Raw genomic sequence first — 137,935 nt, 5'->3', positions numbered from 1 at the left:
GGATGAAGCAACATGAAACAAATATTAATTGCAAAGAGAGAGTAGTGGCTCTAACAACACCAAAGGGAGAAAGAATCAGTGTTGATGTAACAATGCAAGCACCACTCACAGCTAAAGTGAACCAACTGACTGATGATGTTGATCCTCAGAATTTAGTAGTGGATGAGTTTCCGGATGTCTTTCCAGACGAATTGCCAGGTATGCCACCTGACCGAGACATTGAATTTATTATTGAATTACTACCTGGTACTGCACCCATAGCTAAAAGACCATATAGGATGGGGGTTAAGGAACTAGAAGAACTTAAGAAACAAATTAAGGAATTGCAAGATAAAGGGTTCATTCGTCCTAGTTCCTCACCATGGGGTGCACCAGTTATCTTTGTTGATAAGAAGGATGGTAGTCAGAGGATGTGTGTTGATTATCGGTCACTTAATGAGGTCACTATCAAGAATAAATATCCATTGCCTAGGATTGATGACTTATTTGATCAGCTAAGAGGTGCTTGTGTGTTCTCTAAGATTGATTTGCGTTCTGGTTATCATCAATTGAAGATTCGGAATTCAGATATACCAAAGACAACTTTCACAACAAGGTATGGGTTATATGAGTATACAGTTATGTCTTTTGGTTTGACCAATGCACCAGCTTACTTTATGTACATGATGAATAAAGTATTTATGGAGTATCTGGATAAGTTTGTGGTGGTCTTTATTGATGATATTCTGGTATTCTCTAAAACCAAGGAAGAACATGCTGAACATCTGAGATTGGTCTTACAGAAACTTAGAGAACATAAGTTGTATGCTAAGCGTAGTAAGTGTGAGTTTTGGTTGGAGGAAGTTTCTTTTCTTGGTCATGTTGTCTCAAATGGTGGTATTGCAGTGGATCCTAGTAAGGTGAAAGATGTGTTGAATTGGAAACCACCTACCGATGTAAGTGAAATTCACAGTTTTCTTGGTCTAGCTGGTTACTATCGTAGATTCATTGAAGGGTTCTCAAAACTTGCAAAGCCTATGACTGCTCTATTAGAGAAGAATGCTAAGTTTGTGTGGTCTGACAAGTGTCAAGCTAGTTTTGAGGAGTTCAAGAAGAGATTGACTACTGCGCCTGTGTTGGTTTTGCCAGATCTGAGTAAGAGTTTCTCTATCTATTGTGATGCTTCCCGTCTGGGTTTGGGTTGTGTTCTTATGCAAGAAGGTAGAGTTGTTGCTTATGCATCTAGACAGTTGAGGAAACATGAACTGAATTATCCTACTCATGATTTGGAGTTAGCAGCTGTGGTTCATGCATTGAAGATTTGGAGACACTATTTGATTGGGCATAAGAGTGACATATACACTGATCATAAGAGTTTGAAGTACATCTTCACTCAGACAGATCTGAATTTGAGGCAACGAAGATGGTTGGAACTGATAAAGGATTATGACTTGGAAGTGCATTATCATCCTGGAAAGGCGAACGTCGTAGCTGATGCACTTAGCAGAAAGAAATATGCTAATGAGCTTCAGGCGACACCTGAATCTGAGGAGTTGTGTGCTGAATTTGCATATTTGAACTTGGGAATGGTAGTAAATGCTACGGAAATTGAGATCACTCCTACCCTAGAGGAAGAGATATTGAAAGGACAATTGGAAGATGAGAAACTAAAGGAGATAGCACAGAATGTGGCATCAGGCAAAGCACCAGGATTCAGAATAGATGACAATGGTGTATTGTGGTTTGGAAAAAGGATATGTGTTCCGGAAGTGAAGGCTATTCGTGATACGATTCTGAGAGAGGCTCATGAGTCAGCCTATTCCATTCACCCTGGTAGCACCAAGATGTATCTAGATCTGAGGCAGAAGTACTGGTGGTATGGTTTAAAGAGAGATGTAGCTGAGTATGTTGCTTTGTGTGATACTTGCCAGCGAGTGAAAGCTGAACATCAGAGGCCAGCAGGACTGTTGCAACCAATGAAGATTCCGGAATGGAAGTGGGAAGAAGTGGGTATGGATTTTATAGTGGGATTACCACGCACACAAAGAGGGTATGACTCAATATGGGTGATAGTGGATCGTTTAACCAAAGTTGCTCATTTCATACCGGTCAAAACTTCATATAGTGGAGACCGGCTGGCAGAGTTATACATGGAAAGAATTGTTTGTTTGCATGGAGTACCTAAGAAGATTGTGTCAGATAGGGGTACTCAATTCACATCTCACTTTTGGAAAGCAGTGCATGATTCCTTGGGAACAAAGTTGAATTTCAGTACAGCGTATCATCCACAGACAGATGGACAGACCGAGAGGATAAATCAGATATTGGAGGATATGTTGAGAGCTTGTGCCTTGCAGTATGGGACTAGTTGGGATAAGAGTTTGCCATATGCAGAATTCTCCTACAACAACAGCTATCAACAGAGTCTTAAGATGGCACCGTTCGAGGCACTGTATGGTCGTAAGTGCAGGACACCTTTGTTTTGGAATCAGACAGGAGAAACTCAGGTGTTTGGGACAGATGTGCTTAGACATGCAGAACAACAAGTGCGGACCATTCGGGATAACTTGAGAGTTGCTCAATCTCGTCAGAAAAGCTATGCAGATACGCGTAGGAGAGAGTTGGCTTTTGAAGTGGGTGATTATGTCTATCTGAAAGTGTCACCGATGCGGAGTGTGAAGAGGTTTAATATGAAGGGAAAGCTAGCTCCAAGGTATGTTGGTCCGTTTAAAGTTTTAGAAAGGCGTGGAGAAGTAGCATATCGGTTAGATTTGCCTGAAAGTTTGTCCGGTGTGCACGATGTGTTCCATGTGTCACAACTTAAGAAGTGTTTGCGTGTACCGGAGGAGCAACTACCATTGGAAGAACTCTCTGTTAAAGGTGACCTCACTTATGAAGAGTATCCGGTCAAAATATTGGAGACAGCTGAGAGAGTCACCAGAAGTCGGGTCATCAGAATGTGCAAAGTACTGTGGAATCGGCATTCGGAAGCAGAGGCAACTTGGGAAAGAGAGGATGATCTGAGGAAATCATACTCATATCTGTTCGAGTAAGCACCGTTCAATCTCGAGGACGAGATTATTTTAAGGGGGGTAGAGTTTGTAACACCCAAAACTTGATTTTGAATTAATAGGATTTAATTTGATTTAATTAAGTATTTTTTTTGTGGGTATTTAATTTAGTGAATGAATAATCTTGTTGACATAAAATTTATCATAGGTTTAGTAACCTTGACTGTGCATTCATGCTGGATCATATTTTACTTTGTGTTGATTTACCTTGGCTAAAATTTAATTACATTCAAAACTCTATTTAGAAAAGACTTTGGAAAAAAAAAAAGGAAAGAAAAAAAAAAATGCACACCACTGACCTCGGCCTGGGCCAGTGGCCGAAGCCCAGCAGCAGGCCAGGCCGCGCGCGCCCTGTCCCCTTGCGTCGGCCCAGCGAGCGGCCCAGCTTCCCTCCCCGCCCTTCTCTCTCTGCGACGCGGGACCCGCAGGTCAGGGCGCCCTTCTCCTTCCTCCAGTCGGTTCCGAACCGAACTCGCGTGGAGGTGATCCAATCCCGCGATACTCGGGATTTCCTTGCCAAATCGACTAACCAACCTCTCTATAAGGCTCCCTAGCACCGCAGCGAACCCCTTTTGCATCTAAAACGCGAAGCCGAGCCTTAGCCACCTAAAACCAAGCGGTTTCGGATCTCGTCGGGGAGGATTCCGCCGCCGCACGCAGTTGCTCTTCTCTGAGCCCTCTCCCACCGCAAGAACGCCCTAGGTGAGCTCGCGATCTCCTCCTCTACCTCCCCATGCTCTCGGCTGGATTTTTAGTGCACGGAACGACGAGTTTGGACGAGGCCGGCGAGCTTCTAAGTGGCGTCCATGGCGCCGCCGTGAAGGAGGTCGCCGGCGGCGGCCGGTTTTGGTCCCAAGTGATCGGAGCCGTTGGATCGAGAACCGGTGGCCGAGATTAGAAGATACCCCTTCGGGGGGTATTTTTGTTAAAGAGTCCCTGCTCTTTTTAAGAATAAACCCGCAGTCCAAAGCGGATTTCAGAAATACGCTTTCTGTTTTAGAAAACGGAAACCAACCAGTTTGACTCCGAAAATACGTTTTCAGTATTTACAGTTTTGCCACTGAATTTATAATGCTTATAAAATGATCATTTTAACTCCGTTTTTATCCATTCAAATTGCGTTGGGTTCGTAATTATATGCTCTACATGTTAGAAACATTAGTTTACAGTTTTGAAACTTTTTAATTTTCTGGTACTATTTAATTAATTATTTCGCTATAGGAAATCTTAGAAAATTCATATCTTCCGCGTTTTAATTCCGATTTTCGTGAACTTTACGTTTAGGTGATCGTAGCGCTGCGTAGAATATTTTGGTGAACCTTTATATTTGTTTTACCACTGTTTGGTGTACTGTTCTAATTATAGTTTGTTTGCTTCGTGTATGATTGTCTACATTGGATTGCGCGTTGTTGTTTGATGATTGGGATTAGACGGTGAGCCGTACGTTGGTGACCAAGCCCAAGCTTTTGAGGACCAGCAAGCTCAGGAGAGCTTTGAGCAAGGCAAGTATAACTTGGGATTATCCTTGTTACCTATTCACTTATAACTACACATATATATCATATGCATGCTATCACCTTGTCGACCTTAGCAAAATCATAGATGATTGTTACATGGATTCCTTGCTACCTACTTGATATGCATTTGGTGTAGATGTGCTAGTGCTTGATACAATCCATGATCTTGTAAGATGATTAATAGCTATGCAATGAACATAAAAGAATGACAAATAACGATATGAGATCTTGTCTGTAAGTGATCACCGGGACAACAGTGCAACCATGAGGGCTATAATGGCTCTGGCTTTAGCTCAGTATGAAGAACTTTTCTAGCTTGTTAGAGGTTACCCGAAAGGGCGGAGGGGCTGAACCGACACGGGTATAGTGCGAGCCCCTGTCCCTATGTGTATAGGCTGCGCGTCATTGTGCCATTCGGAAGGGGGGTATCTATATCTGCTCGCAAAGGAAACCTTGCGGCCCTAACATGTTAGACGAACTTTTGAAAGGCTTCATAGTGATCCCTGCCGACCTCCCTAGGAAGGGGGTTAAGAGATTAGCTACCTCGGGTGAAAGGGTAAATCATGACTCATGGGTAAAGATGTACAACCTCTGCAGAGTGTAAAACTGGTATACTAGCCGTGCTCACGGTTATGAGCGGCCTTGGGGGTTCTTGCTGCGACGACGATGAGCTTGTTAAGTTGTTAGGTTCATTTGATTATCGTTTATGCTATGAGATTAATTATGCTTACACTTGATCATGGGATTAATGGATTAATTATGCTACCTTGACAATTACTCATTAATTATGAACTTGCTATCCACTATTAAAAGCTAAATGCAGTCAAACCAGTGTCAGCTATTTGAACCTCATGAACCCCTGGTTATACTTGTTGAGTACGATATGTGCTCACTCTTGCAATTTCCCAACACCTCAGGATATGATAACGAAGATGACTGGAATGAAGATTATCGTTATGAGTACTAGGTTTGGAGTCAACCAGTCAACAGTGTCCCTGTGTGGAGCTTCCGTCGAGAGCGTTGCTTACTTTATGCTATCATTTTTGTATGAGACTATGTGATTTGATATATATTCCGCTATGTAATAAACACTGCAATGGTACATTTGAGATTTGTCTACTTATGTGTGTGACTATTCCTGGGGCACATATGAGTCTTTTATGCATCCTATTTTGTTCTTAAAATATGGGTGTGACATCAACTCTGACTAAAAGAACAGAATGAAGCAATAAGAGATACAAATATTATAAAATAAATTATAAAGCAAGTAAAGGCGTGGCGTTCATGCTTGTTGTGTGCCTTTTCGCCGGTGGTGCCCTGCAAATCCGATGCTCCCGACCCGGACGGACGCAAGCACGCAGAGATGAATTTCCAATTAATCTAAGCACTCCATATTCACGCATTTACAAATTGGGAATCTAGTTAATTAGTTCTCTTCCACACTAAAGAATTGATGCCCTGTTACCGACATTACAAATGCATGCTTAGCAAAGCAAAAGGAAAGCACAGTATATATATAACGGCATCATCCATCAATCGACATGATAGAGCTTTTTATTCCCTTTTTCACTCCAAAATAAAAAAAAAATCATGGCACGTATACGTCCTTGGATTGAAATAGTAATCTCAACTTTGGTGTATATAAAAGTATGTGTGGTTCTCAGCTCGTTGATTAGTAGCCAACGAGTCCTTTAAACTGAATAGCGGTATTGTATTAGTTTAGCCGAGCGTGTCAACAAGTATTCATCTAGAAAATAAAGATCCCTCAATTCCAAAGTGTAAATTTTTAATTATCAAATATAGAAAAAATTAGATGTTGATGTATTCTTTTATAATGTTGGTCAAACTTAGAAAAGATTAGTTTAGAATAAAAACAACATAATAACCTACATTTTGGAATTGAAGAGTACACTAGCTATCTTGCTATTTGCTTGCAGCCATTAAATCCCATCTCAACTGCCGAATAAAAGGTTTAATAGACGGTTCTATGCTTATTTTTTTATTTATCCTGATGATAAATTTTCATTAGTTATATTGCAAGTCCCTGCCCAAGAAAAAAGAAGCAATTTTAATGCGGATGTGGGGGCACTCGCCCCACCACCCCTCTCCTCAAGCTGAGCTTTACGACATAAATTTCTTTTACAAACATTCAAAATCGATTTTTAAAAAATGTTACTATGACCATTATTTGTAGAAATTGATCATTTCCATATTCAGTTTTGAAACCATCTCCAAAAGTTGATTTTCAGAGACAATTTTTTTTCTAAAAAAGATATACAAATTGTCTTTCACAATTTTAAAATAATAAAAACAAGGAAACACATATTTTCATGCACCCAAAAGGCTAGTGCATATAGTGTTTTAAATGACTACATCTACGGGGATTCAAACATAAAACCTCTTGCCTTGCCTACAACTTTTTCTATCACCTCACATCAACATGATGCTATCCTTTTATAATAACATGTACAATTCTTATATTGAATATTTCGGTTCTAAATAATTTTAAATGAAAAAATTTTGAACTACAAAGTTATAGAAATCATTGAGCACTACAACTTTGATACATGGTGTCTCCATCTAAGGTCATTTGAAAATTCAAAATTTGATTTTAAAAATATAAGAACTTAACATATATTTGGGCTCCTATAAACATCTCAAATGAAAAAGGTATTCAATTGAAAAACTTTATATCTCGTCAATTTATATGAATTCTATATAGATTTTATCTTCATCTAACTTTATTTGAAAAAAAAGTTGTGAATTTATTAGTTCTGCGCCTATTTTTAAAGGCAACCACTTAGACAACCACTCCTGAAATTTGATTTCTTAGACAACCCTAGACTACACCTATAACCTCATGCACCTACCTTTCCCTATCTTGTTTAGAGTCTTTGATTAATGTTCAATCAACATGTTTCATTCCTTTCTATAACGTCACTTTCTCACACCACATATTCTATTAATCTATTCGACTTATTTAATGACTAATATGTATGCACATATGCAGTGGTATATATTATAGGGATGAAGGTCGCCAAGAAGTGTGATTGCCAAGGCATGTACCAAAGCCATTGGGACATTGCCCAAGATAATCACCTCAATGTACCATGAAGCCCTTATTTGGATTTTAATCACGCTAATTTTAATAAATTTCTTAGCACCAGATTGGCTCTATCTAGGCTCATATGTTTGACTATAACCAATACATGTTTAGTTAGGAGTCTCACTTAACGTGTTTGGTACTAGGCTATTGGTAGAAGTCGAGATGTGGCTACTATAGGCCATAACCACTCATAAGCTTTAGGATACTTTACTTACGTTTGTAATGTCATTATCATTGAATGGATAAACCATGGTTTGTAATGAATAGTGACTTGAGGTTTGAGCGGGGCAGTTGGACAAGTTGGGAGTGGAATCCAAATGGTAGATCGAAAAAGATCCACAAACTCTCCTTCACTAAGCTCCCCATTGCAGTAGTCCTTCGTCCAATAGCAAGGTCGATCCCTTGATGTAAATATATTATAATCCTGTATTTTCACGACGTATGACTATGATAACAACTGATATATGATAATATGATGGCTCAATTTCTGAATTATCACATTATAATTCAAATATGTGGAAAAATCTAGATCATTTAAGTGGCACCCTTGCTTGGAAATTTTGGCGACTTCACCAAGACGGTTGATCAGTTGGATCGAGTTTGTAAAAAAAGTTGTTGATAGAGTTGTTTGCACTTGCATTTGCCTCTTCAACAATTGTACATATTGCCATTACTATATAGGTATGGTGTCGCTGTGCGTGAAGAGACGAGCTAGTCTACATCAACCATCAACTGTTGCTCAAACCTTTGTCTTTCGGACTTCTTAGGATGCATATGTATCCGCTTCAATCTATATGCATTGGAGTGGATTGAAAAAAAATTTAGTTTAATTCTACTCTAATCTATATCGACACATATAGATTGAAATATATACATGTGTATCTAAACAAAGCTAGAAGTGGAAGACGTTTTTTCGAGGAGCACGATGACTACAAGGTTTGATTCTTTTTCCTCTTCTAGCTGATGATTGACGATGAGATGGATTTGCGAAACAAATGCTGCCTTGGGCCGTGCAAATGGAAGGCGCCACTAGTGTAACAATGGGCCTAATAGTGGCCCACTTAAAAGCAAGATTAGCCCAACCCAGGACCATCCACTCCACTCCTCTCTTCTCCTCTCTCCTAGCCCTAAACGCCGCTGCCGCCGCCCTTTCTCCTTCCTGTGTATAAAGCCCCAAATCGTCTCTCTCGCCGCCTCCTCTCCGCCGCCGCCGCCGCACATCCTCGCAGCAGCCACCGCCGCCGCTGAAAATGAAGACGATCCTTGCCATGGAGACGATGGACATCCCCGAGGGGGTCACGGTCACGGTGGACGCCAAGCTAGTGACGGTGGAAGGGCCACGATGCAAGCTCACCCGCAACTTCCAGGGACGGCGGCCGCAAGCTCAAGGTCGACGCCTGGTTCGGCACCCACCGCACCATGGCCGCCATCCGCACCGCCATCTCCCATGTCCAAAACCTCATCACCACCGTCACCAAGGGGTTCCGCTACAAGATGCGATTCGTCTACGCTCACTTCCCCATCAATGCATCCATCACAAACGCCAACACCGCCATTGAGATCAGGAACTTCCTCGGGGAGAAGAAGGTACAAGGATTTGAATTTCCTTACTCTGTTAAAGCCTGTATCTTTTTTTCCTTTTCCTACGGCGTGTGCAATGAAATGTTTCCCTGTCCTTAGCAGAACCCTAAGAACCTATGTTGTCTTGAAATGTGCCTACTTTCGTTTCATTTCGTATGAATGTAGACCTCCGAATTGGGAATGGTTTAGGTTGTCAATGCTAATTATACATACTGGTACCAAATTTCATTCAGTATCTGAAGCAATGTTTAGAAGGCACTAGGCGATATCTAGGCGATGACCCACAGCCTAGAGCCTAGGCGTTTTAAGGTGTTTTTCTAGTCGTTTTATTGTTTAATTTTTAATTAATACACATACATATATTACCTTAGCTTATCTTAAATAAAAGAAGAAATGGAAGACCTGTGTGCCTAAAGTTGAAGAAAGGCTTATTAAGGGTCTGTTTGGTAGGGCTCATCACAAGGGGAGCAAGAGCTGTTTTGGAGAAGCCATAATTTGTGGCTTCGCCAAAACGGCTCTGGCTCCTCTGCTTTATATTAAAAACGGCTTCTATAGAAAAACGTTTGGCAGGGCTTCTTTGGAAGAGCCAGAGCTGGAGAGGAGAGGAGCCCTGCCAAACAGATCCTAAAATAGCCCAGCCCATCTTATCCATACTCCTCCCAGCCCCTTCCATCCTTTTCTTTAAAAAAACAAACAAAGAAAAAGGCATTCTATCCGCAAGAACCAGCTATCCTTATCCATTCGTGTCTCCTTCGAGCCGCACACACCCTCTACGCTCTGTAGCCGCAAAACGCCAACTCCGCCCTTCTCCGTTGCCGCCTGCCTCTATCCCTTCCTTCTCCAACGCAGCCAGCCTCCTCCCTTCCACCGCATGCGCCTGCGCACGCCTGCATCTGAAGCTCCTCCCCCACCGGTGACCTCCGCCAGACACTCCTCCTCCCCCATCGGCGCCGCCGAGGTGCTCCGCCCGCCTACCCCGTAGGCCAGGCGGGAACCCCTTGACTAGTGATTAGTCGCGGCTAGGCGGGGATGAGGCGTCGCCTTTCTGAACTTTGATCTGAAGGGATCACACTATTCATTCACTCGTGATGACTATGCTATCACAAATCACAACCACTGCTGCTGCTGTTCTACGTAGCTTTAATGTACTTATTTTTTCTCGAATATGCACAAGAGTGCATATCATTGTATTAGAAGAGAAGAATTTGCATCTTACAAGAGTGCCGCTCCCGGCGTTAGTATTTTGCGGTAAGTTACATCGCGAAGGAAAACAACCAGAGCTGAACGTAAAGGTCTAGGGACTATCCCTGCGCCAAAACTTTTAACCCAGGAGCTCCCGCCTGTATCCATCGATCGGCCTCATCCTTGATTAGTTGGAGCAGTTCGGCGATGGTTGCAGAAGATTGCCTGAAGCACCGAGCGTTGCGTTCTTTCCAAATTGTCCACGAGACTAGCGCGAAGAGGGAGTCCGCTCCTGGTTTGCGGATACCAGAGAACGTGGAGCGCAGTTGTCTCCACCATTTTAATGTCGTCGGCTGTGCTTGTGGTAACTGTTGCCCGAGCGAATGGAGGATGTGAAACCAAAGCTCTCTTGCCAGCGGGCATTCAGCAATGATGTGGTCAATGGATTCCTCTGCCTGATCACAAAGGTAGTAGCTGGCCTGTGCATCTAGACCATGCCTCCGTCTTCTATCTCCGGTCCAGTGTCTCCTTCTGAGAGCAAGTCATAGGAAGATTTTGATTCTCAGTGGTGCCCAAGTTTTCTACACAAGCTTGTGTCCACACATCTTGATTGAGCCAACGTGCATCATGGAGTAAGCTGATTTGGCGGTGTATCTCCCATCTTCTGTCCACCGCCAGACAAGCCGGTCTGGAGCGTCGGTGAGCTCGTAGGAGTTGAGAGTTGTCCACAGATGGAGGTATTCGATGACCTCTGTGACTGAAAGGCCGCCATTGATGCATCGAACCCAAGTTCTGTTATGCAGTCCTTCACTAACAGTTTGCCGCATTCTTACTCGCTTATGCACTCGCCCATGGATGTAGGGCGCTATGTCTTCAATACTGAGGCCGTCAATCCATCTGTCCTCCCAAAACAGTGTGCGGCGCCCGTCTCCCAGTACAGTGAAAGTGGAGGCTTTGAAGAAAGCCTGAACCTCCTTTGACTAGACCCGCCTGGGGGCGCGGTGTCCAGGGCGAGGAGGGCCTGCTCGGCCTACAGCAAGGTAGTGGCGGCATCTTGGCCGGCGCCGTTGGCTGTTGCTGCTGCAACGTGCGCGGCATGCGGGGGAGGCACGGGATTGCGGCGCGGGGTGCAGGGTCACCGGTGACGCCACACTGGGACGCGGTGGCCGAAAACGAAGAAGACTGCGTTCATGGAGGTTCTCGCCGGAAAACAAGAAATAAAGTTAGGGAAACAATGAACGAGCACGGATTCGAGAAAAGGATAGCGTGCCGGTGTAGAGGATGACGAGACGAACCTCGCAGCGGTGTCGGTTTTCGCAGGAGATGCCGGAGATGGCCGGAAACGCTCGCCGAACGTTCGCCGGAAAAGTTCGCCGGGAATGAGATCTAAAACTTCGGCGATGGATCTACGGGGCTACGAATGGCGGCTCGAGAAACCGATCGTACTTCTGGAATCAGCGCGTCGAGGGCTACGCCGGCATATATATAGGTCTAGGGTTTGGAAAAGTTTCAAAAATTATTAATTACGGGATTTTTAGAAATTTATTTTTAGTTCAAAAATAATTCCAGAAAAAGCTGAAATCATTTAAAAGCCATGAAAATATTTCCAAAATTCTAAAAATTAAAGGAAAACTTTTAGAGATATATTGAGAGTTGATCAATCCAAATAAAGTTTTTGGTGTCCATGTCCAAGCTCTGTCTTCATCCGTCTGTTGCAGCCACAGCCATCTTGTCTAGAGGGCATTCCCGGTTAGGCGTAGGTCGCTGATCCCTAGCCCACCCAAATGAGTCGGTCTGCAGCACGTTTTCCAAGCCACCATGCATCGACCTCGCACAGATTGATCAGTACCTGACCAGAAGAACTTCCGGCAAATGGAGTCGATCTCTTTGGCTACCCAGGGAGGAAGGTTCTCGGCCATCATTGCATAAATTGGTACAGATCGCAGCACTGATTTCACCCATATCAGCCTACCGCTTCTATTCATTAGCGACGCATGGCTTGACGGCAGCTTCCTTGCCACTGCTTCCACCAGTGCCTGCTGGTTGGCCTTTGGTATTGTTCTTGCGCTTATGGGCAGCCCCAAGTACCGGATTGGAAAATGTTGCTCTTGGCACCCTAGAATTGAGATGATTTGTGGCAGCGCTGCTTCTCCGCCATAGATGTTGGTTACTGAACATTTTTTGCCAGGTTGGTGCATAGTCCGGAAGATTCTCCGAAGATGCCTAGGATGTCTTTCACTGCCAGTGCTTCCTGTACTGTTGACCGGATGAACAGGATTGCATCGTCCGCGTACAAGCTGCATTAGAATTTGATTTCCTGAATCGGCATTGGCCGTAGCATTCTGTCCTGAACCGCCTTCGCTAGCAGCCGGTGTAAGATATCCATGGCAATTATGAATAGCATTGGGGAAAGAGAGTCGCCTTGACGGACTCCTCTCATGTGCCTAATTGGAGGTCCCTGGCGTCCATTGAGCATTATCCTGGAGGAAGCAGAGCTGAGTAGCGACTCAATCCAGGAGCACCACTGTGCGCTGAATCCATGTGCTCTAAGTGTTTCCAAGAGGAACGGCCAGGAAAGAGTATCGAAGGCCTTTGAGATATCTAGTTTGAGTAGTAGCATAGGAACCTGCTTCTTCCTGATAAGAGCTGCAGCCCTCTGAACATACTTGTAATAGTCATGGATTGATCGGGCCTTGATGAATGCATTCTGGTTTTTACTGATCAAGTCTGGTAGCCGCGGCGCAAGACGCAAGGACAGAACCTTTGAAATTAACTTGGCAAAGCTGTGTACCATGGTGATTGGTCTGAAGTCTCCAGGATTGGTAGCGCCCATTTTTTTGGAAGAAGAGCAATGACTGCGTTGTTCAAGAGGTTCAGGTGCCTTGAATTCCCCTGCTCGAACGCGCGAACAGCAGCCATTACCTCCAAGCGAATCACAGGCCATGTGGTCTTGTAGAACGTGCCAGTAAATCCGTCCGGCCCCGGCGCACGGTCACTCGGCAGCTCTTTGATCGCGGCACAAACCTCAACTTCGCCGATGGGAGCATCGAGTTCGGATAGGTCGATTTGGTTGACGCCGAGGCTCATGAAGTTCGGTGAGATGGTGTCTATCTGGACCGAGCCGAAGACTCCAACAAAGTGCACGTGCAGTGCCAGCTCCATGTCTGAGTGTTCTGCTATGGTGTGCCCATCGATGGTGAGCACCGGGATGAAGTTTTTCCGTTTGCGGCCTCTCGCGATCATGTGGAAATATGCTGTGTTGGCGTCTCCCTCCTTGAGCTGCCTTACTCGGGATCGTTGGCGTGCAATGGTTCGTTCCAGGGAGGCTAGGCCCAGGCACTGCATTTTTAGATGTTTCCGGAGTCCCTGTTCCATTTCACTCAGCTGCCGTCTTTCCTGTGCCACATCCAGCCGTAGGACAAGCTCTCTGGCGATGAGAAGCTGGGCTCTGACTTCGCCTATCCTGCCTGATGACTAGCTCTGCAACCTCCGCACGAGTGCTCGTAGCATGTAGTCCAGCCTTTTAAAAGGATTGTGCACGTTCAGTGGGCATTGCCAGGCCCCTGCCACAACCTCGCAGTAGTCATCGAACGATGGCCAGAATGCCTCAAAGTGAAAACGCGCCTTACACCAGCTACCCAGGTTGGTTTGGAGCAAGAGCGCAGAATGATCTGATGCCTCAGAGCCGAGACCACGCAAGTGCGCATTTGGGAACATTGTTTCCCACTCGATGGAGACAAGGACCCTGTCGAGGCGAACAAGGGTCGGGTTTTCCCTTTCGTGGCTCCATGTGAAGCGCCTCCCATGTAGGTGGAGGTCTTGCAATTCAAGTGCTGACACTGTTCGACGGAAGCGTCGTAGGTTGGCCCTGTCAATTCTGTCATTGCTCTTGTCAGATTCATTTAGAATCAAGTGAGCTCGAAGCGATCAGAGACTCCTGTCCGGGGCCATGGGCGATTGTAGCTGTAATGTACTTATTGTACATGATGATTGATAGAGCCCCTTCACACAATCCATTGTGTATTTGAATTGGTAGACCTAGTTTGCATTCTGTACATACTATGGGACCAACTCTAAAGTTAAATCTATGTTGTACTATGGCATTCTGCGATTATGCAATGTTCTACATTTCAATGTTGTTTTACCTAGTGGCTCTCCTGTATGTGGTTGAATGCTTTGATATTGATGTCAAAACAATCTGATTTCCTTTCCCTCCATAGGTCAGGAAGGTTGATATGCTTGAAGGTGTGACCATCTTGCGTTCAGAGAAGGTCAAGGATGAGCTTATTCTTGATGGCAACGATATTGAGCTTGTCTCTCGCTCTGCTGCCCTCATAAATCAGGTTAGAGTCCTTTCATCTCTATTTCTTGACTGCATTGTACATCCTATGTTTTAGCCTTTGACATGTGAATCTCATCTACTTACGCTCTACCATATTGTTAAGACTTAGTATAGTATATGTATAACGATGTGTGATGTTCCATTCCCACCAATATAGTGTCATATTGCTAACTGAACCTTAATTTTAGACCTTGTCCACAAGTGCTCTTTATCATAATTACTATTTCAATCTTGTATGTCAGCCAAGAATTCATATAATTCAATGGAATAAGTTGACCTCAATATTTTAATGGATGGCGTTTGGTCTTCCATGAGAAGAAATCTTTCTTTCTGCAATTATGGTCACTGCAAACATGCATCTTATCAGAAGTCCTGAACTATCATCCTTAATAAAATTTATCTTTTATCTTAAACAGAAATGCCATGTCAAGAAGAAGGATATCAGAAAGTTCTTGGACGGTATCTATGTGAGTGATAAGGGCCCCATCTCCGAGGAGCAGTGAGGTGCCCTTTGTTTCTAGTGCTACACCAAAAGCTGTGTTAGCGGATGTCTTTTTTGTGCTGTATTTTTGAGTCAGTTAATTACATCTTCGAAAGTTGATTGGATACTGAAATTTTATACTGTCTTAGGATGTTATTATGTAACTGGAGGTGGCATTCCTATGGTATCAACATTGTTTGTGAGCACATTTTTGTGTTCACCCAAGTACCTCCACTCATGTTCCATTCTTGGTTGGAAGATTTCAACTGCTTGTTGAAATAACAAGTGATTGCGATGTAGATGCAAACATTGTACTAGTAGTTGACATTGGCGTTCATTGTATGCAAAGGGAAAATATGTTTTGAGAGATTCCTGTAGACGATTTGTACCTTATGCCTTGTTACAGTAGAAAATGTGTCTTAATGGATGGATGTGAAGCAGTGGCGTCGTTCAAAAGACTGGATAAGATGTCCTGGAGGGGCCAAGATCTCAAACAACAGAAATATGATTCTCTTGTAGCAGTGATGAGCTATATAAATCTTGTAATGGACAGCAGGAACACGATGAGACAAAGATAATATGATCCTGAGCCTTTGATGGAATGGAATGGTCAAGAAACAAAAGGGCTAACCTCTGAATTATTTGCCCTGATGGAATGCTCCCGTGGCTGCAGGGATTTCAAGATTCTTAACCTGATGACGGTAGCATGCTTACAGCAGCCTCAACAGTCACAACATCTGATGCCCACAGTTATCTGAAATTCTGAATGCAACCAACATGGATGCACTTTGTACCATTCCTCGTCAACTGGTAGCAGATGGTGAGGCTGCTATGCTGTCTGTCTACCCTCTGCTCCACTTCCAATTGCTTGCTCTGATGACTGGAACCAGATTGTTCCACTATGCAAAAAAGAGCACATGGCACTCATATGTTGCATGCATCTTATGCCACCGTATACTGTTTCCAGTGTTCAGCTTTGAAGTCTCGTCGCTTTAGAACTATAATAAAAGTCTACATGTCTGAAAGGTCGATGGATAGCTGTGGTTATACATCGTTAGGGTTTCCAATGGCATGCAATTTTTTATATATATATAAAAGACAATTGTGTGTTGTTTTGTGATATTTTCAGTATCTCCTGAATTCAACTAAAAACCTGCTAATGACATTTGTGTACAAAGGCAAGGAAGGCAGTGCTTAATTAACATGTATTGGGCGGGTTCATCTTGACACTGTTTTCTTATTCCTTGAATATACTGAGCAGTGAGCAATCTCTCTAGCTAGGCCTCAATACAATCATCGAACCTATTATTACACCAATCTCCCTCGTTTACAGTAAGCAACTGAAGCTAATTCCAAGGAGAGAGAAATGGCAGACAAGAAACACATTCTCTTTCTGGCACTGTACCATGGTGTCCAACTCTGGAATCTTTGGTAGTGGAGCATTACAGGAACGCTTGCTCGTGCCCTGATGCATATAGAGGTAATGGCAGGTTGGCTGACAATGGTGCTGGGTGCACACATATATTCACCTCACCTACAAAGCATATATCATAGACGATAAAGACCGAGTCTGGCCAGTGCTACAGTACTAGCTTTTGATCTCCATCCAATCCAAAGAGCATAACGCGTGAATGATGGATTCAGATGACTTATTTGCAATTTTTGCTTTCTTCTTTTTTCAGGGACTGGGAGTGTCAGGGATAAGCTACATGCCCATGAGCCATACTCAGATCATCGCTGCGGTCGTCGGCCTAGGTCACTTTTCTTACTTCAGATGGCAAAGATAAATAAGTATGCATGATTAGCCAAATCAGCTTTGATATATTTGGCCCTTAGTAACACATCGTGATTTAGTCAGGGACAAAAGATTAGATACAATATCATCCATCTAATGAGGAAAGAAGCAGCACTAATTAAGTAGTAGAATATGAATGACTGCAATGTCATCAGCACTAGACTAAGAATCGGCATATATAATAGATAACTGAAAGGTGGCAAGTGTATACAACTATCCACCAAAAGACAAGTTTTATGCCAGCATATAGCACTTGAGCGGCAAAATATGGGGTCACATCAAAAGTCACTTGCATGGAGTTAACCTGCAGTGGCAGTGCGATTGACTGCCATTGGGGGCCCTCTGTCTCCTTCCCTTCTCTTGAGGAAGAGCTAGCTGTTTGAGCTTACCTACTACTGTCAGTTTTTTCTTGACAAAAATATGAGGAAAATGCAAGTCAATTCTTTTCTCGTTCGTCCTTGAAATGGAAATGTCAAGTGGATTATAGTAATACATTGCTGCAGCTATCTGCGTTCACGTTGTAGTGCCATGTTACGACAAGTTTGTTTAAATGATTCAGTGCCAAGTTGCTACATACTGCTGGTACTATACCATTAAATTTCCATTCTAATCTATCCCCCTTCCTACTAATTTCGGCTTCAAACTTCTGACAGTGTAAATCCTACTAAGCACACAATGATGTTATACAACAGATATGAATGGATTACTAGTTTTTGCCGCCCACCTCCAAAGCACTAAACCACTGACTGAGCAATCAGAGCGGACCACGTGCACACTAATAAATGTACCATCTGTGCCTCAACCTTAAAATGGTATCACTGTACCACTGCATCAGATTTTCTATGCTCTTTTTTCCTGTCGATGTCGAGCACTGGCGGTAGATAGTTCATCAGGTACAGATGCTGATCCACCTCAACTGCCTCAAGGACAATGCTTTTGTCAGTAATTCTTTAGGCCCTTCCCCCTCTCCTCTGAAACTCATGTTTACAGATTTCAGCATTAATTCTTTATAAAAATCAAAGCACTGCTTACTCAATATGGTAGTGGTACAACAGTACAGCTGCAGTAATGCAGAAAACTTGTATAATATAATATATATATATATAGGTGAAGAATGGTATAATATAGAGGACCTATGGGTGATGCAAATTAAAGAGCTATATATATCACACACAAGATGAGCACACTCCACTACCGTACCCTTTTTATATATAATATAGATAGAAGGTGAGGATAATAGTTCACATACACACCAGCTAGCTGACTGTGAGGAGCTTTTCAATTCCCTGAAATTTTGTAAGCTGAGTGCATATACAGCTTTTCTTCACTTTCTTGAAAACTTATGCAGTCAACAGTGACCATGCATAAAGCAGGAAAATATGTGCTTGGCTGAATCATGATGTTATGATTTCACTGGAGATCGAGCAACTAGGGATGCTCCTCATAGCATATACCTTTCTCCCTCAGAATGAACGAGAGCCGTCGCTTTAGTTTTCGTTCAGGGACATTGGTAAGTGGAAGGGTACATGTAGTCCCATCCATGACCGGCGGACCTGCTTTGCAATATGAACATATATAGAGAGAAGCATCGATCTCACAACACATTGACACATCTAGTCATATATACTCATATTGTTGGGGATGATGCGACACCGAGACATGGATGAGTGGAAGCCGGTTATGGCAATGCTCGTCTTCAACCTCATCTCTGCTGTGATGACAGCGCTAGCGAAGAAGGCGCTGGAGCAAGGGCTCAACGCACTGGTCCTTATCACTCTTCGCCAGTTGGTGGCCACTCTCTTCCTAGCGCCAATAGCCTACTTCAAAGAACGGTGAGTATGTACCTACATGCTGTGATATTCCCTAACTGATGCAGCTATACACACACACACACACACATATGTATTTGCTGATTATGTTCTTAGCTGTGTTGTCCTTGTTTAATTTCCTTCAGGAACACAAGGCCTAAGTTCACGCTAGAGATCTTTGTGTACCACTTCTTCAGCGCAGCGCTTGGGTAAAACTAACTAACACACATATATAGGATATCATTAGATTCTTCTTCTTAATGTGTACTACGTCGTCCATGCAGTGCTGCCCTCGCCCAGTACACTTTCTTCTACGGGCTCAAGTTCACAACTGCGACTTTCGCCATAACATTTGCCAACATGGCTCCTGTTCTCACCTTCGTCATTGCCATAGCTCTACGGTTTGTCAGTGGTCTTATTGAACTCTGTGTATTCAACAACAACGCTTGGCCAGCAGATAATTAATTACATAATATATGTATGTTTAATTTCTTCAGGGTGGAGTCGCTCAACATGAAGAGCAAAGCAGGGTGTGCCAAGATCCTCGGGACGCTCTTGTCGCTCGGAGGAGTGCTGCTGCTGAGCCTCTACAAGGGTGTGGCCGTGACACACCAGACCAGCGGCACTCCTCCTCCTGCTGCTGCCTCAGCCTCCTCCTCTCAACAAGCAGCTGCAGTACAAGTAGTAGAAGCAGCTGGCAACGACGACAAGAAGATCTGGATGCTGGGGACTGTAGCATTACTGGCAAACTGCCTCTTCTTCTCCCTCTGGTTGCTGCTGCAAAGCAGGCTGACCAAGAAATACCCGGCGCTCTACTCCAGCACCGCCTTCATGTTCTTCATCAGCACGCTGCAGGCAGGAGCGCTGACGGTGACGATACAGAGACACACATCGGTGTGGATCGTCACAAACAAGCTGGAGATCGTCACAATATTGTATTCAGTAAGATATCATCATCTGATGAGCTTAACTTACACAAACCCTTCTTGTTTATTATATTAGGCATGAATAAAGGCCAAGCAGCTATCGTCCCTAGCCAGTCACCATGATGGTTATTATATTACTTAACAAATCTAGGTCAAAGTTGCTTTTTCCTTTTGGAAAGAGTGGTAAGGGCACTCCCAGTGCTAGACTCTACCATAGAGTCCAAGATAATTAATTACATATTATTTATGATATTTTGCTGATGTGGCCGCATATTTATTAAGAAAGGTAGAAAAAATAAGACTCCAAGTCTTATTTTTTCTACCTTTTTCTTAATAAATATGCGGCTACATCAGCAAAATACTATAAATAATATGTAATTAATTATATTGGACTCTATGGTAGAGTCTTGTATTATGAGTGCCCTAATCACAATAAATTTGAGTGCCATAAAAGAAAATGGTTGTAGCACCGACGACCACAGTTTGTCCAACAAGTGGAGAAAATACTATTAAACCTAATCTTCTCCATTATTAGTATCCCTTGCACTAACGGTTAGCAGCCATGTTCCTGTTCCTGAAACAAGAACTTGGGGTATCATTTATAACGTACGTGGGAACAGAATGTGGATTATATATGGGAATGAAAACTAACCTTATTTTTAATAGAGAACTGAACACTAAAACCTGATAAGCTCAAAGATGTTAACTCCACTTGTCGTCCACATAACTTTCCATGTTATATCATAATTTTTTTGGCGACTATTTATTTATTTGTTCTGAAATAAAATGAAAAATATTTCATCATTATGCATGACTAGACTGTTAGGATCACAGGAATGTATGTAGGGAAGTGTAACTAGTAATTAAGGATTATGTAAGTTGCATTGATACATAGGAGTATGAAATAATCAAACTCAGAGAAATGGATTTTTTTTTCAAAATAAAATTTGAAACATATATATATATATATATATATATATATATATATATATATATTACACCTTAGGTGTAGAATACTATTCTACACCAAACTGTTAGACTGAGCAAAATTCAGTATCGCTCAGTATTTGTGTTTTAGTAATGTTCAGTATTTCATGGTCCTGAGTGTTGGACAAGTTGATACTGAACACTCTCCAGTACTGCTCAATATTTTTTGTACTCAGTTTTGACTTGCGGTGTAGAATATTATTCTACACCTAGGGTGTAGAATACGCTATATATATATATATATATATATATATAGAATAATATTCATATATAATATATATTGGTATTATTAGGGAATCATGGCGTCTGCAGCAGGCTTCCTGATAATGACCTGGTGCGTCCATAAGAGGGGTCCAGTTTTCACTGCAGCCTTCATCCCCGTCATCCAGATCATGGTGGCCGTCATCGATTTCTTCTTCCTCCATGAGCAACTATATCTTGGCAGGTACCTGAACATTATTCATGCATCCTATCTGTCTATTTATGTGCGAGCATGACAAAGTTTGAGCTTTTCCTTTTCAAAACAAACGAAAAATTCAAAAAAAAAAAACAGTGTTCTAGGATCCGCGCTCATGATATTTGGGCTCTACCTTCTGCTGTGGGGAAAGAAGGATGATGCCGCGGCGGCATGCTGCACAGATAGCAAACATCAAGCAGATGATGAAGAGGCCGACATCAACAATAATAAGGAGCAGCTAGTAGTGAAATCATAAGGATGATTATTATTATATACTCCCTCTGTCCCTGAAAGCTTCAATTCCTAGAATCCGTGCCAGTTAAACTTGTTTAACTTTGACCAACTTTATAGAAAAGAGTATCAATATGTATAACATAAAATGAGTATCTTATGAAAATATATTAAATAATAAATCTAATGGTATGAATTTGGTACTATAAATCTTAGCATTTTTTTCTATAAATTTGGTCAAAGTTTTAAAAGTTTGACTTAGGACAACTCTAGAAGTTGCAGCTTTCAGGGACGGAGTGAGTATACTAATACTACTGTCTGTGTCTCATATCATAATGTGTATGTATGTATCTTAATTAATTTTTTTCTTCATTTTTACTTCCGTTTCCCAGTCAGTGACTAGTAGACAGTAGTACTCCGTACTTAATACAAGTGTGCATTCTGGAGACTACAAATCAAAATTCAATGATCCATAAATACTTCAATTCGAGTTAGCACACAACATATTTCTTGATGTTTAGATATTTCAAATGCCATTAATTTTATATAATAAATATGTTATATATAGTTTCGTGCAGTAGTAAAGTTGAGCATGCAGCTTGCGGGCCAAAGGCATGGCCCAAAGCACGGTGATTTGGCTTGACCCGAGCACGGCACGACCCGGGCCGGTCCGAAGCACATAGCGGGCCGTGCTTGGGCCGACCTCTCGGCCCGCTGGGCGGCACGGCACGGCCCGCTTTTAACAGCAGGCACGGTGTTGGCCCGGTATCAGAGAATTTGTAAAACTTAAAGTATTAGTGACTTGTGAAACTTGTGACTTTTTGCAAGTGAAATATAATCTGAGAGTATATTGTGTTATGTGAATTGTGAAGTATTAATGTCTGTGACTTGAATGTAATGTATTTATGCTTTGTTAAATTAAATTTGGTGTTTTTTATATAGCGGGTCATGGGTCGGACCAAAGGACTATTGGGCCTCGTGCTTTTCGAGTCGACCTGGCCCGAAAAGCGGCCCACGTGCCGTGCCTAGGCCGTCAGGTAGACACAGTGGCCTGTGGAGACACGGCCCAGTGGCACGCAGACCATACGGGTCCATGCGTGCCTAGTACGGGTCCGTGCCGACCCGTTGCTCATCTTTATGCAATAGGTAGGAATTAATGGTTAAAATATTAAAACCGTGTTTTGTGGCTGGTGGACCATGCACGAGTCCAAATATCACCTTTTTATTAATTGCTTGCAGGGAATATATAAAATGCTTTAGTTCAGTCAGCAATCAGCAGTGTTGTTCCCATTATGCGTGCATAGTAGTCTTAGATATATGGCCCATCTACTAAAAAAGAAAAAAAAAGTATTGGCGAACATATATATGCGAACGGCTTTCTTTTCTTTTCTTTTCCCAGTAAATATATATAGTAGAATATAGTAAATTAAAGCCAATTGAGCACTAGCTTTGGCTGCTACTGCTAATTAACAGCCACTGCTCTACAGTAGACATATATATAGTGTAGTTGTAGTTGCATCAGCGGTTCTGCATATGTGCTGAGAAGAAAAGAAGAAGGATCTAATTCTATAACTTATTTATCTTCCTCTTAATGAAAAACGGGTGTATACCCGATACGAAAAAAAAGTTTTTTTTTTGTTTTCAGGAAATACAAACCTTTTTTGACATGTGGTTTTGTATTTCCTGGAAACAAAAAAAGGTTTGTTTTCTAAATATTCATAACTAATTCTTTTTTATTTAGAAAACATGATATCAATATCCTCCGGTAGCAGTCTACTGCTGTGGGCTGCGCTTCTCACGCCTATGATGTAAAACTCTTATCCTCTCTTATCAATATATGGCCGGGTAACCAGACCTTTAAAAAAAAGAGAAGCGTATTTAATTTCAGCTATGAAGTACAATATATCCCATTTGGTTAAGAAAAGAGCTTCTGAAAGTCATTGCTGTACGTGCCAAACGGAGCCTAAAGAAGAAGAAGACCTAGCTTGGCTTAAAATAGCAGCAGCTGAAGCATTCAACGATGGATGGAAAGATAGCTATAGCCATGCATGCGTCGAGAGGAGGAAGAGGCCGGCCGGAAGAAGAGGTCGTCGTCAGCTGTGTCCTGTCCATGAAGATCGAGCTAGCGCGAGGCTTGCTCACCGCCTCACACTTGGCTCCGACCATCCTCCATATCTGCCCGGCCGCATGCAGCTCCCTCGACATCGTCAAGCCGGCCTGCTTCCGATCCATCCACCATATCATATCCCTTCTTCTTCAATTCTTCTACTATTGGTTCGTCGTTCCTCGATCGATACCATTAATTCCGTGGGTGTACGTAGCGCCTCTCTCTCGATCTAGCAGGCAGGTGCAGTGCAGAGTCAGAGTGCACTGCTAGATAGTTGATCGTCCATCATATCCAAGCTAAGTAAGTAAGTAATAGCTAGGTCGCAAATGGCGATGATGGGTGCTACGACGATTCGTGGTGGTGGTGCTAGCAGCAGCGTCCGGCCTGCTGTGCTGGTCCTCGGCCTCTGCCTGCTGCTGCTGCTGCTGCTTGGTGTTGCGCAGGCGGTGGAGTTTGAGTTGGTGCCTGATGCTGGTGCCATTGATCCGATGATGATGCCTGCCATGGACGACGTCGACGGTGGTGGTCGTGAGCCGCCGCGCGAGTGCATGACACCGGTGAGCGTGGAGGAGGCGTGCCGCGGCGCGTCGGAGCTGCACGCCGGCGTGGACTACGACCACTGCATGGCGTCGCTGGGTGCCGACCCGCGCAGCAAGGAGGCCGGCAACAAGAACATGCACGGGCTGGCCGTGCTCGCCACCAAGATGGCCATCGACCACGCCGCCAGCACCGAGTCCAAGATCGACGACCTCGCCGAGCTGGATGCGGATAACCAGTCGTCGTCGCCGCAGGCCCGCCGCGCCCGCTTCAACCACTGCCTCGAGCAGTACGGCGGCGCCGCCGACCTCCTCCGCGACGCGCTCGACAACCTCAAGGCCAAGATCTACGGCAAGGCCATGGAGCAGCTCACCGCCGCGATGGGCGCCTCCGAGAGCTGCGAGGACGCCTGGAAGGGCGAGGAGGAAATCCCCGTCGCCGCGCACGACAGGGAGTACGGACGGATGGCGCACATCGCCTTCGGATTCACACACGCAGCCGCCGCATGAATCATCATATCAATCATCATTTTTTTCGCAAAAAAAAATATATCAATCATCATCTATATATGCATCCATCCATGAACGTAAGAACTCCGTCCTCTTCTTCTTGCATCGTCCATCCAACATCCATCATGCATCTCCGTCGACGTACTCGCCGGATCGATGATCCCTTCTTGCAAGCATGCATGCATGCATGCGTCCAATGATATACATATATATAGTAGTATATTCATATCTCCATTATATATGCATCCATCTCCGCTTGAATTGTGGTTCCTCCGATCCGTCGTATATTATTCCATGATCCTATAGTATATATAGTTGCCGATCGACCGGGCTTTTGGTCCATCATGTATGCATTGATGCATGCTTTCGATATATATATCGAGCAACAAGGCTATATCAATTATTATACATTCTAGTAGTCATCGATTACATTTAATTTTGTGTGATTTTTTTCCTTTTTTTTCCTTATGTATGTGCTGCTGTTGGATACATATATGTTGTAGGGTTTCCTCATCAGATGAAGTGAAACACAAGGAATAAAAGCCTTATTCATTTATTATTAATCAGTTGTTCATCAATTATTTTAGAGATATACTATCGGTTGATATGTTTTATTCCTTTATTTACTATTTTTGTTCTTTACATGCATGCATGCATACTTTTTTTTTTCTTGAAACACGTTACCGATCGACGCTACACGCTAGATGCTCTAACATGTATGAACGTAACACTCAACCCTGCGACCCTAATGAACTTTCAAATTTATTTGAACTGTTGACTGTCCACAGACTTTGAAATTGTCATATTCTTTTTTTTCATGTAAATTATGTGTAGTCTTTAAAATTGTGTCCATATTATTTTGTTTCAGTTAGACTGAAATATCTAGCTTGCCTACACCACAGATACAATTCTGGAAAAATCTGGATATCCTATTATTTATCTCTTTTTTTTCTTTTTGCTGCCAAGTAAAGAAATTAAAACCATGGTCCCTGCAGAAAAGGACAAACCAAATAAAATAAAATATATTCAGTTGCATGCAAATGCAATCCTATCGGCTATCGAGGGAGGATTCGCAAGGAGAAAATTAAATTGCAACGGCCTTGAGCAACAAATGGTCCAACTGGGTTGCTTGCACGCTTGAGCCATGCATGCAGCTTGCTAGGGACAAAGCACCAGGCACATGACACTACTCTGCTTTCTTCGGTCGGGTCCTCTTCAAATTAATTCGCCGATCCATTCGTGCAAATGCAATCATTACTCTGCTTTCGGCTGCAGCTTAACTTAACAACGTGATTCATATATATATACTACTCCCTCTATTTAGAACTATAAGACGTTTTGGTTTTTTAATTAGACACTACTTATAATTTGGAATGAAGTATATATATATATGTAGCAAGATGAACGAAATCATATTTATCCAAATCAACAAGGCAAATTCAAATAAGGAAGGATCCCGTTTTCTTTCGCTATCACCAGGCCGGCTCACTTGTAAGTTGTAACACGTCACAAATTTAAACCTCCCAAACTACATAAAAAAAAATTTGCCAAAACTGAACTACTTGTTTGCTGTCCTGTCCATCAAAAAAGTTATATAATGCACGGGACTCCAACAAGTAGCAGATGATAGTAGCTCATGTAATTGCAATGTCCTATCACACGAAGAAGAAGAAGAAGAAGATGCCACCACCACCATGCTATTGCTCCTCCCTGATAACAATAACAATAATCCTCCTCCTACAACAACAGAACAATCCCTGGACTACAGCTGCAGCAGCTTCAGCCATGGCCACCACCACCACCAAGCTTGGGTCGTCACCGTTGTCTGACGTGGTAAAGGACACCTGCGAGAGATGCAGGCAGGGCAACCCACAGGTGAACTACACCCTCTGCGTCTCGTCTCTGTCGTCGGACCCCAAGAGCAGGCAGGCGGACCTCCACGAGCTCGCCATGATCTCGGCCAAGCTGGTGAGGTCAGGCGCAGTGGGCATGGAGGCCAAGATGGCGGAGCTCAGCAGGAAGGAGCGGCCATGGTCTCGCCGGAGGTCCTGCCTGGAGGCGTGCATGGGGGTGTACCACAACTCCCTCTATGACCTCGACGCCTCCATCGCAGCCATCCAGGAGAGGAGGTATGCGGACGCCAAGACGTCCATGAGCGCCACCGTCGACGCGCCCATCACCTGTGAGGATGAGTTCAAGGAGCAGGGCCTGGAGCCACCCATGAAAGCAGAGAGCAAACGCCTGTTTCAACAGGCGGCCATCACCCTCGCCATCATCTCCCTTCTATGATAGTATTGACATGATCCATCTCCCTCCCTGCGATACAGTACAGCTACTGCTTGCTACTAGTGTGCAACTAGCTAGCTATAGATAGTGCACACTCCAATATACTTGCATGTATGGCATCATCTATCGCTCCATGTTTGTTTATCTACAATATATATGCAATCCGGCATTGTCATAGGCTGGGTCGTTGCTTCTCTGTTCTCTTAATTATCAGCATGATACGATGCTTGCAAGAAACCAGTATGAAGTTAGGACAAATATAAGTGGTGCTAATTAATTGCTATATATGCCCATCAATTCCCCAGTACACACATGGACCAAGCCTCCAACAATCCAACTTTGAGCGCTCCACAAACCACCATTTTATAGCTATCCTCCGATTAACTTCAATCGAGGAACAACATTCATCGCTTGCAGCTCCTAGCAAAAATTAACAAACACAAATGAGGACAACCACTCATTAATGGCCTATCACAAACATCGCACCACAACTCCAACAAAACAATATGCAATACAGCAATACCTGGAACAAAAGCTTGCAAGCATATGGCAGCCTCATCTTGGCCATATTTTCTCCATTCTTGCACATTGAACAATGCAAAGTCTTCAGCTTGTGATTGTAGTACCCCCAACAAACCACATTTTCTGCAAACCTGCCCCCAACATTCAGATCCATAAACAATGTGAGCCCACAGCCAATGCCCACCAACGACATCCAAGTGCTTTGTGATGGTACTGGTCAAATAAACTACCGTGTCATGAACAATGTAAACAGGATTAAGTTAGCTCTTTTGAAATGCTCGACCATTAATGGATTATTAACACCTAATACATCAAATCTATTTTCCTAGAGAGAGCCTTAAATGCTTAGCCACCTGATATTGTGTTAGGTTTCATAATCAAACTAAAACAACATCATGAGCAATTATGCCCCTTGAACAATTCCAGCTTCTATCAAAAGGAAACAAACTACTTCAAAAATCACCTGGACTTGATACGGATCACTGGATAGCAATAGACGTTCAAAGATGAGCATGCTAGCACCATATGCAATCAAACAATCACGCTCCATTTCACCAAGACGAAGACCTATAAAAAAAGAAAATATTAAACAAGGGCAACAAGATAATCAACAAGAAAGGGTACATGGGCAAGGTCATATAATTGTAGAATATTATAGTGTTGCAAAACCTCCATCGCGACTTCGCCCTTCAGTAGGTTGCCTGGTCAATAACACTCGAGGTCCACTAGCTCAAGCATGCATCTTATCAAGAACCTGGAGAATTCACATGTCAACAAAATTATTTATGGATTCGATACCACCAAGTTTTCTTGTAACGTGTTTATAGAAAACCTAATAAATTGCAATGTTAAGGGAGTACTTTTTAGTGGGAATATCCATGGCGTTATCTTTACTCATGGCCATATAGATAAACAGAGTTGAAAATGTTAGATTAGACAATGTTGGTCCTAGGATCCCTACACAGGTAAGCAATTAGCTTACCAGCACACCCACACACTCACTCACTATGGCTAGAGGTAGAAGAAGGAGTTGAGCTCAAGCGCACACACACATAGCACAAGCACCAGCGCTGGTCAGAGCTTTGCTCTTTGGTTTGTGGCAACTGAACTAGTTTAGGCTGATGCCTTTACCTTCTATTTATAGCTGATAGAGACTACATGAAACAACCCTAGTGGCTTTCTTAGAAATTACACAAGAGAAGGTTGACTGCTAGTCAAGTCTAGTCTCTTCTACAGTCCTACTTGGCTGCTAAGCCTTGCTAGGAAATTGCCCTTGCAGATGCTAGGAAATTGGCAAGGAGTTTTGTCTGTAATTGCTTGCAGACTTTTCTGGACAGCAGCAGATTATGTCTTATAATTCTTTTCCTAATCCTACTGCTAACCTAAAGCCTTGACCTCATCCATGCCAATCATCATCCTCAGCTCCATGAACCACAGGCGCCCGAGTGACTTGGTGAGGATGTCAGCGAGCTGTTTGCTGGTCTCGACAAACTTGATGACAATCTACCCTCCATCGATGCAGTCCTGGAGGAAGTGGAACTTGATGCCGATGCGCGTGCTCCGGTCATGGAGGACAGGGTTCTTGGTGAGAGTGATGGCAGGCTGATTGTCCACCATCAGAGCTCGCGGGTGAGCTTCCTTGCCAGTCAGCTCGCCCAACAGCCGACGCAACCAGATAGCCTGGCACGTCGTCATGGCTGCTGTGACATACTCTGCCTCACATGTCAATAGCACCATGATCTTTTGCTTTAGCGATTGCCAAGCAATGGGGGCTGCTCCAAGGAAGATGAGCACACCAGAGGTGCTCCATCGACCATCAATGTCACCTGCCATATCTGCATCACTGAAAACAGTGAGCTCTAGCTCACCTTCTTCGGTCTTGGAGGGTGCCTCGCTAAGGACCATGAGCCTTAGCCCACCTTTGCCACCACGCTTGCAGAAGATGATCGCTTGATCAAGCGACCCCTTGACGTAGCGCAGTAGACTCTTGACTACCATCCAATGATCTTCTCGCGGGTCCTCTATGAAACGGCTGACATACCCAGCTACAAACGCAATGTCCGACCGGGTATGAGTGAGGTAGCGCAGCCGATTGATGATACTTCGGTAGCGCGTCACGTCAACCTTCACAGCGGTGCTATGCTTACTTATCTTCAGCCACTCCTCTATTGGAGTTGCGCACGACTTGCAATCTACCATGCCACCACGCTCCAGCAGCTTCTCTGCATAGGCACACTGGCCCAGGGAGATGTGCTCCTTCCCTTGCCTCACTTCAATGCCAAGGTAGTAGAAGAGCATGTTGAGATCGCTCATCTTGAAGCAAGATGCCATCTCACGCTTGAAGTGATCAATGTCCTCCGCTTGCACTCTAGTGACGATCAAATCATCCACATACACGCCAACGACGAGCTCCTCCTTCCCTTGGTGGGCGCACGGTTGAGGATAAACACCACCATGGTCACCGCCTCTCCCCAGAACTCCACCAGCATCTTCTTGGCCTTCATTTTCGACCTCGCCATGCCGACTATTGTCTGGTTGTGCCTCTCCACAACGCCATTCTGTTGTGGTGTGTACGGTGCGGTGTGGTGGCGCACCACACCTTCCTCCGCACAGTATGCAGCGAACTCTATAGAAGTAAACTCGCCTCTGTGATCAGTCCACAGCACGCGCAAATTCTTGTCGCTCTCTGCCTCCGCACGTGTCTTGCATATCTTGATCACCTCTGCTAGTTCGCTCTTGCTAGTCATAAGCTGCAGTCACATGAACCAGCTGCAGTCATCTACCAGCAAGATGAAATACTTGCGGCCTCCATGTGTTGTCGGCGTGATTGGCCCACAGAGGTCATCGTGGACCAGCTCCAAGGCCTTAGCCGCGCGATACTTTGCCATCTTTGGGAACGGCAGCCTTCTTTGCTTCCTGGCCAAGCAGCTGTCACACAGCTCGCCTGCATGCTCAATGTGAGGCATCCCCGGACCATCTTCTCTAGCTTGCCAAGGGCGTCGAAGCTAAGATGGCCATAGCGGGCGTGCCACAACTATGTTTCCTCCATGCGCTGTGCAACCGTGCAGGTGGGCTGCTCCATCTTCAAGTCGAGAAGGTACAACCGGTTCTAGGACCTCTTCACCTTGGCAAGAATTCATTGCTCCTGGTCTCTGATCTTGAGGACGTCATCCTTGATCAGCACCTCGCTGCCGCGCTCATCTAGTTGGTCAATGCTGATGATGCTTGAACGCAGCTGTGGGATGTAATACACATCCATTAGTGGATGGTGCTCACCATTCTAGCACCTGAAGATGATGGTATCGTGCCCTTGGATCGCCACCCTTGAGCCGTCACCAAACTTCATCGTGTTGGTCATGTTCCCATCAAGCTCAGAGAAAGCCGCCTTGGAACCTGTCATGTGGTTGCTGGCGCTAGAGTCTAGGTACCACTACTGCTCCTACTTGTTGCCCACACATCAGAGGTGGACTTGGACATGCTGCTCATCGAGGTTGATGGCCTTCAGAGCCTTCTCGTGATCCTATACCGCCATCACCTCTCCCTTCTCCTTGGCCTTAACGTCATGCAATGCACATAACATCGCCATCATGAGAGTGGCCTCATCATCATCATTAGCCTATGCCAAATGAGCTTCAGTCTTCTTCTCCTGCTTGCAATTTGGGCACTCCTTTGCCTAATGGTCTGTCTTCCCGTAGCACCTGCAAGTGTTGGGGTCAATCTTCTTCTTCTTCTTCTTCTCCGAAGAAGCCTTGCCATGGTGCTTGCCATTGCCACCGTGGCTAGAGGAGGCTTCCCTAGACTTCTCCTACATCCGGGCAGCCCACTCTATCAGCAGTAGCTTGCTGTTGTCTGTCGTTGTTGTGGCCTGCTCCATGCGCTTGTCCACCGCCCATAGATGGCCTGTCACATCCTCAATAGTGAGGGTGGATAGGTCCAACATTGTCTCTATGGAGAGAGAAATTGTATGTACTTCGGTGGCATGGAGTGGAGGTACCTGGAGACCGCCTCTTCTTCATTGATGGTGATGTTGTAGCTCCCTATCTTGCTGATGAGCGATGACAGGTGGAGGGAGAACTCCTCCACTGACTCTCCATCCTTGAACTTGAGGTTGGCATACTCCTGCTTCATCAGCTGGGCCGTCGCATTCTTTGTGCGATTAGAGTCGACGCGCATTGCAGCAATGGCCTCCCACGCCTCCTTAGCACTCTTCTTCACCCCTAATGGCTCCCTGTACTCCGTCAGCATAGCAACAAGGATAGCCTCCATCACTGACATGTCGTCTTCTTCATTGTTGGTGCCCTTGCCAATGGCATTCTAGATCCGTCGAGCTCTAAGCTTGACCTTCATGGTCACCGCCCACTCACCATAGTTGGTGCGAGTCAGCATCGGACTTGTGTAGCTGATCCCCCGCACGGTGCGCACAACGACCTCCTGTTATGGATGGGCAGCCCTAGCAGCACTGCTGCTGTCAGCTGTCTCTATGCTAGATGCCATCACCGACGGTTAGTCCGGCGACGCAGCTGAACGACTCTGATACCACTTGTTGGTCCCTGGGATCCCTACACAGGTAAGCAATTAGCTTACCAGCACAGCCACACACTTAGTCACTATGGATAGAGGTAGAAGAAGGGGTTGAGCTCAAGCACACACACTCACATAGCACAAGCACCAGCGCTGGTCAGAGCTCTGCTCTTTGGTTTGTGGCAACTGAACTGGTTTAGGTTGGTGCCTTTATCTTCTATTTATAGCTAATAGAGACTACATGAAACAGCCCTAGTGGCTTTCTTAGAAATTACACAAGAGAAAGGTGACTGCTAGTCAAGTCTAGTCTACTCTACAGTCTTACTTGGCAGCTAAGCCTTGCTAGGAAATTGTCCTACAACTACTAGGAAATTACACTACACTAGCAAGGAGTTTTATCTGCAATTGCTTGTAGACTTTTCTAGACAGCAGTAGATTATGTCTTATAGACAAGTCTCAGAACAAAAGTGCAGCATGACAAATGGCAGGTTTACAAAACAAGGCCTCAATTAAAGCCAAGCAAAAAAAGAACAATACAGATGAACTATCCCTACCATGTGCTTTAGTTTCCGATAGAAGATTAGCCCTATGAATATATATGCCTCCAGCGGATGACCTAGAATGCCTGAAATGGTGGGGTTGGGTCATTGCGAGCTTCAATGCGATTGTTTGCCTCGATGATCTTCTTGATTCCCGTGGTGATGAAGTAGTTGAAGGAGTCAATTTTCTCCTTGACGAGGCCCGGACCTTGAGGAACACGGAGAGGAGCGGGAACTTGTCTACGGGGTTAGTGACCGGCACGACCAGCAAGCGGTAGGACGGTTGTTGCACCTCCAGCTCCTTCATGGTCACGCCATCGCCACCTAGGGCTTGCTCGTGCTCATCCATTGTGGCAGCCACCATCATGGCGAAGAGCGAAGAGGAGGCGGGTGGCGCGAGTGAGTGTGGGCGGTCTGGTTGGCGGCGCGAGGGTGAGGGATGCTAATTTGGTGGCGCGGGGCGAGGTCGACGTCTTGATGGAAGAGGATGGACCTTGGGCCGCTGCCAAAGGCCTAAAGGTCAGGTATGGGCCACCTTTGTCTTCATCACATTATAGAGGTACCTTTCCAACCATTTTAATTGTGACTATTCAATTTGAATTCTCAGCATGTGACAACAAGAAACGCAACTCAAACTGAAATTGCAGAGTCAAAGGATACTCAGTCCTATTAAGAGTGTTCAAGGTGTTTGGTTGAGGACTACCTTTTGAAGACCTTTAATCACTGACTGCTAAAGAACACACTCCACAACATCAGACAGTAAGTCAAGAATGTGTTCCCCTTTTCCCTCTCAAACATCGATAGGAAAAATGACTTGTAGTTGTCATAGAAAAAGAAACCTCAAGATATGGTCCCGTCCATACCATAGCTTGCAAATGTAACTAGGGATTGCATCCTGAAACAACATGTCTTCACAGCGGAACCAGCGATATTGATTAAAGGGGACCGAACAAATATGATTGTATTTTTAGTATGATAATATATATATAATTATATGTTTGAAGAACTTTTTAAAAAATATTATACTATTTCTTATCAATATCATCATATTTTAATAAAAAATTGGTGAAATAGGTATTTTTTTGTGCTACCAACATCAATATTTATATAGGTACCTTAAGTAAATCACTGTACTTGGGGGGGCATAGTCCCCCTAGTTGCACTAGTGTTTTACCTTCTTGGTTTTCGGACAACCTCATTTTTACCTTGTGCATTGAAGATTCTCCTCAGTGTGAGGGGTATAGAGTCAAAGTATACTCAGTTCTATCAAGAGTGTTCAAGTTGTTTGGTTGAGGTCTACCTCTTGAAGGCCTTTAATCACTGACTGCTAAAGGACACACTCCACAGCATCAGACAGGAAGTCAAGAATGTGTTCCCCTTTTCCCTCTCAAACATAGATAAAAAAATGACATGTAATTATCATAGAAAAAGAAACGTCAAGATATGGTTCCATCCATACCATCGCTTGCAAATGTAACTAGGGATTGCATGTGAAACAATATGTCTTTAGTGGCGGAACCAACGATTTTGATTAAGGGGGGCCGAACAAATATGATTGCATTTTTAGTATGTTAATATATATATATTACTATATGTTTCAAGAACTTTTTAAAAAAGATTATACTATTTCTTATCAATATCAACATATTTTAATAAAAAATAGGTGAAATTATTATTTTTTGTGCTATAAATATCAATATTTATATAGGTACTTTAAGTAAATCACTATGCTTGTGGGGGGGCATAGCCCCCCTAGTTCCACCAGTGTCTTACCTTGCTGGTTTCCGAACAACCTCATTTTCACCTTGTGTGTTGAAGATTATCCTCGGCGTGAGGGGTAGCATACCAGGATTACTTGGGAAACCAAAGATGGTGTAAGTCTTTCTAGAGTTTGTGGGGCCCATGGCAACTAGAAGGCCGCTCTTTCCACCCAGGAAGTCATCCACTATATGTGTCATGACTTGCCCTAAGATATCATGTTGTGGTAGGATAGTAGACCTGACTTTTAATCAAGCTAAATTGCTAGTAGGTACAGTACATACTACCCATCTTGATGGGAGGACACTTGAGTATAATATAATTACATATACCAAAGAAAGTAATAAGAACAATAGGGTACATAGATACTCTTGGTTGTTTAACACCCTTATTCACTTCCACCAGTTAATGGAGTTGATGATGACTGGTGGTCTATACACATGGTACAATAATCAGAAATGTCCAAAATTGGATAAAATTTTAGTTTGTGATAAAGAATGGGAGGGTGTATTTCAATATGCTATTGTTAATGTGAGAGATATCTGAAAAACATATACAGTTCAGGTGTTGTGTTGAGTTGAGTTGGCTAAACAATCCTGGGTTTTGAAACTGTGGTCAAAACCGTGTAAAGCGAAAATCAGTTTTGGATAGGATTCTACATAATAGAGCGTCTCATTCAAAATACTGAACCTGCATGGAGTGTGATGGGAAAACGGTAGAGAAGCCATGGAAGACCTCTGTGTGGCCTCGTTTGGGGTTGGTCAGCTTTGACCGCAAAACAGCGAGAGCAGCAGAGTTGCGTCCAGTGGGTGCCAAGCAGAGCTCGCCTCGTCCGAGTCCAGGCCCAGGCTGGTTGGGCTTCCGGCGTGGGTCCTTAGCAGTGAGCACTGGGCGGCTTTAACTGAGGAGGGCCCAGATGCGGAGGAAGACCTTGAGGTGGTCCTCCTGCGACAGACGGACGGGTGAACAGGCAACGAAGGCGGCGGGTGGACGGGCAACGAAGGTGACAGGTGGACGAGGAACGCAGGCAGCGGGTGGACGGGCAACGGAGGTGGCAGACGCTGCTTCATCCTCGAGCAGGCAGAGGCGGGAGAGGGAGGAGGGCTTGGGTTTGGCGCCGGTGAGCGGGGTCAAGGGAGGCCTAGAGCGACGGCATGGGTTTTGGCGGATGGTGGTGGGAGGAGAAGGTGGGGAGGGAGGGTAAAGTAAAATTTGCCCTAAGGGCACATGCCCTTACAATGTGGACCACAGGATTCGCTCTAAGATTCGTGCCCTGCATGAATCTTAGTGCGAATCTTGAGGTCCACATTGTGGGGGCATGTGCCCTTAGGGGTAAAAAAACTGCATATTTAATAATTATTGTCTAATCAAATCATGGACTAACTAGGCTTAAAAATTTATTTCACAAATTATAGAAAAACTATGTAATTAGTTTTTATTTTTGTCTATATTTAATGTTTCATGCATACCTCTAAAGATTCGATTTGCCGAGGAATCTTTAAAAAAAATTGAAACTAAATCAGGCCATAGTACTGCTCACAACTGAGAGTAGCATGCACAGCTAATGAGTAGCATTAGTTCATTCGAGATCAGTTTGTATCTATGTATAAATACTCATTGAAGATACTCTCAAGCTTTTGAGGACGTCATCTTTTTATCCTGGGCTCACTTAGTTTTTTGTTTGTATTTTTTTATTAGGAGATGTTTGGTTGGGGGTATTAAAGTTTAACAGGTACTGTAATATTTTTGTCTTATTTAATAATTAGTGTCTAATTATAAATTAATTAGACTTAAAAAATTATCTCATAACTTACTCTTTAACTATGTTTTTAGTTTCGTAAAACTATCATACCTACCTATACAGCTACTCTATGGCCATGCCAGCTTTTAGGTCTAGGCTAGTGCCAGGGTAAATGAAAAGTTTTCAGCCACTGTAGCACTTTCGTTTGTTTGTGGTAAATATTGTCCAAATATAGACTAACTAGATTTAAAAGATTTATCTCACGATTTACACGCAAACTGTGTAATTAATTTTTATTTTTTACTATATTTAATACTTTATGCATGTGTTGTAAGATTCGATGTGACGGAAAATCTTGAAAAGTTTTTGGTTTTTTGAGTGAACTAAACGAGGCCTAAGTATTACATGCCGCCTGGGCCAGTGAGAGACACAGACGGCACACGCTTGCTACCTGCAACCGTTAGACATAAAGCATGAAGACATGTCTTTTTGTGTTTTGACATGGGCGCCAACATCTACAGCTCCGAACTCGGCGTCAAGATCTGTGGCTCCGAGTTACCAGCCACGTCAGCGCAGATGGCCAGGCATCTCGGAGCCAAAAACTATGACGCCGAGACGTGTTACCTCGGAGCTACGAGTTCTAGCGCGGATCCCTTGGGTCCAAAGATGAGTTTATATCTTTTAAGGGGCCAAACGTAAATTTTGTTTAAAAAAAATTAGGCTGTTTTTTGGGCTTCTCTTCGGCTCTGACTTTAGCTCCTACAAAGGAGCTCTGCCAAACGTTTTTATAGAAAAGTTGTTTTTAAGTAAAAAAAAATAGAGGAGTCGGAGACATTTTGGCAAAAAGCCACAAATTATGCTTGTCCAAAAGCTCCTCATAAGAAGCTGTGTCAAACACTCCCCTAGTGTTGCAACGTTTTCAAACATTGTTTTGGCTTGTTATATCATCATTACTATTTTGTTAGTATATACTACCATCACAAATTTTATTTAGCACACCATTTAAGCCACCTATTGAATGAAGGCAAAAAAAATGTGTCAAAAGACATTAATGGACTTCTTGCTCTCGTCGAGATAAATCGTCATTATAGAGTATGACGAAGGAAGAGAAGAAAGAAAAAGAAAACAGCACTTTTCGGATGCTGATGCAGTACAGTCCCTGGCCGAATAATCGGTGGTCCAGCTCTGGCTCTGCTCTGCTGCAAACAGGGGATAAGCAAAGCAATTGATGGTAGGCTGACTCACCTCCCTCTCCACGTTGAACATCCGTCCTGATCAACTCCTATTAAAAAAAGAGTATCTTCTCCTCCCGTATGAATGGAGCAGCAGCATGCAGTGGCTTTCGACTTTCAAGAAAGGCAGATATTATAAGATCTATAGACTATATGTGCTCATTTAACGAACGACGGCTACAGCATGTAACACGTAATTATTGGTTGTCAGCTCGTTTTGTTTGCGTGTGATCAAATCTGTTCGTTTGTCATTCACTGATTATTATGAGAGAAAAACACTATTGAATAGCTGATATATTCGATAGATAAACTTAAGCAAACAAGATACACTCGAGCTTATGTAAAAAATGGTTCAATGTGTGGAGAGAACAAGCTCATAGCCTCGTCCTAGTTCATTTTACAAATGGTTCAATGTGTGGAGAGAACAAGCTCATAGCCTCGTCCTAGTTCATTTTACGGAACCAATTCTTGGTAAATGTAAATGAAATTGTTTAGCGGAACTCCTCCTAAATTCAGTCAAATAACGACTTTAGAGTTTAGAAGCCCCCTTAGGCTTGAGAGCCACTGAGATTGGTGCACAGGAAGAAATAAAAAGAGTATTCCATTTGTCTCTTTTTAGTCTTTCTTAAGTTTAATTATATTTGTAAAAGATATTAGCAATCTAAATAAGTTTATTATAAAAATAGATTCAACGATTTATTTAGTATCATTAAATATATAGTACTATAAATATTAATTTTCTTTTATACGATTGACCTCTTGAAGAAGGGTGCCGTTAAAGGTGAAAGGCGTGTTAGTTTGTGCATCTCCATCGCAACGATCCGAAAGCCAAGTGGATTATGATGGATGGACACTGACTGGATCGGATTTGTTGGTGACTGTCTCTGGCTAGTTAGTGCACGACACTACCACCACAGTACAGCACACACCACACTACACTACTCGTGAGTCTAGCAGTAGTATCTAGTGTGGTTACCTACCAGAATCGCAGACGACGCATGTAGAGGAGCTAGGCCGGGCAGGACACAGGAATTGAAGATCGAGCGAAGCAGCCAAGAACTCGAGATTCCATCATCCATGGCGCCGCCTCCTCCTCCTCCTCCGCACGAGTCGGACAGCTGCCGGTATGAATTAATATTGGTACAGTACTTGTCAGGAAGCACAGGTAGTAATGCTGCTGCTTGCACTTGCAGGTCGGAGGCTGCAGCGCCGGCGGTGGTGACGACGGTGGACGTGACGGCGGCGAGGGACCTTATTATCTCCTCTGCCGGCGGCGGCCACCGGTACCTGTACCTGGACGTGAGGGCGGAGGAGGAGCTCGCCAAGCTGGGGCATCTCGTCGAGCCCCAAAACTGCCTTAACGTCCCCTACATGTTCATCACTCCGCAAGGTAAGCAAGCAAGCAATAGCTGCTGCTACTCCGATCCCTCAATTCTTCTAAACTGTAAGACTAAGAGCATGCATGTATATATATATGTTCAGCATAGTTCAAGGTCCCAGGTGCTCTATGGCTGCAATCTCCATCACTATCCGCAGCAGCTGCTCTGCCTATAACAACATTATTATCTTCGTGTTTCGAAACTTTCTAGATTTTGCTATATATTTATATTTAGATATGCATTACTAAGTATTTGGAATAAATAAATAAAACACTTGCTATTGGGAATGGATGGAACGAGTGTATATATATATATATATATATATATATATATATATATATATATAGCCTCTCCGTTCATATTCACAATTCACTTCATCATTTTACTCTTTACTTATTTTTCGTTTAGTTTGTGGAATAGAATATGTTGATCTATCATACCTTATTCCTCAACAATACGTACGAGAAATGAAGTTATTTCACTAATTGTTTGATTTCTCAACCTAAACACCCTATTAATTTCTGCTGCTAATCCATGCCAATGCCATATTCATGTACCTATCCGCTATATATGCCTATGTTCATGCATATGGCCATCAAAGCGTCCATATACAATAACACACTGGCTTCCAAGCTGAGAGGAATAAAATATTAAAAGTGGGGGTATGTGCATTTTTTTTTCCTTTGGTTAGCTGATTGACAAATTCGCGCGCAGGAAGCCGGGTGAAGAACGCCCAGTTTGTGGAGCAGGTGGCGTCGCTCTTGACCAACAAAGAGGAACCCGTCCTAGTGGTAGTACCACGTCACCGTCTCATATAATATATACTACGTAGCTTTCATATCAGTACTTAATTACTAAAGGAGTCTATTCCTGAAATAATAATGCATGCAAATATATTTGTAATCTGCAGGGGTGCCAAAGCGGCAAGAGATCAGAGCTAGCATGCCTTGATCTCCAAGCAGCAGTAAGTAGTAGTGTATACAACATCATCATTCGTCACAGATACATCCTCCTGCTCTGACTGATACACACATACATATCACCTTGCAGGGATTCAAGAAGGTCAAGAACATGGGAGGTGGCTACCTTGCCTGGGTGCACCATGGCTTCCCCGTCCACCACTCACTCCCCGTCCCTGGCAACATGGAACATGATACATTTCCACGTCCACCGACACCGCCACCAGCACCAGCACCAGCACCAGGCAGCCATGCCTAGCCTCAATGGCGGCCACGCACAGCAGCATGTGCAATTGAAGCCCAGCTGCTGGGACTGCGACTGGGACCTGCCTGCCCCTCAGCCCCTGCCGCCACCAGCGTTCTACAATACAATCTACTCTCTACTCTACTCAGCAGGCAGGCAAAATAAAATAAAGCTACTGCCCTCTACTTGCTGCTGTACACCCTAAACTGTGTCTACTTCTACTTGTATGATCCGGCAACATTATGTGGATGTGGTGCCAATAAACTAAACACATGGTAAACGCCTCAATTAGCAAGGTAATCTGTCAGCCATTCAGCAGTATTTTTCTCTCACAACAAATCAACAAACAGTACTTTCAGCCATAACTTTTCAGACAAGCGAAAACCCTAGCTGTAAAGGAGTGTTTGGTTGGAGACGTTAAAGTTTAATAGGTACTGTAGCACATTTGTAACTATAGTAATTATTATCCAACCGTGGACTAATTAGGCTGAAAAAATTATCTCGCAAATTATTCTCTAGCTGTGTTTTTAATTTCATAAATAATCTATATTTAATACTTTATGCATGTATCTAAACATTCGGATTAAAGTTTATAACCCTGAACCAAACAGGGCTAAGATTCAGGGATGAACAATCCCACCAACTACAGTTTCTCACAGAATCAACCAGTTGAGGAATGCTGGATACCACCAGCAGCACTCAGTCAATCACATGGCATACACAATGAACAATAACTCATGAAAAAAAATATTCAATTGATTTTATCATCCAAACAACAGTCTGCAGGGAGAAGCTGCATACACAATAAACAGTAACTCATGAAAAAAAATATTCAATTGATTTTATCATCCAAACAACAGTCTGCAGGGAGAAGCTATGGTAACAAAAACAAGGCACCTCGTCATAAAAAGACAAGGCAATTTTGACTTTGATCTTGGAGTATTTATACAAGAACCCTCAAATGCGTGTCCCCAGGTTCATTCAAGTTCTACAGAGTCAGGGAAATACCGTCTATTTTATCTGATTACTGTTGACACTGACATTTTTGCCACTTCAACATGCACCCTCTCAACAATGGTGGACATCACCACCAAAACAAAGAGGGCTCTCGTTGGTTGGACCTGCCATTTGCCTCCTTTGTCTTCTCATGGCAAAACCTATAGAGGCTCCCCTCGCCTCTGACTCTCTGAGTCCTCCAAACAATCAGATGGTTACAACAAATATGACTCGACGACAGTACGCCCAAACTTCTGTTGGACATCCTTTGGAGTTTCAATCTGGAAACAAGTTGATGGAAAAATTAGGCAAGATGACCTATTATCAAGAATGGGGAGATTGAAATGGGTAGATTTTGAGCCAGAAATAGGCACATACAGCATTCAAAGCTATGAAGAGAGCTTTAATCACGTTAAGTGGGTTCCTTGATCCAATAATCTGTAAGACAAAAGGCAAGAAAAGAAAATCACAATTTCGAAATAGAAGGACTGATAGTGATCGCTTGGGCTTTAGAATCACACCTTTGTCTTGACGTTGCTGAAACCAGCCAAGTACAGCACAGTCTCAACAGTCCTACCAGCAGCAGACATTCCGCTCCTCATTGGTCCAGGCCAGAGGTATATCTTAAGTTACACAAGCAGCCATCAGGCCCCCAGAGTTAACACAGCAGGATTAACTAATGCAAGAGAGATTTGGTATTTCCGCATGTTTACCTTCGTTTTCTCATATTTGGCCTGAATAGCATGAGCAATTGTGTGATCCTCGTATCGCTCCATGTAGTGGAGATTCTGGAAGCATTTCTCATATGCCTGGTGAAGAGAAGAAAAAAGACACTTCCTGTAAGACCTAGATGCCTCAGTTGACTCAGCTAATTCCAAATGCAGCATGAAAACAGTTGCTCAACCATCAAGCATACAATAGAGATTCCCAGGTAACTAATAAGATATTTTTGAGGTCCAGGATTCTCTATTATTATATATATATACTACTTCCATAAATATGCCAACCCAAAAAGGTTTAGTTGTTTTATCTATTATTATGAGGAGTCTACAACTCAATGCTACTGCCTTAACTGGCACCAGGAACAAGTTTAGTAATTTCTTTGGAAAGGTAAATCATCCATACTCTCTGTATTGCAATCTTGGCTGTTGGGCCTTTAGCTTTCGCGAAGCCAACAACACCATTATAATTTCCAGTGGCCAATAGCGCTGTGAATTTTGCTATTTGTCCTCCCTGATAAGCACGATGCAAAATTAGGCAACAGGGTTGGGTGAAAACGCTGTAATTAGCAGTTTAAGTAACTCAAACAAAGAACACTAACCTTTGTGACTTTGCATGTCCTGTTAACGTCGATAACTTTCACATCAAAACCCTGTGAGGTGTGTCATGGCGATATCCGTGTTAGCATATAATGCAACATGAAAGGCATCAATGGAAGATAGATCTAGTCCGATTGGACCATTTTCAATTGATGATTCTACCTACTTTTCTGTACATAGGTCTCCTCTTCTTCTCAGACAGGGAATTACGCTCTTCCACCAAATCCTTGATTTCCTCCTCCAAAACTCTGCCTTTCTTACCAAAGGTATGATCCAACAGTTGTAGCTTCTCCTCAATCTTCTTTTCAATAGCATTGAGTTTCTCTATGAGCATATCATCCCTCTCCTTTGCCTCATTGAATTCCTCCTCATCACCCTCAAGTTCTGCCCCTTGGATCATCTGCTTCTCCTTATCAAAGCCGGCATTGAGCATGACATCCTCTGGAGAACCAACCTGCTGGTGCTGGATGAGCCCAAAGTTTGCAGGGTTACTGGGGTCGTAGGCCTCCTTGATTTCCATGATCCTGACGGCTCGGTTGAGCTTCTGGAGGAGAACGAAGCGCTCTTTCCCCGTGGCGTCCTTGAGAAGGTTCATCATGTCGCCGATGACCCTGTACTCCAGTGGCAGCTTGAGATGGCGCTCCTCGAACTTGTTGATTTTGGTCATCCATTTGTGAGCCTCGTCGAGGGTGTCTGAGCCTCAAAAGTAAATAAATATGGTGGAAATGGATGGAGAAGGGGATGGTGTGAGAGGCTGCTAGATTTATTACCGGCCTCTGCGAATGATTGCAGGTACTCCTCATGGCGCTTGCACTTGCGCTCGAACTCGTCGACGCGTCGCTTGATGGCGTCGGGCGTGTAGCGCTCGTCGTCCTCGTCGCTGTCGGAGTCGGTGGGCTCCCAGAAGCCTTCGTCGGCGGCCGCCTCCTTGGCCTTGCGTCGCTCGAGCTTCTCGATGAGCGGCTTGACGCCCATGTAGTCCTCCTCCTCCTCCTCCTTTGGCTCTTCCTCCTCCTGGTCCTTGGCGTCCTTTGCGCGGCGGTCCTGGCGCTCGCGCTCGACCTGAGCGAGCAGCTCGTGCACGACCCGCTCGCTCTGGATGTTCTGGTTGGGCCTGGCGCCCCCGGAGGAGGCGGAGAATGCCAGGTGGCGGCGCGGCGGCGTGATCCGCGAGCCTAGGTGATGGCAGTGGCGTGGGAGTGCGGTGGATTCCGCGAGGCTGTGCGGACGCAGGGAGAGGAGGCGTGCCCACGCCGCGGCGGCGCGGGAGCGTGCGGCGGCGGCGGCCATGGCGGCGGCGGAGAGAAGGGGAAGAGGGTTTTGCCGGCGGGTGGGATTTTGCACTGCACGCAAGATGGGGGAATCGGCGCGACCGTAGCGGAATGGTGGGCCCTTCATGGGCCTCCATTTACTAAATTTAGCCCATGGGCTTCCCATCCCATCGGGGGCTCCCATCCGACAACCCTGGTCGTGTCGTGTCCGTTTCGGCCGCTCGGGGGCAATTCCGTCCATCCATCCATCCATCCACAAATAAAATAAAAATTGTCTCAAGAAGACAAAGAGGAAGAAGCGGACGGGGAATTGGATTCCATTCCGATTTGTTGTTTCTACTAGGGTTTGCTTGCTCATCGCCTCTTCCCTCCCTCTCGCCCCCTCCTCCTCCTCCTCCTCCTCCACCACCACCAGGAAGACTAGCTATGATCCCCAATTCCGTCTTCCTCTGATCTGCTTGGCGGTCGAATTCCGATTCGATTGGAGTAGGGAAGGAGAAGGGAACAAACAGGACAGCACGTGCCTCCATACTATGGTTTACGCCCCGTGCCGCTCATCGAAGCCGCCGTCTTCGTCGCCGATGCTCCACAAGAACCTCCGCGCGCTCGGACCCGGCTTGAATCCCTTTGCTCCCTTCGGCATGGGCAACTACACCCGCTAGTCTTCTCTTCTCCTCCGATCCCCCCCTCTTCTCCGATTCCAATCTCTGAATTGTGGGTGCTTCCCTTTGTTTCCGCCCACCACCCCGGCCGCTTGCTCCATCGGAACCCATCCCCGCTACTTTCCGCCATTTCGCTTCATTGCTCCGTTGCTTTGGATCTGAGGCTGGAGATCCTCCCCTGTCCTGCTGCCCGAGGAGCCGCCAAGGATAACATGGTGCTGGTGCGCAGGTCGCTCACCATGAGCCGCCCCCGGAGCTGCCACGACGCTGACGACCGTGGCTGGAATCCGCTCCATGTTGCTGCTCGCAAGGGAGACCTCAAGGAGGTAACCATCATTCACACATACCCTCTCTCTCTCCCGTTTTATTTCTCTTGACTTGATTGATTGATGATACATTGCATGCTATACCAAACTAGTAGATTATAATTGTCAACTCATACTGTAACCAAAACTTTGCAAGGGGGGAAAAGGAGGAGCCTGCTATTGTATTGTATTTTGGTTGATGGATATTCCCAAAGGTGGCCAGCAAATGTCCAACTTATTAGCTGTAGTATAGAATGGAAATAGACGATGGTTCACATGAATTGCGTGCACACATCACACACAAATAAACACCAAGTACATAAAAGTGCGCTCAGGTCGAGGTAACCAGTATTTCCGGAATTCTTTTTGTCACCGCCCTGAAGCTAAGCAGAGCCATCCAACAAGTCTCAGTTGACGAATCTGGAATCCAAACAAACAACTGCTTCTAGATGTAAAATTAGTTTTGTTGGCCATCGCCTTTATAATTATATCAAAATTTTGTGCCCATCTTAAGCCCATATGACCATGTTCAAAATCAAAAATCTACTATCTCAATTCATTCTGAATTATCTGATTCTCAAATCTAGTTCCTCATCAAGTATTTTGCCAATTTCATCTGTGACTGGCTGAACATAACTATTTCCCTTTTTCTTATTCCTTGGTTTCATGTGCTTCAGCTAGCAACAAATATACTGCATTGACTCATTTCGCAATTGTTATAGACACATTTGGCAAGAAATAACACTGTTTTTAGTCCTTCTGAATGATATTCATCCTATATTAACCTTTATTAATAACTTTTTCTTTTTATTTCTCTTGTTGCCTGTCGGTGCGATGGTGCCTAGGGCTAAATGTTTTTGTTTATTCACCTATCTAATTAGATAACAAATATGGTTTTATCTTTCTGCCTAGGTCCGACGTCTGCTGGATGATGGCATGGACGTCAATGCACCTGCATGGGGACCAAAATGTCCTGGTGCTACCCCACTTCATCTGGCTGCTCAGGGTGGGCATGTTAAAATCATGGATGAACTATTGGAGCGTGGTGCCAATATTGATGCTCGAACCAAAGGGGCCTGTGGCTGTAAGTTCACACTTCCTCTGACTCATTGCCTGCACTGTTAGAGAGTAAAGTTGTTAGTATGCACATTTTCAGTGTCATTAATCATGTTTCATGATGGAGTTGATGCTGCTTCATGAACATATCTTTCCAGCATATATGAAGTATGCAGTAGTGATGCCTTCCGGGTTATTCTGGGCCTCAAATTGATTCAGTTTCAACCGAAATTGTATCAGTATGATGTAACTTGGTTTCAGTTCACGCCTAAGTACATATGTGGCAGTTTTGTATGGAGGAAACCATTTCTTGATTGAATTCTATATGCTTCTACTTCTCTAGAAATAGTGTGTGGAAATTTACTGTAACATGCTTATACAGAACTTCTACTTCTCTAGAAATAGTGTGTGGAAATTGACTGTAACATGCTTATACAGAATAGCGATATGAGTAGACCTGTTCTTTATCCTGTGAGTCTGATTGGCTCTTTTCTTGGTTGAACACAGGGACTCCTCTACACATTGCTGCCAAGGAAAGGAACAAGAAGGCTGTGAGATTCCTGATTGAGAATGGAGCATTCCTTCCTCCTGAGATGAATGACCATAGGTTCAATCCCCCCCTCCATTACTGCTCTGGGTTAGAATGGGCATATGAGATGAAGCGCGTGCAAGACGAAAGCGATTCGCCTGGCGAGACTTCATTGAGTTCGGATAACTAGAGTGAAAGCAGCAGGTGCACCGAGATATGATGCGGTTTGAGAAAGATGGAGAAGTTATGTCAGGTCGTATGGTTATATTCTTGAGTTGTGTGTGCATAACCATTGAGTACATTTGGTTGATGCCTGGATGATGGTTGTGATCTATGGAGCTGAATAATTGTCGAATGGTACCTGTATTATTGTACTACGAGTGAGTGTTGGATGATACACGTGTTTCATTAAGAGGGTGGTTCCTTGTGCTCTTCTTTTTTTTTTTTTTTTGCACTTCACCTGTAATCTGCTACTTCGAATGATTGTTGGATGGTACCATTGGTCTTCATCAGATTTTAACGCCTGAGTGGAAACATTCTATATGTAGTATTCATTCTTCTGCAGTAATCCTTGGATTGGTTCCTTCCGCACTGTGGTTGCTTTTGTTCTGGAAAAGTGAAGCTGGTGAAAAGGCAGCACTAAGGTCTCCTTTGGAATGTGTGTTAAAACAATAACTAAGGCCCCCTTTGGAGTTTGGAAAAAAAAATCCTGTGAAAATGAGTTCAAACGTATGGATTTCCTACAGGATTCCCGTGAAATTCTAAGTAATTTGTTTCCTAGACAGCCTATCTGTACATGTAGTTCTCTGTTAATTCATCAATAATTTAATACACTGACTTAAGAGTTCACTGAAATTTCCGATTATCTCATCTTAGTCCACTAGCATGGTCTCGCAGTGAGCTTGGGAACCATATGTTCCCAGGCCAAATAGCTAGAGCAGACGAGACGGGTATAGGCAAGGAGAGGCACGCGCGAGGCACATTTGTAACTGTTCAGAAATGCACTGATCAGTTAAATGCTTGCTTAGAAAGGCATTTGCCCGATTACCATGGGCAATTCTCGTGCACGGCATCGACCGATTTCTCTGGCTACCCCCCAAAGATCATCACTAGCAAGCAACAAGTACTAAGGGCACCAGTAATCACAACTATCACCATGATCATGAAGCTACCTCAACAGCAAAGCTAGAGGAACATGACGAAAGAGTGCATTTTCTGACCAGTACAAGCAGCAGTCACTAATCTACATATCCAAATCAAACCCTCAATAGCGATATAGCGTTGTCAAAACTATTTAGTCTTCTCGCGCTTAAAGCTCACACCACACTCGAGCAATACACTGCAGGGCAAAGTTACAGAAATCCTGCATCCATTCTGTAAACACAAACTGCTGCAGATAAGCTACCTTGCAAGCATGGCTGCCCAAGCAAAGTTTTTGCAACTTGGGCAAAAGCTTGATTTGCCAGATAAAAGCGTGCGCAATCCTTTAGACAAATCTACCTCCTCACAGGGGGTGCACCACCTCGCCCAACAGGACCACCGCCACGACCAGCAGCAGCCTACATCAAGTGGCAGGAAAACGGTTAGAACGTATGCATAACAAGTACACACACAAATAAAAGGATCCAAGTTTGTGCAGGCATATATCAGATTCATGCAGATCTTGTGTAAATACAAAGATGATTTCAATGCTGATGGTTGCACATTTTAAAGTTACTGTGTGAACATTATAAAGCTCACACTCCCAAAATACTTCAAAATTCAAATTACCATATAAGTGGGTGCTGATTGGTAGGCAAAAACATGGGAAATGTGATACATGAATTGTTGTGATCAAAGTCAGAACAGTTCATATTCTTTCTCGCTTTCTTGAGAAAATTAAGCTAGACTGTGTAAATACATTTGAACAAGGTTTAGCTAGGTGCTAGGCGGAATCTAGGCGCTGACCCATTGCCTAGCGCCTAGTCGGGAGTACTCGCGCCTAGGCGCTCCTAGGCGTTTTCCTAGGCGTTTTGGCAATCAATTAGACATGCAGTCACAGACACTCAATCAGAGAGGAGGCGGGGAGCAGGGGAGGGGACAAGGGACAGGGGAGCATGGGAGGGGTGAAGAACATGGGAGGGGAGAGGAGCAGGGGAGAGCAGCTGCTGGCGGAGGAGGGGAAGGGGATTGACCATGGGACGGGGAGGGGTGTGCCGGTGGGGAAGACCTCGCACCTGATTCCATCTGCGCGCGCATGCCCGCGGCGTCCGCCTCCGCCTCCGCACGGAAACCTTCGCGCCCTTGCCCGCTGCGGCAAATTTCCGCGGGCGCGTGCATCCGCATCCGCTTCCGCGCCGCTTCCACGCCCATCTCGCGCGCCTCTGTACCGCTTCCGCGCCCGCCTCGCGCCGCTTTCGCGCCCCTTAGTTCCGCCTATCGCCGAGATGGGCGACTACCCACCTAGTCGAGGCGACGGGCTTCGCCCAGCGCCTAGTCGCGACTAGTCGCCGCCTACTCGCCGCCTAGCCGAACTATGCATTTGAACTAAATTTCATGGTGTACTCTCACATTTTACTTCTGGATAGGAAAGTTTCAATATCAAAGGGTTGAGAAGAAAAGGATGACTTCGAACACAAAATACTCTTTTATTTTTTTCTAGTATAAATCCACAAGCTCAAGAGAAAGTAAAAGTAAGACTATTACCTATCTTGAAGATCAATAGTAACTAGAGATGAAACATGGAAACAGTGTGGCTTACATTTAACATGAGAGCAACTACAGGAGAAAGATATCCTAATGTGCAGGAGCAATAAGTGAGGGACAATCCTCCAGCGCCCAGATGCCTACCTGCCTTGACGGGACAGGTGAGGCTCATGATCAACAGTACTAATTGCATTGCCTCTCCCACACTAGTCTAGCTAAACATATCTCAAGCTGCTGACCGTGGTTCAAATGATCATGCAAAGAGTGGTGTGTGAGAATTGCAGCATTGCAAAAGAATGGGGATTGGGCAATGCTGTCAAAAGAGTGTTTAGATATGGAGGACTGCTCTAGGATGTTCTGTGACTTTAGTTAAACATGTACTGTTGCAATTGGATCCCCCCCCCCCCCTTCTCCTTAAAAAAGGGTTATAATTTATAGCTATTTGGATAATGTTGCATGTGATGAACTGTGTCAAGCATCATGAACTACATGTAGACAGCAGTTTAAGATTTATTCACAGGAGCTAAGAAATCTTGTAAATTCAAAAAATTATGGAGGTACTGAATGAGTCAAATCCTTCCATATTAACAAGTGATGCTTGTGGAGAGAAAGCAAGAGGTGAATACCCTAGCACGCATGGCGACTGCGCGGCCTCGGCCAACACCAACAGCTGAGCCTTTACCCTGCAGGAAGATGAACCATGGTTAGCAATTAACCATGTGCTAGTATTTTTTTTAGTGTAGTATATGCCAAGATGAGGAATAAATTGCAACAGTGGCATCTCTCATATAACTAAAGATTAAAGAAAGAGATTGGTGGTAAAAACAGGGGCTAATTATATCCGTGGCATTGTAAAAACAGGCCATTACTATTCAAGAAACTATGGCACTGCCATTGAAACTATATGCCATTGGTAAAAGAGGGAGGAGCAGGTGTAAGAGTGCTGACCCTAATCCTGGCCTCGAGGCGCTTGAACATTGGGGCGTTCTTGAGCATGTCGGGTATGATCATGAACCTGACCCTGCTCCCCCTGATGAAGACGTGCTCCAGCTGCGACACCTTGCCGTCCTGGAATCCATCCATTGGTTGAACATTATTCGACAGAGAAGAGATTATTGAGAGACGAGGCAAACCAAACCAACCTTTGCCGTGAAGGTGATGTTTTCGAGCTGGCAGTTCCAGTTGTCCTCGCACTCGACCATGGAGCCGCGGTAGACCTCGCCGGTCTTGAGCTCGACCGTGACGACATGGCCCGCCGCCTCGTGCAGCAGCTTGACCGGGATCCCGAGGCTGCGGCTCATCCTCTAACTGGGTGGTCGATCTTGCACGAGGCTGGAAGGAAGCTCTTACCCCCTTCGTGGTACGCTAGGAGCAGCACCGAGCAGGAGCGTGAGTCGTCGAAACCTCGAGGGGGAAGGCGGCGGCGCGGCGAGGGTTTGGTTTGGTTTGGTTGGGGGGGGGGGGGGGGGGGGGGGGGATTTCTCTGCTAGTCTGCTCCCTCCTCCTCCTCCTCCAACTCAGGTTTGCTTTGTTTGGGCTGGGCTGGGCTGGAATTATTGGCCCTGGGCCGGACCGATTTTCTACTTCTTGGAGTTCTAGCCCATCCGATTCCAGACATCAGCCCACTTTACTTAAACAATCCTTTTGTATTATACTCCGAGGGTATATATGGCCGAAAAAGTGTATATACATAGACTACATGATCATATGGACCATCTAGAATAATATGCTATATCATTGTACTTATTTTATATATACTATATACTATAATGATATTATAATAATGTTATTAATATGTCGATTCTTTTGGAAAAAAAAACACGTGGTAAGATTTGGCGTATCCTAAAATATATATATATATAAGATATACTCAAATTGATAAATAAGGATTATGCTTATTGAAGATAGGCCCAAGAGTAGAGAAACTACACCCTGTAGATAAATATAAATGTAAGCGCAATTTAAATAAATATTTCTTCGCTTTATTAGAGAATTTCACGTAACTTGAGTTAAAAAGAAGAAGAAGAATAAAGCACAACGAAAACTATGACACCGACTAGTTCTAGAAAGTGGTAGATCTATAATTTCTTTTTGATTCGTTATAATTTTATAAGATGTGATGAGTAGTAGTGTTGGTCTTCGTGTTTACTAGCTAAGAAAGAGTGCTTTTGGAGCTAGTAGTTAATATACAGGAGTAAGAGTAATAAAACAAAGGGAGAGCATCTCTCAAGTTACTATTTTTGACCTCTAACGACACTAACCGAGAGAGCGGAGGAGAAAGAGGAGCGCTTGACTGGCCATGGCGACACGACCGCCCGCGCGGAGTGCGCGCGCGCGTCTCTCTCGCCGCCACCCCTCCAAACCCTCCATTGCCGTAGCCATGCCTGATGCCTTGCTCCTCCTCCCGTCCCGTCACATCCACATCCACCCGATCGATCATCATGCATTCGAATTCCTTCCTAATCGAGATGGAGATGGATTATTGTTCTTCTTCCGGCGGTTGAGGTTGAGCTAGCTAGCGGTGGCGGGAGACTTGATCGGAGGAGGAGGAGGAGAGACAGGTGTTTGTAATCAACACGCGCGCGCGGGTGCCCAACATGCTCGGCTCGTCGGTGTCCAGGCGGGAGAGCAAAAGCAGCGACCTCTTCAGGGCCGCCGCCATGGCCCTCCGGGACGCCGCCAATAAGACCGCCGGCATCGAGCCGGCCAAGGCGGCGTCCAACAACGTGCCCGCCGCCACCAAGCCCGCCGAGCCGGTCAAGGCAGCAGCATCCAACAACGCCGCCGCTGCTGCCGTATCAGTCAGGGAGGCCACCGCCGCCGCCGTGCACCACGAGGGCTGGATGGTGCGCTACGGCCGCAGGAAGATCGGCAGGTCCTTCTTCCACACGCGCTATTTCGTGCTCGACAGCAAGCTGCTCGCGTACTACAAGAAGAAGCCAAAGGACAACGTGGTAATTTGCACTTGCGGCATGCTGCATGATTCATTATTGATTGATTTCCATTAAGTGATAACCTCCCCTTACTTACTGACGGATGATGGATTGCAATTTAATTGTGGACATATACCAGGTTCCGCTCAAGTCCCTGCTAATAGATGGGAACTGCAGGGTGGAGGATAGAGGCCTCAAAACGCATCATGGCCAAGTGAGTTCATTTACCATGTATCCATCTCTTCTTTTTCTCCTTTATTAATTATCTTTACTTGTTTATTAATTATTATACGTTCTCATGCATCCCTTCTTTCAGATGATTTATGTCCTGTGCATTTATAACAAGAAAGAAAAGGAGCACCAGATAACGGTTTGTTCTATAGCCCAACCCTTCAACTTTATATTATATATATAACACAATTTAAACTGAATTCACAGATGGGTGCGTATGATATTGAGGATGCAATGACATGGAAAAAGAAGATAGAACTCATCATTGATCAGGTGTAGTATAAGTCTGTGCTCTGCCTGTTTTAAATTTTACAAATTTGGTGCAGTATCTGAAAAACATGTCTGAAGAAAGCTTAAGTTTCAACACCAATAATAATCCTTTTCAACCAGAGTTAGGATGTGGATATTTGCTTCTTAATTAAACCTCCAGCCTATCTCATATTCATAAAAACCGAAATGCAATTGAGCAATCACCTACAATGGACCACTATCCAGCACTGTATCTGAAATCATTTTGGATTGCAGCAAGTTGCAACGTGCTAATTATTTTTTATTGAACAAAACTTTTCTTTTCCTTTTTGTATTTTTGCAGCAACAAGATTCTATGACAGCTAAGAACCGTAAGGCCTTTGCTTCAGTGGACTTTGACATGGAACTTGGAGGGCAATTTTTGTTTTCAGATCATGACAGCACGTAAGTGGCATTCCATCTATCTGTCTGATTACCTTCTGCTAGGCCTTTCTCTGATTTATTTAGAATCTTTGTTACAACTCTAGAGCTGAAGATGATGAGGAACAGCCCACTTTGACTCTCAGGACTACTATAGGGAACGGTAAAAAGATCCATTAATTATTTCAAGCGATGTTGATCACTGTTATTTTGCAACATTATTTTTTTTCAGTTTTGAACATTATAGAAATCCACAATGTCATTTCTGGTTCTAGGCCCCCCTGATTCAATACATGACTGGACCAAAGAGCCTGACATTGGTGGGTCCAATCAGAATGACCCCAATCAATTTTGCTCCAAGAAGAATTGGCGACTACTTAGATGTCAAAATGGCAAGTCTTTTCATTTCTCCCCTTAGATCAATAACTCTTCCTCTTAGGATTATTTGAAGTTGAAGTTGTCGCTTTTTTGGTATTGCCAGGGTTGCGCATATTTGAAGAACTTCTGGAAGTAGATTACCTTGTATGTTCCAACTTCTTTGGGTTTTTTGGGTGATTTGTATACTGTCTAAAACCTAATGATTTTTTTGTTTGTACTCCATTGTGCTGTAGGCACGAAGCTGTAGCCGAGCTATGAGGGCTGTTGGTGTAGTTGAAGCCACATGTGAAGCCATTTTTGGTCTTGTAATGAGCATGGACGTAACAAGATATGAGTAAGTATGGTTTTCTAACATTCTGTTTTCCCTACTGCTGATGTTGATCTCTTGATCTTCATTCTCCATTATAGGTGGGACTGTAGCTTTCGTCATGGTAGTTTAGTTGAAGAGGTTGATGGTCACACTGCAATACTATATCATAGGCTGCAGCTGCACTGGTGCCCAATGTAACTAGATTCTCAACATTGTCAACTTATGATTTGATTTTGCTTCTGATTGTTGCCAACGGATTTTCTATCAACAATAACTATACAGGCTAGTCTGGCCTCGAGATCTTTGTTATGCTCGGTATTGGCGTCGTAACGATGATGGAAGTTACGGTAATTGTTTGATTGTTCTTTTTTCCTATCACCTTAATTTGATGCCAGCAATGCCTTCTCTTTGACACAATGTGTGCACATATGCAGTTGTGCTGTTCCGGTCAATAGAACATCCTAACTGTGGTCGGCAGCGAGGATTTGTGAGGGCATTCATTGAAAGTAATTTTCCTTCGGCACATATTAAATCTTCATCTTCCTTAGAGTATGGAACACTCCAAATATAAACCAGACAAAAATGTCAGCTTCTGGTCCTTTGTTTTTTCTTTTCCTAAAATTTCTGCTAGTACAGGTGGAGGTTTCAAGATTTCTCCTCTCAAGTGTCGCAATGGAAGACCCCGTACTCAGGTTCAACACCTTATGCAGATTGACCTGAAGGGATGGTTCCTGAACTACTCTCTTTCCTTTCAGTATCATTCTTTGCTGCAGATACTAAACTGTGTCGCAGGTAAATACTATTATTTTCATGCACAGAGTAACTAACAACTCTATCTTAGCATGAGAACAATAAACTAAGTTTGTCAGTGTGACAACATAGTGCTGTTCTCCAACTGCTTCATTTTGGTTCTGATGTTCTGCACCTACTCCTAGGATTGCGTGAATATTTTTCCCAAACAGATGAAATCCATATAATCCCAAGGATTCCTGTAATGGAAACCATGTTCAATGCGGATTCAGAGCCAAAAAACCATAAGCTTCAAGAAGTTGACACCAAGGCAAATAAAAACATGGGAATGATTGACGAAGAATCTGATGATGATGATGATTATCAAGTTCCTGAAGCTGATATAGAGGTGCTTACTGTACTAGACCACTCTATGAGAATACTTTTATGATTACTTAGTAAAAACTGTAATAATGTCCAACATCATTGAGTTCCATATTCTGAAATATCACCTACAATTTTAACATGTTCTTACTGCCATTTGGTTTCGAAAAAAAGTTTAACATGTTTTCTATCATCATACCTAACTTTGACCAAAACCATTATACAGGAAGACCCAAACAAATCTGATAATGATACCAAGCGCACAGGTTTGATTCCTCATCTTGCCCTATAATATTCTTTTGACCTATTCTCGTATCTACTATCAAGTTACTTAGATAGGTATCATTACTTTTTGCCATAACGGTGATAGTGCATCTTTATTGCAGATGAGCCTCCAGAAAAAATTGATTTATCTTGTTTTTCGAGTATTCTTCATCGTGATCCTGAGGAGAAAAGCCGCAATTGTTGGACAGTACCTGATTGCAAGATCTTTAAAGTTCGTAGCAAGACCTTCCCACAAGACAAATCAAAGGTCAAAATCTTCCAGCTTTGTGCTTTATTGCTTGGCAGTACCCTTTTTTTTTAAAAAAAAAGGCTTGCATGAAGAACTTTAATTTCACTTGTATCCAAGTTACAGATACCTGCAGCAAGTTATCTCATGGAGCTTGCAGCCATTGACTGGTTTAAGGACACCAAACGTATGGATAATGTTGCCAGGCAGAAGGGTTGTGTTGCTCAGGTAAAAAGAAAGAACAACTTAGAACCTTCTAAAGGTTTACCAATTGGTAAAATGACAACAATTGCTGTTAAAAGTAGGATGGCTCGTGGTTCCTTGTGTAATCCATGCGCTCATCCAAGTAAGGCCAATGCTTACTTGTCTCTTCCCATTTTGCCACTTTCTTAGGTTGCTGCTGAGAGAGGGATGCATACATTTGTTGTCAACATACAAGTAAGTTGGAATTCACTAATAATTACCTTGTAATCTTTGTTATTAGTGTATTTGAAGGATTTTGGTGAAGAGTATCCTCTTGTAGATTCCTGGATCAACTCAGTACAGCTTGGTCATGTATTTTGTCACAAGTACCTTGAAAAAGGGATCGTTATTACAACGCTTTTTTGATGGTGATGATGAATTCCGCAATAGCAGACTAAAGCTTATACCATCCGTTCCTAAGGTCTACTCTCACATAGTTGTTATTTACAGTGCAGTTGTAGTTTTGTATTATTCAGTTCCTATTTATTTAATAGTATGAAAAATTGTTCAGGGCTCCTGGATAGTGCGACAGAGTGTTGGAAGCACCCCTTGTCTGTTAGGAAAGGCTGTTGATTGTAGTTATTTTCGAGGTCCTGCGTACTTGGAGGTGAGTCATGTTTATAATAACTGAAGTCTCTTGTATTTGTCTGTGGAATTTCATCTTGTTATCCATAAAGCATGGAAGGACACAAATTAAAGATGGTGTGTTTCAGTCAACCCATTTGGGCTGGGTGTTCTGCTTAGCGAACAATATTTCAGGAGGTTGCATACTAATATTGCAATCGAACCCAACCCAATTTGTCTCATCTTTTAGGTGGACGTTGACATTGGATCTTCGGCGGTAGCAAATGGAGTTTTGGGTCTTGTGTTTGGTGTGGTGACGACATTAGTAGTTGATATGGCCTTCCTAATACAGGTGATTAATAACTCCCCTTGACTTTTTTTTGTTAGCATTCTGCTAAGATCAATAATAGCACAATGCATGTATGGATCTTTGCACTGACTGACTGGCTGCTATACTATGAACCTTGTCACCAGGCCAACACATATGAGGAGCTACCGGAGCAGGTGATAGGCGCAGCTCGGCTGGCTCATGTTGAACCGGCCACAGCAGTAGTTCCTGATCTTAGCAACACAACACGTGACAGTAGCAGCAGCAACAACAACGGTTCCTCAGATGATGATTTGTCCAAGAAAACAAACTGATTTTATTTTAATCTAGTATCAGGGTGTTGTGTTGGTTAACCTCCTTGAAGGCCTTGATACATTGATAGAGCCCGGTGCTATCAGGGGTAAACAGCAGTGATTTCTCAGGATACTGTGTAACAGGCAGGAAGGCTTTGTTTTTTCCCCTCCACTGTCGCATGGATCTAGACCTTCTTTTTGTTATTTTTTTTTCAGTTCGATGCGTTTTGAGATGTTAGTCAATGGATTTTTTGATGCATGATTTCTTTTCGGCGTGACCATTTATACCGATTGCTCTGAGGATATATATAAGCAGGACTGCCGACTGCGGGAGTTAAAGGTCATTGGTGATCATAGTTACTAAGAGCCTGTTTGATACGTATAGCCAATTTTTAGTTGGGACTAAAAATTAGTTCAAAATAGATTGGTTAGCTAGTTAGGTAACAACTAATTGAAAAATCAGATGCATTAGAACTAATTTTAGTTAACTAGCTATTAGCTATTGTATCAAACAAGCCGTAAGTTTAAGTGGTTCTTTGTCCAAGTATTATATTTGTTATTATCGAAGGCAATAGCATGAATAGTAATCGTGGTTCTCCTAAATTTGTTTGCCGAAACATATTGAAATGAATAGTAATATAATAATAAAAAGTGCCAAGTAAGTTTTTAGCATCTGAACTTTGTTTTTAGCTTTTGCCTTTTTGGCATTGAATTGGAGACATGCCTATCTTTATTTCACCTTTGGCTTTATCTTTGAGCTGCTGCTACTCAAGTTGACGAGGAAAGCATGCATGCAGTTTGGATTAGCAGTCCAGTTTTTCTTTTTTTTAAAAAAAAAATGCTGCTTTAATCTGCTTTGTTTTTTTAATCTTTTGAGCTTTATATAGCTAGCTGGGTCTTGAAGGAAGGCATATGCTGTTGGGCCTAGCCTGGGCCTGGGTTTGGGCCTTCTGGATGCTTCTTTGCTTCCTCTTCTTCTCCCAAACAACCTGTCGATCGCTGACCGATCCTCTCTCTCTCTCTCTCTCTTAAACCCTAGCTGCTGCCAACCAGAACCTGCTAGTCATCATCAATCTGATTTGATTTGATCCCCCATTCCATTCTTCTTCTTCTTCCTCGCGGCTGCGCCATCCATCCAGGTAAACCATCGATTCCTCTTCTGCTCCTTTGTTGTTGCCGCCGGCGCCGGATCGATCCGCCCGTCCGTCCGTCCACGGGCGGGTGGCCGGTGGGGTTTCCCTCATGCAGTTGCGCTCTTACAGTTCAATCTCACTCACGGGGCTGCGGCTCCGGTTGCCTCTCATCACGGTCGCGGGTACATTAGATGGATAGCTGAGTGCTGAATTTCTTGCAGTAGTCCCACCAATCCATGGCTTCAGCGTTCGGGACCGGGACCGCCTCCACTTGCGGCATCAAGCCTGCACCTACAGGAGTTGCGCTTGCTGCGCCCAAGATGCACCTTTCCCTCGTCTCGCCCTCGCTGGTTTCGCTTCCGCGCAAGATGAGGCCCCAGAGGAAGTGCAACTTCAGAGTAAACGCCGCAAAGGAGCTGCACTTCAACAAGGATGGCTCGGCTATCAGGAAACTGCAAGTGAGTTGTCTGACAAACATATAACCACTCTTCACGTGTGCCATCTTGGCGTTGCACTTTCTTACTTGATTTTCCTATGTCAGAATGGGGTCAACAAGCTTGCAGATCTCGTTGGGGTTACTCTTGGACCAAAGGGGCGGAATGTAGTCCTCGAGAGCAAGTATGGCTCACCTAAGATTGTCAATGATGGTGTCACTGTGGCAAAGGAGGTGCGTATCTGATCTGACTACAATTGTACCATTGTTTGTTCTTGTTCATACTGCCGAGTTTCCTCATCTGTTCTGGGCTGTGGCCATGCACCAGGTTGAACTTGAGGACCCTGTCGAAAATATTGGTGCTAAATTGGTCCGCCAAGCTGCTGCTAAAACAAATGACTTGGCTGGTGACGGGACAACCACTTCGGTCGTCCTTGCTCAAGGGATGATCACTGAGGGTGTAAAGGTACACTAATATAAACCTCATGGTTTCTTCAAAAAAAATATAAACCTCATGTCTCAGTTTATCTATATCGTCACTGTTTTGCTCATGTCTGAAGATCTAGAGGATTTTGCTACTTTCTCCAGGTTGTAGCTGCTGGTGCTAATCCAGTGCAGATCACCCGTGGTATTGAGAAAACAGCCAAAGCGCTAGTCAGCGAACTCCAAAAGATGTCCAAGGAGGTAACTTTTGGTTATGATCTCATTCTGTTTAGGACATACATTTCTGCATTCTTTGGTACTCCGTTTATCTTTGCCATTGAACAATCGCTTCACTACAATACAATCGCATTGAGCACCTGAATATCTGATGGCTTTTTAGCACACTGCACTGCATACAAGCTACATATAGGGTGGTTGGCTGACCCTGATTACCGTCAACGAGACGTTTACTGTTATACATCTCGATATGAGCTTCATCGGGAACAGGGCTTGCTTGTGTGTCTATATATCGATTGAATATGTGCATAAGTCCAGAGCAATGGTCTATTGTCATGAAGCCACCATGTTTTACGGACACATATGCTGCACTAGTTCATCTGATTTGCCTTCTTTAAAGATATATCTGTTGTCTTCTCTGTTTTTTTTTTTTATTTCAATTTCTTCCTCCAGAGTTATCTGAATGTTGTATGGTGTACTATCGGGCATACTTCTTTTCCAGTTGAACTGCACATAGATTCTACAGACTTGATGTTTTGGTACTTTTTACAGTCAGTTGTAGTTGTGATCATTGATTCCCATTTGAATTGTATTCATTCCAACTTTCAAGAATACTATTCCCTCTTCAAAATTTTGAATATGTTGGACTATTATTTGACACTACAGGTTGAGGACAGTGAGCTTGCTGATGTTGCTGCAGTTAGTGCTGGAAATAACTATGAAATTGGGAATATGATAGCTGAGGCCATGAAAAAAGTTGGGCGGCAGGGAGTGGTCACACTTGAAGAGGGAAAGAGTGCTGAAAATAACCTCTATGTTGTAGAGGGAATGCAGTTTGACCGTGGCTATATTTCTCCCTACTTTGTAACTGACAGTGAAAAAATGACAGTCGAGTACGAGAACTGCAAGGTTTGATGCCCCCCTTCATCATTGTACTGAAAATTGTGTAGTACTATCTAGTAATAGCAGTTTGTACGCTTATGGTGATTTTACTTCTATTACCAGCTGCTCCTTGTGGACAAGAAAATTAACAACGCCAGAGATCTTATCACTATCCTGGAGGATGCTATTAGAAGTGGATATCCAATTCTAATAGTCGCAGAGGATATTGAGCAGGAAGCTCTTGCAACCCTTGTGGTTAATAGGCTTAGAGGTGCATTGAAGATTGCTGCTATCAAGGCCCCTGGTTTTGGAGAGCGCAAGAGTCAATATCTTGATGACATTGCTACTCTCACTGGAGGTGAACTTTAACTTTAGTTATGATTTGATATACCTTTTTCTGTTTTTGGTGCCAGTTGATCATTTTCATCGGTCATCCTTCATGCAGGCACTGTCATCAGAGAAGAAGTTGGATTATCCTTAGACAAGGCAGACAATCAGGTCCTAGGAACTGCTGCCAAGGTTGTAGTAACTAAGGATTCAACAACAATAGTGGGAGATGGCACTACACAGGAGGAAGTAAACAAAAGGGTGACACAAATCAAGAACCAGATTGAGGTTTGCATTGAGAAGAGTCTTAAACTCTATGTTCCTCTGTTTTCTTTCAACATTTCCATTTCCTCTTCTTGTGGTTCTGCTCTGTTTATCAAATCCTTTTGACAGCCCTCATTTGCTAATACAGATCATCTGCATTCCCTTGTCTTGCATGGAAAAAATGCTTTTATTCATGGTTAGTTCCCAAACATTGATTTTTCAGGCTACTGAACAAGAATATGAGAAAGAAAAACTAAACGAGAGGATAGCTAAACTCTCTGGTGGTGTTGCTGTCATTCAGGTAAAGCCCAATGTTAAGCCTTAGGTGCCTGTTGCTGTTGGTTTATTTAGCATGCTTAGCAGAATAAAATAACTAGAACATGATATGCCTTGCTTTGTAGGTAGGAGCACAGACAGAAACTGAGCTTAAGGAAAAGAAACTGAGGGTTGAGGATGCCCTGAATGCTACAAAGGTAAATGCTATTCGTGTTGAAATGCATCTGGTGTTAGGCACAGTATACCTATGTATCCGTTCACATAGCCTTCTGATGCACTATTTGCACCGTGTTGATTTCTCAAAATCCTATTTGTACCAGTCCTTGTTAGTTGATAGTTTTCTATATTTGCAGGCAGCAGTTGAAGAAGGTATTGTTGTCGGTGGTGGCTGTACCCTTCTGAGGCTTTCATCAAAAGTTGATGCAATTATAGAAACCCTTGAGAATGATGAACAGAAGGTAGGTTCCAAAGTTTAGTTGTTTAATGTCACCCTTCTCCTCAAAAATATGTTACCCTTTCATTAAGGTTCTATTTTATATGCCATCGATGGTGACCTTTTTTCCCCTGTTTTTTCCTTTACAAGGTTGGGGCTGAAATTGTAAGGAAGTCCTTGAGCTATCCACTTAAATTGATTGCAAAGAATGCAGGTGTTAATGGCAGTGTGGTTACTGAGAAGGTTTGTGCTCAAATTGTGCCCATTATTAGTCAAATTGTTGTGCAACTTGTGCTTAACAAGTTTGGAACTTGTTGACATTCAGGTTCTTGCCAATGAGAACTTCAGGTATGGGTACAATGCGGCTACAGGGAAGTACGAGGATTTGATGGCTGCTGGTATCATTGATCCCACCAAGGTGTGTTTCTGCAGAAGCAATGCCTTGTCTTGCTATGCAGAGAAGATGTAGATGATGTGAGAATTTTCTTTTCCAAAAACAGGTCGTGAGGTGCTGCTTGGAGCATGCTGCATCGGTGGCAAAAACCTTCATCACCTCTGACGCCGTTGTTGTTGACATTAAAGTGCCTGAGCAAGCACCTGCTCCTGCAAACCCAATGGCTGGTGGCTCAGGTACGTGTGGGTTGCTTGTCCATCTGATGGTTAGCTTGTTGGGTAATGGGAATGGTGGTGTTAATTTGTGTTGGTTTTCTTTTCAGGTTTTGGATTCTAAATTGTTTGGAGTTTAGGTTCCCCTTCGTTCCATCGGCAGCAGGCAGCAGTGCGCATTGCAGCGACAGAATCTTACCTTACGATAGTCTCCAGATATAAGTCTGGATGTTATTGTTGCATCGAATTGTGAAAATCAAGTGCAAGTAGCCAAGACAGCTGAAAAATATTTTTGATGAGAGATGCTGCTTTTTTTTCTCCTATATTGGTGTTGAAAATGTTGACACGGTATCGATCAGTCACGCAAGTCGCGACAATAGCATATCTGTACTCCTTTTGAATGTGCTTGGAAGGCAAGCCCGTGACTGCGCAGCAGCCAGTGTTAACTTTTAAGCTATGCACTTGCCATCCTTTGGTTGCGAGGCACTGGTAAAGTCTCAAAACCCAATTTTAAAGAGGATGTGTGGTCACTGCTCAAAATTTCACAAGCCCGGTTTTAAACAGGATATGTGTAGGCTGATGTTGGCAATGAATGATTCTGCTAGTCCAAGGGAAATACATTCTGTTTCCTTTCTGTATCTACCAGCTGGGTAAAATTAGTACTGGCAAATACAATGCACCAACAGTAAACAGCAGCAGTATTAACAACACATTCTTTGATTCTTATATGCCTTAGCACTAAGATACACAACCAATACCAATTACGATACGAATAAGCAAATCAATTAAATAATATACACTGATAATGATTGATTTTTGCATCTGTATGTACCACACGAAATCAGCTAATAAAATAAAATCAGCAAGTGCCTGCCATCTCATTCCGCTCTGATGAACGGGGAGGAGCTCATCTCAGTCGTGCTGTAGAACGATTCCTCCTGGTAGTAGTTCTCGTCTTTCTCCTCCTCCCACTTGAGAACCTCCCTTACGTACTTGAATGCTTCGTCCACAGTCTGGCGCTCACGGGCACGAGCCTGCCACACGAAAAGCTTCCGGTTCGTCTGCGCAAAGTACAGGTCCTTGAACTTCATGGCGATGTAGTAGTATGCCTGATGAGCCAGCGACTGGTTGTTGTGGTTCGTCCGCACTGGGCAGAAGTCATTGAACCACTCACAGCTAGAGATGGGGGCACGGTTGATCTTCTCCTCGAAAAGGTCATACTTGTTCAGAACCAGAACAAATGGAGTATCACAGAAGCATGGTTGCCTGCTCAAACACAGATTCAAATTTTATTGAATCCCACAAGATATCACAAACTCAAGAGAATCACTGGATTCATTTGGACACCATTATGTTAGAGTTATTTATTGACTAGTAAAATATAACCTCAGAAGGAAAATGTTAGCGTACCGGATTGTAGCCTCAAATAACTCTTTGCTTTGCATCATTTTGTTCACAATAGGTCGACTGCTGCCACATACAGGGGGTCCCAATCGGTCATAATCACTGAGTGCTACACAGAATATCACCATGCGGACATCTTCAAACATTTCCACCCATTTGCAGCCATCATTCATGCCTTTTGCACTAACTCTGATCAGCTGATATCTGATGAAGAAAAGGAGCACATGATTTAAAGCACATGATTCAGATGCACTTTTTACACACGGCCAAAAAGTAAGTTAAGAAATTACTTGGTGAGAGGCTGGGAATGTGCCTCAGGGTTGTCGATATAAGGTTCTGACATTGGGCTGCGATCATCAAGTGTGAACTCGATGAAGGCTAGCCCATTTCCTTGTGTTACTCCTTCAGCATAGATTACATCTTTCTCTGAAGGTTCATACTCATTGCTTGACACCTCAATGGCCTGCAGCGGATATGCAACGTATAGTACCAAAAGTCATTCAAAAACTTGAAGAAAAAAGCTCAGCTCCGCATGATACAAACTAGGTTGATCAATGTTGGATCTCTATTAATTTAAAAGCTATTGGGTTATACCCTGCTCAAGAAGTGCTCAGCTACATCAGGGAGAAAATGTAATTCTTCCTTTCTTTTAAATGTTGCTTGTATGGCGGGGTCCTTCCACATCTCATCAACAAATGGAGCATATTCACGCGTTGCAGCAGGGAAGAATGCATCTAGGTCGCCCATTGCTATTATATCCAAAAGCCAATCTGAAAATTTCTTTAGCCTCGCATTTATGGAGTATATACAAGAATTTGATCCATTGGCTTTATTTTCATCTGCACCCAGAAACAGCTCAATGATACAGTATCTGTGTCTGGAGGGAAAAACAGGAGAGTAAATTACTTGATCTATTACCATGCTGAGTTTCTTCACCGTGAGAAATCGTGTAATTCAATCTAGACAAAGCCTCTTCCTCAAAACGCTCGCGTCCCTCTAGCAAAATCCCAAGATACTTGAACATATTGCTTTGGATCATCAGTTTGATACCTTCAAGTTCTTCTTGGGTGAACCTAGTCCCATACAAGTATTTAGCCTAAGACACATTAAAAATAAGATCAGCATGAAGCATACAAGAACAAATGCTGGAATGAAAACCACCAACAGGCAGAGACAACAAAGATATACCCCACAGATGAATTACTAAATAATCAGGTTTCTGGGAATGTTCTGAACTGATGAACTCATGGTCTTTTGATATTAATTGAAAGGCCAGGGCGTCTTGCCCTTGAATTCTAAAATAAATGAATTACTAAATAACAGTGCAATCTCTCACATAGGGCCAGTTACAGAAAGTTACATTGCAAGATGTGTTATAGAGCTAAAGGCATCAATGAACAGAATCAGAACATACCTGCTTAAAAATAGTGCTCGTACCAGCACCAGGTGGTCCAAGGAGAAGAAGCTTTTGTATTCTTTTTTGGTCCAAATAATCAGGAACAGTTCTTGCAGTATATGGAATTTCATCTCTGGTTCCATTTGAATTCCCCGGAGGCACCGGCAGTGAAAATAATGTGCATGCAAAACGTGTCAGAGCCTGGTCACAGTTTAGGAAACATCATCAGCAATTAGCATACCTATCTTAAGTCTTGAAAGAAATGGCATTGTTATAAAATTCCTTTTAACCAAGATACATACTGATTCCCATATTTTTCCTTTTATGTTGTTTTGTCCTTCTTCCTCATAACGACCATCATCATAAACCCAAAAATGAGTGTCACGAGGACACTGAACATTTGCAACCTGCAAGCATAATGCAAGTGGTGAGATAAAAGGGTGGGAAAAACTCTTTTACAGTGCACTCCATGCCTTTCGTAGGTAAAAGGACTCTTGGAATCTTGGCTACGGACTGATGGGCTAATCTTTTGAGCTAAAAGAAAGCATCATGTACGATGCTGCTGGTTACGATATGCTAGTCCTGAAGACCAGAACACAAATGGGAACTTCTGTTTGATGAATTACTATCTTGATATACAGAATGGCAAAGCCCTTGCATTTGGGAGAACTTCCTAATTCGTTGCAAACTGGAAAATCATAAAACGGGGAGTATGCACATCAAAATTTTACAATAATCCGCTTACACCAAAAGCATTAACGATTAAACATCTAAATTGGATAAGCTGGAAGGTAACAAACATATTTCAAGTCAACTAATGTAGTGGAACTCAAATTAACAGGACAGATAGGTGACAAAGTTTTTGGTAGAAACGACAAAAATGGCTCACATCACATGGTATCAAAATTCATTAAAGCAAAAAAACTTAACAGTTACTATATATTGGATAATACATCACTATCTGGCTTATATGGTTTAGGATGACCTATTATCAACGGTCATGCAAAATGGGCCTTAGCGTGATAAAGGAATACTTATAGTTGGTGAGATCAAAACAGACTACAAGCACTACAACACTAAAAATGCCCCCTTATGAATGTGGTTAGGCTGAAGGAACTCAACAGCTGACCTCCCTCACAATACCCATCAGCGACCATAGAAAAGCAGCTCTAGAAGGGTAAAGCATGCTTGGCCAAAAGCACGGGATGATTCCATTTGGGGAGCAAAATAAATGACAAGACCGTTACCTTTAGAATTTTCAGCTCAACCTTTGTTATCTCCCTTCCGTTCATATAAACCTGGGTGTTTCCGTTACTAGCATTGGCCTGAAGCTTCCCAGTAAAATTGAGGTTGGAGCTAATAATCCTGTCTGGTTTTTCCCCTTCCTATCAGAAAACACGAGCAGCTTCATTAGCACAGAGTCAGTAAATTCACACAGAAGCTTTGCACTCGATAGATTTATTTATTTACCTTTCCCCATAAGCCTGACTCCTTGTCATACCAATACTTTCCTGGCTTTAGCTTCTGAGGAGGCCGTGAGCAACTTAACAGGTCAGTTAACTCCTCTGGCCTCAACGGGCAACCATTGACAATAAGCTGCTCTGGGCGAAGCTGATTCGCTTGGCACTCCTTCTCAGCTTTCAAGATTTGCCTTACTTCCAAGGGGCTGAGCAACCGCGAAAGCGTCCTCGAGTTCTTCCCCAGCTTTGACCTTTTAGACTCATCGATTGGCTGGCCGATGCAGGCGACGCACTTGCGCCCTTCTGGCATTGACCCCATCATCCTAAGGACACAATAGCTGCAGTACCTTGCATCACAAACAAGGCATGACTCCTTGCTCTCCCATTTCCTCTTCCCACAGCGATAGCACGCCCTTCTCCTCGTCGTCGTCGTCGTCTTGTCCTTCTTGGTGACAGCCACGTACTGCTCAGACATGTCCTCAAACTGGTTGCTGTCATACTTGGTGTCGGGTGTGAAGCCGAAGGTGACGACGGGAGGTCTCCTGCCCTCCTGCCTATTCTGTGGGCCAGGTGAGGTCTGTGCTGAGCCGTGCGACTGTGAGCGGGAATCATCGGCTTGGTCATCGTCGTCACTGAACTCCTGGTTGTGCAGGACTGACTCAGAGCTGCCAGCAGGCTGCGCGGCCACCGGATCTGCGCAGCGGGCGATCCTAGAGACGGGGAGGCGGATGGGCTGAACAACAGGGGCCACCGGGAGGGCTCCGAGCACCTGGGAACCGGACACTGGCTCCGCCGTGGGGATTGCAGGGATCTGGACGGGGTCTACCCTGGGGAGGTCGTAGGGCACCGGCGGGCCGTCGTACTCGAGGGCGATGGAGTAGTCGAGATTGGGCGGCGCGTCGGGGATGGGAGTGCCCGGGGGAAGGATCCTCCGCATCATGTCCTCCCAGGTGCTCCCAGTCCCATCCATGGCGGCCCTGGGCTGGATGCTTTGCTTGTCAACCACCTGCCTCCTACGTCGCCATCATCACCACACCACAGCTGAAGAAGATTTGCAACAAAGACGCTTTCCTTATTCGAAAGTGGCACCAATTAAGATCAAGCCTGTCAACAACTACACTAGGCAGAGTAGTAGTAGCGGGAGAGATGCGACAAGGACTGGCCGGGGAAACGGCTTCCTTCAAATCCGGGAAACCAGCTTTCCACCACAACCGCCCAACTGATGGACGGAGCTTTCTTTCTCGATCCCGGCTGCCACCTCTTCTCTTCTCTGGATCGGGTTGGTGGTCAGGCCAAGCAAATTGGATGCGGAGGTGGGAGTGGGAGGGGGAAGGAAGAAGACAACTGGGAGGGAGACCCGCAAGGAAGGAAGGAAGCAAAGGCAAGCAGGGAGGCACGGGACGGGACGGGACGCCGCCGCCGCCGCACGGCCAGGACGCAATAAACGTGTTGCCTTTCCTTTTGTTCAATTCAACTACCATGACATATGATTCTACGATGCACCCAACTTTTTTTTTTGGGACATGGTAACACAGTCCAAACATTATTTTGATATGTTTTGTTCAACTACAATACTACTGTATCCCAATAAGGAAGGCTTGTTTAGTTCGCAAAAATTTTCATTTTTGGTTACTGTAACATTTTGTTTTTATTTGACAAAGATTGTCCAGGAGTAACTAGACTCAAAAGATTTATCTCACAAATTATAAGTAAACTGTACAATTAGTTTTTATTTTTATATATATTTAATACTCCATGCATGTGACAAAAGATTCGATGCGACGGGGAATCTTGAAAATTTTTGCCAACCAAACAAGGCTTGAAGAGGTAAAAAGTTTTGGGACATTGTAGCACTTTCGTTTTTATTTGATAAATATTGTCCAACCATAGATTAACTAGTCTCAAAAGATTCATCTTGTAAATTACAGATAAACTATGCAATTAGTTATTTTCTTTTACTTGTATTTAATGTTTTATACATATACCGTAAGATTTAATATGACGAGAAATCTTAAAAATCTTCTGGCTTTTGGGGAAACTAAATAAGGTCTAAGAAAAAAGTCTCCAGTAGACATAGAGTTTTCTCCACTAATGACATAATAATATTATAGGCAAGACCACTTTTATTCTGATTCTACCACTATTAATTTAAAAAAATATATATACAAGCCTATAGATGATGCGCGTGTCTGTGTATCGTAGGAGTCAGGTTTTGTTTGGTTCTATTTTTTTTTTAATTTGACATTGTAGCACTTTTATTTGTATGTGCTAAATATTGTTCAATCATAAACTCAATAGGTTTAAAAGATTTGTCTCTCAAATTATAGGCAAAGTGTATAATTAGTTATTTTTCATCTATATTTAATGTTCCAATTTGATATGACGAAGAATATAAAAAATTTTGTAAAATTTTGTGAGAACTAAACAAGGCCTCGGTCGTCGTCGCAACGTGTGCAGGTTTGGCCAATGGCGCGCTAGTTTACAACTTCATCAAAACATAATGGACTCTGAGTGAGAATAAGAGATGACTGTGACACTGATAAAAAGCGAGTGGAGATATGTGAGAAATACTCTATGGGCGAATAAACTGTAAGAGAAAAATTTGCTCTTTAACGTCATTAACAGTATCTATCTATGTATATAGTAGAAAAATTAAAAAAAAATGGACCTACAAGTAGAATAGAAAGCAGTAAAAAGACGGAAAGTAGAAAAACCAGCGTGTGCAGCCGCGGCACGCCTCATCACTCTCATCCCATTCCAATACCGATGTTCTCCGCCGCACGCTGCCTCGTCCCTAGTCTCTACCCCCACCCGCACGCGGCGCCGGCGCCGGCGTCAGCCAAGGCCAAGCCACGCCGGTCGAGCCGAGGCTCCCGCCGCGAACGCTCGTGGGACGACGACGGCTCAGACTACTCCGACATCGACGACGGCTTCTTCAGGCAAGAGCAGGAAGAGGAGGAGGCAGCGCCCTCCCCCGCAGCGCCCCAGCTGCGGGGGTCCGACGTGCTGCGCGCGCTGCAGAGGGCCGCCGCGGCCAAGGAGGCCGCCAGGAAGCCGCCGGCGCGCCAGCGGAAGGAGAAGCCGGCGGGTGGTGACGTGGAAGTGGAAGCCCGGGAGGTGAGGCCCGTGGTGATAAGGCCCGAGTGGGCGGCGAGGATCCGGGAGCTGGAGCTCAGGGTGCACCAGCTCGCCGCCGACAACTAGTGAGTTGCAAGGAAATGAATGAATGCTTAGGCCAAGCAGCTCTGCTTCGAACATCGTCTTTGCTCTGAAGAACCAAATGATCAGACAGACAATTCTGCTGTGCAGACTGCGAATACAGGACCAGAGGGAATGGTTGTTTTCTTTTTCCTCTCCTACCTCTGTAATGTCTAACTGCAACTTTCACCGTTTGCATTCAATGGACCAATACCTGACTATCGGTGAACCATATGTATTGGATTGGAGTAGAGGTAGCTAGCAAAGCATCTTCAATTGCCATTGCACCAGGGCACACCCAAACTGAATCTAACGTCCTACTCCTACCCCCTTCTCTTTATTACGGGTAAGTAAGGTGAGGTGGTCAGGTTAAGGTTCAGGTCCTTGTCATCACCGATAAGTAGGGAACCGGCCCTCCCTCTTCTTCTCCTACACATTCACGATCTGATCTTCCTCTGTTCGAATGGAATTGCAGCACCGGGGTACAAAACAAAACTTTGGTTGACAACCAAACAGATTAGGCATCATATATAGGAGTATGGCCCAGCCCACACATGCTGCTACTTTAGCAGCAGCCACAGCGCTGCCGCTGCTTGTTTTTATAACTGATTCAGGTATAGTAAGGAAGTGCAGCAGCAACAGCGCTGCTGCAGCTAGCTCTTCCCAGAAGGCCAGAACCTGTCAGCTTCTCTCCAAACGGACTACACCTTCTCGTAATCATGTTTATGTACATATATTCTCATCTAAACTGCAACTGCAAGACTAAGTATGATATTATATAATAGTATGTGATAATTGTCACGATACCACGGCCAAAAGATACGCACACATGCTTCATGCTTGCTGAATATATGGCTCCTACCGATCATCAACATCCTAGTTAGAAGAGCAGCACACTCCATTCCTACTTGCAGTGAGGAGTTCGCACAACATCAGTGTTCCACTATGTAAGATTGCCAGCATCAGTCTACTTCTTCTGCATGTTCCTCCACTTGACCCTCAAATCAGATGCCAGGCGTGCCATGTCAAACACACTACGACCATATCCTAGTATCCGAACCCATGGAATTGGAGCATCATTCTCTGGGGCGAATTTTGCCATTGCTTCCTGGATCATCACAGTAAATAAAAAAAAAAGTATAAATACACATGGCCAAGCGAGACATAATTGCATACTACAAACCTGGCCTGGGAAAAGCCAGCGCCAGAGATGGTGTTTCAACAATGGAAATTCACATCCAAAGAATGATTACCCTCAGCATAGCTTCTTCTGCTCCACTCCAAGCCATTCTTTCGCGTCGAGTTGGTGCAACAGGATTGGAACTGCAAGACAAGTGCTCAGTTCTTGAAATACCAATAAATGGAACATTTTCAGAAAAGCTGTATTGATTAACCCTTTTACTCTGTAAACACAGCAATTGAGACTAGAGTAAAGGAAAGAAGCGGTACTGCTGACACTTACTTGCGCTTTTGCGGGTGACGGTGTACAGAACTTCTTTTTCTTGGTGAAGTAGCCACATGCTGACCCTGCTTTGCAGTACCTTTTCTAGATTTACTTGGTCTCATATTACGCCAGGGGGGTAATGATCGCTTGCCAGCGTCAGTAGCTTCTAATTCATCATCTCTGTCTCCCACTTGCTGCTTTTTCTCTGCATCCTCAACTGGTGTTTTGCTGTTATTCTGGAGCACTGAATGTTTATTCATGGATGCTAGACAAGAGCTCTGAAAAGGAACCTTCTCAGTGAGCACCTCCTTAGGGTAACCATTGCCTCTAGCACTTACTTTCTGCTTCTTTCTCAGCTGATGAGGCTCTTCATCCTGACGATCAAGGTGATATGCTTCATTTTGATGGATGTTATTCCTTTTTGATGTGTCACACCCATTAGAATGACCATCTCTGCTGGGAGCTCCTGGCTGAACTCCATTTAGTTGCTCATCATGTTGCTTGCTGACATGTTCTGTGCCATGGAAAGCAGCAAGCTTCTCCCTAGCTTCGTAATATGTTTTCTTTGCCTTTTCATATGCTTCAGTGGCTTTCTTATAGCAGCATCGTGGGCAGTAGAATAAGTCGGTCCCTTCAAATGTCACCGATGAACCGAAACAGCTATCATGAGCAGCTAAAGAACAGCCACTGCATTCCAGCAACTGACCATCTTTACCGCATTTTATGCACAAATCTTGTTGAGACAAGTCCTCTGCTGCAGCCCCTGGTTGAAGATTGGTTTCAGACTTACTTCCTTGATTGGCACCATTGCAGCTTACAGAAAGTAAAACACCAGCAGATTGCAAAGTCAGATCCCCATGAACATGGTCCTTTTCCACTGGCCAAATACTTGCAGAGACATCTTCCAGATCTTGGTTTACTTTCTCACCCCTTTCATGTTGCAGAGCATTCAGATGAGCTTCCCTGCTGTCAGGCTGCGAAATCATGTTTGTATCCTGTGCAGTTATGAACTCAGGCAAATGCCCAGACTCAGGTGCATCTGTTGGTAAGACATTACTGGTTCTGTTAAAACCAAGAGTTACTGTGGCATTCTGCTCCAATTGGAAATGTTGGGTCGGAGATCTGATCCATGGGTCGACTTCTTCTAGCTGAAAAAAAAAGAATTTAATTTGCTTTATTCGAACTTGTAATTTTGAGATTTTTTCTTTAGGCCTTGTTTAGTTCCCAAAATAATTTTTTTCACATTCCCCATCGCATCGAATCTTGCGGCATATGCATGGAGCACTAAAATATAGATAAAAGAAATAACTAATTACACAATTTACTTGTAATTTGCGAGACGAATCTTTTGAGCCTAGTTAGTCCATAATTGGATAATATTTGTCAAATACAAACGAAAGTGCTACTATTCATACTTTGCAAAAATTTTTGGAAGTAAATTAACTCACCAACTGGACAGAAGTTTGTGGTAATGTAAGCTTATTGGTACAGATAGTTTTGTGGGTTTCTTGATTGAAAAGTGGAAGCAAATCCTTCTCCAGTTTTCCAGACCTTTCAACCTGCAAATTTTATGTATCAAAAATCTTCGTAATAACCAAATGCTACAAACTGGGATGTAATAAGAGTTTTTTTCTCGAAAAAACACAGGAGATCTGCGCATCAATATATTAAGGAGGGTGTAAGAATGCAGTAACAATTACACCAAATACCCAACACACCAACACAAACTCAACACCACGCACTCACAGCCTAACACACCTCAGGAAACAACTGGAGGCCGACCCTAACAACACCAAACAGCCCCAGGGACTAATCACCAGGAGGGGGGCATACAGGAAGGATAATCCTCGATCCCCTGCCGAGATAGGAAGCGCTTTCACAAACATGATTCTGAAAATCTTCCACATCACACCATTCCCAAGATGAAGTTCCCGGGCTTTGATGGAATTAACCCCAAGATATGGATTGATAAGTGCAACAACTACTCCAACATCTACAAGATCGATGATCCTCTGAAATGGAAGCAGTTGTGATGCATTTACAGGAGAATGCAGCTAAGTGGTGGCAAGCCTATAAACAAGGCCACACTGTTCCTGCTTGGACCAAATTCTGTGAGATAATTCAGGAGAAATTTGGGGCTGATGATTTCAGGACAGCCATCAATGATCTGTTGAATCTCAAACAAACTGGAACTGTTGAGGAATACACAAAGACTTTCCAGGCTCTACAGCTCTAATTGCTAAGATTCAGCAGAGAACTCTGCACAGACATAAGAGCAAACTCAACAGACTCAACAATACTACCAGGACACAATTCCAGAAAGGTGAAACCAGTACCACAGTTCCGAACCCAAATCTTCAGAGTATTAGACAGCTGAGGGACTACAGGAAAGCAAACAATCTCTGTTTTGCTTGTGGGGAGAAATTCGAACCTGGTCATCAGGAAGTCTGTTCAAAGAGACAGAAACCCCAGCTGAAAGCTATAGTGGTGAATGACTTGGACAAAGACAAAGAAGAAATTACAGAAGACATAATGAATCAGTTGGCTATAGAGGATGCTCTCAATCAATGCCCTCTCTGGAAATGACAATGACAATTCTATGAAATTGAAAAGTATGGTCAAGGATAAAGTCATGCTGATCCTTTTAGACTCTAGAAGCTCTCATAGTTTCATCGGCTCTAATTTTGCAGGATTGGCAAAACTAGAAACAATTCCAATACCAGCAATCGGGTATCAGGGAACCCTAATATTAACCCTAAACCCTAATAACAGTTGTAATATAATATGATATGATATGATATAATTGGCGCACCTCTCTGACAACGCGAAACAGCGCAGCCTCGGCTGACTGGGCGCCCTCAACCCTAGCCTTCACTGCAGCATCAGCATCACCCCCAGCGGGTGCGGGTATCAGGGACGACAGCTCCAGCAGGGACCGGAGCGCGAGCCTTTTACGCGTGGCCTCCGGGGCGCCCGCGAGTTGCTCCGACGAAGCCCTCACCAGTGCTGCAAAACAAACCAGCCCAGGTGAGAGACCGAATGGCGGAGGAATTTGGAGGTTTGGAGCCTCACCCTGCAGCAAGGAGAAGTCGAGGGCGTCGTCGCCGGCGATGGTGTCGACAATCCAGGCCGTGGCGAAGGTGGAAGGCCAAGGGGGCGGCGGGAGGCGGGCGGGAGCGGGAGCGGGAGGCGGCGGCATTGCGGGAGGCGGGCGGGAGCGGAACAACCACAGCTGCAAAATGAGGAGGGGCACGGGAGCTCGGCTTCGTATCGTACAGGAGAAGACTCCGCGTCTCCGCCACGCCTGCGACCGACTCACCAACGTGCCTCTTCACTTGGGCGTGGTGGGTCCTCCCTCAGCTCTCTCGTGCCCGGTCCCAGGTCGGCTCTCTTCTGGATTGTTCGTAAGGGTCAAACCAATTCAAAAAAAAAACAAATAACTGATTTGTTTCTAAAGAGGTGAAAAATGAACTGCATAGGCTGTCTGGGTCGTTGTTAATTAATAATATTAACTGATTAAAGGAATTATTATATGCTAGTGTATTTGTGCAATTTTAAAAACCATCCAAACAGCAACTGTATCAATTTCATATTTTAGTGGCAAAGCAAGATGTTCAAAACTTCAAAATCGTTTTTTATTTTTTATTACTTCTCGGTAATTATCCTTTTCTTTTGGTCCAATTTGTGAGATATGCCTTCTATGTTTTGGAATGCAACAGTTTTTTAACAGTTATCTTTATGCAGTTAAGATAGGTTGCTAGTGTTGCTGAGAAAGGCCTTGTTTAGTTGCCAAAATAAAAAAAAATGCTACTGTAACACTTTTGTTTGTTTGTGGCAAATATTATCCAATTATGGACTAATTAGACTCAATAGACTCATCTCGTGATTTATAAGCAAACTGTGTAATTAATTTTTTATTTTTATTATATTTAATACTTCATACATGTGCCGTCGGATTTGATGTGACGAAAAATCTTGAAAAGTTTTTGGATTTTTTGGTCAACTAAGGCCTTGTTTAGATCTAAAAAGTTTTTGAATTTTGACATTGTAGTACTTTTATTTTTATTTGACAAACATTATCCAATCATGGAGTAATTATGCTTAAAAGATTCGTCACGGATTTACAGACAAACTGTACGATTAGTTTTTGTTTTTATCTATATTTAATGTTCCGTGCATGTGCCACAAAATTTGATGTGACAGATAATCTTGAAAAATTTTTGGTTTTGGGGGTGAACTAAACAAGGCCTAAATAAGGCCAAAAAGCATCCAAGGGGGATAAAATCTCTATGTATCCTTTCATGCAACTTGCTCTTTGGTAGTTTATAAAAAATCAAAGTAAATTTTAGGTGCTTAAGCCTACAGTTTTCCTCCATCATCGTTTCATTTATCTATTTTAACCTGTAGTTCTCTCCACTGATTAGAGATTCCAAATGGTCAAATAGCTCAAGTTTGAAAATAAAAAAACATGTCAGCTAAAGTCGAGGTTTCACTAAGAGAAACATACACAACACTTAAAAAAACATAACAGGCATGCCTATTTATATTAAAAAATGGAACTTAGAAAAGCATTATACAAAACATTTACAAATTTGTAAAAAAAAATGAGCAAAGCCCCAACAAGCCCTAATCAAACGCATGAAAATAAGCTAGAGACGTGTTTTGCTTTCGCCATTGCCCACAGGCCGCCTCATCCTTGATTTTGTAGAGTAACTTCATTGGTGCTAATTCTTTTCGCTCGAAAATTCTTGCATTTCTTTCATTCCATTGATCTTGAAGAACATGGCCTTAGATCTATGAAATCGACGCACAACATATCAGACATATATAAAGTTGTCATGGGTGCTTTTTTCTTTAACGAAGTGCTCTGGCTCTTGAAAATTAGACTGTTCATGTGCGGTGCTAGTCGCATTGCCAAGACCTTTGCAATATCTTTTATGAAGGAGTGGATTAGGCTTATGGACCTGAAGTCCGAGACCGAGTCTGCTCCATCCTTTTTGGAATAAGCACAACGATTGTTGTGTTGATGTAGATTTAGGAGTTTCATATGCGAAGTTATTTTCAAAAGACTAGTTTGGCAAAATAAACAGTTCTTGAAGCGGCAAAAGGGCCTTAGTATATGCATAAAGAATCAATAAATGAAAGCGTTTATCAGTCGACTACATGATCTAAAACAGATCGAAACAAAGGGACCTTACATGCTAAGCCAGTGGTAACTCGGTAAGCATCAATTATATAAAAAAAAGAAAAAAGAAACAGAAATGCCACGCAAAGTGCGTCATATGGATAGAGGACTCACCTCCCTCCCGTGCTTGATACTACTACGGGCGCGCGCCATCGCGCGCACAGTAGGTACTAATTTGAGAAAATAGAATTGTAACTTAAACATTACATACCATTGCATAATATAGAATAATATAAGAGCCTGTCGGATGATATATAATTGTACAGGTATTATATATGGGGTTATTCCTGCAGCACTTGCAGAGTAGAGTAGCTGTACAAAAGCATTACATGTTGTTCAGTATATATATACTATACAAGTTTAATAGCAAGTTGATTGGATCCTTCAGTAGGGATTGTAGCACTTATACAAAAGCACTGTGGAGTGGTTCGTAGATCACTTGAACGTAGATGTATGGATGATCAGTATTATTTCCAGCTGCAAATCAGACTCCCGGCCATGTTCATCGTCGTCCGAGTTGTTGAGCTAGGGAATCAGTTCAAATCTCTGCATAGAGGTAGGAATAACAGTAGGTTTCCATTTTTTTCTAAATTTGTATTGTGGTGGTATATAATGAATAGGTATTGTATCTAAAGCGCGTGTGCTGATGCAAATTGAAAGTTGCTTTATAGAGGAAGGCACAATTCACAGAGAAAATGAGAAGTGAATACATAGGAAAGTATATCTAAAAGCAAACCCTTGTAATACTCTTGAATTGTGCATGGGAAAAAGAGTAATAATCATTCAAAGTGTCTAATTTATTGTTTTGGGTAAGCAGACAAACATAGAAAATCTGCAACTATATAAACATGTATCACTCAAATATGGTTGTAATGGTTCACGGAAGAATGATAGGTGGATACTGAAAGAAGTACATTTAAAACAAAAGCCTTATAATATTCTTGAGTTGTGTATGAGGAAAGAGCAGTCATTCGAAGTGTCTAACTGCTGGTCTTAGGTAAGGAGACGAGCAGATGAACATGCATCACTTTGAAGCAAAAGATTCAAAGGGAGTAGGGCATGGTGGGCGATGTCCATCCTATGGCGGAACCATATATACTTTGCAGGCATGTTAAGGCCTCTCAAGCTGCCTGTTTGTAAGCAACAGAACAGGTTTGTGAGGACCAACAAAAGAGGCAACACGATACATCTGCTTGGAATAAGGCAGTTCAAGTTCAATGCCATATAAATAGGTGCTGATAAAGAAAAGAATATGACTCTAAACATAGATATGTTAAGCAAAATGAGGTTGCCTAAAATCAACAAAGAATATATTTGTATTAACCTTCGTCACATCTTTTGTTGACTCAAAGAGCTCTCATGTGTGGTGCTTTTAGCATGTGGTGTGGATTCTATTATGGACTTATACCATATATATAAATATTTGTGACTCAAAGAGCTCCCATGTTCCAGTGCTTTGATCATGTGGTCTAGATTCTATTCTGGCCTGTAGTTTATACCATATATATAAATATTTGTTTGAATATGGGTAGTGGAGAAGCCTTTGTTTAATGTGTTTATTAAAAAATAATAGTGCCATAAAAGAAGGTCTGAATAGTGCACATACAATGGAAACAAGCTATAAGCAAGAGTTTAAAAATCCCTATAGCAATGTTAAGGCTGTCGTTCCACTTTTAAGAAATGGATTCATTTTTAGACCCATGAAAACGAATTGGATATCTCAAGGCTAATATTTTTAGAAAAGAAATTATTTCCTTGGCATGGATGTTTGTTTGGTGAGAATAAAATTTAGTCGAAAACTAAATAACTTAACAGAGAAAATAGGTATATATTTTTTATCTAATTATGGCTATTGGACAAGCTTATTGTAGTTGACGTACTAATTGCAAAACTTGTTATTACTAAAACGTGATATAAACTACAGGCATAGGCACTAAGCATGGCCTATTTCCCTTTAATGTCGGCTGATGCATACACCTAATACAGCATGAAAGCACAGTCTAATCTGTTTCTATTGGACATTTCCGGTGTGCAGGTAGGTATTCTAAACAAATGATAGTCTAGATAATAATTACCTTTAGTTACCTCTAATTTGTTGATATAGCAGATTTGAGGTGTTAAGGCATTCCCTCAAGAGTCTCCTGTTGATCAGTCAACATTATAATCCAAGACCAAGTTTGATATCTGACAAACAGAAGAGAGCAGCCACATTCTGTATAGAATAAATTTCAGCTATACATTGCACTATCCCTTAACAAAAAATTTGCCAATTGTAGAAACTTAAGCTAATAAAAAAATATATAAAACTGCTATAGCAAAAGAAATTCAAGTGCCTATAACAGGCGTGACGTGAGGCTATATCCTTAGAAAACCATGGCAACTTAAGCTTATCAAACATTGCAATTTGAACATTTCAAGTTACCACCTCGTTTAAGTCAAATAAGTTCCCAAGATTTAGGTCTACTGACCTTGAAATCAGTTGAGATGCATTGAGACCTATGGGCTCTTCTTCTTTCTTTTCTAACATGGTCCTCCTACATCAGGTTAAATAACAATTCACAAAGTAGCCTGTAAGTAATACTCATGACATTTTGCATGAGAGAAAACTGAAACGCTGAAAGGTCCTTGTTTGGTTTTGGTAATTGAGTGACAACTTAGGTGGACTAATAGTGTTTATGTGAGATACACAGGAGATTAGTCCACAGGTGATGATGTGATGATGGAGGAGCTCATTGCACATGAGACATGACATGGAGTCATGTGACCAAGGTGGAGAAGATCAAGATGAGGCTTGGCTTGATGGACCGGTTGCAAGAGTGAAGGGCAAGTCGGAGGCTTTGAAGCGAGGGACCGCGTGTGACGGTGAAGCTTGAGCAAGACTTGGCGCCGATGGACCGAGGCAACGGTGAAGAGCAAGTGAGGTCAAGATCGATGAACCAATACGGTCATGTGATGATATGAAGTGGATCATATCATTTGGTGATTGGTTGATGCATGTGTTGCATCAACATTGGAGGAGATGGAATGGAAAGCGCAAGGCAAAGGTATAACCTAGGGCATTTCCATTTCACCGGTCATAGGTGTGTAGAGAAGTTTATGACCGGATTTAGGATAGATGGCCGTACTATCAAGAGGGGCAAACTTGTTTGCATATCGGTCATCTAGTGCCACTTGAGCGATCTAACTTTGCATACGTGTTAGGATCGAGTGGTGTGGCAAGTTTGAGAGGCTAACTCCTTTGGGAAAATGTTTGTGAAAATGCTAACACACATGCACATGGTGGTGTACACTTGTTGGTGTTGGCACACTTTACAAAGGAGGTGGTGTTCCTAGGGTTGAGAGAGGTATGGGTTTCTCTCGGGATTCGGCGCTTTTGAGAAAAATAAGTGTATATTTTCTATTGCGCCGGTGGGAAATTTAGAGAAGTCGCGGGAGTGTTTTCTCACTGAGAAACACTCACCGGACGCTGAGTGCGGAGGCACCGGACGCTGGCCTCAGCGTCCGGTGAGCTTGACCCTGCTAGGGTTAAGCACCGGACGCACTCGTCCGGTGGTTAGCGTCCGGTGTGAGGGGTTTTTGCAACCCTCTCTGCGCACGAGTCCGGTGAGCACCGGACCGTCCGGTGCCTAGCGTCCGGTGAGGTCGCGAGTTTGACAAACTCTCTGCGCACGAGTCCGGTGAGCACCGGACCGTCCGGTGCCCATCGTCCGGTGGTGCTGTGCAGGCGCGCGTGCGAAGTAGCCGTTGGCGGCAACGGTCGACTTCAAACGGCTAGTGACACGTGGCGGTCAGTTGAGCACCGGACGCTGGGTGTTGAGCGTCCGGTGGCTCCTTGAGAGCGTCCGGTGCTCACGTGTTTTGCCCAGTGAAGGGGCAACGGCTAGTTTAGCCCTTGGGGCTATAAATAGAAGTGGTGGCCGGCCTTGGCCGGTGCTGAGCACCCTTGGGACTTAGTGTCCATGCTTGGGTAGTGCTAGGAAGGCCTCTAACTCACTTGTGCTTGCAAGAGTGCGAATCAATAGCGAGTGAGTGATTCTAGTGCGTTGCATTGAGAGATTGCATCGAGTGGCACTAGGTGTTCGTGTTGCAAGCCGGTGGTGCTTGTTACTCTTGGAGGTTGCCACCTCCTAGACGGCTTGGTGGCTTGTGACTCCGTCGAAGCACGCAAGGAGATTGTGCGGTGCTCCGGAGAAGAGATTGTGAGGGGTACGGTGCTCACCCCGCGGGGATCGCGAAGAGCAACTCTAGTGGATTGCTTGTGGCTTGGAGGATCCCCATCTTGAGAGTGGATGTGCGGCACCCGCTGAGGGTTTGGCTTTGGAATGCCAGTTAGCTCGTGATCCATCAAGTGGATGTATCGCCACAACGAGGACGTAGCTTGGTGGCAACCAAGTGAACCTCGGTAAAAATCACCGTGTCAACATTGTCTACTCTTCTCGGTGGTTTGCATTCGCTATACACGAGCTTGTATTTATATTCTTTATATACTTGTGCTTGTGTAGTTGCTTTTGTAATTAGTTAAGCTTGTGTAGCTTGCTAGTTACCTTCTTGCTTGTGTAGCTAGAAGTAGTTCCCTTGCATGGCTAATTCGGTTTGTGTAACCTTGTCAGTCACATTGCTTAGTTTGTGTAGCTAAGTAAGTTGCGCTCTCTTTTTTGCATTAGTTGCTTTGTTTTTGAGCTTGCTAGTGAGCTTAGGCTTTGTGCACTTTGCCTCACTAGTTTGTGTAGGAGCTCCCTCGGTTTGCTAAGTACTAGTTGCATAGGTTTGTGTGACCTTGCTCCTAGAATTGGTTAGGTGAGCTCTTGCTAAGGTAGCACCTTGCTTGCTTGTTTAGGATCTTTTCAAGGTGCTAGAGAACTTAGATAGAGGGGTGTAGTCTTGGCTAGACCGATAGTTTTAATTCCGCATTTGTTTCGGTTAGCCGGCGTAATATTTTTTAGAAAGGACTATTCACCCCCCCCTCTAGTCCGCCATCTCGACCCTTCAAACGCACCATGCACTCACTCCTCAGTTATGGAAGACAACATCTACATCATCCAATAGTGTGCCATATTTCTAGTCAAACTCCAGGCGTGTGTAGTCCTCTTTGTAGCATCCATCGTCCAGGATTTCACAGATTAGCATTCTCTGCCATTATTTCAGCCACAATGGAGAAATAATATCAATCCATTAGCCATGACGAATTAGATCAAACTATATGCTTGCAGCCATTTTAAAAACAATGTGCTCAATGTTCTTGTACAGATTGGGTAGGGGGAAAATTAAACAGGCAACCACATCTAATCAATTAGCCATGACAAATTAGATCAAACTATATGCATGTAATCGTTTTAAAACAAGGTGCTCAATGTTCCTGTATAGATTGGGTAAGGAAAAAAATTAAACAGGCAACCACATCTCCCAAAATACAGATACAGTTCCACAAAAATAAATGCAGTCAAAGCAAGCACCAAGTCAGATCCATCAAATTAGCTATCTGCAATGCAGCAATGCTGTTGGCTGGCCTTGTAGCGCTAGAACTTAAAAATCAAAATCAATAGGGCAGCACATGGACCAATAAAGTGCAAGGAAAGTAGAGGAGAAACCAAGGGAACACAGACCCAAACGATGATTTTGCCATGAAAAGGGACACCAGAAAGAAGTCCACACTGCATATATGTATCACAGTGTTGTGTGAGCAATGCAAAGTATAATAATACAGAATCAATGGTAATTTCTAGGAATTATGAAATATAACAGTACATATTTGATTCTTGATAATATAAAAATGTATCTATTAGCAATACACGAACCAAAGAAGTGGAAGAAAAGTAGTTGCAAGAAGGTTACCAAGGAACAGTAGCCTGGTTTGAATGATTCTGGTATTAAATGAGACGCAACAAAGAAGCTAGATGTACATATCACAATATCAATGAGTGAGGTATTAAGGGCCTTGTATATACTTTTCTCCCAAGCCTTCACAAACAATATTATGTTGTTGTTATGTATATATATGCACAAATGTGAACATTGTTATACGTATTAACACCAAAAGGTAACTATGATGTTCGAGTGAGCAAGCATTGATGATAAAGCTATAGCTTTGCATCCACCTACATCGACAAATAAAATTTTCCTCACACCCAATTGTAACTCCAACCCTTTTTACCAGTAGCAACTATCGTCATATATGGAAAGTACAGGACATTGAACCATGCAAAGGAATTATGGCGCAAAAAGTTCAGTGAAAGAGAAATAAAACAAGAAAGGAAAATTCACATAGAAATTATAGACCGATGGCCTAAATAATTCTATGTTTCTCTAGCAAAGGAGCTTGTGCCTTAATTGATTTAATGTTATCGTACTAAAACAGCCGGAGTGTACATGTCGCTTTTGGGTGGCTATTACTTGCACCAATAGGAACATAGATGATAAAATAACATGGAGGTGAGTAATAAAAGAAAACAACATGGTGCTCAGTAATAAAAACAAGAGGCCGTTAAAGCAAAGGTTTTTTTAAGAAAATAGTGTAGAGGCATCATCCCAATAGATTATCATAGAAGTAGATCAGCACAATACATATTTGATGGTTATTTGAATTTTACCTTTTTTTTCAAAAACAATATCCAATGATAGGCCTTAGGCATTTCTGAAACAAATAAAAATGAGGTTGTGAAAATCATTAATGAACTAAACAGCAGCCTGTTGGAGGCTGTAGTTGGAACTTGTAGCAAAGGTCCGATAAGGTTATTGTTGAATCAAAGGAAATTTTATCTAATAAAAATATTATTTGAACAGGCACATAAATATAAAAAGGGCAATTGAAGTTGACAGATCACAACGCAGCATGAAAAGGTTTTTTTTACCATGAGTCCATGACATGAGGCCTACACTTACAAATTAGAACTTCATGGAGTAATTTATTGACACCTAAATGGCCTTGGTAATGGTGAGTACCCATTGATGTTAATGGCATGGAAGAGAAGGACTTCTTGTGGAAGTCTCTTCAGAGACGCCATGCTGGACCCAATCCCTTCATCCCACCACGATCTATGCTGCGAGATATGAACTCCATCAAAATAGAGAGAGGGAGGGCAAGACAGAGAGGAGATGGGAGTTTTTATTGACACCTAAATGGCCTTGGTAATGGTCCGTACCCATTGACGTTAATGGCAGGGAAGAGAAGGACTTCTGGTGGAAGTCTCTTCAGAGACGCCATTCTGAACCCAATCCCTTCATCCCACCACGATCTATGCTGCAAGATATGAACTCCATCAAAAATAGAGAGGGAGGGCAAGACAGAGAGGAGATGGGAGTTTACCTCGCCGTCCATGCAGTTGCTGGAGGGACAACAACCTGGCGTCCGCTGTTGCTGTCACCGGCTAGCGCCACCACGCAGGAGCAAGGCACCACCGCCGGGGTGGTGCCGGCGTTGGCCGTTCGCGACCTTTAGCACAGTAGCTATGGTTTCGTCCAGCACAAGAGCACATCTGAGTAGAGGAAGGAGGTAGCGCCAGGGGCGGCAGAGGGGGGGAGGGAGGCAACGACGCCGGCGGCCACCAGCAGGGCTCGTTTGCGCCACACCGTGGCCAGGGACAGCCACCGTCGGTGGTCACGCGCCGCCGCAGGCCGAGGGTGCCGTCACCGTGCTAGCACGCGATGCGGCTGTCCGAGGGCGCTGCCGTGATGGAGGGAGGGAGGGAGGGAGGGAGGGAGGGAGAGGGATGGGAGAGGGACTGGGAAGGGAAGGCGAGGCCAGGGGTGAACGCGGTGGAGACGACGTCTGCGGGAGACGACGCGTCGAGGTCGGGAAGAAATATCGAGAAGGGGATGAAGCGTGGAGAATTAGAAGCTGGATATACATTTGGTTGTCTAGATTTGGATGAGAAGCTGTGGAAGCTCATGAAAGTAGAGGAGAAGCCAAAGAAGCTAGAGAGAAGGAGACTCCAAGAGAATCCGATTTTAGTAAAATCTGATGAAAACAATCTCAACCATTCACTGCAAGAATCCAATGGTAAAAAAAATTAAGGCGACGTGGCAGGCGCTCCTGGCCGTGGAGTCGACGGTAAATCTAGGGAAGAACACGCAGTGGATAGAAACGTCCCGCAGGCCCACACGTCACTGGCACATAGTTATGCGATCCATCGTGGAAATGAAAAGCGGCGGCGGGCGGCGTGGGAATCTTACTTTGCTCATCATAATAAATTAACAAACAATATTTTTAACTATGGTTTTTCAGATAAAGCGAACATGCTCTCTATCCATCTAGGTCAGTGGATGAAGAGAGGAGAGAGGAGAGGGAAGGAGAGAAAAGAGGCCCAGCAAGTCCACTTCCACCACCGCGCACGGCAAAAGAGAGCAAAGATGATGGTATGTACGAGACAGACGAAACCCTATATACCCACACGCACCCTAAGTCCCATTTAGGGCCTTTTTGTTTTTGGGCTAGAATGATCTAAAACTATTTCAGGCCTGGTACCATTTGATATTTTAGATTGGGCTAAAAATATTTGGGACCGTTCCCAGAAATGCCTAACCGGGCCCTTAGCGTGTTCAGATTCAGATTCAGAAATCAGGCCTTGTTTAGTTCCCAGAAAATTTTGCAAAATTTTTCACATTCTCCATCACATCGAATCTTTAGACGCATGCATGAAGTATTAAATATAAACAAAAATAAAAACTAATTACACAGTTTTGTCGAAATTGACGAAACGAATCTTTTAAGCCTAGTTAATCCATGATTAGATAATATTTATCAAATACAAACGAAAGTGCTAGAGTGTCGTTTTTGCAAAATTTTTCGGAACTAAAAAAGGCCTCAGAAGAAAGCAGCGGCGGATTTCATAGGGCAACAACGAGCCGACGGGTGTTGTTTTGGTCCGGCCCACTCAAAGCGCAGCCCAGGCGGAGGTGGATTGAGATTGACTTTGACTCGTTGAAATCCGAACCGATGCCTGCGGCGCAGCGACCGAGCGGCGAGCCATCTTCATTCGAATTTCAAATTCCCCTCCCCTTGTTTCTTCTTCTTCCACCCCGCACCTACCTACCCTGGCCAAAGAGGATCCTTCCATTCCATAATAACCATCCCTTTCCTTTCGCCAGATTGGGATTGGGATTGGGATTGGGTACAGCACCACCACCAGCAGTAGCGTGATGGGCTGCGTCTCCTCCTCCTTGCTCGAGGGGGACGGCGCCGAGGACGACCGCCGCCGCATCATCTCCCACCACCACATCGTCTCCCTCACCTCCTCCACCTACGGCATCCTCACCAGTCCGCGAGCCTACTCCTCCTCCTCCTCGTCGTCGTCTTTTACCGCCAAGCCCGTTGCCCTTGGCCCAGAGCCGTTCGCTCCGCCGCCGACCACTCGTTGCGCGCCGCCTCCTCCCCCTCCTCCTCCGCTGCCGCCTCCAGCAAGACAACAAGCACCCCCACCACCGAAACCCGAATCCCAGCCCCAGGCGGAGGTCATCAACTCCTGGGAGCTCATGGCCGGCCTCGTCGACCCCTCCACGCCGGCCAAGCCCACCACGCCCTCCTCCGGCAGGGACCACCAGCGCCGTCGCCGGATCCCTCTCCGCGCCATCGACGGCAACTCCTCCGCTTTCAAGGCAAGCCCCTGTTCGTCCTCCCCGTCCGCGGTTGTGCTCTACACCACCTCCCTCCGCGGGGTCCGCGCCACGTTCGAGGCCTGCAACGCCGTCCGCGCGGTGCTGCAGGCGCACGGCGTCGCCTTCCGGGAGCGCGACGTCTCCATGGACCGCGGCTTCAGGGACGAGCTCAGGAGCAAGGTGTGCGGCGCCAGAGCACCGGCTTTGGCGGCCATGCTCCCGAGGCTCTTCGTGCGGGGCCGTCACGTGGGCGGCGCGGAGGACGTGCTGCGCCTCGACGAGGAGGGCCTCCTGGCGCCGCTGCTGGAGGGCCTGCCCAGGGCGCGCGGAGGCGGGGCCTACTGCTGCGACGGATGCGGTGGCATGAGGTTCCTGCCCTGCTTCGACTGCTCGGGGAGCCGCAAGCTGGCTGTCACGCTTCCCGTGCCCGCCGCCTCCACGGCATCCTGCAGCTACAGGCGGCGGAAGGTGGTGGTGGTGCGATGCGGGGAGTGCAACGAGAACGGCCTCGTGCTCTGCCCAATCTGTTCCTGACCATCATTGCCCATTGGGGTTGCAGCCGTGCAGAGCAACAAACCCCGGCCCTTTGATCTTTGCTGATGCTGGTTGGTGGACTGATGATTCAGCAATCAGCAAGCAGAGGCAGTCTCACTCTTAATTCCTTTCTTTCATCGACGATTCAAGATTGATCCTGTGCCAGTCTGCCCTGCCTGGATTCAAGCAAATTTGCAATGCAACTCTTTTGTTTGCCTGCTACTATTCTGATGATGATCATCAGCCAGAAGTATAGTAGTAATAATAGTAATTACTAAAGGAGGGTCGATGCGTGCTCGCACATACAGTAGCATTCATCAAGGATGGTGATTGCATCATCAATCAAATAGATACAACACATATTAGTAGTGAGTAATAAATAAATGTGGACCAGTCCTCCACTGGCACGTAGCAGTAGCACGGCAGATGAGATGAGTGCAACTTTCCCAGGCTCAGCTAGCTAGTCGGCGGCGCACAGCTGCCGCAGGGCGTGAAGTCGCACGGCAGCCTTGTCCGTCCGGCTGGTCCGCCACCGCCGGCGTTGGCCCTGCGGAAGCGCGCGCCCTCCAGGAGCACCCTCTGCCCGGAGCTGAGGAGCGCGCCGTTCATGTGGTCCATGACGCTGGCCGTGGTCGGGTACAGGAAGGGTCCCCCGGGGGCGTTGTAGTAGGCGTTGAGCAGCGCCGCCGTGGCCTCCCGGAGCAGCGTCCGGTACATGTCCCCGCGCCCCTCCAGCGCCTCCCCTAGCGTCAGCTCCGACCCGTACCGCTGCGCCGCCAGGGGACCGAACGCCATGGCCACCGTCGTGTTCGGTGTCAGCACCTTCCAGTGGCAGCGGTGCTCCGGCGACGCCCACATGCTGTATATTTTTACTATATATGTCATATCTCATTTGTCATGCATGCATGCATGCATGCAACGGTTGGTTGGATCGGTGGTGGTCCAGGTCCAGGTCCAGTCCGGACGCATTACTTACTCGTAGGTGCAGGCGGAGCCCTGCTGCGATGGTGCCGTTGGAGGAGGTGGCGGCGGCACCACCACCTGTGGCACCTGTGGCTGCTCCTGCGGCAAATTCGTTGGCGGTTTTCGCCAGACGGGCGGCAGGAGCCTTGGCCTGCGGCGCCAGAATGGAGAAGAGGAAGCCGGCGCCGGCGCCTGGGCGACTGGTGCCCTGCCGCCGCCGCGTCCCGGGCAGAAGTCCATGGCCTCCTCCGGCTGCGCGAGCAGCGGCGGCACGGTGTAGAGCGCGAGACCCAGCATGCGGAAGGCGAGGGTGAGCTCGCGCGGCGCTCCCCCGCCTCCGGCTCCGGCTCCGGCGCCGCAGTGTCCCGTCCCCTGGACGACGCGCGCCGTGCAGCGGTTCATGTCCGGGGAACCCTCCATGCGGACGGAGAAGCCGCCGAACCAGTTGGTGTTGCTCTCCCGCACCGTCAGCGGGGTGTCGCCGCCGCCGCACTGGATGGCCACGCGCGCGCCTGACGGACGCCGAGACGGATTGCAATTGCAAGCAGTGGATGGAATTAAATGGATTGCAAACATCAATGGCAAGACGCAAGAGCGTGAACTGCAGTGCACGTCTAGTTCGTGATGTATCGGATGGCATGGGTTGGGTTAGGTGAGCAGGAGCAACAACATGGACAGCCATGTTCTTGCTCCAGAGAAGATGATGCCCAAGCCCAAGTACACAGCACAGTACCGTAGAGCGGGTAGTCGAAGAGTCCCCTGGCGCCGTCCTTGCACTGGTCGCAGAACACCATGCCAGCCACCACCGTGCTGCCCGCAGGCACCGCCGTCGCCTCCGCCACCGCCACCACCACCACCAGCAGCAGCAGCAGGATGACCATCATCATCTGATGCGATCCGATCCTATCGAGATGGACGATTGCAGCACCCCCGGCCCCTCGCTCCTATGCTGCTGGTGTACGTGTTGGTACGATGTTGTTGGTCATCTCCTCCTCCTCCTGCTGCGTGTATTGCTTGCTTTGGTCTTTGGTGTGCTAGCCAGCAAAACCCAAGCTGTGTATATATATATACGTACTACGTACAACTAGCTACTAGTTGTACACATACCAGCTGCTGCTCCTTCCTGCTCGCTTTGTGTGACGCGGGCGATTCGGCTAGCACACGTCCATATATGGACCGGATCAGGGAAAGGAAAAGATGAGCACCACATTGCTACTAATTTCCTTATGTACTAATATGGAAATGGGCTTTGCATGCTGCATTTTCTAACTCTGTCTTGTGTGCTAGCTCTAGGTTTTTATTTAATTTGTAACTAATTTATTAATACCACTATTATATATATCCATCTTGCTTAATCAATTGGTTCAAACATGTAAGCCGGTAGCTTCGGCCTTCATGCCAAGGGAACTGATCCCATCTGGTGTCTACGGAAGGTGCCAAGGTAGTAACACCAGCAGAGAACCCACATCTCGCCTGCATCGTTGCGTGCGTGATGCATGCACACTAGTAAGTAGTAACATTCACTGCCATTTTTGTGCAAGTGCGGAAAGAGGAGAAATTGGTACTCGTCGATGCAAATATATTATATAATAAAACAAATAGCGATAATAGCATCAGAGTCTGGCATAAACATGCATATACTATACTTTCTCATCAAATGCAATACAACACAAAACGGATCCACTTCAACAACCACATAATTCATCATTTATTCTTCAAACTTAATAACCATGGATAGCTTAAGCATAAGTGCATAACTTTAATCCATCACTACATCATCATTAAAACAATAATTAACTTTAACTTTAGTCTTCACAACCTAGAGACTCTTGGATGTCAAAGAAAATGTTTTCCCCCGATGCTACTTGGGTCTCCCCCTTCTTCGAGCCATCAATGGCACAACACCTTGTGCGAGCTACATCCTCTACATCGGCATGTAATCGGCATGTAATATAATACATGGACTCATCATGCACAATCTGACGTACGAGAACACTGCACCACCACAGAACCAATATAGAATCATGCTTCCAGCGCTGTCGCCAGGTTCTAGGTGTTACATAACCACAACTTTAAAAAGCTCTAGTTTGATTTTAAATAATTAATGAAATCTAAATTACTAACCTTTATGCTAAGTGTGTACATTAGATGAGGTTGGTACATGTCAAGTGGTGGAGCAAGAAATGATCATGATGATGGTGGTGATGACCACAAGGTGATCAAGTGCTCAACTTAAAAAAAAAGAAGGGAAAAACAAAATCCTATGGAGATGAAGACAAAGATATAAATAGGATTTTGATTTTGGTGATCAAGACACCATAGAAGTTATGATCATATCTAGGATAGATAGTCATGCTATAAATAGAGGAATTCTTTGTCCTAGCGGTCTATCGAGTGCCACTAAGTGTTATCAATCATATGCATGCATTTGAAACCTAATGTGTACTGACTTAACCCTTGAAAATATTTATGAAAATATGCTAGCACACATGCACAAGGCGGTGCACTTGGTGGTTAACACTTTTGAGCAAAGGTTGAAGAGGTGGAGAGGAGTTGGGTCTCTTGGCGGGATTCGACGCTTTTGTGGAAATAAAATGCATATTTTCCGTTACGCCTGAGACAGGTTTTTAGAGAAGTCGCGAGAGTGAAAATACACACGCTGGCCCCCGACTGTGGAAGCATCCGACGTTGAGCCAGCATCCGACGCATGATGGAGTTTTGATGCAGCACATAGTGGTTCACCGACGTGTCCCACGCTCTGAAATGGAACGCGGCTAGAACACTGTTGAGTGTTGGAGCTGTGACGTCAGCAGGGTCACGGGCGTTGTTTTTAAGCAGTGTGCGTTAGACGCTGAGGCGCATCCGATGGCATACCGTTGGACGCGTCCGAGGCGTCTCCGATGCATAGCACGTGATGCGTCCGACGCCACGTGACCAAGTACGTTAACGTTGTTGGAGATTACCGGCTGTTTAACCGAGCATACGTGGCAACAATCGAGAGCTACTAACAAAGCAGCGTGGGACGCTAGGCTACGTTTGATGTCTTGGTATTAACGCATCCGACACCTCGATAGTGGCTATTTTTGGAGCTAACAACTCTATTTATTGGGGATCTTTATAAATACATAGTGGCCGGCTCTTGGGTGTCTCTCTTGGCACTTTGATGTATTTGACATCCTTGTGAGCCTAAGCAAATACCTTCCACTCATCTCCGTCATTGATTCATCATCATAGTGAAATTGAGAGTGATTCCAAGTGCATTTGCATGAGTGATTGCATCTAGTGGCACTTGGGGATCGTTTGAGCTGCGGAATTCTTGTTATTCTTGGTGGTTGTTGTCACCTAGATGGCTTGGAGCAGTAGAGGAGGATTGATATGAGCTGGTGATTGTTTGTGGCCATCTCCCGGTGTGAGGGGGCTTGTACCTTCTCCAACGGAGAGCCAATGGTAATTCTAGTAATTTGCTTGTGTCATTGAGATACCTCGCTTACGGCAGGTTCTTGCAGTGCTCTGGGAGGAGCTTGGGTGTGAATCCTCAATTGGTTGCCGAACTACGAAGTGTTGGTCGAGACAACGTGAACTAGCGTGCCGATTGGTTCACTTACTTGTACACAACAGTATAATAGATCACATCTCTACCTCTTTACTTTCTAGCAAAGTAGTGTAATTAGATTTAGTTACTAGATTTGTCTTGTGTAGCTTAGTTCAATGTGTAGGTTGTAGTGACATAGCTCTTGCGTGTTTACTGACCTTAGCAACTAGAATTGTTGGATAGATGGCTTGCAATCTTTGTAGAGCTAGAGCAAAATTACTTTGCACCATTTGTTATACTGATCTTTTTGCTTTAGTGCTTTGTAGAGTTTTTAAATAGACTATTCGCTCTCCCTCTATCCATATTAGAACCTTTTAAACTTGCCATGGAAGCTGGATTGGGGGGGGGTCATCATCAACACCCAAGTACAACCAACCCAAAGTGTATACATTCAAGTGAGGGTCAACAACTTTGTGTCGGCCCTAATGGCTGAATCTACACCTCTAGCTCTAGTGGGTTCGATGGCTTCTTTGCTTAATCTACATAATCCAAAACTACTTATCACACAATTAATAATTAGTCAACTTCCTCAATAGCACAAACATGTCATTTATCACCATCAAACTGAAGGATCAAAACATTCACTCACGAAATCATGAATCATAATATATAGACAGAACAACTTCAAGATTTACAAGATTGGTAGGAATCTCAACCATATAGCTCATATGTTAGCAAATCAAGCATTTACAGCCATCCAGTTTCAATCTTTCCCATTTTCATTAATTGTACTAATCACTTTTATGAACATCAGTGCCCTTTAAGGGACGCATTGCCGTGAACTTTGTTTCCTGATAGCAAGTAGGGCCTCTTGTTTAGTTCACCCTAAAATTCTATTTTTTTCAAGATTTTTAGTCACATTAAATCTTTGGACATATGCATGGAGCATTAAATATAGATAAAAAATAACAAATTGCATAGTTTGTCCGTAATTTGTGAGACAAATCCTTTTAAACCTAATTAGTCTGTGATTGGACAATAATTATCAAATACAAATGAAAGTGCTACAGTAGCCAAACCTAAATTTTTTCACCAACTAAAGAAGACCTAGATGCTGTTGAAATAAAGTGATGACTTTTGTGTGAAAAAAGAACTCCCAAACACTAGCACAATAACCCTTCTCCACAGCCCAACTCGCAACCCCTTACTAATTTTAGCGGTAGTTAAGACCCAAAATTTTTTCAACTTATTGCATCAAATCTTTCGACACGAGTATTAAATATAGATAAAATAAACTAATTATATAATTTACTTATAAATTCCGAGACAAATCTTTTAAGTCTAATTGAATCCATGATTATCCATAATTACTACACTAACTAATATGTATTAATGACAGATTAATTAGGCTTAATAAATTCATATCATAGTTTTCAGACAAGTTAGGTAATTTGTTTTTTATTAGTCTATATTTAATATTTCAAATATGTGCCGGTATCTCATGTGACATTTTTTTTTTGCAAACTAAAACCACGCGCACCAGCCGCACTCCCGGTCCCGAAAAGTGAGACTTGAATTCATTTCATTTCATATTTCTTTTCTTTGATGTGAGAAATGAAATTTGCAGCGGCGGCATTCGAAATTTGAAGTTCCCTTCTCCTCCCGTTAGAGTCCACTGGGCTGGGACTGGGAGCCGGCCAGCCGGGGAAGGGAAGGGGAACCGCCGTCCGCGACGCCGCGACGCTTGATCGATCCATCCACCCGGCGAGATTCCGGCCGTGTGCCCGTGTGTGGAGTTGAGTTGCGATGGAGGCCACCTCCCCGCCTCATCCTCCCACCACCGTCCGGCGGAACCCACCCCGCCGCGCGAGGCCTCCACCGACCCCGTTCACCGGCGCCAAGTCCAAGGCCTCCTCCGTCTCCCGCCTGCTCGAGGAAGCAGCGTCCGCCGCCTCAGTTCCCCGTCCGCCGCCGCAGCAAGACCGCCTCAAGGTCTTCCTCCGCATCCGTCCACTCCCAGACCAACGCGACCGAAGGCGTCCAGTGCCCGCTCCCAAGGAGCCGCGCCGGAAGCCCAAGCAGGCCGGAGCCGGAGTCGAACCCGGGCCCGAGGAGGTCTGCCTCGCGCCCACCGGACCCAACTCTGTCGCACTAACTGTGCCACGGTCGAAGCTCGTCGACGCCAAGCGAGGTCGGACCGAGGTCTTCGATGGCTTCTCCGCTGTTTTCCCGTCCAACTCCACCCAGGTTCTCTTTCTTAGGGCACTCACGATGCAGACTCTATCAGTCTAAAGTTATTTATTACCTTGAATAATGTAGACTTAGAGTCTAAATAAGACTTTGGAGTCTTATTTTTTATATCTCTTTCTTCAATAAATATGCTGCCACATCAGCAAAATATCATAAATAATATATAATTAATTGTCTTGGACTCTATGATAGAGTCTTGCATTGTGAGTGCCCTTATATCACTTTGCAAATTAAATCCCCAAGCCTTTGAAGTATATATATTGTTTAAAGAGCTTTATTAATTTCTGCGCTTTGCACAGTTTTGACAGCAGTTTCTTCACTAAGTCATGAAACTCAAGATTATTTACCCACCTCAACTCAAACATGAACTGTATATGTTTTACAGATTTAACATTTACAGATTTAACAGGTACAAAAGAATTATGAGAGGTGTATGGTCCGATATACGTATCTCTCTAGGAAGCCTTTTAACAATAGCATATGTGAAGATATCCTCTCACTCTTTAGAAACTAAAATTCTATCCAATTTTCCAATATTGGACATTCGTGATTATTGTACCATGGTCACCAGTCATCATCAACTCCCTTAACTCGTGGACGTGAGTAGGAGTGTTAAACAACCCAGAGTATCTATGTACCCTGTTGTTCTTATTCCTTTCTTTGGTATATCGAATTATATTATTCTGAAGTCTCCTCCAATCAAGATAGGCAGTATGTACTGTACCGACTAGCGATTTAGCTTGATTAAAGGTTAAGTCCACTTTCCTCTTCACAGCATGATATCTTCGTGCAAGTCATGAATCCTCTGGTGGATGACTTCCTGGGCGGAAAGAGCGGCCTTCTGGTTGCAATGGGCCCCACAGGCTCTGGAAAGACGCACACCATCTTTGGTTCCCCAAGGAATCCTGGTATACTACCCCTCACGCTGAGGAGAATCTTCGACACACAAGGCGAAAACAAGGTTGCTAGTAAACCAGCAAGGTAAAATATGTTGTTTCACTTTCACATGTAGTGCCTAGTTATATTTGCAAGCTATGGTATGGACGGAACCATATCTTGATGTTTCTTTTCTATGACAATAACAGGTCATTTTTTCTATCGATGTTTGAGATACTTTCTGAGGGAAAAGGGGAACGCATTCTTGATTTATTGTCTGATTCTGTGGAGTGTGTTCTTCAGCAGTCAGCGATTAAAGGTCTTCAAGAGGTAGTTCTCAACCAAACACCTTGAACACTCTTGATAGGATTGAGTATCCTTTGTCTCTTTGATTTCAGTTTGAATTGCATTTCTTGTTGTCACCTCCTGAGAATTCCAGTCAGATAGTCACAATTAACATGGGTGGGAAGGTGCTGTGCAAATCTTGTGAGGAATTTGCATTTCTTGCTGTTATTTGGAATCTGATCACATGAATGTCCTGGAAGTTGAAACAGTACATGTCATTTGAATCGCATCAGGGAAGAGACCGATATGACTGATATATCTGTAGCAGACAATAAGTTGTTAGCTTTAATTTGTTCTGCAGGTTGCCCTTTCAAATCCTACAGATGCTGAAAGCTTGGTTTTACGTGGTATGCTAAAACGCAGCACGGCTGCAACAAATGCTAACAGCAACTCAAGGCATGCTCTTGCTCTCCTTACGAATATGTTCCCTTGTTCTTTTGTAATGGATGTTTTTGTTCAGAATATATTACTTGTGTACCTTGGAATTTTTTTTCTTAATAATCATAACAGACATAGTGTTTCACTAGTGAGCACCACTATTTGCTTGCTTCTATTCTAGGTCTTTCAAATAACTTTTAAATCATGTTTATAAATATAATATTAAAGTGAACTTCATTCTGTATTGCAGTCGATCTCAGTGCATCATCACAATACGCGCAGACAGTGAACATCCACTTAGTAGTGCTGTTCTTACCATAGCAGACCTTGCTGGCGCAGAGCGGGAAAGGAGAACCGGAAATCAAGTCTGTTTCTCCATCAGCGTTACTTTGTAATATGATAAAACAAAGATTCGTTTCTGAAAAATGATTAACCGTTTGTTGCAGGGTTCAAGGCTGTTAGAAAGTAACTTCATCAACAACACATCCATGGTTTTCAGTCTCTGTTTGAGGGTACTGCCAAATGGCTTTTCTCCTGAATCTCTTCTTTCACTGCAGTCTACTTGCAAAACACTATCATTCACTCATTTGCATCTTTGAATTAATGAAGATGATAGCCTGTTCACTAACTCTTTTCTTTTTTTGTATTGGTAATTGCAGTCTCTGTTAGAACATCAGAAAAATCAGAAGAAGCCCTTGGAAAAGCATTTCAAGAATTCCATGGTGATGTTTCTTAATTCGCTTAAAGCAGTAGTATATAAGACTATTTTATAATTGAAATTTCAATGTTAGCTTCTAAATCTTTTGCAATTTTTTATAGTTGACAAGGTACTTAAGAGACTACCTAGAAGGAAGGAAGAAAATGACTCTGGTATGCTACTTGGACCTGAAATTATCACTTGTAACATATAAAGTATATTGTTTTTTTGTCATGATCAACACTTTCCAATGACTATATTTTCAATAAATATAAACAAAAAAAATGCTTGGAAAAAGTAAGTGAAAAAAATTGGAGACCTTGCAATATCCAAAACTCAAGTAAAAGAGAAGGGTGGTGGTAGGTTTTTAGTGCTACATATTTTTTTGCGCAAGAGGTTTTTAGTGCTATATAATCCTGGTGCTAACCCTTCGGTGTACATGTTGATTCTTGTGTGCTTTTATCTTTATTACTTTAATTATCTGCCCTTGTTTTTCAGATCTTGAATGTGAAGCCAGGGGATGATGATTATTTGGATACATCATTTTTGCTTAGACAAGCATCTCCTTACATGAAAATAAAGTACTATTACTCACCTTACTACACCGATTCATTTTCTTTTGTTTTGCTATAATTGAGAAGAATAAAACATAACTAGTGAGAAAGGTGGTATTAGATTGCTTATTGGTGCCAAGCATATCAGTATTTATAAGGTTTGTAATTGTAACTATTAATAGAATCTTGCTAATCTTGTAAGATCATAGTATGTAGCTTCAATTAGAAGAAATGGTGAGGAAAGTGGCAACATTGATCACTTAATCAAAATCAACTAGCTTTTCTAGAAACTTGTTTTTGATCACTTAATCATAGTATGTCCCATTTAGGGTATTTCTTTGTTTTTTGTAAGTTATTTAATTTCTTGGTAATCTTGTAGCCAAGATCTCTAATTTACCCTTTTCTGATTCTCATTCATTTTGCTTCCTGTTATATTGTCAGATACACTAGTCTTGAGGACTCTTCTGATTTGGCTTCCCAAAAGAGAATCAATGTTTCGTTGATTTGCCAAGAGAACAAGAAAAAAAGGAAGGTTCAGAAGCCTGAAGTCTTTGTGGTACAAATTGCTTTTACCTTCAATATTTGAGTGTGTTTACATTTAATACTGTATAGATAGCTTCCGTGCACTGCAGCATGTTGACCCAAAGTTTCAATTCACATACATACCAATACCATATGTATTTTTACTGAATGGTTATGTCTTTGCTGTCTTAAGCAAAGATATAACCATCTGATCATAAGCACTGCTCTTGTTTTAAAAACTATAGGACTAGGGAAGGTATTATTTCTTAGTGGGACTGTGTTGTCATATATTTTATGTTTGCAGGTTGAAGTTAAGGAAAATGTTGATACAGATGATATTTCTAAAGTTTCTGAAAAAGGTTCTGTGTACGCACTTATGATGTATTTCAATGTCACATGCTTTATTTTTGCTACAAGTTATCTGTGGTACCAGTGAACCTTTTATTTACTTTCAATATTGCAATAATATTTGAAATGGGTACAGATGGCGCACAGCATGTGTCTCTCAACTCAGAGATGCCAAGAGTACCCAGAAGCGAAGCAATAATGACAAACTTTGCCAGGGCTTTATTGACTGTATTAAGACAGTATAAACACAAACTTTTGGTAATTTCCGATGCCTGTTTTTACTTCTGAGCATGATATGTGGAACTCTGTTCAATATAAGAGGTTTTTTGTGTGGTTAATACAGGATTCAAATACCCTTTTTTGTGTAATATTTCATGGTGAATGTTCTTGCAATGTTATTACCATTAAAAGGTAATTATATTTCCATCGTACTTTTTTTTCACTTTATGCTGTCATAATAGGAGTCCGAGAATGCTGCTGAAAGCATGAAAGAATTGATTAGAGATAAAGATATCCAAATTATGGAGTTGAAAAAGGAGCTGGAGGCTGTAAAGTATTGTTCATGCAAGAGCCCTCCAATAACTGAAGATGACTCTGTTAACCATGATGATTCTTCATCATCTGGTCAAGCTGCTCAGAGTTTGGTTTCTGTATCAAATCAACCTGACCTGGGATCGTATGATACTTCAGAAGATAATTTGCATGTAAGCAAAAGAAACTTCAATACACAAATCTTGATTCATCTGTTATTTTGGAACTTTAGTGACCTTCATTTATCTTCTTGGTTATTTGGGAAAACAAGGATTGTTGGTACCAGGATATGCTAAAAATTCATACGAAAGGCCACACCCTTGGCTGCAGCCAATGGAACATATGTTAAAAGGATAGTTATTATTCTTTTGGAACATGGAGTGTTACTATCAGCTCATATTCTTATTTTTCCTTTTTTTTGTAGTATCTTCTTTTCTCTATCTAGCATCTATTGCTAGTGTCCAAGTCAGAAGCAGTTCTGGCATCTCATTGTTTTCTAAAATGCAGTCAGCTGTACATTTTTAAGCTATACCATTGTCAGAAGAGCATTCAGATACATTAGGCCTTCCTTGATATGATCTTGTAAATTACAAGATAAACCAATAAATACCCCCCCCCCCCTCTTACAGGTAGAAGCACAAGAATTGACATGCTGTGGTCCTCAAAATTCTTCAGCTCCTTGTATCCTGAAAGGTTAAGTCTGTTCACTGTAAATGTGCCAGAAGCAACATTTTAAATTGGTTGTTTCTAGTCCTGAATTAATTTTCTCTTTGTGTGACAGGGGAATCTGATAGTTGTGATGCTTCGTCTGTTTCTTTGATAGATGAACAAGTGTGCTCCAGAGATTTTAAGGTTCATGCTTACCTTGTGTATTCGACTGTTTTCTGCACCCACTTGAGCAAAGTGTTATCAATTTCATGTATCTACTTGTAGTGATGCAACCTAATATATTGTAAAATGATGCTTCATTTTGTACTGATATGCATTACAATCCTTTTTTAGCCAGAGAAATCATGCCATCTTAATGTTTTTTGTTCAAAGTTTGACATAGAAAAAAGAGGTACCAAGGTTGCTCCTCTTTCTAAATGCATATTACTGCTTCTTTATCAGTAACAGCCTACCCAGAGTGCTTGGGATTAGTAGGCTTTATTGCTATTGTTTTGCTATTATCACTTGTGGGTTGTGGCAAGAATTTTCATTAGAGTTCACTAGACCAAATATACATGGGAAATAATAGTAACATATTATCTTTACCTTTTTCCTGTTCTTTTAGGTAGAGTTACAAGTGCTTCATAAGGAATTGGATAGATCTGAAAGTTTTACTGTGCCAATACCTGCACACACTGGTGGTGCAATGCCTGCATCTAGCTATTCAGATCAAAGCTTGACAGGTATCTCATATTTCTATACTTTTTTTTTCTAAATAATTTTACATGGTAATCTACAGGAAGTTAGGAGTCGTATTTCTTGTCCTGTAGAGACTGGACTCCCTCTTAAAAGATGATTAAATCTTTCATAAGGAAAACCTGTTTGCTTGAATTTTCATGAATTTTACTAGGTAAAAGATCATCAGGGGTATACTTTAATTTTCTGCAGAAGATGATGCACTTCTGTGCCTGAACACTGAAAAAACCAGGCTATCTCCACAGTGTACTACTAGTAGCAAGATAGCTACCATAGGGCAAAGTGAAGAAGGAACGGAAGAGTTGAGCAAGATCAGAGTAGAGGATAAGGATATTCAACATGATATTAATATAAGAGGTGAAGAGCTTTTTAATCTTTCATGGAATGTTTTCTTGCTCTGATGCAATTTTATGACAATTTTATTGGATCTTTGAATAGAAGAGAAGCATCCTGAATCTTGGAGCTCTTCACAGCAAGTGAACTTTGACACAGAAGGTACCAGCTCCAGTGAGTCTTCCTTGCTTGGAAGGGTAAGGAATGAATTTATTTATTTAATTATTCTCAGCCACTGCCCAAATTAGCTTGAGGGTAGTTTACAGCAATATTCCTGTATTGTTCTCAGGTTGAGTTTTCCATCTTATTTCTGTAGTCAAGTCAGTTGTACCATGCATGTCTTTGTTAGGAAACTTGACAAACCGGTTATACTTGTTTAGGTTGCTTCTGAAACGAAGCTTGAGGAACTGAACCAGAAATCTGAAAGATGCGAACCCGCTGTAGAAAAGGCTACCGTGGAGCTGGCGCATGGTATAGACTGTGGTCAAGCTCCAGACCAAAAGTGTGATCATGCCCTAGCGAAAGCTGCAAAGGTTTGAAGTACTTTGTTTGCCTTGAATGTATCACTGAAATTATACACAGCTTAGAAGTTGTCCTGGGAATATATTTTCTTATACAGCTGTGTTGCTTGTGATTGTTGCCCCCCTAGGCTCCAAGCAAGTGCAGGGAGGCAGATGAAACTGCAGATACACATAAGGAAGCTTTTGGATCTAGGCCTGACAGTATGAAGAAAACCAAGAGGTGAATGCACGATTATGTTGTGTGTACAAGTAGAAACATACATGGTGATCATGCAACAACTAATTGGTCTCGGGGTTTGGTTGAGCAGGAGGTTACAGCCAGCTGCCGCTATGTTGCTCAGGGAATTCACCAGCGCTGACATTGATGCGGGTAACGAAATGGTACGTATGTATGTGTGTATATTGAAAATAGCAGAAGTTTCGGAATGCACATATAGGTTGGGCTGACTTGGGCTGCGGTTGGTGGTGATTATAGGAAGAAAGATGCAGGTCATCATCCAGATCCAGGGTGCCAACCGGGAGATCAGATGCACTTGTGCAACTTCTGATGAAAGGCCGTCCGGGCGGTCCAGTTCGTGGAGGAAGGATAGCATAATGTACCTTCATAATATGTGGTGAAGCCAATGGCTAATGCTAACAATAGAGGAGGCACCGCATGACATGACATGTTATTTTGCAGCAGCTCGTTGACAGATGAAAAGCCATGTTGTTGTTTAGGCTGAGCATGGTGGTTTGTAGCAAGGTGTTGGCTGCACTTGCACTTGATCTATGCGTATAATACTGTGGCAGTCTTCTTGTGGATGGCATTGCGGTTGCATATATGCTGCTGCTTCGTTGGAAAATGAAAGTAATTATCAGGCCTTGTTTAGTTCCTTATAGATTTTGCAAAATTTTTTCAGATTTTTCGTAACATCGAATCATGCGGCTCATACATGAAGCATTAAATATAGATTAAAAAAATAATTAATTGTACAGTTTGTATGTAATTTACAAGACGAATCTTTTAAGTCTACTTAGTTTATGATGGGACAATATTTATCAAATATAAGTGAAAATACCACACTGTCTATTATATATATATATATATATTTATATATTGCAACTAAACAAAGGCTCACTATCATGGACCTGGTCACCTAGGGAGAGGATGAGAGCCCATGAAGGGATGGCCGGCCCAGGAGTTGCCGACCACGAGCGAGAGTTCTGGCCAGCAGTTGCTGGGCTGCGTGTCTCACTCTCTTCTCGTGTCTGCGTCGTGCTCCTCCTCCTCCTCCTGACGACCTGACCTCCTCTTCCTCCTCTCTTTCATCGAAGGGAACTAGGGAAGGGTGGAATCCATCCAACAAGGGAGGCACCAAGGGAACAAGGGGAAGCAACCAGAAATCGATCCCCAATTCCTTCCAGATCGACCCCCCACCGGCAAATCCAATCATCCTGGAGCTGTCGGTTGGAATTGGATTCATGCGCATCCGCCCGCTGCCGCTGCCGCTGGCCGCCGCCTAGTCTCGGCCGGCCGGTCGACCGGCCGCCCTCCTCTCTCTCGCGCGCGCCCTGCCTTGTATGGAAACACGCAGCAGCAGTCGCAAGCGCGCAGCGGCCGCCGCCTCCTCGTCCGCCTCCAAGCGCCCCCGCCGCAACTCCTCCTCCTCCTCCTCCTCAGCGCCGCCGCCGATGGAACCCTCGCCCTCCTCCCGCCGCCGCTCCCGCGCCGCCGCCGCCGCCGACAAGGGCAAGGACCCCGACCCCTCCTCCTCCGACCACCCTTCTCCCCCGGTCCCCGACGAAGACGCCGATGTGCCCTTCCCCCAGTCCTTCACCTCCGCCAGCACCGCCCTCCAGGGCCTTCTCCGCAGGCTCGGCGCCGGCCTCGACGACCTCCTCCCCTCCTCCTCCTCAGCGCCCTCCTCCGCCACGTCCGGTCACCTCAAGAGGATCCTCGCCGGCCTCCAGGCGCACGGCGACGAGTCGCGCCAGCTCCAGTCCCTCATGCAGCTCTGCGAGATGCTCTCCATCGGCACCGAGGACTCGCTTGCCGCCTTCCCAGTCGACGCCTTCGTCCCAATCCTCGTCGGGATGCTCGGCCGCGAGGACGAGCCTGCCACCGCTGGTGCCAGCCCAGACGTCATGCTGCTCGCTGCGCGGGCACTCGCCAACCTCGTTGATGTGCTCCCCTCCTCCTGCTCTGCGGTCGTGCACTACGGGGCCATACAGTGCTTCTGTGCTCGACTGCTCACCATAGAGTACATGGACCTCGCCGAGCAGGTGGTGCCTTCCCTGGTTTTCTTCTCTCTCTTTTTTTTCTCGCTCTATCCTGTATGATCAGTTATCCTCAATATCTATCTATCTATCTATTTAAAAATAATGATCAAGGTGCTGCTAACACATTTACTTTACTCGCCTTCTCAGTCTCTACAAGCCCTTAAGAAGATCTCTCTGGAGCACCCAACCGCCTGTTTGCGAGCTGGTGCGCTAATGGCCGTTCTATCGTACCTTGACTTCTTCTCCACTGGGGTTCAGGTCTGAGTCCTCGCATACTCTGATCTTCTTACAGCTGTTCTTATCTTGTGCACTGTTTGCATCCACTTACACTTCTTCCCATGGGGGCACATGTTTGTTGTAGAGGGTAGCCTTGTCTACTGCTGCAAATATTTGCAGGAAGCTGCCGTCCGATGCTTCTGAGTTTGTCATGGAAGCTGTCCCCTTGCTCACAAATCTCCTAAATCACCATGATTCCAAGGTACTTTTCAAGCTCAGACAGTCAGCCCTCTGGATTATGATCTGACTTATCAACGTATATCATGTATTTCCCAACCGTTTATTTATGTGCCTTACAGGTACTGGAGCATGCTTCTGTTTGTTTGACACGCATTGCTGAAGCTTTTGCCCATTACCCCGACAAACTTGATGAACTCTGCAATCATGGATTAGTTGCTCAAGCTGCTAGCTTGATAGCTGTTGGCAACTCCTCTGGCCAGGCGTCACTGAGTACATCCACATATACAGTATGCACCAATTTGTTCTTGATACCCTTTTAGTGTTTGCCGTGGCCCATCTCACACTTATGCTAAAATAAGGTTGCACACTTTTTCAGGGCTTAATCCGTCTTCTCTCAATATGTGCGAGTGGATCCCTGCTGGCAGTTAAAACACTACTTCTTCTTGGGATCAGCGGCACTCTTAAAGACATTCTTTCTGGCTCTGCTTTGATTTCTGGAGCATCAGTCTCCCCTGCTGTAACAAGGCCTGCTGATCAGGTGAATATTTCTATCACTGACTTAGGACTTGACTATTCTGTTGGTTTTTTTTTAAAGAAAACATCATTTCTCTCTGTGATAGGATTCAATAAAAATCTGATTTATCAGTGAAAAATTAGGCTTTGACATTTCACGCTTTCTAAAATTACATCTACCACACATACCGAGATAACCTTTTAGAGCTCTAAAGGTGACATGCCAACATCACATGTTCATAATCATATTTACCATCGAGCAATTGTTTGGGTGAATTTTTTGAGCATTGAACATAGATGCTAAAATGTCTGGAATTGTGCTTGCCTTCTTAAACCATACAAACAATCATTCAAAAGAGTACTGCACTAGAATGTTCAAAGACTTGCATACTTTTATTGCGCTTTTTTATTGCCTGAGTAAGTCTTTTGAAATGTTCTAATTTTAATGAAGGAGGTGTTGGTTTATGGCACACAGGGGAACAGAAGTCTCACTTGTAACATGATAGAGCAAAATCTGTCATAGCTCATCTTGATTAAGTAGTTGTTGTGATTCTTTTCATCTTTTCCCTTCCTAGTGTGCGAGTAAATTGTGCTTTTGGTCAATTTTATTCGATACGGTACAGTTACAAGAGTTCCTTTTCCATGCTATACAACTGAGTATGAATATATAATGTTGTCTCAGCTGCTTCTTGTTGCTGTCTTGCTTAGCTGCTGAAATAATTTGTGGTACATACACACAAGAGTCTGGCATTTGTTGAGTATGATTGTTTGAACATATACGGTTATCTGCAGCTGCCTCTGTATCCTCTCACTTTGCTGCTGGAACACTAACTCTTGAAGCCCACACTGTTTGACCCATCAGTTTCATACTTTCATGTACGTTTATTGTTGTCCAAATGTTTTTCATATATTTACCCCTATTATTGCAGATGTTTGAGATTGTGAGCCTTGCTGATGATTTACTTCCGCATATGCCTGCCAGAATCATTAAGTTACCAACATACTACCATGCATATAAAGGCTCTTCAACAAAGAAATCTGCTTCCATCAAACAAGAGGGGGCTGGTTCAACAGGAAATGAAAGGTCTGGCCGTGAGAGGCTATTGCGTGAGCAACCTGAGCTCCTACAACAGTTCGGTATGGATTTGTTACCCACAATGACACAGGTTTGTGCCGGAATTCTTCTCCTGACAGCCATATCAATTGCTGTTTGTGTTGTCTTTTGGGTACTTTAATAGCCTGTGCCCTTGTTCAGGTGTATGGTTCTAGTGTAAATGCACCAATACGTCACAAGTGTTTATCGATCATTGGGAAGTTAATGTACTACAGCTCCGCTGAGACAATCCAGTCTCTCCTTGGCACAACAAACATATCCAGGTTTTAATACAAGTTCCTTCAAAAGCCTTATTCCTTTTGTCTGGAGAATGGTCTCTCTCTCTCTCTCTCTCTCTCTCTCTCATGTTTTTCAATAAAAGAACAAAAAGTTTCTCAGGTCATTTCTAGAGAATGGTTTCAGAACAATGGATGCTAAAAGATGAATAGAAAGTCTCTCAAGTCTCAATGGACATACTTCTTTTCCAATCCCTTCTAAGTTATTTTATTTCCATCTGCAGCTTCCTTGCAGGCATTCTTGCATGGAAAGATCCTCAAGTGTTGATTCCTGCTCTTCAGATAGCAGAAATAATGATGGAAAAGCTTCCAGAGGCATTTTCCAAGCTGTTTGTGAGGGAAGGTGTCGTTCATGCCGTGGAGTCACTTATATGTTCGGAATCCTCCAACACAATGCCTTCTCAGGTGCCACCTCAGGATAAAGATAATGATTCTGCCATGCCATCACGTCCTAGACGTCAACGCCGGCGTGGGGGTGCTGTGGCAGCAGAAAATAGTTCATTAGATGAATCAAATAGTTCCAACCTTGGGGTTACATGCTCAACAACAATCACTTCAGAAGCTCCAAATACCAGCCTTCGTTTGGCAGTTAGCGATCATGCAAAGTCTTTCAAAGATAAATACTTCCCGGCAGACACTGATTCAAGTGATATTGGGGTTACTGATGACCTTCTTAAACTGAGGGCACTCTGTGCAAAGTTGAATACTGTATCTGAGAATGTCAAAACAAAAGCCAAAGGGAAATCAAAAGCTATAAGCGCTAATTTTTTGGACATCTCAATTGATGTCGAAGAACAATTAGACAAAATAATATCTGAAATTCTCTCTGAGCTTAGCAAAGTTAATGGTGTTTCCACATTTGAATTCATTAGAAGTGGTGTTGTCACAGCATTGCTTGACTATTTGTCCTGTGGGACATTTGGGAAGGAAAAGGTATCTGAAGGAAACCTACCTCAGCTTCGTCAGCAGGTCCTTAGGCGATACAAGTCCTTCATATCGGTTGCCCTTTCTATTGATCATGAACGGGATGAAACTCCCATGGCACTGTTGGTTCAGAAACTGCAAAGTGCATTGTCTTCGCTGGAACGTTTCCCTGTTGTGCTCAGCCAGTCTAGTAGGATTGGTATTGGAGGGTCCCGTTTGACTTCAGGTCTTAGTGCTCTGGCTCAACCCTTCAAGCTTCGTCTGTCCCGAGCTCAAGGCGAAAAATCACTTCGGGATTATTCATCAAATATTGTGCTTATCGATCCATTTGCCAGTCTAGCAGCTGTTGAAGAATTCCTTTGGCCCAGAGTTCAACGCGGTGAGGTTCCGTCGAAGCCTATAATTCCATCTGGTAATAATTCTGAATCTGGGGTTCCTGGCACCACAGCTGGTGCGTCATTAACAGCTGCAATGGCTCAATCTGGTCGGCGTCCAACAACAAGATCAAAGTCGTCTGCTGCAGGGGTTGGTACATCTAAGAAGGATTCTCATGATGAAAGCACTAGTACTGCCAAAGGGAAAGGCAAAGCTATTGTAAAGCCAAACTCAGATGAATCAAAAGGACCTAATACAAGGAATGCTGCCCGCCAAAAATCTGCTTCAGAGAAAGATTCGGAAATGAAGCGAGCTCAGGGCCACAGTAGTTCTGAGGTATTTTTGTTTGCTTGTTTACATGCCTCGTTCCTAGTTTGGCTAGCAAAGAAAAGTTACTGTTTCCTATTCAAGTTGGGTAGCAGCTCTACTCAACGGTCACTTCTACTTCTCTGGTGTCATATTTGGTGCCACCTATAGCGCTCATGGCTTGGGCACCAAATGAACATGAGAAAAATTTTAGCCGTGGATCTAGTTCTTAATTTGAACTACCTTCATAACATGTAAGCATGATTTTGCAAGTTCAAAACTGTACCAATCTAAAAAATCTTAGGATAATAAATAATCCAGAAGCAGGCTCATTTTTAGCTGGGAATGGAAGCATGGTAACTGATAAGTAGTACCTTCTATGTTTGTATATGCAGGATGAAGAGCTTGACACATCTCCTGTTGAGATTGATGATGCTTTGATGATTGATGATGATGACATTTCAGATGATGACGACGACGACGACGACGACGATGATCATGAGGTAACTGTTTGCAAATTGAATGCCCCCCTTTTTTTCCTTCATTGGTAGTTTTTTAGGCCTATATTTATTTACATTATGACGAAATACCCTTTTAGTTGGTCCAAGATCATTTGTGTCCTTCCCAACTAATTTAATAACCTCTCCAAATTCTTAGGTTCTCCAAGAAGGGTCTCTTCCAATCTGTTCTCAAGATGGTGTGCATGATGTGAAACTGAGTGATGCTGATGAGTGTAACATTGGCTCAGCCAGTTTTAGCCAGGCGCAGCCATCATCTGGTTCTGGTGCTAGAAACACTTCTAGCAGGGTACCGGATTCTACTGAATTTCGAAGTACAAGCACATTCGGTTCAAGAGGTGCAATGTCATTTGTTGCTGCGACAATGGCTGGGCTGGCTTCTGTTGGTGGTCGCAGTGTTAGAGGTGGCCGAGATCGGCGTGGTCTGTCACTTGGAGGTAGCATGAATGATCACAATAAACTTATATTCACTGCTGGTGGGAAGCAGCTTAGCAAACATTTGACTGTATATCAAGCTATCCAACGTCAACTTATGCTCGACGAGGATGATGAAGAAAGGTTTAATGGATCTGATATACCGAACGATGGAAACCGTTTCTGGGGTGATGTGTTCACAATAACGTACCAGAAGGCTGATAACCAAGTTGAGAAGGGATGCCAAGGGACTTCCACCTCATTAAACATAAAATCAGATTCATACAGGTCCATCTCTGAAGCACAAGGTGTTTCTCTTCTTGATAGCATCTTACAAGGAGAACTTCCTTGTGATCTTGAGAGAACAAACTCAACATACAACATTTTAGCATTATTGCGTGTACTGGAGGGGCTTAATCAGTTATCCTCTCGTTTAAGACTACAGGGAGCATCTGATGATTTTGCTGAGGGAAAAATCACTACCTTGGATGAGCTATATAGAACTGGAGCCAAGGTACCTTCTGAAGTGTTTGTCAATAGCAAATTGACACCAAAGCTTGCTCGGCAAATGCAGGACGTTCTCGCACTATGTAGTGGCAGTTTACCTTCTTGGTGTTATCAAATGACCAAGGCCTGCCCATTTCTGTTTCCTTTTGAGACAAGGAGGCAGTACTTCTATTCCACAGCCTTTGGGTTGTCGCGAGCATTGAATCGACTTCAGCAACAGCAGAGTGACAATCACAGCTCTGGTGGTGAAAGAGAGGTCCGGTTTGGCAGGTTACAACGTCAGAAAGTTCGTGTTTCCCGTAACCGTATTCTAGATTCTGCTGCTAAAGTTATGGAGATGTTCTCCAGTCAGAGGGCTGTTCTTGAGGTGGAATACTTTGGCGAAGTTGGAACTGGGCTGGGGCCTACTTTGGAGTTTTATACTCTCTTAAGCCATGAACTACAAAGTGCTCAACTGGGATTATGGAGATCTAGTTCATATGATTCAGGATTGCACATTGATAGGAAGGATGTGATTAGTTTAGATCCTGAAGATGACTCATCAGGAAAAGGACCCAACACAGATCTACCAGGTGATGGCAGGCATTTGATACAAGCTCCTCTTGGATTGTTCCCTCGACCTTGGCCACCTAAAGTTGATGCTTCAGAAGGTAGCAGATTGTTCAAAGTTTTGGAGCATTTCCGCTTAATAGGTCAAGTGATGGCAAAAGTCCTGCAAGATGGCAGACTTTTAGATTTGCCTTTATCAACAGCATTTTATAAGCTTATACTTGGACAGGTATGTGCAGAGAAGCTCTATTCCCAAGTGCAGTGTATTTGCTTTCATTTTGTTATGCTTTGTTTTATGGGTTAATTGGTTCTGTGTTGTATTCTCTTTTCACGACTTAATGCATTTCCATTGGCCAGGAACTTGATTTGTTTGACATAGTCTCATTTGATTCTGAGTTTGGGAAGACATTGCAAGAACTGCGAGTTCTTGTTGAACGAAAGCAGTTCCTTGAATCCACTTGTGGCAAGAATCAGCTACAAGTTGCAGATTTGCGTTTCCATGGTGCTTCTATTGAAGATTTGTGTTTAGATTTTACTCTTCCAGGTTATCCTGATTATGTGCTCAAAGAGGGGGAAGGAAGCACAATTGTAAGTGATGCAGTCCATATTAGTGTGTATTTATCTTGGTGATTTCACTTTATATTTTTTAGCCTGTTAGATAATGCAATTATCATTTGCAGGTTAATATTTACAATTTAGAAGAGTATATTACTTTGGTAGTGGATGCTACAGTTAAGTCAGGGATAAAGCGACAGGTTGAGGCATTTAGATCAGGGTTTAATCAGGTACAGCCTCATTGGCATTGCTTTAATATATAATCTTATAATAATTCCACTTGTTCTGATTTTTTGTAGTTTAGCTTACCCCAATAATTCTTGTTTATTTTAACATTTCATAGGTGTTTGACATGTCATCCCTCCACATATTTTCACCTCAAGAACTTGACTATCTAATATGTGGCCGACAAGAAATTTGGGAGGTAATATTCTATCCTCTTTATCTAAGTTATTATATATGTTAAAGTATTGCACTAAATAAACCTTGGAATCTGCAGTTGGAATCGCTGGTGGATAACATAAAATTTGATCATGGATACACTGCTAAAAGTCCTGCGATCGTTAATGTAAGCTCATTCATTCTCACATGCTACATCTCTTACATACATCCAATTGTGGTCTTTGAGAAGTGTGGTTCCTTGATTCTTGCTCTTGTTTATAGCTACTTGAGATTTTGTCGGAATTCACCCCTGAGCAGCAGCATGCGTTCTGCCAGTTTGTAACTGGTGCTCCTCGTCTTCCACCCGGTGGATTGGCAGCCCTTAATCCTAAGCTTACTATAGTTAGGAAGGTACCTTTTCATGCTCTTATCTATCATGGCATTTGCTGTTATAATAACATGTGCCTACCTATTCTGCTTGATGTTATTTTTGGGGTAACTTTGTATTACTTTTGATTATTGCCAGCACCCTTCAAGTGCTGTGAATACTTCAAATTCAACTGGGGCGACAGAGTCAGCTGATGATGATTTACCTAGTGTGATGACATGCGCCAATTATCTGAAGCTTCCCCCGTACTCCACAAAAGTATAGTGTCCTGCTGTTTTTATCTCTAAGAGGTCATTTGACATTCTGATGGTTCCTGCTGATGGGCTATTGCTATTGTTTGGACAGGAAATCATGCGCAAGAAGTTGCTTTATGCGATCCTGGAAGGCCGAGGATCGTTTGATCTTTCATAAGAAATATATAATATCCGAACTAACATACAGGGGTCAATTTTATGCTGGAGTTAGTTTCTTGGTTGGTCCATATAACAAAGGTTGAGGTTACCAGCCGCACAGCAAACAGCTTCAAGGGCGAGAGCCCAGTCCTCACTCGGATGCAGGTGCTGTTGTCGATTTTTCCTTTCTTTTAAGTTTGTTCAGCTATATATTCTCCTTGGGTTCAGCTATATGTGAGGGTTGCCCTTGTCACCTACAGCTTTAATTTGTCGTTGAGGAAGTTTAACACGTTTTGGTTTGTCTATGATCTGTTTCAATTGGGCAGGCTAGGCCATATAGCCCTTGAGTGAGGATATGCGCCAACAAGAACCAAAACGGAGCCCTTTCTTTCAGTACAGGTAAATAAAAGGGAATTTTTGTTCCAGAATCCAGAACTGGTGATGTGATCATGTTGATCCAGAATTGTTATCTGTAACGAGAACATGTACATGTGTGATGACTGACTGTTAATAAATGTGGCCCAGTGTACCATTCGGTCCCCAAAACAAGGGAAAACGCACGTGGAATTTCCAACTATTCAGTTATTTTTGCAAATTCCAGTAGTTTGGTAAAAATATAAGTCCTTAAAAAGTATAAGAGAGCTGCTTTTTTCTTCTCCAAAACTTGTAAGTTTCCGCAATCGATATCCGTTCCCCACCACCTTATTAGGGCATTCACAATATAAGATTCTTACAAAGTCCAAGACAATTAATTACATATTATTTATGGTATTTTTCTGATGTGGTAACATATTTATTGAAGAAAGAGGTAGAAAAAATAAGACTCCAAGTTTTATTTAGACTCTAAGTCCATATTATTTGAGGTAATAAATAATTTTAGACTCTATGATAAAGTCTGCATTGTGAGTGTCTTTACATGGCCACAAACAATAACAAGTCAAATGTTGTTACGGAGGAACCCTACACCGATAAAGTATACTATGACTATATTATATAATGATGAATGAATAAATAATAAATAAATAGCTTATATCAGTATTTTTGGTTATGATTAAGGGGGTGTTTAGGGCCTTATTTAGTTTCAAAAAATTTTGTAAAATGGACACTGTAGCACTTTCGTTTGTATTTTTTGAGCCTAGTCCAGTTGTTTAATCGTAGACTAACTAGACTAGGCTTAAAAAATTTGTCTCGCAAATTACAAGTAAACTGTGCAATTGGTTATTTCTTTTATTTATATTTAATGTTTGATGCATATGCCGCAAGATTCGATGTGACGAGAATCTGAAAAGTTTTGAAATTTTTTTGGGAATTAAACAAGGCCTAGGTCCTCATAGAATCCAAAATATAAAATGCAAACTACATCGAAGTGATGAAATACGAAATGCCAAAATTTTTAGGATCATGTTTAGTTCCATCTAAAATGGTGAATTTATTGCCCTAGCCTCTTGAGGCTTTTTTTTGGGTTTTTTTTTGTCTCTTGAAGCTAAAATCCAAAATGCAGAGTAACCACTTTTTGCCAAAAATTTTGCATTGTGTTTAGTTCCATTCTATAAAATGATAGACTAAAATCTATTTTTTTTTTTTGAAAAAAAGAGAAACTAAACACCCCTTTAAGGTTAATAATAAAAAAATAGAGTCCCAATCCCTCCCCAAAATATTTTGCAATTTTTTTTACATTTTCTATCGCATCGAATCATGCGGCACATATATGGAGTACTAAATATAGTTAAAATAAATAACTAATTACACAACTTATCTGTAATTTGTGAGTCGATTTTTTTGAGCCTAATTAGTCTAAAGTTAGATAATATTTGTCAAATACAAACGGAAATATTTACAGTTTCTATTTTGCAAATTTTTTGGAAATAAACAAGGCACCAGTTAGGATTGGAGGAGAGTAGCTTGATGGGCAAGGAAACGGATTGGATTCCTACCATCGGACGGTTCCTGGAGGGAGAGGCCGAGGGAAAAAGTCACGAGAGGTCGACCCGACTCGACTCGACCCCAATCTATTCTCCCCGTCGATTCTGTTCCTCAATCCGCCGCGCGCCGCAGCTAGCTAGCTAGGGTTTCGTCGCAGCAGCCCTCTTCGATCCATCGATGGCGTCCGAGGGCGACAACAAGAAGATGATTACCCTGAGGAGCTCCGACAACGAGGAGTTCGAGGTGGAGGAGGCGGTGGCCATGGAGTCGCAGACCATCCGCCACATGATCGAGGACGACTGCGCCGACAACGGCATCCCGCTCCCCAACGTCAACTCGAAGATCCTCTCCAAGGTCATCGAGTACTGCAACAAGCACGTCCACGCCGCCGCCAAGCCCGCTGAAGGCGCGGACGCCAACGCAGCCGCCGCAGCCGGGGGCGGCGAGGACCTCAAGAACTGGGACGCGGAGTTCGTCAAGGTCGACCAGGCTACGCTCTTCGACCTCATCCTGGTCGGTAACCGCTTTCTCTCCCCTGTTTTCCCTTCTCTCTCGCCCCCTCGCGATTCGGTTGATTTTTTCTATGTTTCTAGATAGATAGATCTTGTCTAGGGTTCAGATTAGATTATAGATTACTTAAACTGACTGTTGGCTATCCAATACTTAGATTGATTGGTTATCCAGTAGAAGGATTGGATTGATTGTGCGGGTGCTGGATGTATAACTAATACCCTTGTAGCCGTGCCCTGATTCTCTGTAATCAATCAATCTTAATGTCACAACATGATATTGTGTTGTGGTGCTCCAAATAACTAATAGCCTTGTAGTGTGACAACTATCGCCGCCTTGCCCTGCTTCTCTGGAATCAATCGTTTATAATGTGAAGTAGAACAGTTTATTATTGATACCATGCTGTTGCTATTTGAGTGATAACTCTTTATGCTTACACCGGTATCAAACTGTGTGGTTATATACAAATAACCAACTCTGTAACTGTGCAATTGATTTGGACAATGGTTTGGATGCAGCACCACACATAGATTTATTACCTTACCCTTTGGGCATAGATAATTGTTATCATATATATGAATGTAGCTGTACATAGTTTGAATGACATGGTTTTCGCTGAGATCTGGTAACATGTAACAGCTGTATGAGTTTGAATGACATGGTTTTCGCTGAGATCTGGTAACATGTAACAGCTGTATGAGTTACAATTGATGAAATTTGCATAGTTTGTTTTCATCGTGTATATATAACGACTTATCTGTGTGATGCATTGGGTGTGTGTGCTACCTTTCAGGCTGCCAACTATCTGAACATCAAGGGATTGCTGGACCTGACCTGCCAGACAGTTGCTGACATGATCAAGGGCAAAACTCCGGAGGAGATCCGCAAGACATTCAACATCAAGAACGACTTCACTCAAGAGGAGGAGGATGAGATCCGCAGGGAGAACCAGTGGGCCTTTGAGTGATGGTCTTCCGTGGTGGTGTTGCGGTGCTGCTTAAAAGAAAGATGGATGTCTGCACCGTGCTCTACAATGCTATTAGTGCTAGTCTACTTACTAAATATATATGGTCGGTCGTAATGGTTGTATGCCTTTTGGAAGCGGGTTATGGTTTGGATTGGATGGAGGTCAAACTGAGTGCTAGTTTGTTTGTCTGGAGTTAATATATTAATTAAGTACTACATATCTCAGCAATCAATTGGATCTTATGATGATTTACCCCCATTGTTGGTATCTTGATGAGTTGCTGCTCTTCTTGTGCTGCTATATATCTGTGTTGGTTCATGTCATGCTTCAGTGATGCTGTCTGTCTATGCGGTGCTTTGATTGCATATTTATTTACAATGGATGTATAAGTGTATTTACAATGGATGTATATTTGCTGTTGTGCCAACGGCCGACTTGTGGTTGCCAAGAAGATAAGGGAAATGTTGAGGGAGGAGTTGGATTGATGGATGACCACTTGTCTGTTATCCACCAAGCAAGACCATTTCCCCTCTCTTCCTCAGGTCCTGTATCAGATAAGGCAGAGAAATCGTTTGAAAAGAAAAGCCCCCTCTTGGTTCTTCCTTTCCCTCCCTTTCGGCAGCAGGGGGGGCAGCCATGGCGAAGCCCATCTCCATTGAGGTGTGGAACCCCAGCGGCAAGTACCGCGTGGTGAGCACCAAGTCCATGCCGGGCACGCGATGGATCCGCCTGCTCACCGACAACGACTGCCGCCTTGAGGTTTTCTTCTTGTCCGCCCATTGCTCTGCTGCAATTCTGCTTTGCACCCAAGCTGACTCACATGTTTGCCTTCCCCGTTGGCAGATATGCACCGAGCAGAAGACCATCCTCTCAGTGGACGACATCCTGGCGCTCATCGGCGATCGCTGTGACGGCGTGATTGGACAGCTCACTGAGGACTGGGGGGACGTGCTCTTCTCTGCGCTCAAGCGCGCCGGAGGCACGGCCTTCAGCAACATGGCCGTCGGCTACAACAACGTCGACGTCGAGGCTGCCAACAGGAACGGAATCGCCGTCGGCAACACGCCTGTGAGTCTCTCTTGTCGTTGCTGTAGTTGAAGTGAAATTGAAACCAAAACTAAAACCCCAACCATGCACAGGGTGTTCTGACGGAGACGACGGCTGAGCTCGCGGCCTCCCTCACGCTGTCGGCAGCCAGGAGGATCGTCGAGGCCGACCAGTTCATGAGGGCTGGTCTCTACGACGGATGGCTCCCACACCTGTCAGTTATTCCTCTGCTTCCTCAGCCTATGTGTCGTCATGCATATCCTTCTGCAATGCAAAGATAACAATGCTTCCGTCCTTGGCCTGTATGTATGTTTTGCTGCAGGTTCGTTGGCAACCTGCTCAAGGGGCAGACTGTTGGAGTCATTGGAGCTGGTCGCATTGGCTCTGCCTATGCACGCATGATGGTACGCTACGCTACTCTACTCCTATATTGGAATTGCCTGATTCAGGCAAGCTAAGTTAAGTACTCCCTCCTCTGCCATTGATACCAGATTGAGGGCTTCAAGATGAATCTCATCTACTACGACCTGTATCAGGCCACACGGCTTGAGAAGTTTGTCACAGGCAAGCTACCGACTGATAGATATATACCGCATATGTCACTGCATACTGGAACGTATAGTTGTATACTAATCTGCTTGCTTTGTGCATTGCATTCCTAAAGCATATGGGCAGTTCCTGAAAGCAAATGGTGAGGAGCCTGTCACCTGGAAGAGGGCCGCCACCATGGAGGATGTCCTCAGGGAGGCTGATGTGGTTAGATTCATCATCCTACAATACAATATTGCTGTCATTATATTATATCGACATAATCTCCACTGCAATTCACACAAAAGGACAACTGAATTGTACAAATAATTAATCTGACCGTGGCTTCACTCATCATATTTGTTTCCTGAGTTTGCTTGTTTCATTTGCCTTGCGGCAGATAAGTCTGCATCCGGTTCTGGACAAGACCACGTACCATCTGATAAACCCTGAAAGGCTGGCCATCATGAAGAAGGAGGCTGTTCTTGTGAATGCAAGCCGAGGGCCCGTGATCGATGAAGTCGCCCTGGTGGAGCACCTCAAGGCTAACCCCATGTTTCGTGTTGGCCTCGACGTCTTTGAGGTACCTACTCCATAAAATAAAATAGAACAGAATGTTGCGGGTCAGCAATTCAGCATTAGCTTGATTAAGCTAGCAGGTCTAAGAACTGAATTGAAGCTACTGCTCATGCAACGTTTGTTTGTTACTTACTCAACAGGATGAGCCTTACATGAAACCTGGTCTCGCTGACATGAAGAATGCCGTCGTTGTGCCGCACATTGCATCAGCCTCCAAGGTATTACGATTGTTTTGGCAATCAAGTTGTGGTGTTTTAATTAATTTGGGGTTGCTACAGTGAGGCTAATCTTTCTTGTGTGCTTTTCTTCAGTGGACCCGTGAGGGAATGGCAACACTGACTGCTCTCAACGTTCTTGTACGTAAGCCTATCAGCTACTACTGCACTCTGCATTAGACATTGTGCTATATAAATACAGTACTGTGATGTGAGTTATTGTTACTGATGGATCGAGAGAATTGGCAACTGCCCGCAGGGTAAGATCAAGGGTTACCCTGTGTGGGGAAACCCCAATCAGGTGGAGCCCTTCTTGGACGAGAATTCGACGCCACCGCGTGCCTGCCCAAGCATCGTTAATGCCAAACAGCTTGGTTGGTGACCCTCCCATCTACTTTACCGGCCCGCCAAATCAATGAAATAAATCTCTTACTACTGTACTGCTATGCAAGTGTCATGTGTGTGTTGTCATCCAGCTCGGACGATCTTGCCTTGTCGAAATAACATCTTTCCTCGACAGCTAGAAAAACATGTGCATATAGGCTGCTGGCTCAGCTCCCCGGCCGTTACATTACATGCATTTGTTTTGTTTGTCATCAGTAATACTCCAGTTGCCAACTTTTATTTGACCACGTATGTTGCAGGCCTGCCATCGGCAAAGCTTTAGGAGCCAACGCTGACGCTGCCTTGGCTAGTATCTACTACACGTGTCGTCGTCTCCAGCAGCACATACACTCCATGCGTATGGTTGGCATTCATCTTCAGAGCAGCTAGCTCATCTAGAATGGATGGTGTACTGTGCAGAGGGTGCTCCGGACTAGAGAGCTAGAATGGATGTACTGTGCAGTCAGGCCTCATATATAATGGATTACTACATATATAGATAGATGCAGCTTGGGTTCCGGTATAACAATAAAAACAATGCAAGCACATACGGCTGTATGTGACTTGATGCATGCGTGCATCTGGATCCAGCGTACGCCGCTGATGCATATATTATGTGAATTAATATAATGTTATGTTACATAAGATATATACATCTATCGGATCCCAAACATGTGCGTACGTATCTGGATTTAGTTTTATACGATGAATAGCATATATATATTTGGTATGTACAACGTATATATTTGTGTACAGTGTCGTTGTGCTGTATGCTATAGTAGATAGGTTGCTGTGCATGGATTATTGACCTGCTGGCCAACCAGCAGGGTACGTACATCATGGGCATGACAAGAAGAGAAGAAGAAAGCTGCTGTATCTCCAGTCCCTTGCTATTTGCATCATACAATACATAGTACACTACTACATATAGGCACAGGCAGTGTGTACTAGATATAGCTATTACAAATTAATTGATGACACGGACGTACAATATATATAGTATGATTCAATCGATCGAGAGTAGCAATAAATTGTAAATAAATATAGAGAGAGAGATCCAATCCAGAAGAAGAAGAAAGCAAATGTAATTAAATACAGCGGCTAGCAGTAAACATGCAATTAATGCAAAGCATATTCCGATCCAGAGAGGCCGGCCGGAGATCTATATTCATCATATATCATCGATCATCAATCGATCGAATAATCAGACGAGGATGAGCTTGACGTAGTTGTCGAAGACGAAGTCGGCGAGGACCTTGTAGGCCTTCTCCGTGGGGTGGTAGCTGTCCCAGAAGAGGTAGTCGCCGACGTCCTGGCAGACGGCGGAGGTGACGGCGTTGCAGAGGACGGAGACCTCGAGAAGGCCGGTGCCGCAGCATCCCCTGGTGGACTGGGTGAATCCGTAGCTCTGCGGGTGCATCATCATGTCGTAGAGGAATCCGTAGATGTCCATGAAGACGAGCCGCGTGCCGGGGTACTTTGCCCTTAGCGCCGCCAGCTGCTGCACCATGCCGGCGTTGTAGGCGACGGCGACCTCGTTGTGTCCCTGGGAGCAGCCGCGGTCGAGGCCGCCGGACATGGTGCGCTGCGACGGGACGCAGCCGATGGGCGGGATGCCGATGAAGGCGACGCGGCGCGCCCCTGCGCGGATGAGGTTCTCGACGAAGGCCGTGGCGTGGTGCACCAGGAGGTCGGCGTAGGAGGCGTGGTCGTAGTTGCTGCGGGCGCGCATGGTGAAGTAGGTGTTGGCCACGTCGTCGCTTCCGGCGCAGATGGCGAAGACGCCCCGGGACAGGATGTCGGAGACCCTGGCATCACCATCACCGACACCGGCGGCGTCGCGCACCTTGGCCAGGTAGTCGTGGAACATGGTGAGCTGGTCGGGGAGCGAGATGACGGAGGCAAGCTGCGGGGTGAGCGGGTCGAAGCCGGTGCCGCCGGACGCGAAGCTGACGCCGGTGAGGAGGTCGTGCTTGTCGAGCGGCTGAGCGGAGAGGTAGGGCGGCAGCAGGTCCTTGATGCCCAGGCGGGAGGCGATGAAGTCGGTGGGTATCCTGCCGTTGCAGAACCTGCCCGTGGGTCGGTGGTTCTGGAAGTCGTTGCCGTAGGGCGGGAAGTTGGCCTTCACGATGGTGCGGATGTCGTTGTTGTTGCCGGGGTCCACGATGGAGTCGCCGAAAACGATCAGCGCAGGCGCCAGCGGCTTCTTCTGGTGCTGCGGCTTATTGCCACCACCATTGTTGCCTGCTGCTCTCGTGGCGTTGTTGTTGCCACCACCTGCGGCTGATGATGCACTGGTAACGGGGCCGCCGAACAAGATGAGCACCACCACCAACACGACGGGCCACATTTCTTCTTGCCGCCTTTGCTTTGGTTGCTCACCGGCCGGCCGGTCGATCGATCGATGTATATATAATAAAATAGATAGATGGTCGCGCCGCGCGCCTCTATGAATTGAAGACACTGCTGCAACCACTGGAGAGGAGAGGAGAGGAGAGGAGAAGGAAGTGAAGTGAAGTGAAGTGAAGTGAAGCAGCAGAGCAGAGCTGTGTGGACCGACCGACCGACTGGATCGATCGATCCTATATATGTTATTGGGGAAGAAGAAGAAGAAGAAGAAGAAGAATGCCGCACCGCACCGCACCGCGTATATAGCTTGAGCTGCCTGAGCCCTGAGCACAGCTACACCCAGTGCATGTATATATGCTGTAGAATCCAGCAGCGTGGCCAGGCCAATAAGGCACCGGGGGGCTAGCACTAGCAGGTCATGCATGTTGATGAGAGACTAGACAGCGAGCGAGCTTTGGAGACGGTGGATTTGATTTATGGCCGCCTGCTCCATATATCCATCGTAAATGCGCCTGCTGGCTGGCTGCTGGATTTTCTTGGCGTACGTTGCGCTGCTCGATCTCTGTAGTGGACGACTGGACTGCACTGCGCATGCATGGAGCCATGGCCGTACGTGCCGCCGCTGGCGCTGGACTTGATGCATTATTGCCCACTCCTCACATCTTCCTCATCTCTCCTTGTCTACAGTACTATATCGTGTGCGTGCTTGCACTGTACTACGTACCCACTCCATGCGATCCTCAAATATGACTACTTTTAGACTACTTTTATCCTCAATTAAACAAGGCCCTTGGGCCCTGACGATGTTGTTGATGTTGCTGCCCTGGCTCCGATGTGGGTTGGTATAGGGTGAGTATTGCGTCACTCCTTTGCTACCCATGTGGCGGGGATGCCCACCATGCTCGTGGTGGCGTTTGGTGGGACAGGATGCCTCTCTATGGGCTTGAGAGGGTGGATTGACTGAGGCTAGGGATAAAGCCTAGACGACGACATTTGTAGTGTCACTTCTCCTGGGATGTATCCTCTTTGAGGCCTTAGGTTTGTTGATCCAAAAACTAAAATTTTGTAGTTGGCCACAGGGGCTTGGCAGGTTTTTGCTGGTAAAATAAACCCAGATAGTTGTGTTCTACAAGCGTGCGATAATTGTGTTCTACAAGTGTCGACTGTTGTGAGATCGCTGAACAAAGTTATGTTGTACTTGATGGTCGATAAATCAAAGTTGTGTTGTAGTTGATGGTCTGTCCTGCGGTATTGTGAGTGATCGTAGATACATATTCTCACGATATTGGTACTATATATTAGGGCCTTGTTTAGTTTTAAAAGATTTTGGAAAATCGACACTTTAGCACTTTCGTTTGTATTTGACAAATATTGTCTAACCATAGACTAACTAGGTTCAAAAGATTCGTCTCGTCAATTCCGACCAAACTAGTTTTTATTTTCGTCTATATTTAATACTTGATTCATACGTCTAAAGATTCGATGTTACGAAAAATTAGAAAATTTTTACAAATTTTTTTAGAAACTAAACAAGACCTAGCTCTCAGTGGTCATCAGTGTCGTAACATCTGCATAGGGTATCACATGGCCTAGTAAATGCAGTGCCTGCTGCTGCCATGGCCCATGGACACACACATGAGATTTACCTGCATCTGCATCTGCATCTCGCTGCTGCCATTGCCATGGAAGCGTTGTTTAGTTTTTAAAAATTTTTAAGATTTTTCGTCATATTATTTTTAAATATATGTATGAAATATTAAATATATATAAAAATAATAACTAATTATACAATTTATTTATAATTTGTGAGACGAATATTTTAAATCTAGTTGATCTATAATTAGACAATAATTATCAAATACAAATAAAAGTGCAACTTAAAACCAAAATTTTTCCCCACCTAGACCCGAATGACATATAAGTGCTACAGTAGATCCGTGCACGCGTCTGCCAATAATGTTGCTTTCCACGCCATGCTGAAAAAAATTGAATTTGGTTATAATACTTTCGTTTATATTTGATAATTATTATTCAATCATATACTAATTATATTTAAAAGATTTGTCTTTTAAATTACAGTTAAATTAGTTATTTTTTATTTATATTTAATATTTTATATATGTGTTTAAAGATTCGACGTGACAATAAATCTTTAAATTTTTTTAGATTTTAGGGTGAACCGAAGTAAATGCATGCATGGGTAGGCAGCGCCGCGCCGCGCCCCGCTTGCTCGTACTGGACTGCTACTGACTAGTAGGAGTATACCATCTTTTGTTCTTGTATGCAGCTTTTTTTATCTCAAAATCTAAAAAATTTTTAAGATATCTCATCACATCAACACATGTATGGAGTATTAAATATAGATAAAAATAATTAATTATATAATTTGCCTCTAATTTGCGAGACGAATCTTTTAAGCCTAGTCGTCACATCGAATCTTGCAGCAGATGCATGAATATTTAAATATAGATAGAAAAATAACTAATTGCACAGTTTGTCTGTAATTTGCGAGACGAATCTTTTGAGTCTAGTTAGCCCATGATTGAGCAATATTTGTCAAATACAAACGGAAGTGCTACAATATCCATTTGCAATTTTTTTTGAAACTAAACAAGGCCTTAGTCCATAGTTGAACAATAATCGTCAAATACAAATGAAAGTGCTACAGTGTCGAAATCTAAAAAGTTTTTAGATGTAAACAAGGCTTGAATAGAAGCTCCACTGCACACAGTCTTCTTTCTCATCTCTAAAACTAACTGTCAAATACAAACAAAAGTGCTACAGTGTTTAAATTAAAAAAAAATGACCTTACAAGGTCCTAGTCTTCAAGATGGCCTTGTTTAGTTCCCAAAAAAATTCAAGATTCTTCGTCATATCAAATCTTACAGCACATGCATGAAGTATTAAATATAGATGAAAACGAAAACTAATTACACAGTTTACCTGTAATTTATGAGTCAGATCTTTTGAACCTAGTTAGTCTATAATTAGACAATAATTACCAAATACAAACGAAACAACACCCAAAATCCAAAAATTTTGCTAAATGAACAAGCACTACTACAAAAAACCTTTTGCGAGGCGTTTCGAAATATGCCTCGGAGGCGGGCAGACATTTCAACCGTCTCGGTTAATGCCTCGGATTAACCGAGACGGTCGTTTTTTATTAATCGAGGCGGTTATAGTCAATCGCCTCGCAAAATCGATTTATGGAAGCGGTTAAAAAATAACCGCTACCGTAAATCTATTAACGGAGGCGGGCCTTATAAGTAGCCCGCCTCCAAAAATACCTCCATTTTCGGAGGCGGGCTACTTATAATGCCCGTCTCGGTTAATATTCCCGAGGCCCAGTGAAAAGCCCATATCCAACTCATATCGGGTGTATATATATACAGGGAGTTAGGGTTCCAATCACTCAAGCCAATCGTCCCCTGGCCACTAGCGCCCCTCCCCTTCCCCTTCGTATCTCACCACTAGCCCGACGCCCCCGACCCTCCCCTTCGTATCTAGCCACCGGTGCCCCTCCCCTTCCCATCTCACCACCGGCGCCCCTCCCCTCCCTGTCCCGCTGGCGGCTCCCCTTCTCTCCCATCTGGTGGCACCCCTTCTCTTCCAAGCGGCGCGGGTCGGCCATGGCGCGGGGAGACGCGGCCCCTCTCGGCGCGCGGTGTGCAGAGCGGCCATGGCACGAGGAGGATCTCTACCTCCACGGCCACGGGACGACATGCCCCTCCTCCACGTTGGCGAGCTCCTCCCGGCGCGGATCAAGGGCGGTGGTACCTCCTTGCAGCAGATCGTGGGTGCCGCCGTCCTTCGGCTGTGGATCGAGGGCGTCGTCGTCCTTTGGCAGCGGATTGAGGGCGTCGTCGTCCTTCGGCAGCGGATCCAGGGCGGTGAGATCCCCACGACTCCCCAACAGCACCGGCGGCTCCTGAGCGACGGTGGTGGCGACGGCTAACCGTGGATGGGCTCGCAGGCCTGTCCACGGATTTTTTTTTTATTTTTTATTTTTTTTATTTGATTAACCGAGGCGGGCAGCAAACCGCCTCGATAAATAGGTCATTTACCGTGACCTTTGATCCGAGGCGGTTGCAAAAACCGCCTCGGTTAATAGATTTTGCCCGCCTCCGTAAAGTTTTTTTTAGTAGTGAAGGCCATGGAGAAACGCTGCAAGTTAAAGTCTCGTCGTGACATTTGGTGGTGTTTGAAATTGTCCGGATCGAGTTTTTATCTAGGTTCTGTTACTTTCGAAATGCAGATTCTTCAGCTCCTAAACTTGTCTCGAGTTTTCATCCAAACTTTTAAATTGCACATTCAGCTTCCTACACAGAGATCACATAGAGATGATTTTGTCTTCGACTAGTCTTCTGCAGCAAACTTCGCTCAAACCTCCGTGAATTTGCCTTTGGAAGCTTGCTCCTTTGCATAGCCATGATCCCTCGATAGCTTCTCTGCATAACTAAGCCTTCACCAAAGCAGTTGATGTAGCCAAAGTAAGCGAAGTAGTTAATGCCTGTGTCGCTTTGTGCGAAAAGCTATGAATGAAAATATTGTTTGCTGATTTGCGATAGAAAAATACTATTGAATGGTTGATGTAGACGGTCACAATGTCTTCAAACTTTCACACACGGGCGCTAGGCAAGGCTCACGTCTTTGGGCGGATTTATTGTCCAAATGCGGTCCTCGACAACAACCTCTCTTGGCTGGTGCTTGTTAGAGATTTTTTTACGTATTTGAAGTAGATGACATATAGGCGTGCCTGTTGTCACAGATGTATGTTGTAGATGACCCTTCGCTCCAAATTTATGGTGAAGGCAAAGTCGAAGATGTGATCTCTTGCTCCAAGCAGAGGCGGAGCTTGCGCTCAAAATCCATAAAATAAAACTGAAAACCATTTTCGCCTAGAAACCAAAGTCGCAGTGAAAAACTTGGTTTTTCATGACTTCTCTGCTTGGAGAGAAATCTAAGCAGCACTACCGAACAAGACATGAACATGTATGCAAATGGCAAATGTTTGAAAGAAATTATTTATGAGAAATCGAACGCGGATAGAACATGGGACTGCAGTGCTCGATCGGACCAGTAGTACATTCTTGAATTGAAATGCTTTAAACCTAGGGCAAGCAACTGCTGCAGGCGTATATATGTAGTACAGTTAATTAACGTGCGACGCTGCTCTGCAAGTAATTAAGCTGCCAATGAGGCCTTGTTTAGTTTTATTTTTATTTTTTTGCAAAATAAACACTATAGCAATTTTATTTATATTTGATAAATATTGTTCAATTATGGACTAATAAGCTAAAAAAATTTATCTCATAAATAACAAATAAACTATACAATTAATTATTTTTTATTTATATTTAATGATCTATATATGTACCGCAAGATGTAATAAAGAATAAAAAAAAATTGACATGTCAACAACAACTGACGACGACTGCCCGTCTCTCTCTCTTGTCTCTGGTGACTGCATGCAGACGTGCAGAGATGTACCGGCTCCGATGGCCGGCCGGCGATCCAATTGCAGTGCAGCGCCCAATCCACCCACAGATCTGCTACGCTACCGCTACTGGCCGGGGAGTAAAGGCAATGCTGCCAATGCACATCCACGCAGCGGAATGCAAATGCAACCTGAAAAATTTTTATAAATTTTTTTATGTTCGTTTGGCTGATAAATTACAGCAAAAAGTACTGTTGACAGATTTATTATGAGAGAAAAAATATTGTTGAATGACTAATAAATTTGGCTAATAAGTTTAAGCAATTTAAAGAAGATGGTTACCCCGTTTTAAAATTAAGGAAGAAAAAACGGATGATCATGAAGTTAGGTGAGAAAAAGTAGACTTTTTCCATTCAAGTACAATGGACGAGCTGAGACCTTGTTTAGTTCATCCCGAAAACCAAAAAGTTTTCAAAATTCCCCATCACATCGCGAGATAAATCTTTTGATCTTAGTTAGTCTATAATTAGACAATATTTGTCACAAACAAACGAAAATACTACAGTAGCGAAATTTTCTTTTCGCATGGCCAACCGGAAACGAAAGTGGTGGGCCGGACGAGTATTTCCTTCCCGCAATGTAATAGCAGTTCGCATTAGTTCCGTACGCGCAAGCATGCGAGGTAGCCCAATTGAGATGTGCAGCCCGGCCTGCCGCAGCATGTAGCTAGCTAGTGCGACCATCCGTCTTGAGGCCCAGGCCACACGATGTATTTTCTTTTTCTATCGTATTCACGTTCTATGTTGTTTTTTGAATTTTTGGTGGAGTAAGGCCTGGTTCAGTTGACGAAATTTTTTGGATTTCGCTACTGTAGCATTTTCGTTTGTTTGTGGTAAATATTGTCCAATCATAGATTAACTAGAGTCAAAAGATTCGTCTCGTGATTTATAGGCAACTGTGTAATTAGTTTTTGTTTTCGTCTATATTTAATGTTTCATGCATGTGCCGCAAGATTCGATGTGATGGGAAATCTTGAAAAAATTTGGAAACTAAACAAGGCCTAACTATGTGATATTCCACGATATATTATCCATTGTTTCCTATGTGTTAATGAGCTAACTAATGATTGTGGTCCTACGTCAAAGTCTGTGTTAAGAATCTACAGGGTGTTATGTTGCCATATTTTGGGTTATTTGAAACGTGTAACATATATTGAAAGCCCTAATTTAGTTTTGGATAATTGATGAAACCCTACTACTAATCTCTATACTAAGTGTGTGTAGATTTAATGAGGTTGGTACGTGCCAATTGATGGATCAAGAGATGATCATGGTGATGATGGTGATGACCACAAGATGATCAAGTGCTCAACTTGGAAAAGAAGAAAGAGAAAAACAAAACTCTATGGAGATCAAGACAAAGGTATTGCTTAGGGTTTTGGTTTTGGTGATCAAGACACCATAGAGGGTGTGATTACATTTAGAATAGATAGTCGTACTATAAAGAGAAAAATTCTTTGGCTAAGCGGTTATCAAGTGCCACTAGGTGTCATTATTCATGTGCATGCATTTAGAACCTAGTGAGCTAACTTAACTCCTTCAAAGAAAATGATTATGAAAATGCTAACACACGTTCACTTGTTGATACACACTTGATGGTGTTGGCACACTTTGAGAAGGATGTTGAGGTTGAAGGGTAGAGAGGGGTTTGGGTTCCTCTCTCAAGTTCGGCGGGATTCGGCGCTTTTGAGTAAATGAAATGCATATTTTCTATTACGCCGGTGGGAAATTTAGAGAAGTTGCGGGAGTGTTTCTCGCTAAGAAATACTCACCGGACGCTGACTGCATAGGCACCGGACGCTGGGGCTGCGCGTCCGGTGTACTATCAGTACCTGGCCCTGTTAGGGTTCGGCACCGGACGCTAGGCACCGGACGTAGGTTAAACCCTGTTGGTGCGTCCGGTGCTGCCTGACTTCTTTAGGTGTTTCTGACTGAGAGCACCGGACGCTCAGGGTGCGTCCGGTGGTGCGCGTTCGGTGTCCTTGCGCATTTGCAATGTTCTTTGGGTAAGGGACCGGATGCTCAGGAGCGCGTCCGGTGATCCCGCGCGTTTGCAGACCTCTCTGCGCATGAGATCTGTGTTCACCGGACGCGTCCGGTGCTAACTTGAGCGCCGTTGGAGTTCAACGCGTGTAATTCAAAGAGCTGACACGTGGCTGTTTCTGGAGCACCGGACGTAAGGGTTGAGCGTCCGGTGCCTCCTGCTTGAGCGTCCGGTGGCCTCGACTGTTGTCCAGTGAAAGAGCCAACAGCTCTATTTGTTTGAGGAGCTTATAAATAGTTGTTGGCCGGCTTGGGGCTCACCCTCTTGGCATTCTAGCATATTTAACATCCTTGTGAGCCTAAGCAAACACCTCCCATTCATCTCCTTCATAGATTGTTCATCTTTGTGAGATTGGGAGGGATTCCAAGTGCATTTGCTTGAGTGATTGCATCTAGTGACACTTGGGGATCGATTTGGCTACGGTTTTCTTGTTACTCTTGGTGGTTGCCGCCACCTAGACGGCTTGGAGCGGTGGAGGAGTATTGGCACGAGTTGGTAATGGTTCGTGGCCATATCCCGGTGATTGTGAGGGGTCTTGTACCTTCCTTGGCGGAGAGCCGAAAGGTAACTCTAGTGGATTGCTCGTGTCATTGAGTTACCTCACTTGTGGGTCGGTTCTTGCGGTGTTCTAGTAAGGACGAGGTTCGTGCTACACCTCTTAGCCACCGAACCACCAAGTGTTGGTCGACACAACAGAGACGTAGCGTGCCGGCAAGCACGTGAACCTCGGGAGAAAAATCAGTGTCTCAATTGTGATTGATTGGCATTCTCCCGGTGCTTGATTATTCATATATTGGTAATTGGTTCATCCCCTGTACGGCGATATAAATATCTCATCCTCTCCATTTACTTACCGCGAAGTAGTGTAATTAGTTTAGTTGCTCACTTTGTCTTGTGTAGCTTAGTTCACTAGTATAGCTTGTAGTGACATAGCCTTTGTATGCTTAGTGATCATATCAACTAGAATTGTTGAATAGGTGGCTTGCAAACACCTCTTTTAGAGCTAGAGCAAAAAGCTTTCGCTTTGTTTTTTACTAATCTATTGCTCTAGTGATTTTGTAGATTTTTAATAGTCTATTCACCCCCCCTCTAGCCACATTAGGATCTTTCACACTACATATAAAATAAAACTATGATCTCAATGAATAGTTTTTAAGAAATAATTTTTTATCCAATCACATACATTCTCTCTCCGTTCTCTACCAATCACATCACTTCATGTGTTAGTTCTTTATAGACATGGTTTCTAACTTATATCTGATTTTTATGACTTTTGCGAGACGAATCTTTTAAGCCTAATTAGTCTATAATTGTATACTAATTGTCAAATAAAACGAATGAGCTACAGTAAACTTTAACATCTCCAATCAAACACCCCGTGAAAAGAAAAAGTAGTGAGCTGACATTGCAGAAAGGTGCCTATTGGAGATAGCAGCACCTAGGGGTGTTTAAAAGTGTTTATTAAAATCCAATCGAGGGCCTAAAGTTTAAATGTGAGAGTGCCATGTCGGGTATTTGGATAGCAATAATAAGAACATGTTTAGTTTACCTCTTTTGTCAAAACTTTTGTTACTTCACTCCATCTTTTGGTAAAAATAGATCTAAATAACATAGGCAAAAAAATAAAACTTGGGCTGCTAAACTTTTGGCATTTAGTACTGAAGAGGCCAAAACTAGGCAAAAACATTATCGGGCACATGCTATATCTGCATGGCTAAAGTTTTAACATGCATCTAAATATCAAGATGTAAAGTTTGAATGATTAAAAGTTTCTCAGAAAAAAGATTAGGGATAAAAGTCTTGCCGTTCCAATCCATCAAAACATCCTCCAAAATAAATTACAGAAGTACTTAGTAATATGCGAGATGAATTTTAGAAGCCTAATTAATCCTTCATTAGTAGCATGTTTACTGTAGCACCATATTGTCAAATCATAGACTATATAGGCTTAAACATTTTATCTCGTAAATTAGTCACAATCTGTACAATTAATTATTTTTAATTTATATTTAATACTCTATGTATTATGTGTCTATATAAATATCCAATGTAATAGGGGCTAAAGTCCATTAGGGGGAGGGGATATATGTCAGGGGCCTCAAAAAGGAAGGAAGAAAACGCCATGCTAGGAGAAGGCATACACTGACGTCTGACAGTCTCAAACGAAATTGCCATAACGATGTCCAGTCCAGAGCGAGGAAAGAGAAACTCGAACGAAAGTGACATGTTGGGCCGCGGGCGTTGGCGTCGTCGGCAGCTCTCGTGACTTGGTCAGCGGATGGCGAAGACGAGACAACGCATAACGGCGACTGTAGTGCGAGCTTCGGCTGAATGTGCATTTCACCAACATCCTCCTGGGAGCATCCTCGAGCGGTTGGATTCGATCCCCAAGCCTGTATAGTGCAACGCAGCTACTCTACGTGGAGCAGCCTGCAACGCCATCACCGTCGTCGTCGAAGATCTTCACGCTCTGTTTCGCTTATCTCATAAGTCGTACATTTTTTATCAGTTAACGATGTTTTTCTCTTATAATGAATCAGTGAACATTATTTTTAGTTATGACTTTTAACCAACAAACAGTCTCAGTCAATATGGTCATACAGCGTGGGCAAAATTTTGAAAAAACACTATTAAAATATATATTTTTATTATGATTATAGATTAAATTTTTACACATATAACCGATTTCCTCTAGCTTTGCTACTACGGCCTTGTTTAGTTCCGAAAAGATTTTGGATTTCGGTACTGTAGCACTTTTGTTTGTTTGTGACAAATATTATTCAATTATAGACTAACTAGGATCAAAAGATTCGTCTCGCGATTTCCAGTTAAACTGTGTAATTAGTTTTTGCTTTCGTCTATATTTAATGCTTCATGCATTTGCCACAAGATTCGATGTGACGGGGAATCTTGAAAACTTTTTGCTTTTTGGGTGAACTAAACAAGGCCTACTTTAGCTTCACAAAAAAGATGGACAAGTGGAGGAGGACGCGGCAGTGGGGCGGGCGATTGAGGTCCCTGCGAGAGTGGGGCAGGGGCAGCGCCGCTGATGGAGAATTAAGCTACCGCTAAAACACCAAGACGTACATCTCAGGAGTCAGGACGAAGACTCTGAAATAAGTAGGTGCAGGATGTTTCACTAAAGATGGGAAAATTAGAGGCCACGTTAGAGCCTATATATGGTGCAAATTCATCTTGTAGAGATCAGATCACCCTTGGAAAAGTCGGTAAATTTGGCGTTTTGCCTTTAGGCTTTTGCTGTGATGTGTGTTTTTATATTCGCTATATATAAACCGTGCCACCTCACCTACCCGCACCCTGCCTCGTCCTAGATCCACCACGCCATCGGATTCTGACTACGGAACCTCTTGTGAGTTGTGACTTGTACTCACTCACGTCCAAGGATTAATACAATTTTAGCATGGTGTTATGTCTAAGGCCTTGTTTAGTTCACTCCAAAATTTAAAAACTTTTCAAGATTTTTCGTCACATCAAATTTTGTGGTACATGCATATAGCATTAAATATAGACAAAAACAAAAACTAATTGCACAATTTGTTTGTAATTTACGAGTCGAATCTTTTGAGTCTAGTCAGTCTATAATTGGACAATAATTGTCAAATATAAACAAAAATACTAGAGTATCAAAATCCAAAAACTTTTCACAACTAAACAAGGACTTACTATAAGTCTAACTAATTACAGATTAAAAGTATCGATATCAGCAAATAAATATTATTAGATTAATTATAAATATATATATATATATATTCATAATAAATTGATTTAGAGTTATAAACATGCATATACTAGTATGCAGCCTGTTCCCTTGAGTTTGGCCTTGTTTAGTTCCCAAAAAAATTTGCAAAATTTTTCAGATTCCCCGACACATCGAATCTTTAGACGTATGCATGCAGTATTAAATATAGACGAAAATAAAAACTAATTACACAGTTTGGTCGGAATAGACGAGACGAATCTTTTGAGCCTAGTTAGTCTATGATTGGACAATATTTGTCAAATACAAACGAAATTGGTACTATTCACATTTTGCAAAATATTTTGGAACTAAACAAGGCCAATTATTAGTTGAATATGCAAGCTATTCAACAGTGTTTTTCTCTCACAAAAAATTATCAACAATACTTTCTATCATAACTTATCAACAAGCTTTGTTTAGATGTGAAAACTTTTTTGGATTTTGCTACTGTAGCAATTTTATTTGTTTGTGGCAAATATTGTCCAATCATAGACTAACTAGGATCAAAAGATTCATCTCATGATTTACAGTCAAACTGTATAATTAGTTTTTTGTTTCGTCTATATTTAATGTTTTATGCATGTGCCGTAAAATTCGATGTGACAGAGAATCTTAAAAACTTTTTAATTTTTTGGGTGAACTAAACAAGGCCTTAGTTCCAAAAAATTTTGCAAATTTTTTTAGATTCTCCGTCACATTAAATCTTGTAGTACATGCATGGAGCACTAAATATAAATAAAAAAAAATAATTAATTATACAGCTTATTTGTAATTTGTGAAATAAATCTTTTGAGTCTAATTAGTCTATGATTGAATAATCATTATCAAATACAAATAAAAATACTACTGTGCTTCTTTTGCAAAAAAATTTAAAACTAAAACAAGGCACAAGGAAAGTTGTTTCTGCGGCGGCTGCTGCTGCTATAACCTTTACAGTAGTAGGCATGCTGCTGCTGCTGCTATACTGGGGTACGCCGGCAAGGCCACCGTACGCACGTCTCTCCACTGTGAAGGAGCATACTGGTTTAGTTGGTGTGGTTAAATTTTATATATATCGAGTATTAAATATAAACTATTTACAAAAATAAAAATATAGTTAGAGAAATAATTTGTGATATAATTTTTTAAGTAAAATTAGTTAATGATTGAATATTAATTATCAAATAAAACTAAAATACTACAATAACTATTGAATTTTAACATCCTCAACTAAATACCTTCTTAGTTTTAAAATCTTTTAAGATTTTTTATCATATCGAATCTTTAGACTTATATATGGAGCACTAAATATAAATAAAAAACTACTAATTGTGTAGTTTAAATGTAATTTATGATATGAATCTTTTAAATCTAACTAGTATATTGTTGAACAATAATTGGCAAATAGCCAGACAAAAAAAATCGTGAACTAAACGATGGCATGTCGTGCACTGTGATTGTACGTTACGGCACGCGAGTCACATGCATACAGGGATAGTACGTATCATAACCTGCATGTGATAGATGTGCCTACTAAGGCTTTACTTAGTTTCAATTTTATTTTACAAAATAGATACTGTAGTATTTTTTTTATTTAATAAATATTGTTCAATTATAGAGTAACTAAGTTTAAAAAATTTGTCTCACAAACTACAAGTAGTTATTTTTTTATCTATATTTAAAATTTTATACATATAATGTAAGATTTGATACGACCAATCTAAAATTTTTTGTAATTTTTTTTGAAACTACGAGTCCTAGGGGGAATCCGTGCGTTGTACATGTCCATGATGTATGGTCACATACAGTGGATCCGTACGTACGTGTCCATGCATATGCAATGCATGCAAGGAAAACACGATGCATCAAAGCTCACACATGACGTACTAGTAGTATACAGTGCCAGGTCCAGGTGCCAGTACCCGTAGCTAGCCATGAGTTGTGCAACCTTGCAAATTGCAGGCTGCAATAATGCAAGGCGTATGTGTACAAATAAATAATGCTAGGGCCTTGTTTAGTTCCAAAAAGTGAAAAGTTTTCGGTACTGTAGCACTTTCGTTTGTTTGTGACAAATATTATCCAATCATAGACTAACTAGGATCAAAAGATTCATCTCGTGATTTACAGCTAAACTGTGTAATTAGTTTTTGTTTTTGTCTATATTTAATGTTTCATGCATGTGTCACAAGATTCGATGTGACGGGAAATCTTGAAAACTTTTTGGTTTCAACTAAACAAGACTAGATTTCGACGAAGGTACATAGTAGGAAGAGCACGTTTTTTTGTTGGTACTTTTTTTTTCAGTCAACAATATTTTTTCTTATAATAAATCAGACAATAATAATTTCAGCTATATCATTTTAAACCAACGAACGTTGCGTTTAATGAAATACCATAATTTGTTATATACGAGTACGTATTTTGAACGGCCGGACGACGTGGACCTCGGTGTGATGAGCTTGTATTGCTTGTATATATTGGCTCCTTAAAAAGTGAGATGTACATGGTCTTGTTTAGATGTAATTTTTTTTAGATTTTGATACTGTAGTATTTTTGTTTGTATTTGAAAAACATTGTCCATTCATGGAATTAACTAGATTTAAAGGATTTGTCTCACAATTTACAGTGCAATATGTGTTGCAAAATTTGATGTGACAGGAAATATGAAAAAAATTGCAATTTTTTTTGAAACTAAGGCCTTGTTTAGTTTCCAAAAAATTTTGTAAAATTTTTCAGATTCCCCGTCACATCGAAACTTTAGACGTATGCATGAGGTATTAAATATAGACAAAAATAAAAGCTAATTACACAGTTTAGTCGAAATTGATGAGACGAATCTTTTGAGCCTAGTTAGTCTATAATTGGACAATATTTATTAAATACAAACAGAAATTGGTACTATTCACATTTTGTAAGTAAACGAGACCTAAACAGGGCATAAACCCTAATGGTCAGGCATGCGGCTGGACTGACGAGGGCACAGCAAACTACAAGCACCAAGGCCTTGTTTAGGCCTTGTTTAGTTCCTGAAAAATTTTATAAAATTTTTCAGATTTTTCGTCACATCAAATCTTTAGACGTATGCATTGAGTATTAAATATAGATAAAAATTAAAACTAATTGCACAGTTTGATCGGAATTGACGAGACGAATTTTTTGAGCCTAGTTAGTTCATAATTGAATAATATTTGTCAAATACAAACGAAAGTGTCACTATTCCTATTTTGCAAAACTTTTTAAAAGTAAACAAGGCCAGTTCCCCAAAAATTTTGCAAAACTTTTCAGATTTCTCGTCACATCGAATCTTTAGACGTATGCATGGAGTATTAAATATAGATGAAAATAAAAACTAAATATACAGTTTGGTCGGAATTGACGAGACAAATCTTTTAAGCCTAGTTAGTCTATAATTAGATAATATTTGTCAAATACAAACGAAAGTGCTACTATTTATATTTTGTAAAAACTTTTGGAAGTAAACGAGGCCCAAGGCGAGCGCTCTGACTGGCTGGCCGCATGCAGACGCACGCAGGAGCCAACGCATGCACGCACTGTAGCAGGTACCAAAACACTCTACCTGTGCCACGCTGCAGACTGCACTAGTGTTGTCATCATCTATACAGTATACTAGTATGGCATTGCAGTATGGCTGGCACCTGGCAATGGCAGTGGCACCCGGGCCCGGCCAAACCAAGGCCATCCTCGGCGGCAGGGCAATAGGACATACCAGCGGCCGGGCCGGGACCGGGCGCGACGACGACGACGCATGCAGGCCGGACTCGGACTCGGACTCGGACTCTCTACTCTACCACACATTATTATTGGTTACACCAGTTCTAATGTGAGTTTTATTTATACTAAATAAGTTGTTACATATGTCTTTTTTTATGACAGGACGATGTATTTAAAAAGAGAGAAGAAATGAGTTTTATCTATATGAAACTCTTTTGGTATGATAAATAATTATTTACCGAGGTGTTTATTCTTCAAATTATGTTGTTGTTGTTGTTATTATTATTATTATTATTATTATTATTATTATTATTATTATTATTATTATTATTATTATTATTATTATTATTATTATTATTATTATTATTATTATTATTATTATTATTATTATTATTATTATTATCATTTGCTTTGATAAATAATTTCGGATAGGCTCATATACATTAAAATTGGCAATGCTACTGCCGAGGTGTCCGATCTGCGAATGCTGAAATTTTTTATTAACTACTGCTATCCTTTGCTATGATAAATAAGCCAAAGTTGCGCTGCTTTTGCATTGTCATTCAGTAGGTTAGAACTGTAGTGCACCTTTTGCATTGTCATTTAAATACCCGTTCGTTTGAGTTTAGTAGTCGAATTTTTTAACCATTAAGCAGTGTTTTTGTCTTATAATAAATCTATGAATAGTACTTCTGTTATGATTTATCAGCCAAACGAACAAGGGATGTTTGTGGTTTGTGCTTTTGCCTTATTTAGATCCAAAAAGTTTTTAGATTTTGACACTGTAGCACTTTTATTTTTATTTAACAAACATTGTTTAATTATGGAGTAGCTAGTTTAAAAGATTCGTTTTGCGATTTACGGACAAACTGTGCAATTAGTTTTTATTTTCATCTATATTTAATGCTCCATGCATATGCCGCAAGATTCGATGCGGCGGAGAATCTTTGAATTTTTTTTTAATTTTTGGTTTAAACTAAACAAGACCCTTAGCTTGAGCTGGCTGCCATCACACAGGCCGTGCATCATGACAAGTTCGCAACCTGGGTCATAGGTTTTCGTACTTACTCGCTTCGTCCATATAAAAGAAAAAAAATACAATTCTTGCTTTTCCGAAAACCAAATGGCAAATGTATACATAGATTATTTCAATAGCTTCCTTTTTTAACAAACCTTGCCAAATTGAAAAATAGTCATTACGTAGAATTGAATGCAATGTATTTCAATAAAAATTTTAAAAGTCACAATGCACTCTATTTTAAGACAAAAGAAGTATGATACAAAATATGTATCATTAGTTTAATTATAAGATATTTTTGTAATGATTAAACTGGTTTAGAGACATAAATGTGAATATTTTTTTTACTACAAACTTGTTCAAACTTGAACTATTTTAACGGACATGAATACTATAATCCCTATATTCTTTTGTGGATGGAGTGAGTATAAGATTTGTGTAGAATTGACGCGTCACTGAGTCATTTTGCATAGTTGTCTTTGTATTATTTTAATATGAGCTGTTGGGATATATAGCCCAACAACTTAACTTGAAATTAGGCTTAATTAGACAATAAAGATTATTGCCTTATATTTAGTTTTTAGACTATGTCTATCGAAGGATTTGATTATGCTAGGATATTTTTATATGTTTATTGGATTTAATCATGCTAGGATTTTAAGTCTGTAATAAATGTTTATTTGTTAAAATTTGACTTATATTGATGCTAAAATATTATGAGAGGAGAACATTATTCATTCCTTAAAAAGAAGTGCTACTGAAGTAGCGGTGGAGAAGAGGGCGTGCTATCGACGGTATCCTACATACCTACTATGTATGTCCATGTGTGCAGTGTGCTAGTAGCAAACCGTAGGAGTCTTCCTCAAAATAATATAATAGGAGGAAGGTAGAAGAGTTTCACCGGCCACACCAGCACAGCACAGCACAGCACAGCACAGCAGTGTAGCCGAGAGCCAGCCGCTGCCATGGAGGAGGTGTGGAAGGACTACATGTCCCTACAGCCATCCCTTATCAGTATGACACCCGCCGCCGGCGGCGGCGGCGCACTGTACAGCCACCGTCACCACCAGCATCATCTGTCGCCTTCTGGTGCTGGTGCCTCCCATTCACCGCCCTCTTTCTCGTCGCCGCTGCAGCCCCCCACGCCAACGACGACGTTGAGCCTGAGCTCTAATACCCTCGAGTTCACCTACCTCGGTGGGGCAGGGGCAGGGGCAGGGTCAGGAGGTGGCGGCGGGTCCTCCACATCCGGCGACGACTCCCGCGACCTGATGGTCTTCTCCTTCGCGCCGGCCGATCAGTACCAGTACCAGACCATGACGAAGCAGAAGCAGAGCATCAGCTCCGCTGCTGCTGGAGATAGCAGGCGGCAGCGGCGCATGATCAAGAACCGTGAGTCGGCGGCCAGGTCGCGTGCCCGGAGGCAGGCCTACACCAACGAGCTGGAGCTGGAGCTGGCGCAGCTGCGCAGGGAGAACGAGATGCTCATCAAGCAGCACCAGGAGCTCAATGTATGCATCATTCCATTCTATCCATGAGTAATAAAAAAATGTATCTATCCATGGTGTTTTCATTGCTACCTGCTGCAGCTTCGTCTGGCCATGTCGTCGTCAGCGCAGGTCCCTGCACACTACAGCTCCACTAGTCTCCAGAGATGCCGCTCCGCCCCACCCTGATGAACCTCAAGACAAGCAGAGGATCAGCCATCTGGCTGCCAACAAGCTGCTACACACAGCGCGCTGTATTTCACAATCCATTTGTGTGTGTCTGTCTCGTCTAAGTATAACAACAACATGATAGCAGCATGGAAAGATGCAATGCAACTATATTCGTCACAATGATGATGCTTTCCCGGCTACCTATATATATAGTACATATTCCACTTTCGCGTGTGCTGTAGCACAAACCATATATATACCCAACGGCCAACGGGCCGGCTAAAATTGCGCCCAATTAGTTCAGCGCCAAGTGAATATAGATCCAATATCCATTTTTGTCAACGATTAACAAAGTTTAGCTGGCTGCTAGATGTTTCTAAAATTTTGTGGGAATTTCTAGGATTCACATTTCTCCTATTGCATCTCATGAGAACTAACGTGTAGGCTCTTTTAGGCGTTGAATGAGACATATAGGAGAACTGCATAGGTGGTAAAAACAATGTGTGCTATCTATATGAGAAGAGGGTGAGAGGAGAATATGCTTACAAGATAAGGCCGTGTTTAGTTGGTGAGTAGGAAAAAAATTTCGGGACACTGTAGCACTTTCGTTTGTTTATGGTAATTATTGTCCAACTATGGACTAACTAGGCTCAAAAGATTCGTCTCGTATATTTCGACCAAACTGTGCAATTAATTTTTATTTTTATCTACATTTAATACTCTATGCATGCGTCTAAAGATTCGATGTGACGGAGAATTTTGAAAAATTTTGGATTTTTGGGTGAAAGTAAACAAGGACTAAGTGAAGGACCGAAAAGGGGAATACACGGGATTTACAAGCTTTCCCATCACGTCGAATCTTGTAGCACATGCATGTAACATTAAATAGAGATAAAAAAAGATAACTAATTGCACAGTTTATCTGTAAATCACGAGACGAATCTTTTAAGCTTAGTTACTCTATGATTGAACAATGTTTGTCAAATAAAAACGAAAGTGTTATAGTGTTAAAATCTAAAAAATTTTTGGATCTAAACAAGGCCTCAGCCTTGCCACATCTATGGCTCGCCATCATTAATTAGGCTAGTGTTTGGTTCATACACAGTCTTTGGCAGCCACAACACCCATGACACCTGCATGTTTTGTTTTTCGTTACAGAGTGTGGCGCTACATTCTGCTGCCATAACTTGTTATAGCTAGACGTGGCTTAGAACCAAACAATCCCGTCCCAAGGGAGAACTCGAGCCTTTCCTGTAGCTCAAACCAAGACCATGTAGTCACAACGTACCTCCTGATTAGAGGGGCAAAGAACATGAAGGTTTTGGATAAAAAGATAAAAAAAAAATCAAACAATCTAAAAAATGTGGAATTTTAACCAAAGCTTCACAATGTCACGATGAACCTTTCCCACAACGGAGAGGAGACAGATTTGATCGAACGTCTTTTTTTTTTTGTAAAAATGGTATCTGCTGGAACTCTTTTTTCCCTATATAAAATCCTCTTTATTACTAAATATAGGAAAAATCGGATCGTTTTTCTGTTTTCATTTGTTCAATCCAACCGCGAGGTTGAGCATCTCCAACCATTATACATTTGAAGTTATGTATTTTAGGCAAATTGCAAACCCCCAAATGAAAATGGCAAGGCTAAAATCGGGTGATCTCCAACCGTTATGCAAAATGCCAAGTCCATCATCTTTTTTTCCAGGAAATTTTGTTTCGCGGCACTCCTTCCCGCGCGGCCAATCGATCCCGCGCCAAACAGCCGCACAGTACCGATCGTGAGCTGCGCAGTTCGTCGTTCTCGTTCGTAGTACCGATCGCAGTACCGATCTCCCGTTCCGTTAGTTCCCGTTCACCGTACCAGTTCGTCGTCTGTTGGCCATCAGTTCGTCGTCGTACAGGTTCGCCCCTTGGCTCGATCTCCATCAGATCCTGTTCCCCATCAGTTTCCGGTCACCGCCATCAGTTCGTCGTCAAGGCAGGTCGCCGCCATCAGTCAAGCCGTTGCGTCGTAGATTCGTCCTATCGCGCGCTGCGTCGTCCTATTGTGCGCTGCTTCGTCCAAACGCGCGCGCGAAGCTGGTGAAGGAGGACGCGCGATGCTTCTCCTATCGCGCGAAGTGGTGGCGGCGCGAAGGGAAACCGCGCGAAGGGAAGAAAAAAGCCCGCGAGGTGGAACCGAGAATCCCGTGATCTCTATTTGCATAGCCGAACTCCTTTGACATATATGCCAAGTTTCCCCCTCCAAATGCATAGCTATGTAAAATGCAAAGTCCAAATGCATAACGATTGGAGGGTTTTTTTTTTGGAGTTTTATGTATTTTGGTAAATGCCAAGTCTATTTGCATAATGGTTGGAGTTGCTCTTAGTTGTCGATTTCTGATCACGAAAGGAAATGACGACTAGTCCAGATTTTCATCCATCCTGTAAAAATAAATGAATACCAGAATTTCCAGTCCGGTCCGTATCTACGATGGGCCGGGCGGGAGCACAAGTCATTGTTTGGCCCAGTCTGCGCCACCGTAAGGGCAACCACAATGTTCGGAGAAAGTAGTCTATAGAAATATTGTGAAGGTAGTCCATATAACAGTCTATAACAAAAGCTACCCATAGCCCTACGGACTACCCATAAGCAATAAAGAAATGTTATTTTCTCTCTTCATGCTCTCTCTCTTGTGTCATGAAAGATGAGATGGTTGGAAACAATATTTTTTAATCTCTAGTGGACCCTATCTTATGTACTACTTTGTTGGCTGAACATTGTGAGCAAAAAATAATAGCTATGGACTACTTATGTGGCCCCATGTATATGGACTACTTGGTCCATATACATTGAAGTTGCTGTAAGAGAGTGTGAGAGAGACCGAGACAATGATATGCGAGGCATGTGCACATTTGCCATTTTGCTAAGCCAGCGATGGGCGATGGCAAGCAAGTCAAGGAATCGATCGAGAAAGCAAATTTGCACTCACTATCATCACCAGTTTAATAATAATAACTACTCCTATGAATTAATTAATCGATCTGTCTGCTAGGCTAGAAGAAGCAAAGCAAATCTGAATCTGACATCCATCGAGGCGGCTTGAGATAGATTTCAGATCCAGCCTCCACTCATCGGTGTGTCAGTGGAAGGGAATAAGGG

General features: G+C 43.4%; 20 protein-coding genes and 1 pseudogene across 22 annotated transcripts; 15 read left to right on the top strand and 6 right to left on the bottom strand.

The window, feature by feature from the left end:
• On the top strand, positions 8,924-15,493 carry LOC8066478 (annotated as a pseudogene).
• Positions 18,353-21,614, top strand: LOC8066477 (WAT1-related protein At3g30340). The gene is made up of 6 exons (XM_021460295.1): positions 18,353-18,886; positions 19,009-19,071; positions 19,147-19,263; positions 19,360-19,804; positions 21,069-21,220; positions 21,329-21,614. The coding sequence occupies exons 1-6, from the start codon at positions 18,696-18,698 to the stop codon at positions 21,486-21,488; spliced, it is 1,128 nt and encodes a 375-aa protein (XP_021315970.1). The 5' UTR covers positions 18,353-18,695; the 3' UTR covers positions 21,489-21,614.
• LOC8066476 (putative invertase inhibitor) lies at positions 23,645-25,158 on the top strand. The gene has a single exon (XM_002453080.2). It carries the CDS (start codon positions 23,897-23,899, stop codon positions 24,614-24,616), a length of 720 nt encoding a protein of 239 aa, XP_002453125.1. The 5' UTR covers positions 23,645-23,896; the 3' UTR covers positions 24,617-25,158.
• On the top strand, positions 26,238-27,096 carry LOC8074158 (putative invertase inhibitor). The gene has a single exon (XM_002453079.2). It carries the CDS (start codon positions 26,240-26,242, stop codon positions 26,903-26,905), a length of 666 nt encoding a protein of 221 aa, XP_002453124.2. The 5' UTR covers positions 26,238-26,239; the 3' UTR covers positions 26,906-27,096.
• On the top strand, positions 38,071-40,118 carry LOC8066474 (thiosulfate sulfurtransferase 18). Its single transcript, XM_002453078.2, has 5 exons — positions 38,071-38,339; positions 38,409-38,605; positions 39,309-39,385; positions 39,505-39,558; positions 39,645-40,118. Exons 1-5 carry the CDS (start codon positions 38,293-38,295, stop codon positions 39,810-39,812), a joined length of 543 nt encoding a protein of 180 aa, XP_002453123.1. The 5' UTR covers positions 38,071-38,292; the 3' UTR covers positions 39,813-40,118.
• On the bottom strand, positions 40,536-43,525 carry LOC110434418. The gene is made up of 8 exons (XM_021458416.1): positions 42,883-43,525; positions 42,279-42,805; positions 42,115-42,165; positions 41,919-42,026; positions 41,507-41,602; positions 41,315-41,416; positions 41,172-41,231; positions 40,536-41,074 (listed from the first exon to the last, which is right to left on the bottom strand). The coding sequence occupies exons 1-8, from the start codon at positions 43,508-43,510 to the stop codon at positions 41,009-41,011; spliced, it is 1,638 nt and encodes a 545-aa protein (XP_021314091.1). The 5' UTR covers positions 43,511-43,525; the 3' UTR covers positions 40,536-41,008.
• On the top strand, positions 43,666-46,492 carry LOC8066473 (phytochrome-interacting ankyrin-repeat protein 2). The gene is made up of 3 exons (XM_002453077.2): positions 43,666-44,371; positions 45,263-45,434; positions 45,914-46,492. Exons 1-3 carry the CDS (start codon positions 44,258-44,260, stop codon positions 46,123-46,125), a joined length of 498 nt encoding a protein of 165 aa, XP_002453122.1. The 5' UTR covers positions 43,666-44,257; the 3' UTR covers positions 46,126-46,492.
• LOC110434419 (small nuclear ribonucleoprotein SmD3b-like) lies at positions 47,171-50,070 on the bottom strand. The gene is made up of 4 exons (XM_021458417.1): positions 49,763-50,070; positions 49,569-49,688; positions 49,247-49,303; positions 47,171-47,494 (listed from the first exon to the last, which is right to left on the bottom strand). The coding sequence occupies exons 1-4, from the start codon at positions 49,919-49,921 to the stop codon at positions 47,432-47,434; spliced, it is 399 nt and encodes a 132-aa protein (XP_021314092.1). The 5' UTR covers positions 49,922-50,070; the 3' UTR covers positions 47,171-47,431.
• Positions 50,949-56,461, top strand: LOC8074157 (protein ENHANCED DISEASE RESISTANCE 2). The gene is made up of 22 exons (XM_021458933.1): positions 50,949-51,574; positions 51,693-51,767; positions 51,870-51,923; positions 51,992-52,057; positions 52,377-52,477; positions 52,561-52,616; positions 52,729-52,845; positions 52,935-52,975; positions 53,065-53,165; positions 53,240-53,335; positions 53,424-53,488; positions 53,576-53,647; positions 53,778-53,933; positions 54,077-54,279; positions 54,481-54,520; positions 54,641-54,786; positions 54,892-54,993; positions 55,159-55,203; positions 55,289-55,429; positions 55,520-55,615; positions 55,823-55,924; positions 56,047-56,461. Exons 1-22 carry the CDS (start codon positions 51,218-51,220, stop codon positions 56,212-56,214), a joined length of 2,400 nt encoding a protein of 799 aa, XP_021314608.1. The 5' UTR covers positions 50,949-51,217; the 3' UTR covers positions 56,215-56,461.
• On the top strand, positions 57,150-61,722 carry LOC110434986 (ruBisCO large subunit-binding protein subunit beta, chloroplastic-like). Of its 2 annotated transcripts, none has more exons than XM_021460157.1 (15): positions 57,150-57,332; positions 57,551-57,784; positions 57,868-57,993; positions 58,088-58,225; positions 58,348-58,443; positions 59,086-59,328; positions 59,425-59,659; positions 59,747-59,916; positions 60,116-60,193; positions 60,294-60,365; positions 60,522-60,626; positions 60,752-60,844; positions 60,927-61,019; positions 61,102-61,231; positions 61,318-61,722. In XM_021460157.1, the coding sequence occupies exons 2-15, from the start codon at positions 57,563-57,565 to the stop codon at positions 61,329-61,331; spliced, it is 1,815 nt and encodes a 604-aa protein (XP_021315832.1). In that variant the 5' UTR covers positions 57,150-57,332; positions 57,551-57,562; the 3' UTR covers positions 61,332-61,722. The 2 variants fall into 2 exon arrangements, with proteins under 2 accessions (XP_021315832.1, XP_021315831.1); XM_021460156.1 differs by having other exon boundaries at positions 57,152-57,332; positions 57,548-57,784.
• On the bottom strand, positions 61,864-66,917 carry LOC8066472 (extra-large guanine nucleotide-binding protein 3). The gene is made up of 9 exons (XM_002451296.2): positions 65,478-66,917; positions 65,255-65,392; positions 64,310-64,414; positions 64,026-64,208; positions 63,530-63,707; positions 63,206-63,450; positions 62,902-63,074; positions 62,618-62,815; positions 61,864-62,473 (listed from the first exon to the last, which is right to left on the bottom strand). The coding sequence occupies exons 1-9, from the start codon at positions 66,435-66,437 to the stop codon at positions 62,086-62,088; spliced, it is 2,568 nt and encodes an 855-aa protein (XP_002451341.1). The 5' UTR covers positions 66,438-66,917; the 3' UTR covers positions 61,864-62,085.
• LOC8074156 (tyrosine-protein kinase BAZ1B) lies at positions 68,036-68,899 on the top strand. Its single transcript, XM_002453075.2, has one exon. It carries the CDS (start codon positions 68,102-68,104, stop codon positions 68,669-68,671), a length of 570 nt encoding a protein of 189 aa, XP_002453120.2. The 5' UTR covers positions 68,036-68,101; the 3' UTR covers positions 68,672-68,899.
• On the bottom strand, positions 69,167-73,404 carry LOC8066471. Its single transcript, XM_002451295.2, has 6 exons — positions 73,182-73,404; positions 72,922-73,115; positions 71,558-71,668; positions 70,128-71,257; positions 69,919-69,988; positions 69,167-69,773 (listed from the first exon to the last, which is right to left on the bottom strand). The coding sequence occupies exons 1-6, from the start codon at positions 73,306-73,308 to the stop codon at positions 69,633-69,635; spliced, it is 1,773 nt and encodes a 590-aa protein (XP_002451340.2). The 5' UTR covers positions 73,309-73,404; the 3' UTR covers positions 69,167-69,632.
• LOC8074155 (uncharacterized protein At5g39865) lies at positions 84,213-85,662 on the top strand. Its single transcript, XM_021458955.1, has one exon. It carries the CDS (start codon positions 84,430-84,432, stop codon positions 85,417-85,419), a length of 990 nt encoding a protein of 329 aa, XP_021314630.1. The 5' UTR covers positions 84,213-84,429; the 3' UTR covers positions 85,420-85,662.
• Positions 85,691-87,266, bottom strand: LOC8066470. The gene is made up of 3 exons (XM_002451294.2): positions 87,116-87,266; positions 86,396-86,894; positions 85,691-86,278 (listed from the first exon to the last, which is right to left on the bottom strand). Exons 1-3 carry the CDS (start codon positions 87,264-87,266, stop codon positions 85,876-85,878), a joined length of 1,053 nt encoding a protein of 350 aa, XP_002451339.2. The 3' UTR covers positions 85,691-85,875.
• On the top strand, positions 91,540-99,547 carry LOC110434972 (kinesin-like protein KIN-6). Its single transcript, XM_021460124.1, has 22 exons — positions 91,540-92,161; positions 92,940-93,145; positions 93,250-93,370; positions 93,687-93,781; positions 94,014-94,128; positions 94,210-94,275; positions 94,423-94,485; positions 94,583-94,633; positions 94,959-95,041; positions 95,456-95,570; positions 95,841-95,895; positions 96,021-96,142; positions 96,346-96,588; positions 97,045-97,108; positions 97,197-97,267; positions 97,689-97,806; positions 98,012-98,176; positions 98,258-98,349; positions 98,533-98,685; positions 98,802-98,893; positions 98,982-99,054; positions 99,149-99,547. The coding sequence occupies exons 1-22, from the start codon at positions 91,721-91,723 to the stop codon at positions 99,266-99,268; spliced, it is 2,724 nt and encodes a 907-aa protein (XP_021315799.1). The 5' UTR covers positions 91,540-91,720; the 3' UTR covers positions 99,269-99,547.
• On the top strand, positions 99,890-109,233 carry LOC8066469 (E3 ubiquitin-protein ligase UPL3). The gene is made up of 18 exons (XM_021460123.1): positions 99,890-100,935; positions 101,080-101,190; positions 101,294-101,410; positions 101,508-101,675; positions 101,765-101,926; positions 102,831-103,067; positions 103,157-103,278; positions 103,515-104,925; positions 105,291-105,398; positions 105,553-107,112; positions 107,241-107,471; positions 107,564-107,668; positions 107,782-107,862; positions 107,938-108,006; positions 108,102-108,230; positions 108,346-108,465; positions 108,553-108,764; positions 108,926-109,233. Exons 1-17 carry the CDS (start codon positions 100,234-100,236, stop codon positions 108,616-108,618), a joined length of 5,499 nt encoding a protein of 1,832 aa, XP_021315798.1. The 5' UTR covers positions 99,890-100,233; the 3' UTR covers positions 108,619-108,764; positions 108,926-109,233.
• LOC8074154 (SKP1-like protein 1A) lies at positions 110,539-112,266 on the top strand. The gene is made up of 2 exons (XM_002453072.2): positions 110,539-111,035; positions 111,826-112,266. The coding sequence occupies exons 1-2, from the start codon at positions 110,700-110,702 to the stop codon at positions 111,997-111,999; spliced, it is 510 nt and encodes a 169-aa protein (XP_002453117.1). The 5' UTR covers positions 110,539-110,699; the 3' UTR covers positions 112,000-112,266.
• LOC110434935 (glycerate dehydrogenase) lies at positions 112,478-115,482 on the top strand. Of its 2 annotated transcripts, XM_021459975.1 has the most exons (11): positions 112,478-112,758; positions 112,843-113,067; positions 113,139-113,260; positions 113,369-113,450; positions 113,538-113,610; positions 113,711-113,802; positions 113,975-114,157; positions 114,294-114,371; positions 114,465-114,509; positions 114,628-114,742; positions 115,013-115,482. In XM_021459975.1, the coding sequence occupies exons 1-11, from the start codon at positions 112,636-112,638 to the stop codon at positions 115,033-115,035; spliced, it is 1,161 nt and encodes a 386-aa protein (XP_021315650.1). In that variant the 5' UTR covers positions 112,478-112,635; the 3' UTR covers positions 115,036-115,482. The 2 variants fall into 2 exon arrangements, with proteins under 2 accessions (XP_021315650.1, XP_021315651.1); XM_021459976.1 differs by lacking the exon at positions 114,628-114,742 and having other exon boundaries at positions 112,516-112,758.
• Positions 115,696-117,558, bottom strand: LOC8066468 (GDSL esterase/lipase EXL3). The gene has a single exon (XM_002451293.2). It carries the CDS (start codon positions 117,523-117,525, stop codon positions 115,957-115,959), a length of 1,569 nt encoding a protein of 522 aa, XP_002451338.2. The 5' UTR covers positions 117,526-117,558; the 3' UTR covers positions 115,696-115,956.
• LOC8066467 (bZIP transcription factor 27) lies at positions 133,908-135,129 on the top strand. The gene is made up of 2 exons (XM_002453071.2): positions 133,908-134,644; positions 134,723-135,129. Exons 1-2 carry the CDS (start codon positions 134,099-134,101, stop codon positions 134,807-134,809), a joined length of 633 nt encoding a protein of 210 aa, XP_002453116.2. The 5' UTR covers positions 133,908-134,098; the 3' UTR covers positions 134,810-135,129.

The sequence above is a fragment of the Sorghum bicolor genome, chromosome 4 (genome assembly GCF_000003195.3).
Source record: "Sorghum bicolor cultivar BTx623 chromosome 4, Sorghum_bicolor_NCBIv3, whole genome shotgun sequence".
NCBI classification, from domain to species: Eukaryota; Viridiplantae; Streptophyta; class Magnoliopsida; order Poales; family Poaceae; genus Sorghum; species Sorghum bicolor.
Note: the sequence above shows the minus strand (reverse complement) of the source record. Positions and strands in the feature narration are given on the sequence as shown.

Coding starts and splice junctions, on each gene's coding strand:
- LOC8066472 (XM_002451296.2), bottom strand. CDS start 66,437: ATGGATGGGACTGGGAGCACCTGGGAGGACATGATGCGGAGGATCCTT. Junction 63,708..64,025: donor CGAGCACTATTTTTAAGCAG/GTATGTTCTGAT, acceptor AATGTGTCTTAG/GCTAAATACTTGTATGGGAC. Junction 63,451..63,529: donor CGGTGAAGAAACTCAGCATG/GTAATAGATCAA, acceptor TTCTGGGTGCAG/ATGAAAATAAAGCCAATGGA.
- LOC8066469 (XM_021460123.1), top strand. CDS start 100,234: ATGGAAACACGCAGCAGCAGTCGCAAGCGCGCAGCGGCCGCCGCCTCC. Junction 103,279..103,514: donor GGCACAACAAACATATCCAG/GTTTTAATACAA, acceptor TTCCATCTGCAG/CTTCCTTGCAGGCATTCTTG. Junction 104,926..105,290: donor AGGGCCACAGTAGTTCTGAG/GTATTTTTGTTT, acceptor TTGTATATGCAG/GATGAAGAGCTTGACACATC.
- LOC8066471 (XM_002451295.2), bottom strand. CDS start 73,308: ATGCCGCCGCCTCCCGCTCCCGCTCCCGCCCGCCTCCCGCCGCCCCCT. Junction 71,669..72,921: donor TGTTTCGCGTTGTCAGAGAG/GTGCGCCAATTA, acceptor TAAAATTTGCAG/GTTGAAAGGTCTGGAAAACT. Junction 69,989..70,127: donor CGTCACCCGCAAAAGCGCAA/GTAAGTGTCAGC, acceptor CTTGTCTTGCAG/TTCCAATCCTGTTGCACCAA.
- LOC8074154 (XM_002453072.2), top strand. CDS start 110,700: ATGGCGTCCGAGGGCGACAACAAGAAGATGATTACCCTGAGGAGCTCC. Junction 111,036..111,825: donor CGCTCTTCGACCTCATCCTG/GTCGGTAACCGC, acceptor GCTACCTTTCAG/GCTGCCAACTATCTGAACAT.
- LOC110434935 (XM_021459975.1), top strand. CDS start 112,636: ATGGCGAAGCCCATCTCCATTGAGGTGTGGAACCCCAGCGGCAAGTAC. Junction 113,451..113,537: donor CTGCCTATGCACGCATGATG/GTACGCTACGCT, acceptor CATTGATACCAG/ATTGAGGGCTTCAAGATGAA. Junction 114,158..114,293: donor TTGGCCTCGACGTCTTTGAG/GTACCTACTCCA, acceptor CTTACTCAACAG/GATGAGCCTTACATGAAACC.
- LOC8074158 (XM_002453079.2), top strand. CDS start 26,240: ATGATAGTAGCTCATGTAATTGCAATGTCCTATCACACGAAGAAGAAG.
- LOC8066470 (XM_002451294.2), bottom strand. CDS start 87,266: ATGATGGTCATCCTGCTGCTGCTGCTGGTGGTGGTGGTGGCGGTGGCG. Junction 86,895..87,115: donor CTTCGACTACCCGCTCTACG/GTACTGTGCTGT, acceptor GGCGTCCGTCAG/GCGCGCGCGTGGCCATCCAG. Junction 86,279..86,395: donor GGCTCCGCCTGCACCTACGA/GTAAGTAATGCG, acceptor AAAAATATACAG/CATGTGGGCGTCGCCGGAGC.
- LOC8066477 (XM_021460295.1), top strand. CDS start 18,696: ATGATGCGACACCGAGACATGGATGAGTGGAAGCCGGTTATGGCAATG. Junction 19,072..19,146: donor TTCTTCAGCGCAGCGCTTGG/GTAAAACTAACT, acceptor TCGTCCATGCAG/TGCTGCCCTCGCCCAGTACA. Junction 19,805..21,068: donor TCGTCACAATATTGTATTCA/GTAAGATATCAT, acceptor TGGTATTATTAG/GGAATCATGGCGTCTGCAGC.
- LOC8074157 (XM_021458933.1), top strand. CDS start 51,218: ATGCTCGGCTCGTCGGTGTCCAGGCGGGAGAGCAAAAGCAGCGACCTC. Junction 54,521..54,640: donor TAATGATACCAAGCGCACAG/GTTTGATTCCTC, acceptor TCTTTATTGCAG/ATGAGCCTCCAGAAAAAATT. Junction 55,925..56,046: donor ATATGGCCTTCCTAATACAG/GTGATTAATAAC, acceptor CCTTGTCACCAG/GCCAACACATATGAGGAGCT.
- LOC8066467 (XM_002453071.2), top strand. CDS start 134,099: ATGGAGGAGGTGTGGAAGGACTACATGTCCCTACAGCCATCCCTTATC. Junction 134,645..134,722: donor AGCAGCACCAGGAGCTCAAT/GTATGCATCATT, acceptor TACCTGCTGCAG/CTTCGTCTGGCCATGTCGTC.
- LOC8066473 (XM_002453077.2), top strand. CDS start 44,258: ATGGTGCTGGTGCGCAGGTCGCTCACCATGAGCCGCCCCCGGAGCTGC. Junction 44,372..45,262: donor GCAAGGGAGACCTCAAGGAG/GTAACCATCATT, acceptor CTTTCTGCCTAG/GTCCGACGTCTGCTGGATGA. Junction 45,435..45,913: donor AACCAAAGGGGCCTGTGGCT/GTAAGTTCACAC, acceptor GGTTGAACACAG/GGACTCCTCTACACATTGCT.
- LOC110434419 (XM_021458417.1), bottom strand. CDS start 49,921: ATGAGCCGCAGCCTCGGGATCCCGGTCAAGCTGCTGCACGAGGCGGCG. Junction 49,304..49,568: donor GCCTCGAGGCCAGGATTAGG/GTCAGCACTCTT, acceptor ATCTTCCTGCAG/GGTAAAGGCTCAGCTGTTGG. Junction 47,495..49,246: donor CAGTCGCCATGCGTGCTAGG/GTATTCACCTCT, acceptor CACTTGATGTAG/GCTGCTGCTGGTCGTGGCGG.
- LOC8066474 (XM_002453078.2), top strand. CDS start 38,293: ATGGCGCCGCCTCCTCCTCCTCCTCCGCACGAGTCGGACAGCTGCCG. Junction 39,386..39,504: donor AAGAGGAACCCGTCCTAGTG/GTAGTACCACGT, acceptor TGTAATCTGCAG/GGGTGCCAAAGCGGCAAGAG. Junction 39,559..39,644: donor GCCTTGATCTCCAAGCAGCA/GTAAGTAGTAGT, acceptor ATCACCTTGCAG/GGATTCAAGAAGGTCAAGAA.
- LOC110434972 (XM_021460124.1), top strand. CDS start 91,721: ATGGAGGCCACCTCCCCGCCTCATCCTCCCACCACCGTCCGGCGGAAC. Junction 93,146..93,249: donor GTTGCTAGTAAACCAGCAAG/GTAAAATATGTT, acceptor TGACAATAACAG/GTCATTTTTTCTATCGATGT. Junction 93,371..93,686: donor CGATTAAAGGTCTTCAAGAG/GTAGTTCTCAAC, acceptor TTTGTTCTGCAG/GTTGCCCTTTCAAATCCTAC.
- LOC8074156 (XM_002453075.2), top strand. CDS start 68,102: ATGTATATAGTAGAAAAATTAAAAAAAAATGGACCTACAAGTAGAATA.
- LOC8066476 (XM_002453080.2), top strand. CDS start 23,897: ATGGCGATGATGGGTGCTACGACGATTCGTGGTGGTGGTGCTAGCAGC.
- LOC8066468 (XM_002451293.2), bottom strand. CDS start 117,525: ATGCATGACCTGCTAGTGCTAGCCCCCCGGTGCCTTATTGGCCTGGCC.
- LOC110434986 (XM_021460157.1), top strand. CDS start 57,563: ATGGCTTCAGCGTTCGGGACCGGGACCGCCTCCACTTGCGGCATCAAG. Junction 57,785..57,867: donor CGGCTATCAGGAAACTGCAA/GTGAGTTGTCTG, acceptor TTCCTATGTCAG/AATGGGGTCAACAAGCTTGC. Junction 58,226..58,347: donor TGATCACTGAGGGTGTAAAG/GTACACTAATAT, acceptor TACTTTCTCCAG/GTTGTAGCTGCTGGTGCTAA.
- LOC8074155 (XM_021458955.1), top strand. CDS start 84,430: ATGGGCTGCGTCTCCTCCTCCTTGCTCGAGGGGGACGGCGCCGAGGAC.
- LOC110434418 (XM_021458416.1), bottom strand. CDS start 43,510: ATGAAGGGCCCACCATTCCGCTACGGTCGCGCCGATTCCCCCATCTTG. Junction 41,417..41,506: donor CCAAATATGAGAAAACGAAG/GTAAACATGCGG, acceptor GTGTAACTTAAG/ATATACCTCTGGCCTGGACC. Junction 41,232..41,314: donor TCAGCAACGTCAAGACAAAG/GTGTGATTCTAA, acceptor TTTGTCTTACAG/ATTATTGGATCAAGGAACCC.